Below are 144,179 nucleotides of genomic sequence, written 5' to 3'. Positions count from 1 at the left end.
TTAAAGTTTTCCTGCATAATTCTGATTCAAGGGAAAGCCTTGGTAACTTTGCAAGCTTTGAATCTTTGTTGCTTACTGTGGCTTTATTTTACTTAAGCAAGCAACAATACCTTGCCAGTTCTTGAACTAAGTAAGAGTTACTATTTCTTGCACAATGATTTTTTCAGACTGGTTAAAGCAAATCTCAGTACAGTCCATTTTCTCCAGAAAGGGCTACAAGGAGTTCATCTGATTCCATGGAAAGAAAGAGGGAGAAAGTTTCCTGCTAACGTTGCCAGCAATTCCTCTGTGTTAAGGGCCAGCTAAGAGTCAGCACTAATGTTGGGAGGTTAAAAACTCCTCCAGCATCCTGATCCCCATGGGATAACTCAACAGCTCTTTGTTTGTACCAACGGCAGTCACAGTTGAATCTAAAAGTAGATTTTTCCACACCCTATTAACAGCAGCATTAGAATGCAGCAGGGACCATCCACAGAAAAAAGCCTTTTCTGTTATCTCACAGTTATCTTTGAGGAGGTGGCAGACATCCCTGTGAAAACTATCCTTATAGCTTGCCTCTTATTTAAGGATATGCTGGTACTATCAAGTGGTGCCTTTTTAATGCTGAAATTGCTAGCAATATTTAAGAGTCTCTGCACGACTCTTTCAGCTGGGAGAGCAGCTTCAATAGTTACCTATTTTCCATATATGTAGACAAGCTCTGACACTTTCACCCTTATTGACATGATCTGCAATAAGCCATGTGGTTTCCATTAAGAAGGGTCCACGCAATATAGTCAGCTCTCCATTATCTTGGCTAATAGGAGAATAGAATAACCCAGATAAAGGAAAGACATGCATAATTATTACTTCCAGATAAGAGCCGGCTCAAATATTTCTGCACTGTGCTCCCCAGACAGAGCTTGTACTTCTGTCAGAGCTTGCCAGCTTAGAGTTTATTAAGTCAGGCATTACCTGCATCCATCTGATACAAGCAAGGCAGCTTGGGTGTTCCTATGATTTAATCACTCCACAAATACTCTAGTAACTGAAAATCATCTCAGCCATAATTAAGTAACAACTTCCTTATTCACCCTTTTATATGTTCTGATACTGGCACAGTGTAGACCCAGTCAAGCATGGCCAAATCAAGGTTGAGTGTAGAATAATGAGGAAAGGCAAACTATGCCTGAAACACAAGAGGAGTTAAGTTCAAGACACAAGGGAATGCAGAAGACATACAAGGATGTAGAAGGACTTTGGATTCACATGTAACAGTGACATTAAAACAAGTGCTTAATCTCTTATTTCCAGATAGCAATCTCAGAGGAAGCACTCTCAGGACTGTCACAGGTAACACATGTGAACTACAACTACCTTTCTACATGAACTGTCAGAGGTTTCTTTTTTTAGTGTGTTGCAATTGCTCAGTCACATTGAACATTTGTCACTTGTGGGTTCTCATTATGTATAATCTTCACAGACCACTTAGTACCAATACATAACCTTCCTGATCTCTGATAGCTACTGGTATATAAATTGTATTGTTCTGTCACGAGAGACACTAAGTTCTGTAACAGATATATGGACAAAAGAGTGTCTTTACTGTTACAGAAAGAAATACTGGTTCTCTTACAAAGAAAATTAAAATGTGGCAAACAATTTTTTTTCTGGATTCTTATGGAAGGGAAGGGATAATGAAGAAATAAAGTCAGGCCTAATGAAATCAGCAACACCATTTCTTAAACATTGAAGTGAATCATTTTATGGAAACCAAACTGTTGCCAGGAAAGTTTTTTAATGGTATACTTGTACATGACATTGTGCTGAAGAATTGATGATTACATTCTGCCACATTCCATGTTTCATTTACAAATTAGCATTGCCTTGGTTTGTCTGCACATTACAGTTAGACAGAGCTACACAATAATGCAAGCCACAGGCCAAGCTGTAAAGGGAAAACTGATGGCTCTGATAAATTAGCCATCTCATGTAACTGGCTACAGAAAGAGCAACTGACAGCAAATCACAGTGCCAAACATATCAAATCCCTAAATATCTGTTCATTTTGCTTAAAGCATCACATACAGTGTTTAGATCACTGCGAAGGTCCTGGACAACATTTTCTATACTCCTGGTATCCTTCAGAATCTCAATGCTTTGCGTGTATGGATTGAAATACACAGAGAAGGGACGATTGATTGATTTGGCGAAGTCCCTGAAAGGAAAAAAAGAAAATTAACTTCCTTTTTTTTTCCCAGCCACTAAAGAAGAGAAAATTAGATTTTTGAGTCAGGGAAAATAATTTACCTCATCTTTTCTTTGGCCTCTTCAAAACTCTCTGAAACAAAGTAAACTTCCTGGAAAGTAGTGATAAGGCATTCTTGCAAACAGGTTGTCTTTGGATCGAATGTTTTCACATTGGCCTTGTCAGAGAGAGCATGCTGCAAAATACACCACAGGATCTGTTAAACTGGATTTTGATTATGCTGTGTATCTATATCAGCTGCTCATATATACAGCTTTTATATCGCTGTTCTGTATGTTTCCCACTAATTGGTAGCTCATCTTGTTTTACATATAGTGTTTTTTCTGTTTGAACAGTCAACAGAATTTGTTATTTAACAGGCTCCTACTATGGGAGATGGTTTTTCACCTTAATAATAAAATAATAAAGAGGGTGTTGAAATGCAACTGCCATAAACATATACAGATGTAAATGTTCAGATGGAAAAAGAAAAATCATCAAATAACCATTCTTGAAAAATTATCTATACAATGACAAACATATATTGTCCCCAAAATCTCATTCAACTAGCAGAATTCATCTTCATCTTGGTGGGTAAATTGGGTCTGACTAAACCATTTATGTAATCTGTACTTTACATTTTCAAGTTAAAACCATATTGTATTTTCCTGACAGCAAAAGTGAAACTACATATCTAAAAACCCATTCAATAATGGCAATGTATTGCAAGACAATGAAATACATTACTCTTCTGCCACACAACCTGAGCAATAATGCTTCACATAGTACTGCAAAGAAAAAATTACTAAACAGATATAGATAAGTACAAGAGACATTGGGCAGATAAGGCAAATGCTACACAGAGCAGAGATTTCTGATCAGCCTTTCTCTTTATATGACTTTCACAAGTCATTAGAAAAGAGAGGTTCAGAACTGAAAATCAGGTACTGAGACATTTTCCAGGAAAATGTTTTGTCACTCCCCTTTCAACTTGAATACTTGGGTTGGCTTTTGCATCTATCTTATCTTCTAGAGCACACATATTTTCATTCTCAGTCCTCTGTTACAGAAGTATAAAGTAAGAAAGCAGAGCATATTTAGGTCACCTTTCAACCTTCTTTAGTCCCCTGATACCCATATAGAGTGAAAATATGAATGAAAAGCATAAAGAAATGACAGGGAGGAAGCAGATCCCTGAGGTCCGAAGGTGCCTCCGATTTCTTTACTTTCCATCTGCATGGAAACTTTCCATCTTTATAGTGAAGTAAAGTATTAACCTTAAGGTATTCACAACTTTTATCCTTGCTCTTGCTTATACTCATTCCTAAATCCCTGTGAAAGGCTCTGAAAATATCACACTAACTCTCAACCTGAAGTCTCCACATAGCAGGACAGAAAACTGGAACAAGAGCCTCTTCCTCCCACCTCCTCTCTCTCCAAAAATAAATACATGAAAAATTAATGCATGGAATCTTAAAATGTCAGGGAATTAACTTTCTTTAGTACATGTATATTTTCCTTCTCACAAGGTTTGCTGTTTCTAGCCAGCCATCAGTTAAACAGGTTTGAAACAAATATAAACAATGGTCTCTCAACCATCATCCTCTTCTAAAAGGGCTGCAAGAACAAGCTCATCTTATTAGGCCCCTGTCTATATCCCTGTTGTCGCTTTTTCTTTGCAGAACCATGGCATGGTTGAATGCTTATAAATTAAGGCATTCACTTCCTTCTCTCAAAATGAATTTGCCTTTTCTCACTTGGAATGATAATAGATTCCCTGGGAGGGTATCTATAGATAAAAATCTCCTCTTAAGGTGCTTTGTGCTTCCAGGTGAGACTTGGTGGCTCAGATGTCTAAAGCACAAAGTTTCAAAACTCTGACTGGACTGAGTGAGGTTGATTCCTTGCAGAGAATGAAAATGATGATACAGGCCATGATTCCATAGGAACTGACTACTTCTGGCTCATGGATTCTTTCCTGTACTGTGAAAGGGTCAACAGAAAGGGGGATGCTGTTAACTTCTCTACTTACTAATGGCCTCTGATGGGCCAGGCCTAGTCCTTGGGACTGAAGTTATCAGCATCAAGAAGAGATCCAGCCTGTGGCTCCAACATTGTGAACAACTCTTCTAGTTCACTGAACCCTAATTTTATAAAAGGAGAAACTTTAAAGAGAAGGAAAGGCTGATGCCAGCACAGGAGATATCCCTTTAGCAAGCCTTTCTAGTTATTCTCCTCAGATTATCCATATGAAATGACTGATTCTTTCTGGATCCCAGTTTAGTTATACATGAACAAAGCTGCTGTTTCACAAAGCAACTCTTCAGAGAGTGGAACATGAGGACAGCAGCACATGTGCACCCTGGAAACCAAGGGTTAAAATATTCAGACATGCCTTCAAAATTAGGTGACAACAGATCAATTATTCTTAGGATTACAGTTTGGAAATAAAAGGTGTAAATTCTGGTGAATTTACCCCCACCTGAGATCCCTGTCTCCCCTCCAAATTCTTTTGGCTCTTAGATCAAGTAGGAATTGTCATGGCTACCAAAGCAATATTTCCATCTTTGCAAGTCTAGATGGCGTTTTCAAATTGCACAGCCTGGCATCTGTAACATCTGCTATTGAGGTGATATGCTGACACCAGCAACACCAGAGATCAGCAATTGAAATGAGCCTACAGACAAACCTTCAGAGAGACCATTATCTCATGTGAATAGAATGGTCAAGACACCGACTCAAAGCTGACCAGAGCATTTATCAGAAACTTTACAGCACTGTAAAATGCTGGACGTTGGCAATCTCAACATTTTGAAGTACATAATCTTAACAAAAAAAAAAAAATTCTGGTGAGTCCAAAAGCTTTCAGCTTCCAGCCTGTGTTTTTTAAATACATGTTATTCACTTATGGTTTTGTTGGACATTCAGTTCTTTAGTGAACTCAAATGAGTAAGTACCCAATATGTATTTCTCCATGAGAAACCTCTGTGTTATCCACCTCCAATGAGATGTTAGGGCTAGCACTCATGGAAAATAGCTTTTGGTAAAATAGGGCATCTCACCACATTATGGATCTGTGATAACTGTCTCTAACAGCCCATTCATACAGACTGTACTGGTAATGCTAGTAATACTATTGGTGAGTCTTCTTCAGTTCAAGAAATAAAAATTTGGAGTGAAACTTTGACATGAATCACTGATTCTCAGGAAAAGCAGCAGTATCAGACAGCTTAAGAAGTAGACAATCATGTGTACTGAAAATAAGCATAACAATAAAGAAATGCTTCCACTTCCTGCCAGATGAAAGGTTCAATGAGTGATTGAGGTGCCTAACAATAGGTGTCTAAGGCCTAGGCTGTCTGATGTATTGTACAGAGAATGGAAGATAGAGCACAGGATCTAAAGAAGCCTTTTACACATTTCTGCGGTGGCGGCTGGTCAGAAATACTAGGGCATGTCAGATGGCACCAGGCATTTACACTGCACAACTGTGAATCATTGCCTAAGTGACCACTATCACTGACACATGAAAAAAGAGTTTGGTCTTGTAATTCCTCCTTTGAGTATAAAAATGGATTGCAATAATACAACTGAGAGCTTTTCAGGTTTGAGAAAGAAAATAAATGAAACAAAACCCAAAAAAGTAAAATCTTCAGCTAGCAAGGGGAAAACTTGAGATGAGTTATAAATACTGCACTGTCTGAGAAGTACAGGAGGGCAGAATAGGAACACAGGTGAGAAGCTGTGTGAGTGCCAGTGCTGATTTTATCACCTTGTTTTCCCAGGGGGAGTACATAGAGTCTTGAAAAACCTGCTCTTAAATGTTTTCCTGCTTATCTACAAAATGTGTTGTGAATCTGACAGTGTCCTGTATTACCAGAAAATTTTGTTCAATTGTGTAATTTTATAGAAATTCTAGAAAAATATGGAAAATCTCTCTATTTAAAGATTCTTAAAATTAACACCTGGGATCCAGGAGTTGTTTTCTTCATCCTCTTCAGTAAACAGAGCCAAAATTTGCATTTTAATATTTTTTTATAAAGTCTAATGCTGGCACTTCTTACATTATCATTAAAAAATACAATTGGATACTGTACTTGACTTTAAATATTTATAGAGAGATTTTAAGTCTACCTCTCTGTTCAGTATAGAAGCATACAACAGGGATGTATGACTTGATCTACAGCCAACTGAAGTTGATAGGAGACTCCTTTAATGAAAGAGTTCAAGAGAGCATCACACAAATTAAATGGATTAAAGTTTCCAAAGACATTTGAACTGCTTTTTAGAAACAGTTTTAATAATTGAAATGTACATTATTTCCGCCTTATCTCCAAGCCCCAAATACATACTGTGTAATAGTGTTAGCTAGAGTTAACCTGACTATATTAGGCAGAACATTTTATAACTACTTACTGTATTATTCTATTCCCCCCAGGCTTCATTTTTAATCTTCTCTTTCTCGTTATTTTGTTGCTTTTAATTTTTTTTCTACTTGATGCTTTCATAGCATGGACATAAGGAGATGCATTTTTCATTATCTGAAATTTTAGGTCTAAATACTGAGTGGGGAAAAAGATTTCAAGGGAATCCTATAGTGATAGGCTGGTGCACACATTTCTCTAGCTTTTACAGTCATTTGTTACTAGAACTGTTGACCAGATTTGTGAAGTGGAGCAGTGGAATACAGAAACAGGGATGACTGAACAAGCCATTCAGTCCTCCAAACAGCCCAAATATTGCTTGCCATTTCTGCCCTGCAAATAGACTCATGTACTTCTAGAAATTTATACAAATTATACATAAAATTGACCACCATTTTATTTCTTGTGCATACTGCTGCATTGAAAAGAGAGCTGATAGGGACAGAAGTTGGAGAAAGGCTTTTCTTCTTGCTCACAAAGCACATTAATAAAAAATGCCTGTGCAGTCTCAAGGGTACCCTCAGTAAATTTGCTGAGAACACCAATTTGGGCAGGAGCATTGTTCTGATGGGGAGCAGGAAGGCTCTGCAGAGGATCTGGACAGGATGGATCAATGGACTGAGGCCAGTTGTTGAGGTTCAACAAGCCCAAGTGCCAGGTTCTGCACTTGGGTGCCATCAAGCCCAAGCAGCAAGGAGTGGCTGGAAAGCGGCACATCAGAAAAGGACATGAAGGTGCTAGTCAACAGCTGAACATGCGCCAGCAGTGTGCCCGAGTGGCCAAGAAGGCCAATGGCATCCCGGTCTGTATCTGCAATGGTGTGGCCAGCAGGACCAGGGCAGTGACTCTCAGCACTGGTGAGGCCATACCTCAAGTCCTTGTCCAGTTTTGGGCCTCTCACTCAAAGAAAGACATTGAGGCTCTGGAGAGTGTCCAGAGAAGGGTAGTGGAGCTAGGGAAGGGTCTGGAGCACAATGAAGAGGAGCAGCTGAGAGAACTGGGTTTGTTTATCCTAGAGAAAAGGGATCTCAGGGGAGACCTTTTCACTCTCTATAGTTACCTAGAAGGAGATTGTAGCCAGGTGGGGGTTGGTCTCTTGTCCCAAGTGAAAAGTGACAGGAGAAGTGGAAATGTCTTCAAGTTGTGCCAGGGGAGGTTTAGATGGGACATTAAGAAACATTTCTTCACCAAAATGGTTGCCAAACATTGGAGTAGGCTGCCCAGGAAAGTGGTTCAGTTACCATCCCTGGAAGTATTTAAATGATGTGTGGATAAGGCACTTGAGGGCATAACCTAGTGGCATATTTGGCAGTGCTGGGTTAACAATTGGACTTGATCGTCTTAGAGAACTTTTCCAACCTGAAGTAGTCTATGACTCTAAACTCAAGTTAGCAAAACTCAACATTTCAAGATCTGCCTTCCTAGTGGCAGGGATACATAAGTATTTGAGCTTCTATGGGCCACAACCATTCCCATCTGAAGTGTGGCAGACTTATTGCTGAAAGGATGTCTTCAGTCTGACACCTGTGAGAAGTACGAGTGTTGCACACATGACAGGGACATGTCATGGCCATGCAAACTGAGTCTCCTATTCATCCCCGCTCACCAACGCTGAAATAAACAGCATTGTTCTCATCATTTTCAGAGCAATTGCTGCCATCAATAAGGATTTCAGTTACAATCAGGATCTCAACAACAGTCTATTAGCATGACCTTCCTTCAGGTCAAGGAAGAAAATTGCCCTCTTAGTAGAAGCTAGGAGGGAGATTGTTTTCTCAAAAAACAGGAGAAAGTGACAATGGCTTGATGCAAGGCTGTGCACCAAAGTCATGTGTGCCCAGACATTCTCCTTCCTAAGCACCTCCCTGATAATATTTTGCTGACAAGAAGGACATTCATGCCAAGATTGTGGTCCAGAAATGGCTTCTCCCATGGTCATTTTATCAGAAAACTTAGTAGTTTTTTACATTTTTTTCCTTAACTTTTACCTTCTTTTCTACCCTGGAGCATACTTCCACAGACTTTTGAATATTTTTCACCTTATCAGTCCCTTCATGGAGACTATGTCTATTTTTGGTATGGTGCTGTTCTGTTCCCACAGCACAAAAGTGCTTAGTTTATCAGTAACTGAAATTTCTAACTTAAGATCAGTATATGCAAGATCTGGTGAAATTTAGTATCTTATGATACACAAGAGGTCAAATCAGATGATCTAGTAGTCCCTTCTGGCATCATATCTACAAAATATATATGTAGTGTAACAGAGAAGTATATAATATTATTGACTTAGAGCAAAATTATTATGATATATATCTGGCCATAACACTGCAGCAGATCAATATAGTCCATTAATGTGCAGATTATTTAGCTTTTAACATTGCTTTTCAAAATGATTATTTTTTGCGTTTATACTCTGAGTTTACTGCTGAGCAAAGAACCCAGATTTAGGGTCACAAATATGTGGTACCAAATATGCACACTTGACAAGAATAATGCATTTGTTTATGACATTGATGGTAGAAGATTTATTATGTTCTTGACTATTCATTTCTTCTTTTTTATGCCCTTAGATTTTGGAAATGATATGGTAGGTATTTTCAGGGTCATCACCTTGCAACTTTAACTGTTAGTTTAAATAAAAGGTCTGATTCTTTAGAGAATCCTGCAGAGTTTGGGGCTTAGCACTGAATGTTGCTGAGCCAAAGGAAAACAAGTGGGGCATCTTCATCTCTTTTAATTCAAACAACTTTGCACTGTGAGTATAAAATATTGCCAGGCAGATACACAATGTTTCTGTGGCTGGAGTATGCACAGAACTGAGAGCAACTCTAATGCAATCAAAGAAAAAGCACTAGAGAAGGTAAATTTCTTCAACATTTTTTACTACTGGAAGCACAGCAGTTTTACTAATGAGCTTCACCCCAAATATTCACAGTTACAGGTAAAACAAATAGCAGAAAGAGACTGAGATACTTCTATTAAACTGCCAAGTAGCTCACTGAAAGCCAGCCCTGGAGGGTGGGAAGATGTGGAAACTCAAATAAACAATGCTGCAAAATAGTTTTCAATACTCTTCCATATGTGCTTTCTAAGTCCAAATGTTTACCTGCAAAGCCATCAAGAGTTCATTTGGGTCTCTGAAGGTGGTACTCGCCCCTCTCTTTACCCTTCCCTTCCCCCTTGCTGAGAGATGTATTATGTCCCAGAATACTACAACTGTGACAAAATACCTTTTGCCCATTCCCCATGTTTTCTAGGCATTAAAAGAAGCAATAAATTATCCACTTCAACTACTCACACCATGCAAGGTTAAACACTTTCATCCTTAAAAGAATAGGGCTCTATGTATTGTGACACAGGCAAGTTCAATGTGAGTTCATATGCATTCCTTAATTTTAAATATGATTAATCATATCAGGACTTTAATGAATGTTGTTCTTTTCATATCAATAATGAATCCACTCAGGTACACTGGATTACTTAGAACAGAATCATGTCTGATTTCTAGCACTTTTTTGTGAGTATTAAAAATACGTGCTCCTCATCCAAACAAAGCTTTTAGAGCCCAAGGCACTCTTACCTGCTAGAACCCTTGAGCCCCCTTTGACAAGAAATGAAAATTCAAACAGAAATCACTTTTTTAGTTTATAGTTGCTTTGGTACTTTGGGCCTTACAAGTCCATTTCATGCTTCAAGTGCCAGCTGATATTTCAAACAAAGCTTTTAGGTCAATACTGTATTTTAAATACAAGCTTTTTATCTTGAGAATTTTAACTGTTATTTGAAAGTCAATATATTTATATCCACCTATTTTTTTTGTTAAGATAAAAATTTTACTATGCTTTAAGGGTACATACCTTTAACTCTCCAATAGAAGACAGAAGTCCTGCCCCATAAGCACGCAGTTGTCCTTCTTGCTTGCAAAGGCCAAATTCAATCGTAAAGAAATAGCACTGTAAAATATACAGATATTCAGTACAAATAGTATAGTTGCAAACAGGCACTTCAGCAATAACAATCATACCATATTCACTTGCCCATCCCACTTCTTTAGAACCACCTACTTTGAATATTATCTCAGATAACGTGTATTGTTGCTGCTAAGTAATTTAAATGTCATGTTCAGCAGTAAGGAATCTTTGCAAAAAAATTTGGGATTTTGTTCTTTGTCTGGGTACACAAGCTGTTCACAGGAATGGCCAGTTAGGAACAGACAAGCAAGATCATTTTTAGTCATCAAAGGTGCTGATAGTAACCTACAGAGGTTTTTGAAACCTTCAGAAATAAATGAGATGCCTTAAAACAGAATCCTGCAAGGCAGTTGGTCTGACTGTCTAGGAGCATCTGAAGATCTCTAAGATGTAGTTCAGAGCACTAAGTTTTAAGCTCAAGCTGATATCACTTTAAAGTCTGAAACATACTTGAGTTGTCTTGAGTTAAAATTAATTTACTTATATGTATGTGCTTAAGAGCCTTCCTGAGTTGAGGCCTTAGTCTTCACTAGATTTTATTCTGTCATAAATAAAGAATAAATATGGCATTTGGCTTCTTAAATTCCAGAAAGAAAATTATATTCAGTCAAATGAATTCACTTGATCAATGAATTCACTTGAACTATAACAATTGTTTTTTAGGTTTACATTCCATCTGGTAATGTATCTGACCTGTAAAACTGATGACAAGCTGCAAAAAGAGATCTGTTAAATCAACATTACAGTCTTGTATCTAATTTTGCTGTACCCACCTAACCATAAGGAAGACCATAAGAAGTACTGACAGCCTACTGTCCACTAAATGCTAAAGATCACAGTCACTTCTGCTCTTATGGTACTGGATTTTACTTTGTTTTTTTACAACACATCACATGCTTTTTGATATTAGATCAAACATTTGAGATTAAGATGGTAACTATTTCATATTGTAAACATATGAAGGTTTTAGGAAGTTGAGATCAAAGTTATACAAAAATATTGCACATATATATACACATATCCCTATATATGTTTGTGTTTATTACATAATCTGACAATTTCAGGTTTTGCACAAAGAGGCATAACTCCACTGAACCTAGAAGATTTATATGTCTTTGCAGGGGATATAAATTTAGGATAAGAAATTACCCAATATTTTGTACTAAATTTTAATTTTTTTAAGTAACTTCAGAATACATCCTAATACAATGTTGTTTTTTTTCCATTCACTTCCTCCTTAATCCAAACTGGGTTTCATGTTAAATATAGAAGACCCCAAATTAACAGCTCTTTTAAGTTCAACCAATCTTTAGAAATTCAAAAATCATTAATTGCTTAGCCTCATAGAAGTTTCTGTACAGCTAGTGATTCATACAGCATAGCACTATGAGGAAGGGTATAATAAAAAAAAGAATAAAAACTGATGAGCCCCATGTCTGATCCAAACCTGCTCAGTCAGCTGAGAAGAAGGAACCAGTGGCAGAGACTTCAAACATCTGAAGTCTGATTCCATCACAGTAGTCAAATGCAGAGATATCCATAAAGGAAGGTGAAAGCACAACATCATCAAATAAAACAAAACAAAGAAACAAACCCAAAAAAATCAAAGTTCCACCTCTGGCTTTGGTATTGACTCAGGTAAATCAAGCTGGCATAAAATTTTTCAGTACATCAGCTGATATCACCCCTTAGGAGGTAGGCAAGACAACTGGTTTACAAAAATATTGTCTCAGGGACAAACAGCCAATAACACAAAATGACAAAGGCATTACAGAAGTAGTGAGTGAAGCTGAGAGACCTATCACAAAGAGTACAAATTTCGTTTCCTTGCCTAAATATTTTGCCAGAACAGCTATCAGTAGGCCACAGTCCTGCTTGTATACATGCTGACACAGCTAGAAACTAACTACTCAGCTTTACACTTAAATCCTACTAACATCTTTGAATTTGTCCCCCTCTTCCTCAGGGTTCCATAAAGGAATCTATCAGGTAGTAGTTCTTATGCTGCTAACATTAACATTCTGACAGACATACAGCAGGATTAGACTCCTGATAAAACACAGTGATCATGCTCATTTTCACTTTTAAAACCAACAGCAGCTAAAAAGGAGTCTGGTGTTTGTATGTTTTAGATCTGTAAGAGCTGCGCTTAGTCCCCACATGTGAGGCACCCCTACTGTTGACCTTTCTTAGGCTGAAGAAGACCAAAAAAATGTCATGCTGCTCCCAAAGTCAAATGCCCATTTAGCAATCTATAGGGCCAGCAGAGGGAAGGAGGAGAAAAGTTCTCCACTCCTCTGAGGATGTGCACTCTGGGGGCTGGAAAGCACAGAAGGCAGAGGAGCCAACACAGGCACTGGAGAGAGCAATCCCTGCTGTCCAGGGCGAGCAGTATCCACGAGATAGGTAGGACATGATTCCACTTCCTCCTTGATGGATAGACAGTACTTAAAGAGGGAGCTTCTTTTGCATTGGTTCAAAAAATATTATAATTGTTACTGTAATACAAGGGAGTCATATTTATGAGCTAGGGCTTGCTGGTGAGAGCCAATCTTTACTATTTATAAGACTTGTACTCTCAGTATAACTAACTAAAATAAAACACATAAATGGCAATGTGTCTGCCTACTACAAACTTGTGATATCAAACTGCAGCATTAAGAAAAGCCTTTCAAATTAAAAGCTGATTTATAAATTTGCCACATGCAACAACTACAATTTTGTATTTAAGAGTGCCCTGCTTAGCCAAGAAAGTGCAAAGCTCACCCAATGCTGCCATCTTCAGATCGGTACTCAGCAATACACAATTCCCCCACAGGTCTACTCACACCTGCAAAGGTGGCTCAGTGCGCTAGAGTTTGCAGGCTTGGGTAAGTTGTGTTCTCAAGCCTACAAACATCGAGGCAAACTGATAAGGAGTTTAAATATTAACTGTAAAGCAACACTTTTTATTGACCAGACACATAGATACCCCAGTAAATGTGTCCTTTGTATGGCAAACTACAGTTGTGATATTCTATATTACACGCAGGATAAACCCACTGGAGTGGGAATGACTGAACAAAGCAGTGGCTGTTGAGATGAATACATCTTTGGAAGCCTCACCTGAAGACAAATTTGATTATTACACTGCTGTTACATGTAGGCTGGTGCAGGCACAAACAGGGTGATCCAGGCTCTCCTGGTCTGATTTGAAATCTTGGACTTCTCTCAGGCATACTCCCTAGACTGTGGCCCCAGATATTTGGTTCCTCTACAAACCATAGCATATCTGAACTTTACTTTCAGGTCCACCTCACCCTTGGGGTGAAGTGTGTGTTTGCTACAATTATAGATAGGCTCTTGAAGTAGGAAAGGTGGCTTTCCATGTTGTATAAATTCTGAAGTTCTCAAAGAGCCTTATAGCAAAACACTGCTCTGTTAGTCAAATCAGCAAAATGAGATGAAGAATCAAAATGCCAAATGAGGGATTAGAAATAATTTTTATGCCAAGTGACATCAATCAAGACTGTGCCAGGAGCACAAGACTGTCTTCAGTATCATTTAATTCTATTTCTCTTATTTATTCAAAAATATATGAAAGATACTTTACAGTCATGCTCATGAAACATTATCTAATGGGGTCAAAATTATTCAACAGATGCATGGAAGAAAACCCAATTAAAGGCTATAAAATGCTAATATAGCAGATTTCTTCTTTCAGAGCCCTTGAATCAAAAGTCATTGGCAAGTAAAGCAGTACATCAGAAAAATACCACCGTATGGATTTCGACATATGCTGTCCTGCAGACATCTGCAATTGCCTGGGTCACAGACAAGATACTGGGGTAGCTCATCTGGCCAAGTGTATATATGATTTAAGGAGTCAGATCAGTTGTCCTGCTATTGATATGAAAGATATAGAGAACATCAAGCCCTGGCAAACTCCAGACCTGGTCTTCAGGGTAAACATAGTGTCTCTTCTTTCTATTCAGATACTGCCCTGCATTATAAACTGGACTACCATAAGAAAAAGAAAAAATCAGTGACAGCTATGACAGCTAACAGAAAAAAATCGTTATTCGAGGGTGCTTAGATATTTTCAAAGGCAGGAAAAAAGGTCTGATAGGCTCAATTCTCCTCACCTGTCTGGTTTCTAAGCCTTTGAAAATCCCTTCTCACACCACATCATTTTGCATTTGAGAATCTCCCTCCTGGGATCTGTGCAAAAAACTTGTGCATAGTGTTGAGTCCTAGTGTCACAGAGTCAGTAGAAAATCTGACTTTTTCGTAAAAAGGCCTTTCAAGCCATTGCACTTTGCTTCATTTTCTTATGGTATAGCTGGAGACTGATACTTACGTCACTTGGCAATTTTCAGCACAAAGTATATAATGAGATTTTATCTGTTTTCTGAAAGTACCTTATGAAAATGTTGTCAGGATGAGTCCTGAGAACACCAAGCATGTCAAGAGCTAATTCACTTGTGCTCCCTTGTGCCACAAGTGGGGAAGAATGACAGATTCATGTAATTGCACGACTGCAATCCTGATACACGGGCAGAAGACTCACCACTACATGAACTGCCAATGTCATGGGCCTACAGCTCCAGACTGATGTGTAATAGCACAAATAATCACTTTATAGGTATATAAAATTAGTTGCCCTGAAGACAATACAACTATTAATATATGTAAGTACTTGAAAGACCAGCACCAAATAAATACCCTTAAGAAAATATATTTACCTTGTTTCTACAGGATTTCAGATTTCAAAGGATATTTGACTGTATCACTCAATTCAAATGCATGTGATATGTTCACAATATGCAGAGATTAATTCCTTTTTCTTTAGGAGTCCTTTGGTAATTTTGCTCTAAAAATATTCACCTAGAGATTAAATCTCTCATATAGTTGTAATTATCTCATAAATAAATAATTATATACCACTGAAAGACTTTTAAAAATCCCATTGTTAGAAATTAATCCTAAGAATTAATGAAATAAAAGTGTTTTCATTCCCCCTGTGAAAGGTGTTCAAATTGCAAGCAACTCTCAACTCAGAAATATATGTGACTCTCATTTGTGCTTTCTTTCTTCATTCAGAGCTGGTGCAAATAAATTTTTGAATAGTTGTTTATTTTTCAATCTCAAAAATATCAATAGTCACCAAAAAAAAAAACCAAAACACAGCTGACATTTCCCATTTGACTGAATTATTCAAAATTCAGTGTGTTGACTAGTATCAGGAATGCTCTACTACAAGAAACAGATAGATGTAACAAAGGTAACCCAGGCAACTAGCCAATACAGCCCAGTGTTGGAGCCCAGACCTCAAGCAATAGCAGCTATTTGACAGCTATTCATGCGGGAACATTATTGAGCAGAAATGCAGGGAGATTTTTGAACAACAAATAAATCTCATGATGAGCTTGTGAATAGATCAAAAGCAGAGGAGTAAAATTCGATAGCCAAGTCTCATTATAGGTGATTCACTTACCTCCAACAAAGGCAGTGACCCTATTCACAACCAACAGCATTTCTAAATAAAAAAACAAAGTTTAATTCTTCAGATTTACCTTCTTGAAGAATTTTTTTTTAGTCTGCCACTTTGAAAAGCATTTAGGCTCAGTGAAATGAGGTTTCCTTCAGGGATTGCAAAATGAATATATTTAACAATAGCCTCCTTTTCCCCCTCACCTTGCTTCTTCACATTCAGACCTTTCACTAAAGGTGAATGCTTGGAACAATCTCTTTCTAAACAATAGTTTGAGTAGATGTGGTGCTGCTCATTAGAGCACTCTGGGACAGACACACACCAGCCTTCGCATTTCTGACAGTCACAGCACACAGTACCACTATATGCAAATTCCTCTAATGCAAGGCTTGACATACTCAGAAAAAGCATGGCCTATAGTGAGCTCTGGGAGGCTTAACCCCTCGTGAATATTTTGAAATTATGCTTGTTTTTTCAGGAGTTTCTGCAGAAAAATTTGTAATGGTAAGCAAAATAAAATTACCATCATGCATTGTTTAGGGAGCAGAAAATGTACCGACCTGAAGCAGCACAAGTAAAGAGGTAACACTTTACCTCCAACACTGGGGAGCCCAGCCAAGACAAGACCGTGTGTATGGTTGGCAGCTGCCAACCTTGCAGGTGCAATATGACTTCCAGAATAAGACCTGGAGAACATTCCTACTAACAATTTTGTGTCTCTTGAGAGAATGTTTCTGTTGTTCATTCTCACATGAAGGAGGCCCTCTTGCTGCTCTAAAGAGCAAGCAGAGAGAGAGAGGAGGATGAAGCACTTCTGGGATTTTTCTGCTGTTGCAAAAGTTACTTCCCACATAGCTGAAGTCACATAATATCCCACTCCATGTTTGAATTACTTCAGAATAATCTGAACTTAGGTTTGCTCTGTGCAAAGATGATGTCTGTCCAGCCCACTCATTTTAACTCAGTCAAAAACCCTGGAGTTCTTTGAGGGTGAAGAATCAGGAACTTATGCAGAAATCTGGTGTTTCCTGGCAAGGTAGCAATTCCCTTCCACCAAAGCTAGTGGTCACAGAGATGGTGCAAAAAAATCAATGCCACAAAAAGCACACTTGCTCAACACTGCCAGAAAAAGAACTCCTAGTTTTTTCAACATAATTAACTAACAGTGCTGAAGCTTAATATGCAGCTAAGAAGATGAGATCACTGAAACTAGAAACTGCTGCTTAGATAATTGTTAAACATAAGTCATTGAAGCCCTAATGCTTTGCCCTTCCTATTTCTCCTTCCCTGTCATTTGACTCTTATCTAGAATAACTTCTAAAACATGGAGGTTTAAGGTTTATTAATTTCATGTGGAGTTATTAAGAAAAAATGATGTGCAATAATGAGCCATTTCCTTTCCACTTTATTTTACAACATATAACATGAATTCACATTCAGTGCTCCCTATTTTAGCTGAAGAGAGTATTCGCTCATTTCTTTTTCAAGCTGTTGGTTCAAATTTCAGTCATCCAGAGATTTCACACAGGTAACATAACAGGGACAGTGAGGGGTTTTGACATGTTAGCTGGGACTACATGAGATGGGGTCCTCTGAAAGTGAATTTAAAAAATAAAAAATAAAAAGCTGAGCATATCACAGCTGTTCACGCTCTTCTGTGTGCTGTGCTGCCTCATATGACACATTGGTTCATTAAGATCCTTCAAAGTTCACAGGCTGCAAGAAGGGACTGTCTTTACCGCTTTTCCATTCCTATTTTACCCCTCTTTTTCCTGCTGCTCTTACAGATGAGGACTTGGCACTAACACAAACAAAGCAAGAATGGTCCTGATTTGTTAGGATGCAGAGGCCAGGGCTAGCACTCCACAGTGTTCTCCTCAGCCTTGTGGCTTATGCTACAGCTTGGAGAGTATGATTCCTCCAGCAAAGAGCCAGGGACTTGAACAATGACAAGAGGCATCACAAAAGTGAGAGAAAATTTGAAACAAATAAACATACAAAGAGATCATTTGTCTGTCCTTTGCCTGACAGCATACTCATTTTATGGGTCAATGACCCTAGGACTGTTACCCCAAATTGTGAACTGCCTTGCTTAGAAGAATATCCAGAGAATACAAAAAAACCAGCATCCAGAGCCCGAATCTCTACAGAAGCCTAGCTCAGTTCTCAGGACATATTTACCACAGTTACTTGTAGACCTCAGCCCCAGTCCAACATTTTTTGTCCTTCTCTAAAAAGGCCATTTTCCACTCTACAGCAAGCATGCTAAGCAGGTGACTCAGAAGAGAAAGCATAAACTTGCAGCACTCCATTAAATACTCTTCAGGATGGGGAGGGAGAGTTCATCCTTTTGAAAATGCTGCAATGCTCCAAGGAAACCGCAAAAGGGGAAAACTGGCAGAGGATTCTCTTGTGCTTATCCTGGGAGAAGCTTTAGACAGACTGGCTAAGTAAATCCAGAGATTATCAAGTCGCAAAGGTGAAGCAACTAATCACAACACAGGCTACCCTCACTTTTTTTATAAGCAGAGAGTTTACTGAACCATTGCCCTGTGCCAGTCCACTGTCAGAATTCATTACTCTGAGCTGTGAGGCCTCTTTAGAAACCACCCTGGGCCAGCCCAGAGACAGACGCCCGGCATCCTCCCTAACAGGTGTTCCCCTGGGGAGGGCACCAGGCTCGTGTGGTGCTTCTCCTGATGCCATTCCCTGAAGCAGGCTGTGTCCTCGCTAATTGCCAGGCCAATTACTGCCTGTGACAGCTGTACTGCAGGGAGTGATGCAGGAGAGCCGCTGAGACTCCCATGTCATTTTAGCCAAGGAGGGGTATGAGCTTCTTGTGTACAGGATCAGCTGCAAAACTCCTAATGTACCTACTAATGAGGGGAGGCTATATCTTCAGAAAGGGGAGCAGCCTCCTGGGGCTGCAAGGATGTCAGACCTTTTTCAAGTTCTGTAACTGAGGGGGCAAAAACGTATTGAGAGAAGAGACAGGGACAACAGGCCAGTGAAGTTTTAAAATTCTAATTTCAAGGGGAAAATGCACTATTTCTTCACAATCATTAATTTCAAATTTATTTCTGAAGAGCAAAAAAGAGGTAGGATTTCATTCCAAAATTACCACCAGCCACATTAATTTTCTAAACATTTTAAAAAGAAAATTAAGTTATTGTATATATTTACTGAAAAGTGATTTAATAGCTGACTTGTTTTCAAACATCACAGTTTCTAACAGCAACACTGCATTTAAACTCAATGTTCTTTTAATCACATAAATGCCAAGGGACTCCCAAAAGCTTTTGTGATTCTTAATGCATTAACTCAACCTGCTTTGCAAAAAAGAAGCAAAAAAGATAGTAGGCATAAGCACAAAAGTGTAAGTTCTATTCATGTCAAGCTGACAGACAGATCAAAGAAGAAAAGTAGCTCAGGAAATTTTAAATATCTATTAATTTTGCTACTAAAAATATATCCAAATTGAAGATGTTTTTCACAGCCCCAAACAAAATCTTTTTCAAGTATAGTTGAGCACCTTCTTGCAGAACTCTGATTTTCAGCAGTGAGGGCATATAAAATGAATCTATCATAACCACAGAGTAGTCAACTGAGTCACCACTGACTTACTTGCCATCAGTGTGTAAACACAAAGCAAATCACATGAACATATATATTCAGCAAGTTGGAAAAAATATATTGAGCAAATATCTGTGAGCAGAGAGAGAGGTTGTGGCTATTCACTGTACCAAAGTCAAAGTAATTTACAGTAATTTTTGGTCTGGAAGTGACTTACCAAATGTGAAGATCACTCCAAAATTGTCACTCGTGATCAGATTCCCATGGATATGCAAGAATTCTGTGCTTTTATTGGTCCTAAATTAATTGCAGATATATAGTATATATCTGTATATAAGCTAATACGCTTATTCAAAGATGAAAAATTAATCCTATAAAGGTGTTTACATTTGAGAGATGTAAAATGTCTTGTTAAACCATAATTTTAGCTACTTTTATGTAGTCAAACTATATAATTATTACAATTACAGCCCACTGATTCAAGGTAGGGAGCAAAAATCTCTAGGGAAAAAAGAAGAGTAGTACACTTTACAGGGAAAAAAATCATAATCTGTGAGTACCTACTCTTTTGAGCATGTCTTGAAAAAGCACTGAGCTCAAACTGCTTTATCTAGTCCTATTAGTAGATGCCATCTTTGTGAATGTCTATAAGGTAAAAAAATATATAAAACTTACAGCTGACAATAAGGTTCTTCAGTCTAAACTAATGCTATGTCTGATGCAAAAGCAAATTAAGAGAATAAGACAGTGCAGGGGTTGTTGAAAGGTGCCTGAAAGGGCACCACCATGTTGAATTCTGTTTACCTTGCACTGCAACGATTTCAGCCACAGCTGGAATCAAACCAAAACAACCAAAATTGACAGTCACAAGGCCCTTCTCTGTAACCTTGTCTTTGGCTTCAACAATGCATTCAGGTTTAGAATACTTGCTTTAACTTTCAAAAATCATCCACAAATAAAGCAAAAACCTTTATGCAATAAGCTCAGAAGGCCTGCTAGCTCTAAAAAATAGCTAACAGAATTTGTTGCGTGCTGTACCACACAAGTTTGGACAAAGGAAGAGACACAACTGCAAAATCATGTGTCCTGCAGAATCAATTCAATCCTCACAGAAACCCTGATTTCTAAATAAGATGTTTAGGAAAGTAAATGATAAAAATTAATTTTACAGCAGCAAATTCTACTTTCATTTGCATGTGTACAACTCTACATCTTCTAAGAGATAGTGCATGTGGAAATGAGGTTAGCATTTAGCTCACAGACCTAGCTTATTGAAAGCAATGGCAAACTTGCCCCTCGGCCCTCTGTAGCAGCAACATTGGACTTATAAATATAAAATTAAGATATACTTGCAAAATTATTTTGGTAGATCACCCAAAAGTATCTCAATTAAAAATTTATGGGACCATATTCCATCCAGCACTTTGATGCCATTTGATAGAAAGGTGACGACAGGCATAAGAGCCGCTTCGGAAGTTGCAGCATTAAGGAATAAAGCCCTTGGCATAGTTACGGATGCCAGAAGTATTTTGTCTTACTTCCATGCTTTAATCTGTGCACACAAAGAAAGCACTCAAACACGCTGGGTGATATAATTAGATTGAACACATGAGGTATGTCCAGTCCTGTGGTTGTGAACATTAAGTTGGCATCTGTTCAGCTCTGTACAGGTATGTAGTTTAAGACTCCTTCCATATGGTACTATTTGGGTTATGTATAATAGCTACATGTATGAATGTCCTTTTGGAAGCAAAATTACTTACTGAAATATCCCAGAAAATAAAAAAAATTGTTTGAGGACATCAGTGAGGCAGCATCTGGAGTGCTGGGTCCAGTTTTGGGTTCCCAGCATAAGAGAGAGATGGAGTTCCTGGAGCAAGTTCAGCAAAGGCTATGAAGATAACTCAGGGGCTCAAGAGCATCTCTGTTATGAGGAGAGACTGAGGGAGCTGGGCCTGTTCAGCCTTGAAAGGAAATGGCTGAGATGGGACCTCATCAATGTCTGTCAGTATCTGAAGGCAGGGTGTCAAGAGGAGGTTTCCAGGCTCTTCTCAGTGGTGCCCAGCAAAGGAGAAGAGGCAATGGGCAGAAACTGATGCACAGGAATTTCCACCTGAATATGAGGAAGAACTTTACTGTGGGAGTAACCGTGCACAGAACCACATGGCCTAGAGAGGTCATGGAGTCTCCTCCATGGGACACATTCAAAAACCATCTGGAACACAACTTTGTGCAATGTGATCCAGGATGACCCCTCTTGAGCAGGAAGGTTGGACCAGACGATCCATTGTGGTCCCTCCCAACCCACCACATTCTGTGATACTTTTGCTCTATGATTACACGTAACTGTTTTGGTTTCTACCTGAGTGCAGAATCTCCCGGCTCCCTTCTCCTGATGGGGCCACTGACCCTTGAAATGAGGGTTGGGTATGCAGGGCAGCAGCCATGGTTGCACAGCACAATGCACGGGATGCACAGATCCCTGAGCTAAGGGAACCTGGAGCTGGCCCATCCCAACACCACTGTGGGTCCCAGCCAGGTAACCAGACAGCTGCATTCAGGGAGACTGCTCCCAAGAGAACCCTCCCTGCAATCACCAAAGCTATTTTTGCCCAGCACTCCTCAGCAGCTCTGGCTCAATGGAAAGCATGGGTAAAGCCACATGCCAATGCTGCACCCACAGCACAGACATTCCCTCAGTCCTAAGCAAGACCTAGACATGGCTGAAAGGAGCTGCCACACGCTGAGCTCCTTTACTTCCCCATATACCGGTGTGCTGCTGCTAGAGGATGTCCATGTCTTGTACAAATGACTGAAATAACGTGTTACAGTGTGAACAATGCCTACACAGAGCCCAGAATTCTCGCTTTCCTTCTGCATAATGGTGAAAGCACAGGGACAGTCAGGAACAGCAGCAGCAATATATTCCAAACATTTCCTTTATTGCTCCTTTCCCCCCTGATATTTAAACCGTTATTCCTGTAGCTTATGATTGATTTGTTAGTAGTTGTTACCCCAAATGTTTGTCTTATTGTTGCTCACTGGAAGCTTATGCTGGATACTTCCTTTTTTCCGGTTACATATGTTCTATAAAAGACATTTTATATCTTTTTGCTAATACATTATCAACTCTAGGTCAAAAGAGAAAACAAATATGCAAAAAATCTTATCAAAATTCATAGACTCCTTTCAACCATTCCTCAGCCTTTCTCAACTGGATCCAACACTGAATTGGAAGATGCTTGCCACATGCATGCACTCCTAAATTCCAGCATTTTTTCTAAGCTATTTTTCAGGCTCACTTTCATTACTACTGTAGCAGAGCAAATGTTCAGAGTGTGAGCTATTGAACTACTGGCAAAGATTACTATTGCAGAATCTGCAATTTCTTAATGAAAATGAAGTTGCTTCTGAAAATAAACAAACGTAATTAGCAAGCCAGTACTGTGTGAAATTTGCACCATTCTCTTGTTAACCTCTATGTCAAAATGTATTACTTGTGTGCATGAAAATTTGCATTTGCAGATCAGTAACCTCACAGATTATGATCTAACCACTTTTGGAAACAAAATGCTACAAGAAATAAAAGCAAACCCAGTCTCTGGCTGCAATTTGTTATTTTAATAGAGCCTTTATCTTTAGCGTTTCTAACTGCTTAGGGCTTGATCTTCATAAATCACATCCTGTCTAAAATGAACTATATTATTTCTACAGTAAAGTTTCTAATTTCTTCCCTGCTCCAAATTAAGTCAAATCAGCTCTCTCTTGCATCTAGCTTCCTCATTACAGGGCTGGGCCCAAGGATACATATTTATTAGTACTTTACAGAACAACACTGTTTCTAGTTATTTGTGAGCACAAAACTTTGTCTGTCAGGGCAACATGAGATCCTTTCAAGAAAAACGTTCCTGACTTGACCAACTGAGCATCCTTGTAACAACAAGTGAGCCCTCTTTCATCTTCTCAGCTTTGAGGGACTCAGTATAAAGCACGAGATGTTTCTTTCCAAGAGTAACACATCCTATGTTGACCTACCCCTTTCTGATCACGTACTGGAGGGACTCCTATCCTTGTACAGTGATGCAAGATGGACCCACTGAATCCTACTTTCCTTCTGCATCCAGCCTATTTCTTTCATCCCTAAGCAACAACTTGTGTCAGCTCTGCAACACCAGGTCCAGCCTTCCTATCATACAAAAGGTCCCCACTTCTACAGCAAGCACATCCAAAAGTGACTTGACTCCACAGTGCTACTCCTAATCAAAAAACTCTAGTGACTGATGTATCCTTTTCCTTTTCCAGTTCCAGCTGGAAAGGATTCAGGGGAGGAATAACATCCTGAATAGCATGAGGAGTGACTAAACAAACAGTTGATTTCTTACCCAGGAAAAGAGAGACCTAAGCAAGAAAATGTGTTCTGTAGTCATGATGGCATATAGAAAAGCTCCAGGGATGATTTGATCATTCTCTCTTCATATACAAAAAACCTAGTAGGAATCAGGTTAAAAGCAACAAAATGAGACAGCTCACCAGACAGTTCACCAGTAGAGCCATAGAGCTCATTGACAAAGTTACTGCAAATGGTACTGAAAATGTGTGTGTCCTCAAACATAAACAGCTGTCTCTGGACAGAAATCCTTTGAAGATAATTAGATACATAGAAGCCACATTTGTGAGAACAAGAGCTCTTCAAGTTCCTGATTGGTGAGAATCTTGGAAAACATAGGAAAATAGTCAGATGTGCTCATCCTGTTCTTTTATCTCCCCTAAGCAGCTATTTATGATGGGCACAAGTCACCAGCCATGGCCCTTACCAGCACAGCAATTCCTACAGACACAAACCTGGAAACAGACTCTCCATACCCAGAAAAAAGGCCTTAGCAGACTGCCACAGATCCTGAAGAAAATTTTGAGCATTAGCTCCCAATTCCAGTAATGGAAGTCTTCAATCTGGAGTGCTAGTTTAAAGCTAGTTAAGTATCTCTGCTGATATTTTTCTTCTTGGGCCACAAATGTCTGACAGAGTGACTGTAAAAATGCACTCCAGAAGACCACTGCAGTACTCTAAAATATTAAATATTGATCCCTGGGATCTACAGTTGTTTTTTTTTCCCTTAGTCCTCTTTTGTGACATATGTACTATCTTCTCTGCTCACCTTTTTGATTATGCATAATGTAGGAAGGACTTCAATTCAGTGCTTCAGCTACTTTATTGAAAAGCATTGCTGAAACAAACCCTTAAAAGTGGAGACCATTACTTTGTATTAATCCCTTTAGAACATTTTTCAGAGCGAGCCCACAAATTATGGGACGGTTTTAGAGCAGCAGTCAGTGAGACCAGCAGCACCTCACCAAACAAAGTAATTCATTAATAAGTTATCCTTTACTCCTGATTCAAACACACCTGTGTGACTTTATAATGGTCGAGAAAGCCACAAAATTTCATCTGCTTCTGCTCCTTGTTAAAGTTTCAGGTTTCACACTTGGGTGATTTCCAAATGCATCTTCATACAGGTGGTTTTGCCTGGTTGAAGTCAGACAGAACATTGTCCAGGCCACCTACTGATGAACAGTACAGATCATAGCATAATAGGACAATGTCTGTCTACATGTAATCTATCATACCTGACTTCAGCTTTATTGTCCTAGCTTTTACCCTGGGAATTGATTCATCTCCCTTAAGTGACATGCAGCCCAAATCAGAGTAACTTTATATGTCTCCTGTAAGCACATCAAAATTTACTCAAGCAGTTTTAAGTTGTATTCAATCACAGCCACTCTTCTGCTCCTTTATTCACTAAGTACAGGTATGGCTGGAAGTAACACTTTTGCAAGAAACTCCATTGTGCCATCACTGGATTTAAGGTACTCACTGTGCCCACTCTTGGCATCTGTCACACATACAGGGCATGCAACTGGGATACAGAAAAAAGATTAAGCAAAGATTTGAATGTTAAATTTCAATATGCTCAGTGACTGCCATAGCTTCTGAGTTACTACACCAGGTTTCAGTTGGCCAATGCATCACTATTTTTATATGTCAGAATAGGGATACTGGTCACAGAATTACAATGAAGGTTAGTTCCCTATGCATCATTTCACAACTACAAATGAGAAACACACAGGTGGTCTTGATTTTTTAGATGTACAGTGGAAATGTTCGAAATCTCAAATTTTCCTCTCAGCTCCATTTGCTCATCCATGGTGGAAGACAGCGAGCCAGTTCACAAAATGTACTTTCAGCCTAGCAGTACTAAATAGCCCCTATGGGAAATCTAATCTCTTATTTGTGAAGACAAGAGGCTATTCTATCTAGTGAGACCACGAATGCTGAGTCTTCCCTAAGTTACCAAATGCTATTCAGCCTTTATCTGAAATGCTCCCGTTTCTTCCATTCTGGTTATCTCATCAGCAAACATAATGGAGAATTGTTCTGAATTATGTGTCAGATCTTCAGTGTGGGAAAAGGACTTGAATGATGTCAACAAGATCAGAAAATTCTGAGGGAAGACAGGCAGGTAAAGTCACAAGAATTACCACAACCCAGAGAGGTGGTTCTGTATGCTGTTTTTAAGCCAGTATATAATTTTAAAACAATTTTTTTTGTGATACATACACTGATAAATTAAATTTAGCTTTAAAAATGAACTGTTGTCTCAGTCACCATCCACGCAAGGTAAAATTTTTAGATTCTTAACAAGCCTGAAATACATTTACAAGATCTCATCACATAAAATTCCTTCAAATTTAAAAGCAATTTTTGTGGTTCTCCATGTAAAGGACAGGCAGAACTAAAGAAATGTCTTGATTTCTACTGTCCCATGCTGTTAAAATACAAGATCAAATATTATCAAGAAAGATGAAAAAGTGGAAGTTTTACAGTTCTAAAGAACTGAATGTTTAAATGTAACTTCCAGTGAGAAATGACTGGGAAAAAACTTAGTGCACCTAATTAGGCCCTAATGACCAAATTCTTAGGCGGAAAGACTTGGTGATGAACCGCATGAAAAAGACACTCTGCTAACCCCTTTTCTGAACTGCCACCCACGGAATTTCACCTGCACAAGGGACATCCTATACATACTGCATCTTGAAGGAGCAACCTGAGCTGTGTCGAAACAAATTAGCAGGAGTCAGGAGTGATTTCTGCCATTAACAAGATAGGCAGGCTCCTGCTTAGCAACTTGCAGATTTACAAAGACAGCTCCCAAGTCCACAAATTACAAGTTAACACTGAAATGTAAATCTAGATGCATTTTTGGTATAATTTTCCTGAAAAAAATCTTATGTTATGTGCTGTTAAATGTTGTAAATGATATACTATATAAATTAGTTGAAACACCTCATGTCAAGTCCTTTCTACAGTTTATGGTTTGATAGGTAAGCAGAAAAGACAGCCTTTTTTATTTCTGTACTATGTGAAAATAGAAAGACCAGACATGCTGAAAAATCAGCTCAAAAGTAGTTTCAGAAAATCAGTCAGAACAGGACAAGATACGAATAACAATGATGATAATAATTAGAACCAAGACATGTATGGCCAATATTGTATTTCCTCAACCAGGGACTGCATCATACCACACCCCATGAAAAGAAGTGGATGGTGCAAATATTTTGCTTTGTTTCAGTAACATAATCTCCATCGCCTTTTTTTGCCTGTGTCTTTCCTCTTTCTTACTCTCCTAAAAGATTGTAAATGAAAATGGAATCTCTCAACAAACTGCTACAAAGACAGTCTTTCAGCTCTTTCAGTATTCCACTCTCATGACAAAGCAGAAACAATTCCTTTATTCTTTCCCACATCTGACTCCAAGACCCCAAGAGGATGAAGGGGACTTGCACACTGCCTTTTTAGCTCTCTTCCCCTGCAGCCACTCTTCTCCCTCCAGCTGGCCAGCACCAGGGCCCCTGCAATGCTCTCCCATTTAATTCCTACCCTCGATGGGGCTGCACAGACATGACTAATTGCAATTTACAAAACACTTTTAGTCTGCCCAGGCACCAGGCTCCAGCTTGCTCTACATCCAGTGTGTCAGCCCTGCAGGGACAAAAACATCAGACATTTCCTTTGCAGCTCATGGCAGGGCACAAAGAGCAGATCTATCAAAGCTGATACACAGTGTCTTTTTGAGAGCAGAATGGAGCAAAAGATTATGAAATCACCTGTAATAATTCTTCTCTTTCTGGTCTGAATTCCTAAGAGGTGTTTTCCTCTCTTCCTAATGCAATTGTTCTCCCTGTAATGGCTGAGCACTTAATGTCACTATCTTTTGAAACAGGTCAGGCTAATGGCAAGCTTGCTTTGGGCATATTGATTCAAGCTCATTAATATGCATACTCTCTCTCCATTCGTTTCTCTATTTACTTTGAAGTTGCCTCTCTGGAACCTGCAATGCTTTTCTGTGTTAAGACTCTTGGCTGGCATTTCTCAGCTTGCTGCGTCTGATTTTTACCTCGGATGGAAATGGGACTGAATGCTGCAAAAGTTAGTCAATGGCACCTCAGGTGACATTTGGTGCCCAGCTGAATGAATTTCTTGGCCTCCTCACCCTCACCACTGAGAGGTATTCTTTCTACCAGCTCTCAAGTTGGCTGTTTACATCGCACATTTTAGGCCAAGTAACTTCTCCGTATTTGTCAAGCATCTGCCCCAGGGGAGCACATTGTGCTCCTACAAAAAAAACCACTACCAAACTCTTTCTAAATGTTTCTTCCACCTGAAAGAGCTATTTCCAGCATGGGGGGAGAAATCAGCTTTGACTCAGATATCAGATTCTCAGTGTGATAAGGGAAAGTGATTCAGCTGTCTTCTTTTATTTTTTGCTTTATGATTCAGGAGCAGCTCATTGTTCAGATGACACAGTCAGTCATAACTGGGAACTTCTGTGAGGGGGAGGAGTACAAGCATTTATATAATATTCAGAGGCCACTTTATATTAATATCTCTACCCAAACAGGCCAGTACCAACATTTTCCACTGCAACAGGCCCATGTCATCGGAGGTGATTTTGGGCTGAAATATTTGGGCATACCACCTTCCTCAAAATACTTACAGGGACAGCCAGTTAGGTAGTTTCTCCTGAGACTGCATGTTATGGCAAGGTGGGTCAGTTTCGTACTAAGTCCTACCCAAGTACATGTGGAAATATGCACTCAGCTTCCATGATTCCTCCATACAAACAACAGTGTCTTCTCCACAGACATCCATTAGAAAAAAAAGGAACACACACGGAATCATATGAGAGGAGTTGGCCACGATCAAGACACAGAGCCTGTCTAACTAAGGACTGAACACAGTTTGATTAAATTTAGTGGCTTCTTCTGGAAGGACCGAGAAGATTCATATCAAACAGGATTCAAATCAAACAAAGGGGTACAAACGCCTTTTTTAGCAGATAGGACTGCAAGCCACTGCTAAGACTGCACACCAAAACTTCTGCAGTTTAATTGGACCTAATTTGACTCCATATCCAACAATTCTTTCCAAGCCTTTAAATCCCCACTGTACTTGTGTAGAAGAGGAGCAGTATGCCGCAAGATTTTAAAGTAACCAATTCCCCTGCTCGATCTCACAGAATTTTTCAGAAGATAAAATGTTTAAATGTGGAGCATTATAAATATGGAGGTTTTAATCCAATGTCATTCTTTAAACTACTTGCCACATTCATTTTAACAGGAACCACCAAAGGAAATATACGGTAAGTCAAAACAACTGAACAAAGCAAGTGATAAAGACCAGTGGTCACTAATCCATGTCACAATGCAAAGAGTTGCATCCCAGTTACTGGAATATGGCAACAGAGAAGGGCTGACAGGTGCTCGGGGGCAGAGAGTCAACCCAGCTTGACAGGGTTCCTCTCACAAAGGTCATGAAGGCTCCAGTCTCAGCAGCACCTAACAGCTTTAACACACAGACAGCTCACACTGTCTGCTGGCTTGTGGCTCATTTGATGCAAAAGAGAATCCATCTCCCAGCTGCTGGCTGAGGCAATTGGTCTTGATCTAGATCTACTGCTGCACAACCTTGGCTCAGTAACTACATATTCTCCAAGGGGAGCAGCAGGCAAGGATGCAATGTCATCTTAAAATCCATCACACACTGGAATACAATTAAGAGCTGCAAAACTGAACAGTGAGTAAAGAAATATCAGTGCCAAGAGCCAAAGTGGCCACCTGTGGAGGAGCTAACAGTCTAGAGATCAGAGCACACATCAAAATGTTTTACATTTTGGTTTTTTTCCAAGTTTACCTTTCTTACTCATTTCCAGAACCTTAAAGCAGAAAAAAACTATTGAAACGGATTACTTAGTGTGATCAGCTTTGGTCTTCTTAAAAACAGTGGAAAAACACCTAAAGATCTGTGATTGTCAAACCACAGTCATCTGGAACCTGAAAATGTAGTCAGCTCTAATATGACAATGCAAATCAGTTCATCAGCTAAAAAGGAGGAGAGATGAGAGAGCATGGCACAAAAAGATTTTGACTCACAGTGGCTAATTTCTGAACATCTTCATCAGATGCTCCCAGTGAAGCAAGTCCTATCTCTTGTGAAAACTGTGCAAATTTGGGATCAGCAAGTAGAGGTACATGTCCCAAGAGTTCATGGCATGTATCCCTAAGGGAATGGAAATAAAAAGAGAGTCATTACAGAAATTAATACCATAATAATTCCATAATTAATTTAACATAAGGCATTTTACAGGGGTCTGACTCCTACCTTACAATGAAACATGGTTTCTACAGTGTAGTTCTTCCCTGTGTATGCAGTTTCTATGTGTAGGTAGAAACACACACATTTGCTTCTGTTACTAGATTATACATCATTTAACCCCAGCTGTTCTGTGATTTCCTCATCATTTCCAGATTGAGTGGAAGAGCCTGATCACTACAATCTTTCAGACTTGGTGACATGAAGACTGAACCACGCACAGGAAAGCCAGCTGTCCCACAAGTACAGTTTTCAGCTTTTCTGTCCACATAAATCAAAATCCAACACATTCCCTCTTCCTTTTGTCCATTCTTCTTTCTGTAATTGGGTAGCACTCCACATCAAACATTTTGCCACTTGCCCCCAGAAATATGGGGCAGTATTTACAAAGGTTTCTGTGTGCCTAATTTCTCATTTAATCATGAAATCCTACTGCAATTACTGGGTACTTCTGTTATGCAGTCTACTTTTCAGCAAGCAGATTTCAGAAAAAGCAGAGAATCCAAGTCATTTCAAAAAGAACAGCTGTTCACATCTGTAAGTGCATTGTTAGTCATGACAAAGTGCAGACATAAGTGTACAAAAAACTGCTAACGGAAGTGCACATGCATCATCTACAAAAGCTTTCAAACAATTTTGAAAGTTTTGCTGCATTTGTTCACAGGAAATAATGGACTTGGTAGTAAAGTTCACTTTAAAAATCCAATCTGACATTTCCTTTGCTTTTGTCTCTTTCAAGACATACCTCTTTTTTTCTTTTTTTTTTATCCTAAGCTGTAAACAAATGCTTTAAAGGCAGGGAGAAAACATCAAGTTTTCTGCCTTCTACCGAAAATCATCCAATTTGTCTTTTATAAACTATTTTTGTTTGAAAAGTCACAGAATATGACATTTCAGATAAATCATGAACAGAAAAACAACCCTCTATATAATTTAAAATCTTCTTACTCAGTATTGTCACCAAGAAGTCTGAACCGATAATGTGTAGGTGGATAGTTGTAAATAGAAGTTGGTTGTTTGCATCACTTGACTGGATAACCATCAGAGCTAATTAATTAATTCTTTAATTAATTCCATTCCAATCACAACAATTTTTTTTCTCCTACAAGATTTAGCTCACTAACAATGCAAAGGACAGCTGGGAAATGTAGTTTGCAGTCTGACAGACACACCACTTCCCAGCACCAAGCAATTCACCGGAGGAACCTTATTTCTCCAACCATCAACTTCCAACAAAAAAATGGGTCACAAAGCCCATTCTGTGGAAGCCCAACACACCAGTTCTTACTTCCACCAAGCAGGCTGACACTAATTGCTGAGCATCTGTGCTACACTCCACCAGTTCAGCTATATTTAGCTTTGTATCAGTAGTTCAAGCAGAAGCAAACAATGAAGCTGGCTCCAAGTTCCTGGCTCCAGGTAAGCACACTCATCTGCAGGCAGGTTTCTACAGCAACACCACTACTAATGACACCTGAGCTAGTGCCTACCTCTCTATTTTCCTGTGCTGAAGCCACAAGCCCCAGAAAGAAATAAGCAAAGATGACTTATTCCCAGTTCTGCACTGGGACACACGACCTTTGTTATGTCCACTCTTGCAGACAAAATGAGAACAGACAAAGCCTAATCCCATTAACTTGTCTCTCTTGGCAAGGGGAAAAGAATGAGGAGGCAGAAGATATTTCTCTCATGCCTTTAGTTTGTAGATTCTTCCATTAAAGCTATGCAAAGTAGTATTTTGAATGTGTAGTTACAAAGAGGGGAGCTTAAAGCAAAAAGAATATGAACAAAAAAAACCCAAAACCACAAAATCTCTCAGGCAGAAACATGAACCAGTATTTGGGACTGTCATTGGAGTCTTTTAGACTTCCCTGCCAGTCTGGCCCTTTATAGATAGTCTAAACAATATAATTCTTTGCTTAACTACCAAGGCTGATTCTTTTATTTTGTCTTATTCTGAAAATAATTAAGTTCCTTTAATTTATTCACACACATTGCTCAGAGAAAATAAGATTTTTGTAATGCACTTTTCACAGCAAAAGATTTTTCTTGAAGTAAATTAGTTAGTAAAGCAGAAGAAATCTACATAGCTCTGTGAATGTAGTAGAAACATAATTAAAATCAGGAAGAAATATGTTTTAAAATGCATATGGTAGTGATACAGATCAAACCAAATGAACTCTCTAATTTGTATCTAGCTCTGTAGCCCGGGTGTTAAATCTGACAGAAAGCCCACTGAAGTCAAAGGGAGCCTTTTTACCTGGTTTATATCATTGAAATGCAACATTCACCAGCCAGGACCTGCAGCAAACCTCATTATGGCCCCATATATCAACCAAGAGATCTCAGGGAATTGCAGCTACTGCAGAAGATGAAGAGCTGTCCCCACTCAAGTCAATTTAGTTTTGCCATTGACTTAAAAAAGCACTAGGCTTTCACTCTACACTTCTGGTAACACTATGTGTTCTATGTTATGTAAAGAAACGTAAACACATTTTAAAAGGGATTGTCAAAATTTTCCAATGGAGTTCCTGGTAGTCAGTATACATTACTCAACTAATGTGAACCAGTAGGTTAAGACTATAACCTGTATTTTTAAGTTCAGCCCAAATAAGGAATAAAAATCTTCATTCTAATTCAACTGTTATTATTACTCAGCAGCTTTCCAGACAGTATGACCAGAAAGGCTACCCAAGAAGCAGCTGCCATTACTACTAAGGATCAGCTATGATCCACTGCATAATTCTGAGTGTAAGCAGCATCCTGAAAATTGCAGGGCTCTCAAATACACAAATCAATGAACCAGAGAACATCAGGAAAAGCACAGACACATGTAATTGCTTCCTAGAAGATGTTATTGCCTTTATCCTGTTGGAGTTATGTACCTAAATCTCTTATCAGTAGATGAGAATGTTCTTCTAGTTTGTACTAAGTTAATAAATGTCATCATTCTTTTGCTGAACACTGGTACATGCTGCAGCCTGAAACACTGGCTTCCCACAGGAGAGGAAATCAGTGATGCAAAGCCTGGTACTTCCCTTGCATCATATTTTTTTTTAAATATCTACAGATATTTTTTAATAGACCTGAAGAAGTTCAGCCCTTCCTTCCATCCAAGCCCTCCTCTCAAAATTTTCCATTCTATCAATTTTCCTACAAATTTAAGAGATTTAAGTTCTAATTACAGAGGTTATAGAGGTGACTGAATTCCTTCAGGGATCACCAGCTCCTTTCCAAAAGAAACACGCACACAAAGCTAGCCTCAGAGCATTTCAGCAAGGCAAGTACTTCGCTGCGTTCAGATGCTGAGGAGAAAGATAGAGAAGTGTCTAACAGCACCATCTGGTGACTCCTGCCAGAATAAAGCTACCACATTTTTAGATACAGCTTAGTATGCAGTGCCATTAAACCTTTTATATTCCAAAATATTACTCCATGTTTTGGCAGTCAATTCATGAAATCAAACTTAGGCATGAGTCCAAATGTTTACAGGACTGGAGCTGAATATATATGTATTAATCCCTTGTGTAAATTTGGAAAAAATCAAACAAGTGGTTCAAGCAGATTAAATCACAGCTACAATCTCATGCTAACTGCCTGATGACTGATTCACTGCAAAAAATGTCACTCCTGTGGTTACAGGATCAGAAGATACCTTTGGTAAAACTACCTCCATATTATCTAAATGACAGGTACTGTTCTGCTAGTACTGCACAGAATACAACATATATAACACAAGACAAAAACCACAATCTCTTTGATCTTCTTTTTCCCCACTTTTAATCAAAAGACCATATACCAAAATATTTCATACTAACTTGCAATGTTCTGTTTTGGAAAAGCTGCAATGCTGTCCCATAAAAGTCATAATTATAGTGTTTCTTATTTCTGTCATAATTTCCCTGTAACGTATCTAATATTCTCTCTTGATAAGAGAATAGTGCTCCACTATTCTCTAAATGAGAATAGTGCTCATTTCTCTCCCATAACACAACACAAGTGCTTGCTTGTGTTGTGTTATGGGAGAGAAATGAAGTTCAGCTGTGCAACCTCCTCCAAAGAAATAAAAATGGGAACACAGAAGATCAAATTAAAATTCTGAAAGCGGGGGTTTTTTCAAAATATTCAGGGTTTGGGGTTTTTTTTCACTATTTCTTTCTAGCTGTCCAGCAGAAAATAAAATTGTAGACACTTTTTAAAAATTTTTAGGTGAAAATTCAATTTTCCACTGAAATTTAATTTCAATATATAAATAACCCAGTTATTTAAGACCCTTGTAAAAAGTCAACAAAAAAGTCTTTGAATTAAATTCTGGCTCGCCAGTGTGAAGGATTTTGTCATCAACAGTGTAAGAAGAATTTCACATTTTGTAGAAAGGTACCTCTTTTCAATCTTGCCAGATTCAGTTGGTTCCTTTAAGAAGCTGGTGAGTATATTTTGTCAGTGCTAGAGCAAAGGCAGCACTTACGGTTCGGGTGTGTAGAGGGGATCTGAGCCGTGCCGGATGTACTGCGTGCAGTGAAACACTCTGTAGGCTAAGCCAGCTAAAAAGTCACGGGGAGACAGGTATCCAGCAACCGGTCTCACTGTGAAGCCAGACCTCTCTGAAGGGAGAGAGAGAATAAAAGGCCACATTACATAGATCTCTGTATCACTTTCTGGTGACAGATCTGTTGTTAATTATTCTACCAGAAGCATGAAACAAAGAATCTTGATGATCACCACACATAATTTTCAATTATTTCATGCAAGAAGTATTTTGCATTGCTAGCATATGTATAATGAAAACAGCTTGAGGTATTTCAAAGCTGGTGTGAATAGCTTTGTCTAGAAAAAAATGCTAAGGTACCCTAAGTGATGTCCTTAAAATTTTAAGAACAAAAATTTTTGTCTGGTACCAAATGGGAGAGAAATTTGCATATTGGAAATTATGCAAAATATGTTTAAAAACTAACAGAACAGAATAGGATTAAAACAAATCTGTCCTTATTTTTTACACATAAAATATTGTTTGTGTCAATAAAATACTGATTTTTATAGTTAAGATCCTCATTGAAATATTTAACAGTGTTCTTTTTTCAGATTAGTCCCAGAGTGAAACAGTTTCAGATTCAGTGACTTCAAAAAGTATGTTTCTCTCAAAAATTAATTCTTTATTCTTTCAAAGTTTTTACAGGACAATGTTTCAAATTTTTCTGCAACAGGTACTACAACCTGCTCTATGTAGTCTGAAAACATATTTCTGAAACAAGTGTGAGAGTTTGAATTTCTAGCTAGGGAGAAAAAATCTGTACAATTTGGTATCATTCCTTAGCGACTGTAACACAATACATGAGAGATCCAGAAGGACACAATCAAATTCAAAGAATGATGAGTCAGCTATTAGCAAATGTAGGTTTTCACAGACAAGAATTATGGATGAAGTGCAGGCTGAGGAAAGCAAGCTTGTCGTTATAAATTCTTTATTTCCTTTAGCTTGTCCATATATATATATATATATATATTTGGATAAAATGCTTTGCTAATTATTCTCTTACCAGCACGTAAGTTGGTTTATTGTTTTTTTTTCAAACACCTGCCTTTATAATATTTTAGTTCCTGAGTAAAAAGTTTAAGAAACAAATATGTGTAGCTGAAGGGACCTTTGAGGAGAAATTAAACTCTTAAATTAACTCTTTGGTGGTTTTTCCTCCAGAGCTAAAAACATCTCCATGCCTACCACATTGTCCATACGGGATGCATTTCCATTACAAATTGACATTTACATTCCAATTTACAAATTAAAACTAAGAATTTATTTTTGAACTTAAATATATAATACACCGGTCCTTAAAAAATGAAAGAGAAGCACCACATCACCTACTGTGCCCAACACATCTTTTTCAACATACAAATAAAAGGATTAGCTTCATGAGGTCTCTGCTCAGGAAAGCTTCATATTCATCAGGCTACACAACAGTGTGCCAAACCTGCCCTCTTCTTTAAATTCAGTTATCTTGGCATTTGACTCTCCCTTTTTTCTGCCTGGATATTTGGGGATGCCCAGTACAGTTATCAGAAGCCCCCATCTGTCACTAACTCAGGTTTTCCTTTCCACCAAACCAAAGGGTTTTTGCCCTGTACAAGATAACATCACGCTTTTACATGTGCAGCTGATTAATTTCTCCCCATTTCATACTTGCAAATATCTACATAAAACTGTCTTGACTCCAAAAACTCTGCCACAGAGAGCACCAAAACCAGAATGATACTTCAGGCTAAACTGAAGGCCACTGACAGTGCTCTGAGTCTTTTCATTCAATGTGCTTTGTACTCCATACTAACAAAAAAGTGTTTTCATGAAACCATATCTATTAATAAACCAAATATGAATCTTACCTTTAAGAAAAATAGAAACATCTTCCAACTGAGGCACATTATCTTCTCTGTATCCACAGTACTTGCTCAGCAGAGGAAAGTTTTTTAAATATTCACGACAAGCATGGGTGGGATAGAGTTTACTGAGTTCCCTAAATACCACCCCCCAAGTTTTAACTTCTTCAGCTGTGTACTCCACTCTTGGAATGGGTTGACCACTATTGGAAAGAAAAAATACAAAATACATCCAAATACAAGCAGACTGTAGGCAGATTGTAAATAGCAATATTTCCACAAAAAGTATTATTTAAATAAAGGCAAATGACACTATTAAAACTATTTGAACTATTTTTAATTGACATCTTGGTGCTTCTTCCTTAGAATTATTTCTTGATGTTATGATGTACGTATTCTATCATTTCCTTAAGAATTGTTTCTCTCTAAGCAATCTTATTGCTTCTTAATCTTTGTACGTATCCTAGTAGAAAGATGGATTTCTTATATACCATGCTCCTGTACCATACTAATATTTCTGCACTTACTGCCACTGATACATTTGCAAGTGGATGGCTGTAGATCCTGATTCAGTCTAACATGTAGATTGAGTAAGACCTTCAACAGACTGCATTCTCTATGCATTCTTTAAAATACATAATATTCACACAGCATCAAACGCTGGGTCAAGATTAGGCAATTACATAGATGCCAATTTTTAAAATGTGTATTTATTGCTTAGACAGTTGCTTACATATGCAGATATGTTTGGAACCCTGAATTCTTGCAGGATTATGTTAGGAGGAAGCTCATCTCAGAGCCAGCAGCCCAGCCTAGGGGAAACTCTTAAATACATCTCTCCTTTTGTTTTGATTCTGCCTTGTTCTTCTGCCCCCTCTTGCTTGCACAGATGCACAGACATTGGAAAGCAGGAGCCTTCCAGGATACCTGCAAATCTGACATCCAAGATTTGCCTTGAGTAGCCACAGTTAATTCAAAACTGACTGACAGTGTGAACATTGCTAAGAGATCCTTCCAACTTGCACTGCCTTGTATTTAGCCGTAAGGAATTTCCCATTACATGGCCATGGGCCATCACCTCATGTCATTAATTGCCCCTTGAAATGTTTTGGTGTTCCTCTGGAATTAACATTCACAATCTAGAATGTGTAATCTCTGCAATCTGCCTTCTCCTCAGACATCTTCTCTGGCACTGTAACGACATACAGATTGGCAGAGGGATTCACAGCATCCAGCTCCGCTCCATCAGTCCTTATCTCTCACTCTCCTGCCACAGGGCTGGCAATGTGGGCACTCCCAGACCAGTGCTGCAGCTTCCCCAGTACCACAGACAGCTTCCCCAGCACCAGAGACAGCAGCTGAACAGGCACATCAGGCACGGGCAGCTCCATTGCAGCAGGAGAACCGCAGTGCTGGCCTCTTGCTGGCAGCTGCTGCGCAATTCATAATCCTGTCTCCACTGTATGAGGTAACAAGGAATAAGCCCTCATGTCACATTTGATTGCTGCTATGCAGTCCCTACATGCACAAGAGAGGATCATCTGCCCTACATTCATTGTGGTTGTCCCCTCATCTTTATTGAAAACTTACCATTTAATCCCCTTGCCTTTCATGATATCAAAGGATTTTGATCCCTGGCAGTTATCTGTCAGTCAAAGGCAACTTTGTATGAGGTGCTCGTACTTGGTAGGGACTGCTGAATATCCAATACATGCACTAGTTCCCTGTCAGCCACTTTTGCAGACATGACAAGAATTGCAACAGGTTTAGTGAAGTATTTCTCATCCACAGGAGCTGCACTGGGTCTGTGCCCATCCTGCAGTGGGAGAGAGTCCTTCAGGTCTAGTGTCTGTCTTCCCCCTTAACAGTTAATCAGCCTTAAGCTGCCTGCCAGCTCATGGCAAACATAGCATAGCTATTCTGAATTGTACTGTACATGACAGATACAAGCAGGTTGCTACTCCATGCATTTGCTTCTGCCAGAATACCCAGCCTCATCCCTTCTCCTTAGGCCTGACCTCTACTATGGTTACTACCGTATGGGTCAGCACTGGCACATCAAGCAGGAAGATATGTTTTACCAGTGGAAAAGCTCATGTTTCTATCTAGCCCGTCACTAGAAAGGCATAAACACAATCAAGGATCTGAAGCTTACTCACTGCTCACTAAAAGGTTTATAACTTAGTTATTGTTCCAATTAATTCATTAGTACTGAAGTAAGGTTCACTGAACATTAATTCCTTAATAGGTTTCATGCCTAGGAGAGCTGATCTTATTTCCAGCTGGTCATGATACTGCTTTCTTTATAGAGAGAATCAAGGCAGCCAGACTTGTGGGAGGATCTATGCATTTTTCCCTCACTCTGCAAACTTGATGTTTCTTACTTTCTTATTTCAACATGCAAGACCCACCTCGCACTCAAACATTTCAATAAATCATGGAAATGGCCAATCTGTATAGCCAGTTTCCTTGTGGTTAAGATGACTCTACAAACTAACCTAATCTGAATTTTTATTTCTCCTTATTAAAATAGGGTCTTTCCATTTTGCAACGGTCATGAGCTATCAACTCATATTATTAATTCCCTCTTAAGTATCGTATGTTTCCTACAGATTTAATTTTCACAACACTTTTTCAAACCCTAATCAGTCTCAAAGGACTAATTAGCAAGATTAATGCATTTTCACTCTCTTTAGGATAGAAGCTAAGTGAAGGAGGGAGGAATACGTTTTTTTATGGCTTTTTTGGTCCATTTGTTTCACACAGCTATCTTCACTGCTGTGCTCTATTAACATGTCTTTTCCCTTAACAGCCAGCTCCAACAAACACCTGCTCCTTCAAGTTCACTTGGTAATGCTTTTCTCTCTCTCTCTTAGTTACGGACACCCCTTTATGTTCAAGCAAAGCAAAGTACCTACTGCTATAGGACAGTAGCAATTCATAAAGGAAATGCTGATCTGGGATTTTCAACTCAACTTTTTATGGAGCTAATTCCTTGCAGCCAGATCTCTGGGCTTTTTTAAGGAAACAACAGTGGGTTGTTGGTTTTTTTACAATGCAAAATGAGAAGCAGAAACACATCAAGCCTCAGTAAGTGATTAGGAAAGTCACTTTCCTGGAAGACACTGAGAGATGTTTATCCCCAAGGAGGGCAGCCCTTGTAAAAGAGCTGTTCTTTTTGTGGAAATAAGTAAATAGTCATTAGACACCAGAAGAGAGTGTCACAAGACTTTGACGTAGTGTTACCTATAGTAACTCTCAGCTCCCCAGTGTGGGTAGCAGAAACAGCCCAGCTGTAGCAGCACAGCTTTCCCTGAGCTGATTTGCCTTTCCTCAGCATGGTTTGGGCGGTGCTGCAACAGGATACTGAGGTTGTGTCCCTGGGTTGTCTCATGGATACCCAGAGACAGGCTGACTGTACAGACCAGCAGACACAGCACATCCCTAGGGGTAAGGATAACCAGCACAGGAGACCTGAAGTATGAATGAGATTTCGATACATGTTAGATTAGTGCCCTAAGCACTGGTCTCCCAGTTTTTCTGGCACCTGTCTAAGAGTATTTGAAGCCTCTTCTTTTCTTTGTTCTTATAATAATAGGACAAGTTTGCAATCTTTTAAAGTCTTGAAAAGATGAGTGGAATGAAGGAGTATATTTGACAAGTTTTGCTGAAGTACAAGATCTGGTCCTCAAATAACCTCTGGTTCGGATTGTGTCATTTTTGTAATGTGCCTGCAAAAATTGTCTTAAGCCTTCAAAATCTAAAGAAGGAAAATGTTTTCCTTTCCTTGATTTGTTTTATTTTCTGGAAATATGCAGGATTACTTTCTGTTATTTTGCAAAAAGGTGTTTCTCTTCTGGTTTCAGGGTGGAAAAAAAGGCCACACTTTGGAGCAAAAGACCAATTACTGCTTAGTAAACCAGCTGCATCTCCTTTCCAGCACTTAGGCAGCTGAGAGGGAGAAGGAAGGAAGATCTTACCAGCAAGTTAGCAGCTGTGAAATGCACAGCAGTACTACCACCATCATGGATAAATGGAGAGCTATCCCACTTACTGAAAGAGCCTAAGAGCACACACAGCCTGCCCTCATCCACAGGTATCCACTTGACATTTCACACTGCAGTAAATGACAAGAAGCACTGACTTCACTGCAAGCATTAGACTAAAAGAAAGATAATAAATCAATCAGCTTTAAACAAACATTCTAACAAAAAAGCTCTCTCAATTTACATTTGAAAGCTGGCTAGACTCAGGGCTTACCTGGGCAGCCTAGAGAGCTTCTCTACTAATCAACACCTGCCCCAGCAGGCAGCAGCTCAGTGTGCTGGATGGATGTCGTGAGCACCCAGCTAAACAAATACCACTGTGGGCAGAAAGAAAGGGGAAAGAACACTAGCACCTACACGTGTGTAAGACTGGTAATAGCTTAATGACTGCCTTGGGACAACAGTAGAGAAAAAATAAAATTAGAATTATATGGTCAAAAACTGACTTAATCCTTCTGTCTCCCCAGCCTCCTGCAGGCTGTATAATAGCCTTATACTGAAAAACCTTCAGAAATTCAGTTTTGACTTGATTCCTGACAGGATGTGCCTCCTATAAGTGGGGAAAAAATTGCACGTTTCATATTCTTAAACCATGTAGGTAGAAATCTCAAAGGAGAAAAAATGAAAAACCTAAAGAAGTGTAGAAAAGAAAATGGAAAAGAGCATGAAATTAATATGTTCTTTCCCTTGAGAATGAGGGTTTAAACCTGTTGCAAATAAAACCTAAAGTAGGATTAGAACTAGTTGAGTGCTCCTGTGACAAGAAAATTGCAACACAGTAGGTGTTTGTAGGTAGAACAGCAAGTTTCCTAACTTCCAGAGACTGTAGCAAATTGGAAATACTGACTTGAAATGGGGGGAAAAAAAACAGAATGAGAAAACACTTGCAGTGTACTTGTGCAGACAAGCCATCAGCTTCTCTAACTACACAGAAATGCACTGACTAAATTCAAAGAAATTTAGAGCTATATTGGCAAAACCGATGAATGGCATTTTGCAGCATCCAGTAGAATCATAGAATGACAAAATTCTAAGGTTGGAAAAGACCTCTTAAGATTGCCAAGTCCAACTGTTAACCCAATACTACTATGTTCACCACTAAACCTTGTCCCAAAATGCCACATCCAAACACGTTTTGAACACTTCCAGGGTTGGTAATCCCACCACTTCCCTGGGCAGCCTACTCCAATGCCCAACCACCCTTTCAATAAAAAAGTTTCCTAATAACCAGTCTAAACCCCTGTACAGCTTGATGCCATTTCCTCTCATCCTGTCACTTGTTATCTGCGAGAAGAGGCCAACCCCCACCTCACACAACCTTCTTACAGGCAGTTATAGAGAGTAATAAGGTGTTCCTTGAGCCTCCTTTTCTCCAGGCTAAACAACCGCAGCTCCCTCAACCACTCCTCATCAGACCTGAGTTCCAGCCCCTTCACCATCTCTATTGCCATTCTCTGGACACACTCCAGCCCCTCAATGTCCTTTTTACAGTGAGGGGCCCAAAACTGGACACAGGACTCAAGGTGTGGCTGCACCAGTGCTGAGTACACGGGGAGAATCACTGCCCTGGCCCTGCTGAACACACCATTTCTGATAAAGGCCAGGATGCCATTGGCCTTCTTGGCCCCCTGGGTACACTGCTGGCTCATGGTCAGATGCTGCTGACCAGCACCTCCAGATCCTTTTCCAATGAGCAGCTTTCAGCCAATTTTCTTCCAGCCTGCAGCACTGCAGGTTGTTGAAAGTGCAGGACCTGGCACCTGGTTTGTTGAACCTCATGCAATTGGCCTCAGCCCAGTATAGTACGTGCGTCAAAAGAAAATAATAATTTTGGGGTTTAGTGAGCTCTTCCAACTATGTAGGGATGCTAGATATGTGTGATTTAGCAGTGCATCAGCTTGTCAGTAAGGCATGCAAATATCTGTAAAATATTTTCCAAAGTTTAAGCAGCTGTGAATAAAATGCTACAAGAGAGAGTGCTTGCTTTTCAAATGCTTCACTTGCCTGTAGCTGTATCAAAAATGTAAGGGGATTCCAAGTATCAGGTTCATAATTTATAGCCTACACTAAACTAGTCAAAGTTTAAAGGATGACTTTGTCTACTGTTAAACTTCATCCTACAGAATTAAGTAGAGCATGAATTCTAACTAGTCAGCAGCACAGGGAAGAATTATGCCAGTACTTACTATTTATAGCTCATGGCAACATCCACAAAGTACTTTCTTCTCTGTCGATAGACATTGTCTTTAAATCCCTTAAGCAAGGAAGAAGAGAGTAATTTACAATAAGAACATAAAATTAGCTGTAAGAATTATAAAATAAATCATTGAAATGTTTCTTTAGTACTTAATTGCATTTTATTTTGATTTGCACTGTCTACTGGACTGCAAGAGAAAATAAGGATTTTTCTTTTCTTTCTTTTCTTTACCAGAGTTCCACAGGAGTTCTTTCAAGAGAGCTTTGTTCATAAGTACAGTCATTCATTCAAGATGTTGAAAAGCAAAACTCTTTTCCTGTCATTTTATCTCACTCATGCTTTCTATGATCTGAACTGAGATCTATGCACAGGTGCATAGCACAATAATTACATACTCTTTATAATCTTTCTTCACTAGAATCAAGCATCTAAAGATCATATGCAACTCATTTTGAAGATTCTTTTTTCAGCAGTTGCCATCTTAACCAACACATTGGGAACAGAACCATCAGCCCCCAGCACCAGTTTGAGTTACAAAGGGAGGGCTCTACCTCATGGACTACAGTAGGTTCACACCTTTTCCACATTAAGAGCAAAAAGAGCTGTATAACACATACATGCTGACCAGTTACAGCTCTATCTATAAAATATAAAGATACTTCAGGTTTGGACTACAAGAAGAGTAAACTATTTTCAAAGTAGAACTGCCAACTCCTTGAAGATAAAAAAGGATTAGAGTTATCTATGTTACCCAGTTAGTAGCCCAGAAAGTGCATTTAAGATTCCCCCTGAAAATTAAAATGCTGAAAATTAAAATGTCTTTCTTCCTTAGTGCTTACATAGACATGCAAAACACCGAAACAAATTAAAAGATAACATTGCTTGATTTGAAATACTTGTATGAGCTTCCATAAAACTCAGGAGACATTTTACTGTCCCATAACCAAAGCTGTGCTGCTGGGACAGAGTATGGGAGGATTTCACAGGACTACAGAAAGCCTTCAAACCTCCACTCCTGCACAGAAAACTTCTTTGACTCGCAAAAAGTTGCTGTAATCTGGGGGAGCCTCCTTGTCTCCTTAATACCTATTGAGGCAAATGTTGAGTTACTCAGCTGAAGACCATTCAAGAGATCTGGAAAGTGATGGAAGACAGCACAGGGGACTTAAAAACCTGTCAAGTGTAATGAAACTGAGACTGAAATCATTAACCATTATGGAGTGGGTTAAGGCTAAGCTGTTGAAGTGGTGCTATCCTTACAGGTTCTGCAATGGGATAATTCCCTTTGGTCCCCTGGCACATACATGCCGCTGCTGTATGTGGAACAGGGCAGGAAACTGGAGCGGCCTTTCAAAGGCCAGTCACAGATTTAAGGGTCTTACCCCATTTCTAACATCTTGCATGCTGCATAGGCTAACAAATGGTGTGTAAATTGTGTTTGTAAGAGTCCTCCCAAGTGTAAAATATATATTCATATAATGCAAATGTCTTTTTTTGTTTTCTGTAAAACTGAAGGCAAATTTTCAGCGGAGCGCTCAAGTATTTAATAAAGGTACCAGCTCAGAACATAAAACAGCATCTAATGGCCTGTCAGAGCCATAAACTCAAAGCTGGAATGAGCTGTCTCTACAACCTCTGTTTGAACCAAATTATGGTAAATGGTTGAAGATAATCAACAGTCTTTTCCTTTTGGAGAAAATGTGAATTAAATCCTAGTTTGTCATCAAAAAGTACATGGCAGAAACCAGGATTCAGGAATGTGCTCCCTGACTATGGGCCCTCAGTATGGGAAGGGCTACCATGTCATAGAGGAGGCTGAGAACCAGCAAGGTGAAGGTGATGATGATATGATGATGATGATGATTGTGGCTGGTATGTGGACAGGTGACACCATGGCAGTGGGGCTGCCATGGATCTTGTGATGGTTTCCATTTGGCTTGTGTGCACAGGGGTGAGGATCTGTGCCTGAGCTCCCACCACAGCACAAAATGTGTGCAACAAAAAACTAAGGAACCTAACATCTACAGCTAGGGTTTAATCTGATTCTATTACAAGACAGTCTTATGGTCAGATTTCTTATTTCACTGCCTACTTCCTTTTAGCTGGAAATTTCTGACAGTACCAGTTTAATCCAGCCTATTTTAGGAATTAATATAACTATCTATCACCAGTATCTTTCAGTCAAGTCATTCAGAGGTAGAAACTTGGATTTTTAGAAAGTATTTTAACACAAATGCTTGCAATCATCTGCCATCTAAAGACTCAGAGGTTAAACATTTATAGCCATTAGCAAAAAAAAATAAAACAATAACAAACCCCTTTTTTCTGTCTTTTTCATTGAGCATTTGACACTACTACAGATACCATTTGTGCATGCAGGCTTGTCTCCTGCCACCAAAGTCAGGAGATTTTGAGAAACAATGAGACACCTTCCCTTTGCTGCATTCACCAAAAACAGCAACATGTTTCTCTGGTTTATCTTGTAATTACTGCCTGAGTGCCAAATAATTCCTTCATAATTCTTTCTTCTCTATTGACAATAGCAATTCTTACCCAAGAAATACCTCTGGCAGAACTGAAGTTCATATTGATCTAAATTCTTAAGTTTGAAATCTTTCTATCAACCAATTACATCTTTTTTTTTTTTTTTGAAATATAAGCAGTACAAAAGGGGATATATTTGCTAAACAATGAATAAGTTTAGTGGAGCACCTGAATTTTGTGTATCTTTCTACAGAAAAGGAAAATGAATTCACTGAAACTACCAAAGAGAAACCAGTCCTCATCTTCTGAAAACAATCAGCAGTCAATAGGCTTTTTACTGGACTGGCAAATAACCCGACAAATCATCTACAGGCAATTTTGTGTTACACTTACGGGGTGATCCGCATCCAGCTCGGATCCATACATCAAAACTCTCTGAGAGCATTTGTCTAACTCAGAGATCTTCCTGGGGAACCAAGGGACACAATCGAGATCTGTAGGAGACAGAATGCACATTGAATGCACTGGAGAGTAAGATCATGGAGATACCTGTGCAAAACATCTGTCAGTGTCTAAACCAAGTGATACACAAACAGCCTTGCCTTCTTCATCAGTCCAGATGTTTTCCGGTGGATTGAGAGATACAATATTAGTTTGAAACTTGAGCAACTGGATCAGTTCATTAAATTCTTTCTTACTGCAGTCACAGTCCACAAAAATTTCCACCTCTGAATTCCTTCTCTTTGATTTTCGTGATTCAATATGAACCATACTCACGTGTTTTTCCTGTGGAAAGATGAAACAGCAGATGAACTACAGATATACAAAGAGCAATACTGGTGGCACATTCCTCAGGAAAGTTTTTCCAGTTATTAAAAGGCCTTTTTATTGAAAGTACTCCCTTTTTCTATTTACAGGATTAGTTAGTGACACATAATAAATATAAATGACAAAAAAAAAAACTTACTTGGAAAGTAAAAATAAAATTATTATTTTTAATGAAGAAAACCAAATAACAACTTCATTTTGTCCACAAAAACAATCTCTTACAGAGGACATATTACACTTTTTTAAATTTAATGCAAATTTTTATTTATCTTTGCTATAAATATTAAATTCTAATGCAATTTTAATTGGAAATTTGCATCATAATAATGTTAATTTAAATACAATTGAGTGTGCATCTTTAAATAGATGTTATTAAACATACTACTTGATGTACCTTACTCCATGAGGAAGAAAATATTTTTATGAGAATAGACACATATCAATCCTCACCTATCTACTATGCAATTATCAATAACATGAAGTGTTAATAGCAATACAATTAAAATCTAACTCAATTTATTCACTATTTCAATGTCCCCATCAAACACAAATCATGCAACAAACATCACAGTGTAAATACTTCTAGCATGAAAATTTTCCTATGGGGTCTCTCTCCCACCACAACTACTGGTCTGCCAAGGGTATCATGCAGAGACAGATAACCATAATGTGCCATGGCTGACCTGATCTAGAGTGACAGCCTTGCTTCAAAACAGGAGGTTGGATTAGATGGCTGTTCTTAACGCGACTGACCTCCTACAGACTCTGATTTTTCCTTTTCCTTGCTAGACAGAAACTATCTGTTACTTTTCACAACTATTCTTGCACTTACTCAGTGAAGCCAATAAAACATTTGTTGACTATCCAAATGGGAAGAAATTCATGTCTGTATTTCCAAATGCCTGCTGTATTTTACATAAATGTCCATTGCAGGTGGAGGTGTCCTCTGGCAGAGCTAACCAGCAGTGTCTGTTTTTACACTTCTGGATATACAGACATAGTTCTTTCACTAGCATGTTCCATAAATGTGTATGCAGTGGAGCAATCCAATCACATAACAAATCCAATTTTGTTTTCCCTAAGTTAAGTTGAGAACAAAACCCTGCACTCCCTCCTGCAATACTGAAATCGTTAAGTGACTACATGGATGGGGGTGGAGATCCCTGCCACATCTTCCAGAGTGCATTCTATGCTTATTCCCAGGAAGGGGTTTAAGCAGATGTTTAAATCCAGAATTTCAGCTATGAACCCATACCAGCATTTTAGCCAGAGCTGCACCGGGACACTTGACCCTTAGAGAACAGCTGCATTGAAAAGACAACTCCTACTGCAACTTCTGTTCACTCACTTAGGTTTCCCCTCTTTTTGTCAAACAACCTGCTTCCTGGCAGGCTCCCTCCTGTGGGTCAGACTCACCTCTTTTTCTTGGCTGGAGAATCTATGTGTCTAGCCTACACCAGCCTTGGGAATCTGTCCCCAGAGCCAGCCTCCATGAGTGAGGGCTGGTAACACCCAGTGGTCCCACACTTACATGCCTATGATGGTTTGGTCTGAGAGGCAGGCTCCAAGACACCTCCTAACTTTCTCTTCACTGCACAGACTGAACAACTTAAGACTTTTATCATGCTCAGACACACCTCCAAGCATTCTGACCAGGAGTCTGACTGACAAGCACTGATTGCATGGAGATGTATGTGGGAACCAATACCTCACAATTTGCATCCCAGTTAGACACATAAAAACCTGACCCTGCAAACACTTAAAGGTCTCTCTAATTCCAAGACCAAGCAAGGCTGCCACCAGCATCACCTGATTGTATTAGATTCCAAACTGCTCTCTGAAAGTGTCTCCTTTCTTCGTGGCCTGCACAGACAATTTCAAATCTAATTTACAGTGTTGAGAATCACGTCAGAAACCTAAAGTGAACCACGCGAAAATCAGCATCACTGTCAAATTTTATTTCAGAAAATCCTTCACAAGCCCAAAATGCTTTGTTCAATGATCCATAAAATTTTAAGTTACTTTATTCAGTTCTGCAGAGCGAGTGTAGCTGCGCTCTATTCCTCCTGCCACGGTCCATTAGATTGATATCAACAAAGAGCCTGACCTCAGTAGCTGTCCTCAGTCTAGCCAGCATAAATGATTTGTGAGCGTTACCTGGAAGAGTCTGAGAGCTTTCACCAATCCACCAACTTCATTTTTCAAGGAAAACACCACAGCTGTCTTTCCACCTTCAGATGCAGATTCACCTTTCCCATTTCCCTTATTCCCTTTCTTCTCCTCATTTTTCCCAGAACTCGATCTGTTTAGCTACAAACAGATAAAAAACACTGTCATCTCAGATGAAAATAGGCAAGAGAAATTTCCCACAAGAGAAATTTTTGTTTGAAAATAGCCGAACAGAACTCATCCTGGCTTCATTTGAAAGAAAAGGTCGTGTGTTTACTTGAAATCAGAATCACAGGTTAAAGGCAGCTGCTAGAGAAGATTGTATAAGAGGCCACACAAAAAATTTTTAAAAAGCCTAAGAAAAAGCATAAATGGGATACATATATGATGGCATTATTTGGGCAATGCTATCATTAGAAGTAAATGTGAAGCAAATGGGGACAGTCTGAATTACTGGCAAAGCCTGCAGATCAGTTATTGAAACCTGAATATTGCTGCAAAATCACAGGGATGCTATCCTAACATGTACCAGTCAATTTATGAAGACGTGCACTGGTCTGGATTTTTGTATTGACCGTTGTTACATTTAAAGCCAAAATTTTATGTTCTCTGTCATAGTACAATTAATGTTATCATGTAATGCAATTCAACCTGAGAAAACAAAACCTCTGCTGATTATACAAATGATAACAGAAATGCTTAGACTGCAACACAGACTACTAAGTTGGAAGGGACCTCAAGGATTATCTGGTCCAATTTTTCTTGGCAAAAGCATGGTCTAGTCAAGATGACCCTTGTCATGCCACATCTTGTAACTGTCCAGTGCTGGGGAATCCATTGCTTCTCTCAAGAGATTATTCCGATGGTTGATTGTTCTCATTGTGAAAAACTTCACACCCCACAGAAGATGAGTTAGCTGAGGAACTCAAAAAATACAGAAAATTGCAACATCCTTGGCCACTCTTACATTCTTAGAATTTGTGAGTCCAAGACTATTTTAAACAAAATTTCAGTCATCATTTTCCAAAAAATGTTATTTTATCAGCTTAAATCTTGTTGAAATTCCAACAGTACAGCCTTTATAGACAATTTTTATAACATTGACCATGATTTTCAAAAAGCACCCTGCATTTTCCAATACTTAGGCTATTACTCCTGAAGAAATTAAGTCTCCAGTGAGATGCTAACTGCTTTGTCATAATCCATAAAAAATGTGCAGATATACATTAAAAACATACTATTTCAATGTTTCAAATGGATTAAACTGTATTTCGGTAAATTCTAAAGCAGCTTACAGAAAATAACCAGAAAATTCAGCTTTTTAAATAGATCTTTAACACTCTTTACATGGCACAGGTGAAATCAGCCACATTTAATGGCACATTAAATCAGCCACAGGACATGCTAAGTCCCTGTGGTCTTTTCTCACCGTTTAATAGAACACAAGAAAACAATCTGGAAAGCCAATTTGTCTGCAGAATGATATATGAATGGTTTCACACATGTTTACTTTTTGGCAATTGAACTTACATGAGTCTGCTCCTACCTGATATGATAGGAAGGTTGCCCAGGGATAGTCATGGGGAAGACCATTTTTTGTTTTAACTTCAGTAATATCTAGGATTTGGATAAGTTCTTTTCACATACATCAAGCACACAACCTCCAGATGAAGGAGCAAAGGTGCTGCTTTTACAGCATCTGTGGTTTTTCCAGAACCCCAATACTGTCATTTCCTCTGGAAAACAAAGGCACTCAGCACTTTCCAAGCCCATCACAGGTTCCCTAATACTCTCAAGAGAGCATTACCCAAAGTGATGACTGAAAGACCCTCTCAAGAATTTGAAAACTAAAATGAACACCTATTTGTTATGAGCCCAGTAGAAGAGGATGAACTTGAATTTTATTAGCCATGTTCATTAGTACACTTTTAGTACACTTCACAATTAAACAATGCCTAACAGACCAACTTTCCTAATGAAAATTAATTATCTGGAGCAAGTGGAAGTCCTCAGGAAAAGAAGTCATTTACAGTACAACTCAGTGAAGAAAGTAACTCAAACATAAATATAGCAAAACAAATTTATTCCTTTTAATTCAATGTTTTTAATAGAAGCTGAGCATGTAGAAATAGGGATATTACACATTTTACTACGGAGCGTAGGCCAATTTTAAACTGGTACAAACCCCTGTACTCTGCTGGTTTTACCCAAGTGATAAAAATCTTCATCTGTTGCAAAATTTTATTGGAGTCACAGTCTTTATAATCCTAAATATTTCATGTATTCAGAGCAGGTTGCTTCATTTAATCACACATACGTTTACCTGTTAGCATACAGAAGTTTGTCCCATGCTTGAAACCACCCAAGCACCTGCTGCACCCATGTCATCACCTTGCAGAGAACCATTTCCATCTCCTGACACGGTGGTTCCATCTCACACAGTGCCCTGGCACGGCGTCCCCACGTGTCCTTGCGCCCCTGCCCGTCGGCAGAAGCCGGAACACAGCAGCAAATCCACCGGCACCAACGCAGCGGGGGTGCACGGCATTTGTGTCTTGCCAAAAATGCTTTACAGATCGTGCTGTGAGCCTTACGAGCGCCCTGAAAAGGCAGTCCCTGCTGATGTGTACAGCCCGCTGGACTAACCAAGGGCTTTCAAAAATCCAAGCATTTAAAACCATCTGAGCTGGATCCGATGCTTTTTTTCTATTATTCCACTAGCAATACAGTACATTTCTGCAGTAAGGTTTCTATTGCTTATAAAACTTTTTCTGTTACTTACGACACTTTTAAGGCAACGTTTTGAACGGGGCCCGATTCGACAGCAAAGTTAGTTTCACGGGCCCCTGCAGCTGCCGAGAGACCGCTGACCTGTCCGCGAAGCGAGGGGCACGCACGGCTGCCCAGCAGCGGCCCCGGCGGAACCCGACCCCGCGGCGGAACGCGACCCCGCGGCGGAACGCGACCCCGCGGCGGCCCGCCCTGCCCGTCCCGGCACTTACGGTGAGGCTGCCGGCGGCGGGCCGCTCCTCCGGCAGGGCCGAGTCCAGGGAGAAGCCCCGGCGCGCCCAGTACTTGCTGGAGAACATCATCATGGCGGGCTGCATGGGGCCGGCGGCGGCGGGGGCAGCGCCGCGCTCTGCCCGCCTCGCCGCGCCCGCTGCCTTTATACGCCCCCGCCGGGCTGATGGAAGCACGATATGGGGACACCCGTCTCCGGGTGACGAGAGCCGCCGGCAGGCGGACGCCCACGGTCCCCGCTCACCTCAGCAGCCGGGGCGGGACGGGACAGCGCAGCGCGGGGAGCGACCCCGCCGCCTCACGCCGGCAGCAGCCCCGGGCAGGTCCCGCTGGGAGCGGCCGTCCCCACCCGCCCTGGGGCTGCTCCGGGCGGCTCCTTCGCCCTCCCCTCACACCTGCGCCTACCGCGGGCCGAGCCGGGCACGTCCGGGCCGGCCTGTGCCTCCGCCGCGGCACCAAGGCACGGCACGGCAGGGCAGGGCTCACGGCCCCGGGAGCAACAGGCTCGAGAGCGTGGGGACAGCACGGCAGAGAACTGCAGGAGCTGAGCTTCAGCACAGGGGAGTTGTGCAGAGATAGCGAGAAATGCTTTGATGTAGAAATCCATCTCTCTCCGTTTAAGTGAGCACAAGGCAACTGCTGAAACTATAACTTGACTGCAGGGTTAAAGGAACCCCATCTCCCAAATTTACCTGCGAAATTTAGGATTTCTAAGTTCTCTTTCGTTGTAGCATTCATTTTGTGACTTGCCACCGTCACCTGCCATCCCAGCTCCTCCTCATTTCTTTCATCTTCCAAAACCTCTCCACGACATCTTTAGAATACATAGGTTACCTGACAGCATGTAGCACTGAACAGCACATCTGAATTGGGAGCACTATATCAGTTTCCCTCAAATACCTACTCAGTTTTCTCCGTTCCAACATGCCAGGCAGGAGAAACTTACCACTTCCCCTTGAAAAGCACCATCGGTGACTTGCCCTGAGCCTCCCAAAAGAGAGGCAAACTAGCTGAGTGCAACAGCTGGCTGCACATGGCCACACGTATTATTAGCTCAGTCTCATATCCTAAGCTATCAAGAGATGTTCCTTGTCCTGTTTTCTCATTACTTTTGATTATAGGAAAGCAAGCTGGTGTCTTTGGACTTTGATATTCCTATCTGCTCTGCATGAGATACACAGACACGGTTCCTGCAGTTGAACAATTTATGAGTGAGGTTGCTTAGCACTTTCTGAATGCTCCAGTGACAAAACCAAACATGACTGGGCTGCCTTTCCACCTACAGGCAGGACAGAGCATGATTTTATCTGGTGTTAGATCCTGGCTCTGCAGCTGGGACATCACACGAATCAACGACCCCTGCTCTGGAGCCTTGTTATTGTTGCCCCTCCATGCAGTAACCAGAGCACAGCAAAGGTTTTGTCCCTCATAACCTCTTCAGCAAGACTCCTGAATGCAAAACAAACAATTGTGTATTCTCTCAGCAGGTGTTAATAACAGGTAGGAGGACTCCAGTACTTCAGCTGTTTTACCTATGCTGTCTGCCCATGTGTTCCACAGGGAGATTCTTCTCCCTAGAACGGAGTTCTCCTTTGGCACTTTGTAGGTGGACTTTGCCATATCAGAACCAGATCAAAAGACATTTATGGACTGAAAATGTTTATTTCTTCTTCGTTCTAGCTGCTGTACAGAGCTGCTATATGGCTCTGGGAACGTTGCTAAACTACAAATCTTGTTGAGAGCTCAACTTACTTTCTACAGTTTACAGTGCTGTATATTTAGACTAAGTAAATTCTTAAAATTACTGATCAAAAAATTACAAGTTCATCAAAGCAACTATTCAAAAGTACCTGATCTAGAGCATGTCAGAGTGTCACTCAGCAATGCTACTTCATCTTGGGAAACAGAGTTAATGTTGACAGTAAGAAATGGATAAGCTTACTCTTATTACTGAAAGGTACCTCATCACCTATAATCAGAATTCAGAAACTGCAAGGTCCTCTTGACTTTACACACATTTTTTTTCCTCTCATGAGATAGCAGAGTCACTGTTGCCTGAAGTCCTCAGCTATGCACTTTTTAAGCTTAAAAATTTGCAGAATTCTCAAGTGAAAATTGAAATCTAAAGAAAATCTGTGAGATGTTTTCAATGTTTGAGTCATTTTATCCCCAGTTCAAGGGGATATCAACTGCCATATTTCAGCATATTCTCCTTAAAAATATCTGTAACATTTACCATAGCTTGATTTAACTGGAGGGTGAAATTAACAGGGCAGAGCAGCTAGCATTGGCCAAAAAACTATTCAAATTTAGCCCTGGCTCTCCCAGATCACCAAGTCTTTGTCTCAAGGCACACTACAGCAGGAAAAAGAACTCTCAAGTCATTATGGGGCAGGACAGAGAAAGAAATGAAGTTATGAAAAGGTATCAAAAAAGCATAGAGAAAGATGGCCTCCACAAGGATCTAAAATGTAACCACCATTATTCACTGTCAGGTCAAAAAGGCAGGCCAGAGAACAGATGTGCTAATTATTAATGTAAGAGATGTTGACACAAGCAGAAAATAGAAGTCCCAATACCTTTTCAAATCACAATTTTGTTGTTAAAACAAGGAATTTGTGAAATATGACAAGTGGACTAACCAAAGGAGCTTTTTCAACAAAGAAAGATGTACAATCTCTTTCTGTTTACCAGAGATACACACATACACACTCTCCTAAGTCCAATTCTCTGAGCAATCTAGCTGAAAAATCTATGATGACAATGTACACTTAATTTTTAAGTCACGAAGATATGGATTTTCAAGCAACCATCAAAACCATCCTCTTTTAACGCTGAGGGGATTTTAACCAACTAACAACCATTGGGCAAGGATATCTACTAAAAGATAAACTGGCTAGGAAGACCTGGGAACATAGATGATATAATGAACATGAAGCAAATTCACAATTTTCGGCAAAAGAAAGGTTTTGAGAAAAAGGCAGAAACTATTTCAGGAGAAAAAAGAAAAAGGATTTCAATAAATTCAGTTATTGCAAGAGCCAAGAGGGAACCTAGAGCAGAAAGACAGTTCTTTCCCTGTTCCAGTGAAAACATAGTTTAATCAGGAAACTATTTCATTACAGAGGAAGTGCTGTCTTCTACTACACTTTTACTAGTAGTAGCATAAGTCCTTAGTTCATCATTAGCTTCAATTCAGAAGAGGAGCTTATAGGAGATGCAAACAAGGACCAAGCCACCAAATACAGGTAGAATAGCACATAGATGAAAGCTGTGGTACAAAATTCATTAATATAGGACATCAAAAGCAACTTTAAAAAAAAATTACTGCAGCAACAGCCATAAGCGAACTATCAGACCAGTGAACACAAGGAAAGGACAAAACAAAGAAAGCCCTTAAAATTAGCTAGGTATTAGGTATTCAAGGTACTTTTTTTACATCAGTCTTTGTTGAAGAATCAACTGTGACCAGATGTCTATCATAACTAATAGCAAGGGCAGAGAGATAAGCTCTTTGCTTTTAACAACATGAAACAATGTTGAAGAATACTCATGATGAGTCTGATCATAGCAACTGAGAGCACAGAAACCACTTACAGAGGAGACTCATTAAACCTCTGCCATCAATAACTGTTTTAAGAACTATGGGGAAGAAAAAGTGACAAAAGACTGGGAAAAGGCCAAAACTATGTCAATCTCCAAGAAGATAATGGGGAGGAAGAAGGGCTGAAGAATTACAGACCAGTCTAATTTCATTTGTTTGAGAAAACAGAAGTACCAAAATTATTTGTAACGATCCAGGAGATAACAGATGATTAAACAGTCAGGACAGATTTGCTGAGAACAAATTGAGTCAAGTAAATTTCATTTCCTCTTATGACAGTCCTGTAGACCAAGGCAAAACAATGCACATCATTCATCTTGATGGTAGTACAGCATTTGGCATAATTTCTCATAACATTCTCACAGGAGAGATAAGGAAAACAGGTGCAGATGAAAGTAACAAATCACACAAAGGGGTGGGTTCAGTTAAATGGAAGGGTGCAGAGAACAGGAGAGCCTCAAGTACCTACCTTCACACCTAAACTATTTAGTAGAAGCCTTACATGAGCACTTAGAGCCCAGCTGTAAATTCCCAGACTGTACCTACCTCAGAAATGCTGTAATGGTTACAAAATTTAAACTGATGCAGGGGCAGAGAGGACTGCTTGCAGATAAGCAGCTGCACAATCACCAGGGAAGGCTGACGTCATGTGAGGGAAGTCAGAAGTTACAGAAAGTCTCCAGCTGCATGCAATCACTCTATCTGCACTGGAAATCCACAAACACCTGAAACTTGTTTGCATGATAGAGTGCAGAATCTCCAAAGGTATCCTGCAAATGGATTAGACAGGCATCTAGCACAAGACATACCTTCCAACAGGAGATACTGTAGCTAGTCAATTATTGACGAGTTTTAAAAAATGCCTCCTAATATGACAAATCTGGAATTTTAATAAACTTGTTGTATGCATATATACAGGCATTCACCACATGATGAAAAAACATGGTATGATTGATCTGGCTAAGATAATTTTGACCTGAAACTTATCAGCTCCTTTATGTTGTTCATCATATGTTGCACAAGTTAATCACAATGGCATAAAAGGTGCAGCAGCCCAGGGCAAAGCACAAAGAGCTGGGATTGCCAGTTTTGGTCACAATAGTAGTACTGTTTGTTGCTTGACGAATTATTACGTCTCTGAACCCAATATTTTGAACTTTAAAGACTTCCTTGGTCTCCTGCATCACTTACTGGAGCAGTAAAACCAGAGGAGTGTGTAGAAGCTCTCCAAGACCAATGCCCGAAGGTAGCATGTACTGTTGGAACCTAAAGGTCATCTGGACAAATTCATACACCAAGAGTGCTTTGGAAAAAATCTAGTGTTGCATCTCACTGAGTTTTGGCAAGCAAAACAGAACATCTCCACACCAGTTGTATGTAACACGACTATTTTTTGCACCATGGGTGCTTAAAAAGTGTCCTCTTCAATATAGCAAGGAATTTTTCCTAACATGATCTCACTCATCATCAAGAATCATCACACCAAAGGGGTCAGGCCGGGACGGAGTTCACTCTCCTCATAGCAGCCTGTATGGCGATGTGTTTGGTTTGTGCCTGGGTCAGTGTTGGTAACACAGCAGGGTTTCAGCTGCTGCTGAACACTGCACAGTGCTGAGGCTCTCTGGCTGCTTCCCAGGGGTGGGCACAAACCCCAGAGTAGTCACAGCCAGGACAGCTGACCCAAAGGCACATTCCATACCACATGCCGTTGTGCTCTGTAATAAAAGCTCAGGGAAAGCAGGAGGAAGCAGGTCATGGCAATTTCATTGATGATCATGGCCTTTATCTTTCCAAGGAACCTGTGGTGAGATCTTGCTCTCCAGGAGGTGCACCAACACCTGCCTGCTGATGGCATGAAATCCTCTTTGTGCTTTCCTTGTGGGAGAAGCATTTGCTTTTCCTGTTACACTCTCATTGCCTGAGTCCATGAGCCTTCCTGCCTTCCTTTTCTTTTCTCCCCATCCCATGGAAGAGGGGACAAGGCAAGGGGCTGGATGAGTGCATGGCTGCTGCTGGCCAGGGTCAGCTGCAACACTGAGAGGACACAAGTGACCACCTTTTGCTGAACTGCTCTAGCCTGGGCAGCAGTTTCAGCCCTGCACACTGGGCCCTGCAGGGGTTGGTTAATAACAAGAAACACCTGCAGAAACAGTCTAAGAGCTAATGTTAAGGTAGGGTATGAGGCATGAGCATGTATAATCAAAATATATACTATAATTGAATTCTTTCAAAAAAGAACCCCATCAAGAAGAATGGAAGAATGGAATGAATAGAATTCATCTATTTGAATTACACAGAAAGTTTGAAAAATATATTTGATTCAACTGTGAAATTGATTTTGGATGAGGTAAAAATTGACATCCTACAATATATCTTTTGTTTTCAATTCATCAGAAAAATTCAATTTGGGCCAAAGTTATTGTGATTTAAGATGAAAAAATAGCACATTGTCTAAAAATGTGTAAGCATAAAATCCTCAGTTGAATGAAATTTTAAATTCAAGCTTAGTTTACACAAGGCCTGCATTGCAATAATATCAATTAATTGAATAGCACATTTTGAAGTCCCACTAAACATGAAGCACAACTTACCTTTTAACACCATAAAAAAAACCCAAAACCATTTGAAAGCTTCTTTAAATGAAATATAGTATCACACATATATGAAATCTGTCTGTTAAGTGCTCAGTTATGTATCTGTGTCTCATCACCTTATCAGTGCTCACATACAAAGCTCATGGTCATGCCAACTACCAAGCTAGACAGAACCAAGGGTTAGGATTTCAGCTTTAAACTCAGCCACCATAGAGCAGCTCATGGAATTTTTCTTGTAAGAACAAGCACTGACCTCTGTCACCATGCTTCTTTCACACAGAGATGGCACCGGCCACTGAACAAATACTCAGAAAAAAAAAAATATTTGAAAAATATATTTTAAGATATTTAGCCAGCCACAGGTAAAACTTTTATCAGTCACTCTTCTGCAGCCCAAACTTCAGTTTTAAGTTGCATCAATGCAATTACTAAAATTGAGTCAGAGGAACATTTAACACATAAGCAAATTATTAATCCTTACTCAACCCACTTAATTGCTTTTTTCCAGTTATATTTGTAACATGAATCAATTCACAGATGCACTTTTAAAACATTGCTAACCTCTTCAGCATTGTCATCTCTGCTGTCCAACAGGGAATGTTTTGAGGAAAACATAGCTTCCACCTACAGAAATTCAGCTCCATACTTGGTATGGCTTCATTAGCATCACAGTAGTATGCATAAATCATGCTAGTGATACCAAAACTAGTTCATAATCCAAATTCTCAATGCTAAATTATTTAAAATAAAATCTTTTTTTCAAGTTAGGCAACTGTCTTGTAATAAAAAATGATTTAGACAAGTGAGGAACAAGTGCCTCACATATTTTGAACAAAAATATTATCTCAACAAGTTGAAGAACACTTACAGGTTTCTGAAAAGTTTCAACAGTGGAGCTTTAATTTGGCGTTCAAGAATGTATTTGAAAGTAATGAGGAAACCAGTTCCTCACTGTTTGGCTGAGTGGGGCCAAGGAATTTTGTCAAGTAATGTGTAAGGAAGAACTAAAGAGAATAATTAATGAGGCACCATAAGCATTTTAAAACTGTCCACTAGAAAAATTTAAAGGTTTTAAGAAAAATCTTGTTAGCAACAAAACTAGGCTCTGTTGAACACTAACACCTTAATTTGAATTAATACATTGTATTAGCAATGGTTTTGTTTTGATCTGTAGCTAAATTATCACAGTATTTCTACATCTGATTCTCAAAGCAATCAGGACCTGTTGTAACATATATATAGCCTTGAATTCCTTATGAAGATTACCTGCAACAACCAAAACAAAACCTCCAAACCCAACACAGGATTGAAGGCCACTGGTTACAACATTCCCTGGGTGCCAACAGTCACTAGCTGAACAGGACAGGCACTATTCAATGTAACTGAAGCTTTAAGTGATAACTGTGGGTAACTTAGGGTCATCTTTTTATAGTTTTTAACTTCCCAGTATCAAAACCATTTCATAAACATTCACATTAGTCCAAATTTCCAAGAAATTTCCACCTCCATTTTGTAAGCTATTTCCATTTCTCTGTTTTATAAGCTACCATCTTTCCCACAAATAGTAGAAAATAACTTCAAGAATGTAATTTCAAAATGAATAAAATTTCCCAAAAAGGTAAAATGAGAAAAAAATGTATTTGAAAGAACTTCTTCAATATAATTTTACCTTGGAACAGATAACACTGGAGAACTGCTGTGACTGAAAAATGTGAAGTTTTAAACCTCATCCACTGAAGATAATTATCTTCAAGTGTCAAGCATTAAAAAACAAAACAGGTTTGCAAGAATTAAACCAGTATTGCCTCTTTTATGGTCTGACAACTGTGACCAAACTGTGTTCTGGTTTAGTTCACATTTATTAATTCTAAGCAATCTAAGTTATTCAAATACAAAATAAATTTAAACATCCTGAACTGTCAACCCAAAGCATTTTAGCCCTCATGATCCTGTTTAAGTTTCTCACAGTGTTTTTGAAGTCTCCACTGAGACTAAAACAATCAGGAATAGCTTGGTGGAGATGAGGTTCCTCCTGCAACTCTTTGCAAGGCTGCCTGTCAGCAGGAAGGAAACTATAGATAATGAATGCTGCAAGGGGCCTTTTATCTTAGTGCTGGGAAGCTGAGCAAGCCTACCTACCCTGAGCCCTCCACAGCAGCTGCTCACTGTTAGCTCACGAGCAACCTTCTCATCTTTGACATCCAAGTGCTGAATACAAAGGGAAAAGATGAACAATTATACCCAAAAAGGAAAGGCAAACTCTACTTTATGGGCTGGTAGATTTTCTTAGCAGCCATAGCTGTAATTCTAAGAAATTACAAAATTCCACTTAAATATGTCTTTCCCAAACACTTGAATATTTGTGTTCAGACAGTTATGGCATTCTTCAAGATCTTAGTATCTTGAAGAGAGTTTTTCTGTGGCTGCACATCCTAAATAACTAATAACCATGCACAGTTAACTGACAGCTTGCCTGCTGCATTCCTGTCGTAGACATTTCTCTCCTCCTACTGTAGCTGCATTGAACATAATTTTTGATGGAAAACATTGTGCAAGTATACTTCAAAGTGAACTAGGTGCTCCAAAAAATACTGAAACTAACTTGCTTAATATCTTTGAACCAAAGTGCTGAATATCTAAGTTCTAATGCCCTTCTGTATTCTATGTCACATTAAATTAACTGCCAAGAAGTACAATGCTCACCAAGGAACAAAGGCATGATGCTTCACAGTAATTTCCTGGGCAGGAAATGAAAGGCTACAGATAACACTGAGCTGTGAATCCTTGACTTTCACGGCATAGGACTCAAGTTCTTATTAACTGATGAGAGATACCACATTGACAATATTAAAACCAAAATCTGAACTGATTCAGCTGTCCAGTGTTTGCTGACAACTGGTGAGAGAAGTTGAATCAACTTCCAAATTATTTTAACAACTGGATTTATCTATGAAAGCCTATTGTATTACTTGTATTTGCTTAAGATGGCACAAATAACATTTGTAAAAGTAAACTGCTCCACAAGAAAGAAGCCTTGCTATACTTCAACTACCTAGAGAGGAAAGACGTGTTCCGCTCTGTACTAACAAGCAGAAACCCCCACAGCCCTCCACTACCAACAAAATATGTCATATCCATGGACTAACCACTGGCTCTCCCCTCTGTCTCATGTTCTTACATTAACAACCAGACAACTAGATTTTTTCTCTAAATATGATTTAATTAAAAACACTAAATCAGCTTTGACTTTTATTTTATATATGTACAATAGTTACCAAATAATGAATACACTTAATCAGTTATGTTAAATTTCACATAACGTCAAAGGACATCAGCATGGGATGGAATAAACTCACTGCCTTTTGCAGATACAAAAAAATGCATTAATGTTAATTGTGATTACTATTTTGGTGTGCGGTTTGTTGGTTGGCTTTTTTATAACCTGCTTATCAATTCTCCAAATAATGTTGCGATAAAAACAGTGTAAGTGGTTAATTGATCAGTTAATATATTAACAAGTATGAACATTAGTAAAGTTTGCAAGGTATCAACTGCAAAATTACATCAAGTGTAGGACAGAATGTATTCACATGAAAGTTAGCTTCAGTTAGAAAAGTTTTGAAAAAGAGCCCAGGTTGGAGCTGTGCATTAATTTGGTCAAACTGATTCATATGAATGAACAGTCAAGTTTATTTAGATATTGAAAATACAACTATCCTTTTTAGTATTCACAAACAATTGTGTATATAGTGTGTGTATGTGTGTAAATATATATATGTATATATAAAGTGAAGATATGTTAATGTAAAAATATACTGTTCATCCACTCCCAATTACACAAAATTCTGTATTTGGACATTAAACTGTGCAAGTATGAATGTCCATTTCAAATCTACATTCAACCAGCAACAAATACTTAGAAGTATTTTGTAAACATTTGAGATAGGGAAAATCCATTTACAAAAGAATCCTCCCTTTAGCACATCAGCATCACTTCAGCTTGAAAATTGTGTACAGCAGCTTCAGCTGGCATTTTGTGAATCTGCTTAAATCAAAGAGCTCACACTGTCTTAAAACAGTATGTGTGAAAGCTCAGTAAATGCAGAAATTTCTTTCATTCTTAATCACCATCCATTTCCAGTTTACCAGCAAAAAGAAAATGCACTTGGCTACAAAAATATTAAGGAATGTTATTGAAAGCAAAAGGCTATTTTGGTAGAAGAAACTACAAAAATAGTTAAGTTGAGTCATGTTGTAAAGCTTTAATGCAAAAGCATTACAGTACAGATTTTCTTTACAACCTTAAAGCTTAATCAACACCAAATTTAAATATCCATCTCTCAAGTGCTTGAACAAAATGTGCTCAGTGAAAGTCTTTCTCCAAGGGAACCAAGGGTAATTAGGCAGGTGTCAGGCTCTGGGTCTCAGCCGCCTGTTGAGCGCCGTCCCTCGTCCCGTTGGCAGCAATCACAGGGGTTGAGATACTCTGATAGAGTGACGTTGGACAACCCAACTCAGCTCCACTTTCATCCTCTCCAGTATCTGAATCCGGTGTTACCGAACTGTTCTCTATCCCCAGGATCTCACTGACTGTTTGAGGCAATTCCTAGAAAGGAGGCAGCAGGGGAAATATTAAAAATCACTGTAATTAAATGCAAAAAGTTAACAACAAAGTCCCCTCTGTCCATCCTGCATTCCCAGGACTCATTCATGTGAGAAATCATTCATCTGAATTTAGCTGCACTGAAAGCATCTCTCTCAGAAATACTTCCATTATAGTCAACATTTTCTGTAGCTACTTTTCAAGAAGACAGCAAAGGGAACACACTCAGGAATTGATTCCTGATTAATCCTGATTAATATAATCTTCATTACAAAAGTTACAGTCTAATCAACTATTACAATTACACTTCATGTTATTGAAATTAGTTTTATTGAATGATCCACTAGTTTTTGCCTAATAAGTCTGGCATGTTTTCAATGCAATGCACCTTTCAACTAGTTTTTCTCAAGCACACCAAACATCAAATTTCTTGGAGTGAGGTTACCTAGTGAGAGTTGAGAAATCACAACCAAAAAGCACACTTCAACTTTCCCGCAGTGAACAGTATTACTCTATAAAATCTATTATTCTTCCTTACAGACTTCTCAAACATAGGCACTGCAAAGCTACACAACATGCTTTACTGTACCCAGACATTCAGTTCTTTCACAGGTCATACATGAACACTTACAGCTAACTAAATACTTTCCCTGTCTATAAACATTCACAGTAGATACATATCTTTACCTTGCAATTCATCATCTGCATAGAAATTGCTTCTGCTTTGCAGAGTATATATTCCACATCGATTTTCATAGACAGTTCATTGATATGCTAAAAATAGAATCACAAGTTATAGTGAGATAAATTATAACTTTGTTTCACCCAAAATACATTAATACTGCACTGCACTGCTAGTATCACCTTATTAACCTGCCTCTTAAGCTATGAAATGCTAGACATAGTCTATAAGCTTTGAGAAATGGCTACTCAAAGATACAGTACGGGACGGCTGCTTTTCACCAGCATCCAAGGTCTGCAAGAGGAATCCATAGTGCCTCTAAATGTGACAAACTATCTGGCCCTCCTACATACTTCCCCCTGCAGCTCACATTTTCAGAGATGATAAAGTAGATCATAGAAGATAAAGCAAAGGTTAGTATTAAATATAATAACTCATCTGAGGAGAGAACCATTTTTGATCTATTGATGATCACTTATCACTAAACACAGACATCCAATAAACCATTTTGAAAGCCTGCAGGATAGACACCTAACCCTTCAGAAAATGGTATGCACCTTTCCCTCCCCCAATACAAACCACAATCATACTGCACAGTTAACTAAAAAGTTAACTAATATTTTAACTTAGTACCCAAAAGACAGCCCCATACTAGCCACTGGGAAGACAATTCTACTGCAGCCAAAACCAGCACATTAATGCATAAGAATCTGGTACCTTTAATATTTCATTAAAGCCATAGTGCTTGTCCATTATTTGCTGTTTTTCAGATTCTAGGATAGCACAACAAAGGAGAAGATGAAAATTCTGACAAGGCAATTCTGTCCACATGACCTGTTAAAATATAAAAACCCCACATTTGAAATGCTCATACTTTTCTGCTGAAAAGAAAAGTAGTTCTTAGAATATAAGTCCTCCAGCCAAATCATTTAACTAACAATAAGCTGTTTTTGAAAGCAACTAAGTATTTGTAAAATTATTTGGAATTTTACTTTTAGCCCTTTAGAGATAATTGCAAGTCTGAGTCACCAAATGCTTATCTGCTTCTTAAGCCATTGTCCACTATATCCTACTAAACTGCTTGAGCTTGTGGTCTTGTGAATGTGGGCTCTGCCTCCACTCATGTGAAACAGAAGTAAGTGAAGCTAACAAATTATTTGCTAACAAAGTATCTGCAATAATTTGTTTTTTTAATGCAGAGTATCTGCATTAGAGTAATGCAGATACACTAAATTAAATTATTGGTTTAGAGTATCTGCATTAAGTGTGAATTGGCAGAAGATGTGTCATGCCCAGCAACAGCTAAAAAGACTCTAATGTTTATAAATAAGGTGCTAAAGTTGTTCCCAATCCTGAAGACATGTACATACAGGTACGGGGCGGGGGGGCATTCCCTTCCAACTGAAGCTTTTGGTCCCATGAAGGACACAATCATTCTTGAGTTCACTGGGACTGAAATGCGTAACCTCAGTACTAATACCCTATTTTAGTACATTCACAAAAACCTTTAAAAATGTATTTGAAAAGAACATGTATGGTGGGCAGAAAGCTGGAGGACAATTTTGCCAACAAAACCAGAAAAAAGTAAAAGTCTGCTTGCACAAATGCCCTGACAGATAAATGGATTTAAAACAATGGATTTACTCTCAAAAAGGCAGGTAAGAAATCAGACTGCTGAATATTTTTTACTTCATTAGCAAAAAATTTTTTCAGCATTACTGATCTAATAAAGCCTTATAGCTGAGCAAGAGCTTGAACTTTCATTACTAGTACATGTAACCTGTAAACAGAGTTGCATAAATCTCAAGATACCCAAAGAAAGTTCACCCAAAATAGAATGCAATTAAACTTGAATCTTTAAACTAAGATCCAGTTCAGAAATTAAATTTCGCCTCTTTATCAGACAACCAATATTCTGTTAAAGCATTCTCTCACTCCAGTAGAAAGACTGGAATGCAAGTAAGCTGATAAAAAATAACAATTGAATGAAAATGCCTGTAATCTACCAAACACAGTCTGCCTACACAGTTGTGCATTGATTTGTTTTAGCATCAAGCTGCTGCCAAAAAAAATCCATACAGTTTGCTACCATTTCTGATAAACCTTTCTAAGTCTGAAGCAGAGCATGCACTTGAGGTTATGTATGTAAATGCGTAACAGCAGCATCACAACATGCTGGAAGGATGGAAGAAAAAGCGGCATTTAAACTCTAAGTATGAAACTAAAAATATAAAAATAAGAAGGAGTAACTTTTTTCCTTTTTCTTTCTGATACAGCTACACAAGTAAAGACTCGTTTGTCCCAGCACTACCTCAGCAGCCATGAATATTTGTAACCAACGTATGTAAAGTAACTTATTACCAACTCATTCTGGCTTTATGTTAATGACTGATACTAGAATAACACTGAAGCTAGATATGAATTAGTTGTAATTTTGTTACAAAATCTTTCTCCTGGGTTTCTTCTAAATCACCCACTGCACAAACAAAATATTAAGAACTGGCTGGAATTACCAGGTGATATTGCCTGTCTCTCCAGTGTCAAGGAGGGACTGAGCTACTTTCAATTTTGGGGCAGCTAGGAAGTGGCTCAGTAGGCTATCTGGGCTGTGTTTGAGAGGCTCTACTAAAATGTGCTCTAAATTAACCCATAGCAGTTTAACCCATACACAAAAGACATTGCATGTAACATAGGAAATAACTGCACTCACATAACATGTCTCAGCTTATCCACACATGGTGGAATGTCACCTCTCTATCACATGCAACTCTGTCACACAGCAATGAAACAATCACTTATGTTTTCCACCACAATGGTTATGGCTCTTGCTCAGGAAGTGCAAAGGTTGGGAGTTAGCCTCTACTCCAGATTATAAGAACCAGTATCTCTCATTTCCAATGTGAATGGAGATGAGAGAAACCAGACAAGTGAAGAATCTTTTGATTCCTTTTTTTGTGATAAAACACTACAAGCCATGAAGCCAGTGGGAACAGGGAAAAAGTGTCTGATGCTTACTAAGTGGTTCATACGAGTCAGAGGACAGAAATAGAGATTCAGAAGAATCCTGAAATTAGCAGATTAGACAGAAAAAGCCCCAGAAGTCCTGGAATCTTGGACTGGAATCTCAGATGGTACCTCTCCTTCATCCCATCCTATGCTCTGCAAGAGTATGTCATAGGGTAATATTGCCTTCAAATGGATTCCCTCAATTCATGTGCTATTACAAAACTGGACATGAGGTTTGCTCAGCCAAATACCCAAAAAAGTAGTTAATTTCTCTATAAAGGGAAAAGGCCTCCTGTGCCTATAGCCTGCCTTTGTAAATCCCACATAGTTCACTGATACCAGTGGAGCTGGATGGCTATGCACAGGAGAAAAAAACAACACACTGTAAGATGGACTGATCAAAGGTGACTCTAGCCTTCACATAAAAACATTAACATAATGCCTTAATTACTTTGTTTTAAAAAGAAAAACAAGATATTCCCTTTCCCATTCCATATCTCCTAGCAAGGAAATTGAATACATGTAGTAAACTTACATTATGATGTGCTATAAGAAACCTACAAGACTATAATATATCAAAAGGTTTCCATCGTCTTCCTAAGAGAGGAAAAAAGATACTTGAGAGAGAAATATAGTGTGTTTCTTTCCTGTATGTACACATATATACGCCTTAAAGCAGAGGTGATAAAAACATGCTAGCCTGGGACTATAAACTATAAATAAAAATACTGTTGTCATCTACTTAAAAAGAAAAATTAGTCTTTACAAAATACTGAGAAAACAACATAATACTGGGGGGAAGAGATGAGTGCATCTCCCCTCCCAAATCATTATCATTTATACCTTTGAATAAGAGAATTCTTCTAGTTTTTTACATATTGGTTTCCTTATTTATGAATGTTATCCATAAACTTTTTTGTCCTCTGGTTGAAATACCACCTCAATACTCTATGCTAGTAAATTCCACCAACTGATGATAAAAAAGCTAAAAAGATTTACTTTAGACAGTTTAAATACTGGTCCTCCTCTTTATGTGACTCCTTTTTCATTAGTGGAAAAAGTGAATAAAAGTATCAACATTATTTTTCATCACACCAGAAACAACATTATTTTTCATTATAGTACAAACTTTATGCATCTCAGCCCTGTTCTTTTCATTACCCCTCTGTTCCTCAGTACATATGCTGTTATGTCCTATAAAATACTCCCTCCATTCATCTGAACATTTATTCTGTTCTTCTGAGTTCTCAGTGAATATTGTGCCCACATTTTCAACAATAAACCTGAACTGTTGACACACTTCTCAATTTCCCCAGAACGAAAAATTAAAGACAAAATATTGGTTAATCTTAATTATTTCATCTGATCCCAAGATCACCTAAATCAAAAAAAAGATCTCATTAACCCAGAATGATCAGAACTTCAGCATTTTGATGTTTTACATAATGTTATGTGGCATCACAAAGCCTTATCATCGAGATTAACACTCTTCTGGCATCGTCCTCTTCATGGCTTTGGCTAACACAAACTACCCTGACAGTGCTTCATTCAACGTTATCTATAAAGAATCACCAATACCACGAATTAATCAAACAAATGCTTTCTTTTATCATGAGTTGTTTTCCATTAACAGTTAACTGCTACACTCCACTTACTACTTTCACTTAAGAGTATCAGTTGAAGGCTCCTGTCCTAATAATTTTGGACAGCCAATTTATCCAAACCAGCTCTAATAAGTATTTTTTCATGAATTTCACAAGTTGTTCTTTAGGCTAAAAAGATAAGAAATGCTCACATGTCCTCAGGTCATTGTACTAAATCCTTTTTTTTTTTTTTAATTTATCAGAGTATTAAACATTTTGCAAAATGATCCATGCTTTTTGTTCTAAAGTCCAAAAACTGCCGGAGTTTGTATGATGAAATATTTCCTTACCTCCCAGAGTCGAAGAATATCTTGAAAACTAAATTCCCTTTTAAATCTGATAAGAAGCCACCGGAAGCAAAAATAAAGGTAGCCTGAGTCTTGAGATTCTAGGAATAAGAGTGTGACATTTCAGAAGCATCAAATTTGGTTCAGACAACAGGTGAAAAAAAAAACCCTACACTTTACAGGTACATGCTTACACTACTAATTTTTAAGATGGTGGGACCTTTTTAGAATCAAGATATTTGCAAGAGTACAGCATATTTTTTAAATTAGTAACAGGATGACCTTGTCTTTTCCATAAGCATGGAGCAATTATTTAAACATTTTAGGCATTCTAAAGTTACAAGTCCTATACTCATATAGTATTGGAATTATATTTACACTTGTGAGGAACAGAATGCAGGAAGCTGTTTCAGTTACCTGTGCAAAAATAATACACCTACCTAAATAACTGCAAAATCCACTGTCTAGTAAACGAAGCAAATGACTCAGCTGAATAAGTTGTGTCTTCATACCCTGCATCTGTTCTTCAAAATTCTGATGCTGTATGGAATAAAACATTAGCACTGTCACTTTTATTAACTCAATTTTGTGATTTGCAGCTATTTTAAAAGAAGTTTTGTTATTGCAACAGTGGTTCTCCCCCTTTAGATACTTAATATATAGATATTTAACTGTACTTCTATCTAATGAAATGTCTGCCTTTTACTGAGAAGTTTAACTAAAGCACTGAATTGTATTTCTTTGCTAACATTTTCATATGTAGTAAATGATAGTTTAAATCTGATTAAGCTCTGTACTTCCCAGCAGCATGACTGCACTCAACAAAAAAAATTCTCTTTTACTTTTCTATCAGTCACACAAGTCTTTTGCCACATGCACAACTCATAAAAGCTTCAGTTTGTGGGAAGTCTGAACTGCATTTAACAAAACCCAAAAGGCAGGTATATAATGAAACCATTATCGTGAACAAAATCGCGCTTGAGGACTCCTGATAAATACAAATTTGTCTGTGATGGTTACTCTGGAATTCTTAAGGAGCCAAATATGCCTGTACTGTACAACAATACTATTGCAAACCCACCACAACCTCAATCAACAAAAGCATATTGATTCCAAACATAAAATGACTACTTTAAAAGAATTCAAAAAACACAGTGAACTTTATAAAGTAAAATTAACCCCAAATAGTATCTGTAGGTTATCTGTTTATGTGAGCTAAAAAAGCCTTATTTTACCATTTGATCCATGTATGATACAAAGCACCAAAAGGCATCTACTTCATTCTCCATAACATACAAGACAGGTGACAGCAAGTCGCTCATCCCCTGCACATAACCTTGATGGAGAAAAAGCAGAGGGGGGAAAAAGCAAAAAGAAATTTCAACTCAGCAGTTAAACAGTAATTTTTCAAGTGTGATGAATGACTGAGTGAAACAAATATTAGCACATGCAGATACTATAATTCTCCAATTCAACTACCAGTAAAGACAAATTTGTATTAATAGGCACCAACAACCTGTAGATCTGATAAGATTTACAAGCCATTTCTGCCAATCTAAAGAGAACATAAAGCAAACACATTGTTCCAATAGCTGTTAAAAGATGTACAAACTGAGTTTGTACACAACATATTTTTAGTAAAAATGTTCCTATTTAGAATTCAGAAGCATATAATGATATTTTTAAGATTAAGTCTCTACCTTGCACCATCACAAATACAAACTTGTATATAATTTCCTTTCTATTTCTACTAGATTACTTTCTTCTACACATTTAAAATTTTTGAGTATCTTTGCACTCCCCCACCCACTCCCTTAATGAAGATTTTCTACTCAAATTCATTGAAAGAGATATTGAGTTGCAATTCCAGAAAAACATAGTGCAACAGTCCTTATGAAGACAATTTGCATTTTACACTTCTTTTTTTTTCTGTCACTGAATATGCTTTAAAGATTCCAAGATTCCTTTATTTAAGGAAGTTGGGACTGTTCTGCTTGGACAGTACTTTAAATACACCCAAGCCTAAGACCATCTGTGTAACCAAGCAGACAACAATGAAGAATTTAACCGATCAAAGTGAGAATTAATAGTAATTAATTAGTAACGTATTGCTTGCAAGAAGCACAAAAGCAACACGTCTCTAGATCTGATTCAAGGACGTGCTTTTATGTTTTGTGCCTAGAACTGGTGAATAAAGTTCATACCACCTAAAAAGTACTCACACGATTTCAAGAAAAGCTTTCATTTAACTGGAGAATGAAATGCCCACTAAAGCATATCATTTTTACAAACAGCTATACAATTTTAGCTGTATAAAAAAGTTTTTCAAATTTTTAGTTTTTAAATGGTTCTTCCAGCTTTCTTGTTTGTAATTGACAGTCCATTTAAGTAGAGCATAATGATTTCTACAGGTAATTTTTTCCCTTCTTCCCAACTCTTTCAATTACCACTGATGCTAGTGTCAGCTTATCTATTGCCCAATTGTTGCTGACCTCCCTCAATAAGAGAACACAATTAATGTGTGTATCTATCATCAATGATTGGTTCAACATAACATTTCTCAGTTGGCTGACTTTATTTCTTAATGATATAATTGTAACTCTGTAACTGAAAAGAGGATTAGAGTCAGTAACTGAAAATATGGAGCAGCTGTGAGAAGAAAAATAGAATAATAGCAAACAGGTAAATAATTAAATAATTAAAAGGTCAAAAGAAAAAAGTTTTGTTCCCCACATATTAAATACTACAGCTAACTAAAAATAAATGCAGAGAAAATTCTGTCTAAGACAGTTTAAAAGTCCATTTAATAATAAAGCCAATTTCATTAATGCAGACTTAAGGAATTAATTCAGAAAAATATTCTATTAACAGCTGTTCTGTCCCCTCCCCTATATGGCAGCTTGTGGCAATATTCAGACCCCTCTAAAGCTGCTGTCAAAAGATTAAGAGCAGCACTGCACCAATGTGCTGAAGCCTTGGACAGTTACTATGTCAAATTTACTGTATTTCCATTATTCCTGCTTGTTTATAAAACAAAAGACTTATGCAGTGTGCACATTTAAGCCATCTCAACCATGTTTTTAACAGAGTGGGTGATGAATATGGTTTACTTTCACCTATAATGTCACTGTGCATTAATGGCTGTTGAAATGTGGAAAGAGATGAAACAGAGCTACATGTTTAAACCATTAATTTCAGTTTTCTCTTTTTTCAAGCCAAAGATCAAGACTCTCTTTCAAAGAGAATGAAAACCAACAAGAACTACAGCCCTGCAGCATGTTTACTACAGGTTAAAGATTTAATCTTACTTTTTGTTTTCAAAATCTGGCACAAAGTGGGCTTTTAGAATCCCAAAACTTTTCTGATACAGAATACGCAAAAAAACTCCAAAGTATACAACAGCCAAATGTCATGCCAGGGGTGAAGGGGGAACCAATTGCAAGTATCTTTTCCCTCCCTCCCAAGACAATTAACAAGAAACCAAGACATCACATTAACAGTGCAATTAAAGAAAGATGTTATATGGTCTTCTCTCTGCAGCAGATGCATGCACTAAAATGTAATTTTTGACAGACTGCTAAGTGCAGTCTGTTCTCAAGAACCAGCTTTTAAAATATTCACAAGAACACCATGTTTACAAACAGCTGGTTCAGCATGCTGAGCTTTAATTACAGCAGTGGCAGCTGGCTTATCATTTTTATTGATATTATCAGTCTTAAAAACATATATAACACTCAAGCTCCGAAGACCCAAACCCATTTAAAACTCTGAAAAGCAAGACTGCTTCAATTCTTTTTAAAAAGTTAAGTCAAAAAAACCTAAACCACAAAAACCACACAAAAACCCCAAAAACAACAAAAGAGCCCCACAATAGTAGGTCTGTAGTGAAGACAAACTACCACTTAATTTCCAATCCCACCACAATTGATGAGTTCAGATGCCTAAGACAGACACCAAATTAAAAAGAGAATGAAAAACCGAACAAAGTTATCTACATTATTGAACACTACAAACTATTAAATCTTTTTTAAAACATTTACAAAAGCACTGCAATCAATACGAGTTCAATTCTATTAATGGGACTTCGCATAAGCAAAGCTGCATATCAGAAGCCAAGAAGGCTCTTACATTCAGAGGGACACAACTTACCTAAGTCAAAGTCATACATGCAATAGGTCATCAAAATATCATGAAGTAAAATCAGTCCTGGATTATCTTCGCCTTCATAGAACTTATTTGTTCGATCTGTCCTGTTAACATCTTTTTCTAAGAAAACAGTCCAGATTTAAAAACACTTTCAAAACCAGTTGTGAAAAGCCAGTATCAAATTAATTCAGAATATCTAAGCTGATGATTTCTTCCTCAAACACTGTCACAAAGCTTTGAAGTGTTTCAGACAACTGCATAAGTGAATGTCATTTCAAAATAAAGAATGTTTTAAAATAAATAAAATCCTTCCTATCTCCAATGAAAGTATTTGCTTACAAACAAATTTTAAAGCTTTCTGCCTCTTCTTTGATAGTACATTTTATGGAAAAATCCTGATTATAATTCAGCAAAAATGTTTTACATTTAAGAGGATTAAAAACAATTTTATGTGAGCTAACTCTACAATGCCATTTATGAATACTGATGCGACACAGCATAATCCATAGCTGGAAAGTTCCCACATGATCATCTCAAAAACACTGTGACAGTTCATAACAGCATTTTATAAATACTGTGGAACAAGCTCTTGTAACTCAGAGCAGATGAAACTGCCTCTTTCATCAGGTAGTTTTGATGTCTGAAACACACCAAGCACACAGCATACTCCTTAATAAGGTGAAATTCAAGACCAATATATTTAGAAATTTTGCAAAATTTTTGAATGCAATTTGATAAAAGGAGTATTTTGTAGATTTGCATCTCTTTTACTACATAACTCTAATACTGCCACATACATTTCAAATGCTTAAAAATTAAAATAATTGTCTCAACAGAACAAACACCTGGCCTTTTTTAAACTCAGAATATATTGTTTTCTGTTATCATTCTCTAAAAATATAGTTTATTAGTCTACCAAGAAAAAGACTACTTTGACCCTTTCAGCTTGCCTGTTGAATAACTGCCTGAAATAAGTTTAGCCTTTCTCTCAGAATAACAAAGAAATCTTGGCCTGACTCCTGAAAAAATATTTAGTAATCCACAACGCTGGTGCCCAAATCTCACTATCAAAGAGAAATGAGAAAACAAACTGCTAATACTCAGCATAATTTTATGAAATTTTTAGAAGTAGGTGTAAAACCTCAGAAGTCAGAATGCACATACACAAATCCCAATAAGAAATTATAAAATATGAACAGACACATTTTTACATTCTTATTGTACATCATTATTTTAACAACATTTCCAGCAGAAACACATTATGACATCACACAAATGAAGAGTCTTTTGTTGTTGAATAAAGGAAATTTAAAAATCCAGCCAAAAATCAGTTTGTAACACTAATACGTAAAGCTCTGAGTCACTCTACTTGAGAAAGTTTTAATATTAAGTATATAACCAAGTTTAGACACCTCTGAAAAGAGTAACATTTCATTTTTAGAGCCTCTTCATGCAGGCTCTTCAATTTCACTTCTTCAATAAGCTTTTAAAAGTGTGTGTGCATTTAGGTATGTGTCTAAACATTAATTTACCTATAAGACTCCGGTAATCTCTTAATCTTGAGTTTCGCTTTTCCTGTTCCTCACTGACAGATTTCCACTGCAGTTTCATCCTGAAATATTCATCCCTGAAGAAGAACGACAATTTTGAAACCAAACATCCACATTTTCTTTTTTTTACTTCAAGCATTCATTCATTCCATGTATTCTTTGAGATAAATGGAATAACAACACCTTGTTTATGTAATGTTTTTAGTAAAACAATTTTTAAGAAAATGTCACAGGTTCTTGCATTCAACAGTTTTAGCAGCTGTCTTTCAAACAGCTTTCTACATCACTTTGTCTTAAAAAAGATGCACCTTTAAAATTTTTTTTGTAAGAAAAAAGTCACTGTACTCACGTTTTCCTTTTTTGCAGATTTGCTCTCTCTTCTTTAGTGCTGTTCCAAGGAAAATATCCCAAAAGAAATTTCCATGCCTCTTTTCTTAAAGTATGGCAGAGACCCTGGGGAAAAATGGGCCAGATGTATCAACAAAACTATTACCACATTGTGAGGAAACACTCCTAAGATTGATACAACACTTCCCAAAGTAGCAACGTCAAGTTGGTTTCTTTTTACATTGTAGCCAAATCTCATGTGCTAACTAGGTCTCACACTGGGAGGAAACAGGAGGAAAAGAGAATGACTAAACAGAATACTGTGGAAGCACTGGATCCACACTTAGATAAGGAAAGAAACTTTAGAAAATCATTTTCTTCCTATATTTTTACTTCACTGCTAAAAATAAAGAACTTACAAGGCATCACAAACTTTAAGAATTAAAAAAAGTACCTTTAAAAGTGTATAAAAATATAATGCTGGTTCTGGTTAGAGTTGCCAAATTTCTGGTCTTGCCATAAAGTGACTTTGAGGACTAGTCTTCCATTTATTTCTTTTTTTAAACAAATATTTTCATCTCACAAGACATAGCCAACCTTCAATGAATCTTTCAGTCAAAAATACTAGTATCCATTCAAGAAGCCTGCTTGTCAGAAATCTTCCCAAGTAATTCTCAACATTTTTAGATGACAAAAATATATGGAGCTGAATCATATCCTGCTCTCATCAAGAGTTTCTTGTAACTCCTGCAGTACAGTCAAAAGAATAAGGAACTTTTGCTGTGAGAGTCCCCACTTTGGGGATCTTGAGTCATAAATAAAATAGAGCACTCAGTCCCCCTGGTAATGGGGAGAGATTGACAGGAAAGTGGGCTACAGAAGAAAAGGTTTGTAGTAATTTTCATGCTTGTGGAAGGGTCCTTAATTGAGCACATCAGGCACAAAAACAGGACAGTGCTATCATTCTCTACTTCTGCTTGCATCAAGAAACATACATCAGCAGGCACAAAATGAATGCATTAAGGCAGCTGCATTCCCAGCAAAATATAGAAATACTGAAGTAACATTAGGTAGAAAAGCAACAGGACACAATTAGTTTTCAAAATTTCCATCACTGAGACTAAATTCACATTCATATTACAAAACCCCTCAGTTAAAAATATCAACAAAAGTGTTTAGCACTGCTCTGCTAAACAGGGTCAAATCCCAGCAAACAGCTGGGCAAAACCAGAAGCTTCAGCTGGAGAAGGATAGGAAAAAACATTGTAAGAGAAAAGAATAAACCAAATATCCTAAAATTGAAATACTTTTTCCTGAAAGTCACTTTCATTTGTTTTATCACTTAAGCTTCTGTATTTCCAACTCATTTCCCTCAGTCAGCCACAAGAAGATCTTTCTCCTTGCAGAGCACTTCATATAGCTGCAAGACTGCTGAGGTATTTGACTGGCATGAAACCATGCTTTATGAAGTCTCCCACTAATGACAGTCTGGGTCATGCTCAAAGTTCCGCATGAAACGTTACAAGTTAATGAAAACAGCATATCCATAGTTTAGGAAGGAAAGTAAAAGCCAGAATCAAGCCATAGGTCTTGCTGAATTTAGAAAAACTAGTTACCCCTTTGAATATCAATCGTTTTATGTAGTCAACATCTAAAATTCTTCCTTCAGAGTCCATATTCTTAGCCCATTCTTCAGTTGACACAGGCTCTCTTCTACTAACTTCAGGCTGTTTCCCTAGGTCGATCTGAAACACACAAAAAGGCCTTATATGAATCCCAATGAAGTGCTTCAGTAGTTGCAAACAACTGCACAAATGGTACTAAGCCTGCCAGTTTCTAATACTCAGTGCAATTACATTTCCACATGCACATACCTCAGCAACTCTAAGGATCTAAGGTTGCTCCCACGTGAGCAAGTAGAGTGGGCCAACACAAGCAGATCTTTAGAGTAAGACACTCGGTGCTGAGGACCTGACTATACATGTTAATATTTCAGATTTTGGAGGATGTACGTGTGTTTTAAACAACCTTCTAATTCCACAAACACCTCTGAGCTAGCATCCCATGAACTAATGCAACACAGTAAACAAGGACAATTGGGAGCTTCACTTTGAAAACACATTCCTGATACACATGAGTGCGTCTTACAAGAGAACTGACAACCAGCTTGGGTTTAGAGATGCTATCCTTACATAGACTGCACAATGTGACTGGAAAGATCAGTTTTGGTACACAGCCTCTTAAAAAAACCAAGGATGTATGAACTTTCAGAATTTATAACACCCATGAAAAGTTTCAGTTTGTGCTTAGTCTCTCAGTTCCGAAATTCCATGTACAGGAGAACTCAGCAGAAAGTAAATTGTTACTTTCTAAAAACATTTTTATGATAGCGACCCCCAAATCAATTTGTATTTCAACTCTTTATAAGTCCAAGGCATTTGTCAGATTAAGACATATAGGTCAATGTTAATTTCCATATATAGCATTTGCTACACTTTTTCTCATTGACAAATTAATTAAGTGCTAGGCAGCAACTTCTTAGAATTATATTGTTCATATCTACTGCTGAGATATTAACACTAGCTTGAACTCAAAAAATCCTCCATATAAAACAGTTTAATGTTTTAAAAATATGTAAGCTGCTCAAATAATAATCACAAGCATTTAAAAATAAACCTTTTCCACATATCTGTAAAAGATCTGACAGGTGCCCACAGTGATTCACGATCCAATTATAAGTTCATTCTAGCTTTCGTTCAAATCATGCATATATCTGTAATTTATACACCCTAGACATTCATCATCCAATTAAATATTTTTTTTAATCTCAAAAGAAATGGGATGTTAGGAGCGATTAGCCAAGAAAGTTGGTTATTAGCCGGCATGCTCCAATTTTACTTAACGGAGTTCTAATTGAACTCAGAGGAAACACTGAACATAAAATCGGTCACCTTTTCAGGTAGTGCCTCTAACATAACTATAGTCACCATTTCATTAATTACAAACTTCCCTTCAAAGAAAACTCGCATTTGCATGCATAAAAATGAAATATTCAAAAGTAACTGATGATGATCTTAACTCCTGAGAATAAATGGTAATATGCCACAATTGCATAAACAATATAACTCATCATGCTTCAAGTCCTACCACTCTTTTAAAGGAGTGCATGAAAACAATCAGCGCATCCGTATCATTAATTTATAGACTCACTCGTGTAATGACTTCAAATCCTGGCTCTTCCTGCTGATTTATCTTCAGCCCTGGAATGGTATCATTGAAAAAGTCTGCCATTTCTGATGGTGGTCGCCTCTGATTTGATTGATCGCTTGAACGTAAAGTACCAACAATATAGTTTGTGACTTTGGAAAATTTTCCCATTGTTACTATGTATGGATCTTTCTTCCATTTCTGTTAGAACATGGAAAACAAGAAAAACACAAACATCTGTGTTTATAATATATTTGTTTTATATATATACATATACTTGTAATTCTTATACTCAAAGGAAAACATCAGGAAAGGTACTGTAGATCTCAAAATTATTTAAGTTTCATGTATTGGTAGTAATACAGAACAGTCATCACATGATTAAAAAGCACATCTTAAGTATGAAGATAATACTGCTAATTGATTTGTAAGATTGGATAGCAGTGCTCTCAGTAAGCCTGACCTACACATAGAAGTGGATCAGATCCACTGTTTGCTGTCAGTGATTCATGGCACAAAACAGAAACCTTACACCCAGTTTCCCTACCCTCACAGAAAAAACAGTCTGAACAATCATGTACTCTGCTAGGAATTTCACACAAATTTTTATTTGACAACTCAATCCAGAAACTAACGCAATTAATTAATGAAGAATTTCTTTAATTCAACACGGCAGTGGATCAACCCTCTGGCCTCATTCTAGTCACCCAAGTTTTGCTCCTGACTTTCACAAGTCCATAAGCTCCACCAAATGATAAGCCATTGTAGTATTAAAAACCCCCATATTTTTAGCCAACACTGTCCTCTTTGCTACTGTATTTCCATTATCCTTTCAAAAGCCTCAGAAAATATCAATGAAAAGAATACTTAGTCAAGGAAAACTTAGAAAATTATCATTAATATGTTGTGATAACTTCTAAAGTATTTCCCCACTAATACTAAGGCAAATGTATGAATCACAGAGAACAAGAAATTGAATAGGTTTAAAATAATACCACAGGAGAGTTAAGAAGTTATTACATCATTGAAAACAACATACAATTAAGTGTACTTTCTACAGTAAGCATTTGGTTTAGGATATAGTTAATGCTTCTACAATGGCACTAAATCATTACTCAGCAAATGTTCCTGTGACATGGAAGGGTGCATTTTTTCAATACATGTCTTCAGAATAAAAAATTTGAAGATAATACATACTTGTAATAAGCCATATGATGGTTCATCAAAGAGATTTTCAAAAGACTGAGACAGTGACTTCTGAGTCTTCACAAGAAGAACCCGCTCATCATGTGGAGATCTGCAATAAAATTTAAAAAGGGTGTCTGGGTGCAAATATTTTTTCTGTTAAGTTCTCACAACATTTACTGGATTTATGAAGTCACACTTCAGGCTTAGTGCAAAAAATAAAAGATTTGATGCAAGATCGTTCACATGATGCAAGATCAGTCCTTGGCACAAGGTAGACAACTAACGCTTCATAAAACAGAACCTTCATGTTTCAAAAGATTGTGTTATTATCATATTAATTCTGAATTGTACTATTTCATTCCCTGAAAAACGAAGCTTTAGAAATTTTTTTGAGAAATTACTCTGTAAGATAACTCCATTTACATGTATGTAGGTGACAAAATTTTCTTCAGTACATTTTTCTAGTTTTGACAATGGACAAAAAAATGTGACACAGGAAATGTAGCGAGACACAGTCAGCCTCAACACAATATATGCTCAAACTCCCTTAACATAATAGAGGAAGTGAAAAGAGCCTATGTCACCCATACAGTTAAGGAATTCTTTCTACCAGTTAGTAAATCTTACATTATTGCACCCTGTAAAACATTACATTAAGGAATACAAACTGCTTTTCAATGTATGAAAGCACATCAACAAATTTCTATAGTACTACAACAAGCTCCTATCAGTATGAATCTTGGAATTATTCAGAATAATCTCCTTTATCATAGGAGTTTAAAAGACACCAGAGCCATTGTACTGCAAAACAGAACCATCCCAGTACAGCCCTGCAAACATATTCCTGTGTAGACTCCAGAAGCTTAATGAATACAAACCTGACTTGGTCTAACTCACTGTATTTGTACACTCCTGCTCAACACATTTGCTACTCAACAGGGTTCCACAGGCAGATGAAAATAGTGACAACAAAGGCATTGAAACCATGCTGTTCCCAGTAATGAATCTGTTCTTTTGCTCTAACACCTACTCCCCCTGCAACATCCCATTTTGCCCCCTTCTTCAGCACAGGCACCCCATTACTTCCTTAAGCAGCTGCTGAATCACCAATTTACTGCTCAGTAGGTGACAGAAGAGAGAACAGCTCAGAAAGCAGGCTGACATTCAAGCCTCAGAGTTTGTATCCAGGCAGGAGAAAGCCAAGCACTTTGCCATCTGACCCTAATCCATTGCACAGACTTACATTTATAAAATACCTCTCTATTGCTCTCTCACAAAGTTTAAATCCACTATTTCTAGTTTTTGAAAGAAAAATTACTTTTCTTTTTATTAGCACCTGCATCATCTACCATGTTATTAAAGTCAAAGATAAGAACTTTAATAAGGCTTATCTCTTTCCCATTCCAACAGGACAGGACACTGTAAACACTGACGGATATGAAATGCAACAAGAGATCTTCTTTTGAGACAGCCAGACATCACAGTCATAGTTCTGAGGCACCAACAGTTAATGAAGCTCAATTGGCTTTTTCTAAAGAGCAGCACAGGGGCAAAGGCTGAGTCATGTATTATGTTTCTCTTAACTAAAAGAATTAAAACTTTGTACCACACCTCCCTTTTAATTAAACACACTTTCTGGACAGTCAGGGGGGTATCAACACATTAGGTAATGTTCAAAAATTTGTGAGCTATACATTTTCTGAAACTTCCTCATAGTCCTGTGACTTAGAAAGTGTCATCTGTGCACATGATATTTTCTCAATATTATACTAGTGCAATTAAACTAGAAGGCACCTAATCCTAAGGACAACAAATTACAACTATTTTGTATAACTTTAGCTGCTTCATGCTGATTTCAGCAATGACGTGGTATTTATAAAGAATGGTGTTAGAGAAGAACAAAATCTTTTGAGGTAATAGGAACATAAAAAAGGCCAATAACATAAAGATAATATATACATAAGCTAAAATTTCTGCCTTAATATCAATATCCCATGTTTATAAAAAACAAGTTGTGATAACAAGTAATTACACTGACAAATATTTGTTTGTGGCATCCAGACAGCTGAGTAAACATCTTTTACTAAATGAGGTTGTGAGCTGAGATACATTATGTACTAAAGAATGAATAACCTATTAGGAAACAACAGAGACATACAGACTGACTCTGTCATTTCCATAACTTGAATGGCCTATTTGTTCTTTTCTCTTTCCTTAGAAAAAAATAATGGTCATAATTCATGACTAAGCAACAGAACAGAATTTGGTGACAGAAGACACCTTAACTGAATAAGAAAACTAAAACTTGAAATTCCTGCTCAGGTCAATGCTTAAGGCCATCCAAACTGAATTTCTGTAGCTATCCTTGCTTTTTACTTTAAAGTTCCTGAAATATCTGCTCTTGCATTCGTTAATGCTTACAACTGTTCAAGGTGGCAATACAATACAGCAGTACAGCACGTCCTCCAAGCCTGAACATCACCTCAAGTTTTGCTGTCTTATCCTAGAAATCAGTTAGAAAACTTCAAATATGTTGCTGCAGTCCACAAGTAACAGCTTACACAGATCTGATATAAAGCTTTCTGTAACTCACCATATAACACAGTCTTTTTCCAGAGTTTGCTACATCAGTTGCTCCCAAAACCTGCCCCAGTTTACCAGCAGCTAGTCAGAAGGTATCCACAAATAACTAAACACAGTATGCTCAAAAAGGAACAGTTTCCTTGGGGAAAAAGGAAGAGAGGGGGATGGCAGGACAACAATGTTTCCCTATGCCTGCAGAGGCTGGGAAATTATGAAACTAAATGAGGATGTTTAAGGAAGGGAACCTAGAGAAAAAAAACCCTCAGGATTTAAGATGAAGTTGTGATTCAGGATTTTCTAATCTACAGTTGTACAGAGAATATTCATATTTACAATTTCATCCTGTCTCCTACTAGCCCCTCCTTTGCTCCTCCTGACTTTTCCCCTTACAAAGCTCACTTACTACAGCCAGTGGCATTCCACCAACTGGACACACTGACCATGCTACCTTCTCCAAGCAGCTGAAAACTTCTGATTATCACAAACCCCAACACCATGCCTTGAAACTGTCAAAGCCTTTCACAAATCAATTCCATAAATATACAACCACTCACATCCTACTGACTTGCTCTCCAGCAAAATTTTCCTTAGTATTACTCAGCATCCGCCTGCTCTAGTTGTTGAAGGCATCTCTGGCCTCAGTGATGCTACTAATGTAAGAAGAGCCCTCTGTAAGAATTCTACAGCCCTTTCACTATCCACCTTCAAATCTGTCATCACACTATTATGCTGCAAATGACAACAGCAAAACACTTTTGAAAACAGATTACATGCTACACTAATATTACAGCTATTAAAGGTATACATGTTATATCACATTTATTTCTTCATATTCTATCTAGCCTTATTTACCTGTTGGCTTCTTCGATTATATTTATGCTGACATGGTGAGTGCAGAAAATTTTATTTTATTCTACACTTATGCATGCTGATCAAAAAGGCTATCTAGTAAAAAACTTGGAGGTAGCACAATATAACTACACAACAACACCAAATTATTTAACAGAATGATAGGGTCTTAACTATATTTACACTCAGATAGTGGATTTGTGTGGTAAAGATCAAGAGTGAAAAGTGAAACACTGACCAGGCAAGAAATTACAAGGGAACAGAACTGTGGGGGAAAACATTTATATACTAATTGATTTAGCTGACAGTACTGTAAGTTACCTTGCACACTCACATAAATATTCATGCATATTTTGCACAAAGGAGAGCATCTCAAATTGTAACACAAATTATCCCATTTTATAGGAGTAGCTCATGAAGGATTTAACTTTTACACTGCATGTTCATAACAAGCTTCTGCACCCACTAGAGGGAGCAACTGAGGCATTTGGAGCTAGTAACACTTCAGATTCTAAAATACTTCATAAATCAATGCAATAATTTTTAAACTTCAGCTTACATTCCAAATGCATATATGAAACCATAGTTTCAGTCACCTTGAAAACTATTTCTACTAATAAAAAAAGGAATGGAATAACAATCAGGAAGTATTACTCTGAAATTCATTACATGATTTAAGTAAACCAATAATCTGTATTTTACAGAACTATGAGTTGTCTGATACTTACTCATTCAGTGCAACGTGCTTTTCAAGACATTTAATCAATGATTTGCTATCTCCATGATGAAAGTGAAGAGCTGGAAGTTTCACATCATCCTTCAGACAGAACACCAAATAAGACCATCCCATGCCTTCTTTGTTTTGTTTGATTGATTTCAGATCTGTCAAACTGAACAGGAACGACCACTTGCTTTCTCTGTTTGCATGAGTTGTAGCATCTTAAAAACAAAATCAGCACATGATTTCAGTTTGACTTTCAGTGTTAGCAATTATAAATACATCATATCTATCACTGTTCCTAAAAAACAAACTCAAAACATAAACACCAGCATTGGTATCTAATAATAAAATACGCACTGTAACTACTATTTCTGCATTTTCCTTTGAGCCTCCTTGTCTTCTATGGACTTGTAAAACAATCAACAAGTCCATCAGGCTACTCCCCTAAAACTGTACCTACAGTTTATAGAAAAAGGTTTTTCACCCAGAGGATGGTTGGGCACTGGAACAGACTCCCAGGGAAGTTTGATGCTTAAGTTTAGGCATTAAACTTAACAAGAGTTCAAGAAGCATTTTGGACAACACTCTCAGGTACATGGTGTGATTCTTGGAGTTGGCCTGTGCAGGGCCAAGAGCTGGACTTTATTGATCCCTGTGGGTTACCTGCAACTCAAGATACTCTGTGATCCTACAACAGAAGTGATCAAGCAGTTAAATGCACATCTGCTGTATCAAATTCCAGCAGCAAGCTAAATCCAACCTGCACTTCCACCAGGTAGTGCTACTTACCCAAACTAAACATCATATGTGCTACAATCCTGTAACCTATATATTACCCACAGTTACTAGCCACATGTCGTGTAAGGCTGCTGCCGAAGTAAGGGCAAAGGATTTGGAAATCTCCCCCTCACCCTTTCCTCCGGTAGTGTGAAAGCTTGCATACATGCTGTGCAAAACTCCATATATTCAAGGAGAAGGGATTAAAGTGTACTTTACCAGAGGACACAAAATTGCCAGCATGTCCAGAAGGAACTTGGGACACCCCCTGGCCTGCTCCCATCAAATTACAGCAATTGGAAATAAGCAAGAAGTGGCAAAGAGCATAATCAAAGTAGTCCTCAGTGACAGTCACTATGGATGAAGGAATGCCCTGCTGACTGGAGATGAAAATTCAATATAAACTAGTGATGTGGTAAACCATATTTACCCAACAGAGATGCTGTGTGTGTGTGTATATATATAAAAGCCAAGGACTGTGTTTTACTCAAAAACATTCATAATCTGACATCCAAACCCTGTAGATGACAGACATGACATTTAAAACCATTATAAAGATGGTAAAACAAGCACAATAATCCCCAGTTACAGGATGAATACTACATGGAAAACAAGTATTATTAAAGAAAAAACACTATATGCGAATCAGAGAAAAAAAGATTACTCGAGAATCACTGTTCTTTCATCACAACTTGTTTTTCAACATCTCTACTGAGACACTATAACAAAAATGTTGTAGCTATAGAATCATTTTGACCACGTAAAAAAGACCATATTAAAGACCCATGTATGTCATAACTGTACATTCCATCTCCCCCTGCTGCTGCAGTATGGAAAGGCATTTGAGTAGCAAAGCACTTATTTTTTCATTTTCATTTCTATCATGACACCTAGTTTGAATTCCACTTGTTTTAAAGAATGCAAGCCCAGTGCAGATAAAATTGCTACTACATCTAATGATGAAGCAAGAAGTTAGATTTAATGTTCTTTTTAAATACAATTCTCTACCAAATTAAGGAAAAAAACATAGGCAGATGACAGCTATTCCACTTGAGAATTTTTTTCCACACCCAGATATTCATCTCTTACCACAAATGAATCCCAGCCTTTCAAAAAGGCTATTCTTAAAGGCAATTCTTTAGTTACAAGTTACCATCATGGAAGAAAACCAAAACACTATACACACAAAAAAACCCTCCACATTTTTTTAAGTACCTCCATTTGAATGAGGTTTCTTCTTAAAAGAGACTGTGGTGACCATGTCCCATTCTGCTTCATAACTACTTGGACGATCTGCTCCTCGGGAACATTTTTCTTTCGGAGTTTGAGTCCACTCCACAACAGAACTGGAATCCTGAGATAAAACAACAAAAGCAACTATCAAAAAACACAAGACATGAAAATTGACCTGGTTTCTCAGATTCAACCTGAAGAATCAGCATCTTTATTTTGTAGATTAAAAGAAAATGTATTGAAATCCTCAGAAACATAATACAGTTCAACACAGGAAATTTGGACTTATGACTAAGACTATGTGTTTTACTCAGTAAATTCCAACATCCTAAAATATCTTTGCCTCTCTTGCAGACTTTATAAGCATAACAAATTATTCATTTAAGTGTAAAACATGAATCTTTTTTAGTCACATCCTCTTAATACTGATTAAATACCACATATCACTGCATCTTGGAACCCCCACAGACTTCTATTTTTATTTTGCATTAGAACAGCACCTCTCACTTTCGTGTCTAACTATGAAGAGTGAATCACCAAACTACAACACAGTAGATGCAGAGGGACTGGTGACTGTGATATATTTACACTCATTTGGTCTTTACTATTCATAGTTAGTCCTCTACTATTTTATTTGTGAACCAAGTAAAAACTAAATACAGTCAACCTACACATGTATTCTAATAACCTGAACTGGCCTGCAGTCTGCAAATAAGATTCCTACATATAGCTATTACTACCAATAATAAATAAGCTTTGCTTCCAGTTATGAAATCACCTACACATTAGTTAACACAAAATAAAATCTCTAGAGAAACATAATGAAGAACACTGATAACTAACAAACCAACCTTTCCAGCACAGAGGATATTAGAAGTATCCAAAGTCTCATCCAGTGGTCTCCAGTCTACTACCACTTCATTTTCCTACAATACAAATCACAAAAAATTCAACACTACACAGCAATGTATTTATTGCCATATATAGTCACCGTGTGACTACGTTAAAACTTACATATACATATAGATGATGACAATGTCAAACACAATGTGATGTTTGTTCGTGTACAAAATCCTACACTTTAAAAAGGCATTTAAGATTTGCCAAACTTGTTATGTGTTTTGCCAACAAATACAAAAGTTCAGTAAGTGTATCATGTACATACCTTTTCTATGACACGCAGTATTCCTGCTATTAAGTTGTCCTGGTCATCATTTTTTCCACAGGAGGAGTGAATGAAAACTCCTTCTTGCTCATATACAACCTATAACAAAATGAGTAATAAACTTTAAAAAACAATGTTTTAAAATCCTTAAAATTGTTTATCCCCCTATGGTACTCATTATCATTTTGACTCGCTGAGAGAAGTCGAAATAAACACTTCTATCTTGTTAGGGATTTTGTTACAAAGAGTCCAAGATCCCAGACTTTCACTTACCTAAATCAAGAAACAATAAGAAATGGAACTGATCAAACTTACTCTCTAAGCAACATACTGACTAGTACTACTTTGTTAAAACACCACGAGAAAATTATTTTTAAATCAGCAGGTACAGGTTCAGTGAAAGTCCTATACAGCTTTTAAAACATTAAAAGGCTTTCTTATATAGCCTGCCTTTCTGCCACCTACCAGTAAGCATGTTGAAATTATAAAACTAATTTAAATTTAAAATGGACCAATATACTGTAAAAAGATGAACTCCAGAGAAATAAAAAACTATACCCTGAAATTAAATGCAGGGCCAGTGGCAAAGATTCCATCTGAAAGGTAGAATATGTAACAGCTGGATAAGAAGGTCTTGTAGGAGTGCACACGGCCCACATAACTTTTGCATTCAAGCATTTGCAAAACCCTTCACAGTATTCTGATCATGCTCTCAAAAAAAAAAAAAATTAAAAGAAAATCAAAGAACCCTTGGCTGTCAAAATTTAGCAGGCTTTTGAAAGCTACATACACATACTCTTAAAAGCTCTATAATGACTGTAAATGGGTCCTATTTTACACAAGTCTAAGAGTGAAAAGTCCCTTCAATTTTGTGAAAGTGAAATAAATCAAACAGTAACAGTAATTGTTTGAGAACCATTTTCATTTTCACACCAAGCTGCAAACACTGCCTTAAGAAACCTATTTTTAAAGGCAAAGCTTAGAAATTTTTAACTATCAGAGACAGATAATGCATTTCTTTGGTTCTAAAATATCAGGAGCTATTTTTCTCATTTATCCGCTTTCTAAAATCATTACACTTGTAGTCAGGCCAGTAAACTAAAAGGTTAGTTTTGCCTGACTGTTTCAAAAGGTTAGGTGTGTAAGCTTAACTAGCCAGATGAGAAAACATGGCTGAAAAAGAGCCATAAAATTTACTTAATTCATCCTTTCTGTTTTAGTTTTGCTGCAATTTCTCTACCTTTAACACAAGCAAGAAATTTCAGAAGTGCTCTAGTTAAGCTGAAATATCACTTGGAAGAAATGTCTAAAGGTCACTTAGCACATCTCCTGCTTGAAGGACTATTAACATCATTGCCTTTCAAATATTGGAAGTCTTCTTTCCTGTTCTCTATTACAGTTTTTTCTCTTTTCTATCAAAAAACCCACCCTAATTACTGTCCAACATGATACAAAAGAAATAACCAGAATTCTGCAAAGAATAAAACAAAATGCAGATCATCACTGGTGCAATTATGTGTTTTCAAATTCAGTTCCGTTCAAACAAGGCAACCTTGATGTTTATTTAAATTTTACCTTCTAGCTATTTGGACCTGATGTATCATGAAAACTAGTCAGAAATATGAATCAGTCATCAACCCCTTGGACAGCTGCTCCAGGAAAAAAAAAAATCTATTTGTATCAGAGTTATACTGGTAGAAGTGCACTTCTGCAAAAAATGTATCAGAAAGTATACCTTCTCAGTCTAGAAGGTACGCCATCTAATAACTGGTTTTATTATTCTTCTGTCCATTAATCTCTCAGAAGGACAAACACTTCCTTTCATGGAAAAAGAAAATGTGTTTCTAATGCCACAGTTGTCATGCAACTGAAAAATCTTACACTGCTCTTTGTAACAGCTTCAGCTCCCTGTGCCATTCTCCACCAAAAAACCCAAAGCACACGCTCAGAACTTCAGAGGGTGTCTGTAAAACAGAGGACTGGACACAAAGCACCTTATTCCCCTCATACTGTTATTTAAGAGAAAATCTTCTACAAGTTTGAAAGGCCAGAAGGCCAAGCTGCTGAGATTCTTCTTTTCCAATCGCAAGCATGATCTACTTATTTACTTTTTTCAACTGTTAACTAGAACTGTAACTAATTAGAAGAAAGAGATAGCATTATTGTACAAAAGAGTATCTAGATGGTTTTTCACAGTTAATCCCTCTGCAAAACATTTTGGGAGTTACCATATTGAATTCTTCAAAATACTGAGCCACTCTATTCAGCAGTACTTTGTAAGGTAACTCCATAAATGCATTTGAACAAACTGAGTTCGGGAATGTAATTCTATTGTGGTAGCACTTGAAAATTAGCTACATTGAGTGGCTATATTTCACACAGTGCTCTTAGCAAGCTGAAAAATCAAAAATGCTATTAGGTATTCTTACAGTACTTTACAGTAAAACATAGTTTGTTACAGATTTTTGTCTTCTGGTATTGCAACACGGACAAGCTATTCAAAATCAATTTAAAGAAGAAAAGTAATGTTAAATTACATGTACAAGTAATTAGTACTAAGGAAAGTATCAAACCAAAAGACAGTATACCAATAGTTAGATTTGAATAAAACCCATCCATCACTACAACCACCAGTTCTGGTTGTAGTAGTAGACAACCACTGCTACACTTAGTAGCTCAATCTCACACACCATGTGGCCTACAAAGGTTTTTGCTCAGGGCCTCTGCAGCCCAACACTCAGGGAAACACCTGGTGAGTCAGCACACTTGGACCTCTTAAGCATTCAAGAAAACAGATTTCAAAACTAAATAATAGCTTCACACACTGACTCTTGCCTAAGCAGTAAGTTACTGCAGAACATGCAAAAAGGCAGCAGATGTTAGAGGATTACCTGAAGCATCAGTAAAATACCAAGGACTTGTGTAAGGTCTGCGTGCAACAACTACATAGTGAGATCTTGCTACATATGGAGAGAGCAGAAGGAACTATATACAGGCAGGGCAAGATAACGAGACCGATGCCCCTCATTAGCTGTTGAAATAACTATACCCCTCCAAAACCAACCCAAATCTGCTTCTGTATTACCTGTCAACCCCCTTGGCACAGGAAAGCAACCTAAGCTCCTTGAAATTTTGATAATCTTTAGCCTTTAGTGAACTAGGAAGGCCTCATTACCCACTGTGTGAAAGAATTCAAGAGTTTTAAAGAATATTATCTGCTCAGTCAGTCCATCATGCTTTTTGTATTACAAGACAGGAAAACACTCTGCTGGCTCACCTTGGTTTTGCACTAGTCATTATTTTACATATGGGCTCCTCCATATTTCACATGGGTTCCTTTACAAAGGTAAGAAGAAGGTGGAGACAAGCTCAATCTTTTGCTGTGTTTTCATATGATTAGAGCCATCACTCTTCCCCTAAATCTACACAAAATCACTATGCCCATCATAAAAAAAAGGACAAGTTGATGTTAATAAGTGCATACCACAGGTCACTAGATAAGTTGATGTGTCCCAAGGATTTTAATAAAATCCCAAAAGTATCCCCCACCCCAGTATTACAGCCCTTCCACCCATCCAGCTAATAAGAATTCTGTGTTCTGCAGTCTATCCACTGGTCCCTGAAACAGAACCTCAGGGAAGAAAAGCCGTTTGTGTTGCTCAGACGCTCGAGGCCAAAATAGCTGTCCAGCAATGACAGACCTCACTACAGATTTAAACAGTGATTGTTCTGTTTTCTTCTGTACCTGTTTGCAAACATCTACTGAACTGCCCACAGAGAAGCATATGTCACAGGTTTAGATGTTATTACCTACATGAAAGCCATGTTGGTTCCACAACAAAAACACAAATAAAAAAAAAGAAGAGCATTTATCAAAAACACACACCAACACAACCAAAGCAAATGAAGATGTAATGTGACAGGAGCTGAACAACTTTGAAAATAACTTGATTTCAAACACATTTTAATTATATCTTGCGGCTGTACATTGGAATTACTGAAAGATTTTCAGACATTTTACTAGCTTAAAGCTAGTTCTGTGCAGACCAGATCTATCCATCCTTGGTATCCTTAAGTTCCTAGAATACTTCAAATCATAAGCATTACTTAAGGCAACTTAAGACTGTAAAAGCATTCAGCTGGCAACTTTTTTCTCTAAGAAAATCATGGAGACAGTAGGAAAAAAGTTAGTATGATTTAAGTATCACTTTTTAATAATCCTAAAGTTTCAAGTTTGAAATAAGAAGTACCTGAGAAGCTTATGAGCATAAGTCTTTCCTGCTTATCAAGTAGTCCGTGCTGGCAGCATACAAGCACAATTCACAGCATATTTATTTGTCCAGTTCTACTGAATGAAAACTAGACCCATTGCCTGTCTGTCTCAGAATCCCACCAAAAGCTGAAAGTTGATGCAAGTTTCCAAATGCTAGTGAGCCACTTTGACCTGTTTCTTTTTTTCCATGGGTGCTACAGGGGTTAAAGGCAAATTCACAATTCATCTGATCAGTCATTGAAAGCACTGTACCACACAGAGACAACAGCTATTCCAACTCGTATCCTGAGTGAGGGTCTATAGAAACAGGGAACCACAGCAGAAAATTCAGGAAAGCTGCACAAAGCAATAGCTGCCTACCCACCCACTATTAAAAAAAAAAAACAGATGGAAGCAGCAGGATGTAGGCTCAGTTTACATGTCATGGCATATGCTAGTTAAGGTTCTGGAAAACTCTTCAAGTATTTATAGTCTGTGTCCAGCAAAAAATAGGTTTCTGAAGTCCCACCATTGCCCCAGTAACATTTTCTGAGAAATAAATTGTCTCATTCTTAATAACATAAGGACACAGCATGGACAATGCATATCTCCATACTTCTATTGTTCTGCTTACACTGAGCAGCAAACAGGCAATGTCTGTAGCATTTTTATTCTAAAGACATGTATGAGCAGAAGGCCTTTGGGATGCTACAGCACCAACAACAATATATGAGAGAATACAAGCAAAGTCTTGTGATTTAATGTTTGCCATTTGATAGCAATTTACAGCCCTGTGCTACCCACTAGTGAAAGATGACAACATTGCACTCTAAGACAATGAAGTATAGACAACAAATAAAAGGAGAGCTAAGATCTGGGGCTACCACAGAACAGGATGGTCCTGCCATCCTCACCCATGTATTTTCCACCCTGCCTGTGCTGAGCACCTAAGTATTAGCTGTCATCATGTGTACTGATTGTTTTATCTCCTGTTCCTAGGTCTGTAACATACCAACAACCTGTCAAACACAGAAGAGTTGACAGAAAGGAGAAGCACTGCAACTCTCCCAGCTAGTTTGTCCCATGTTTCAGACACTTCATATTCTCACCCTGTGTTCTTGGAGAGTGTGTTCTACTCACTCCCCTTTTCTGCCACCGAGTACAGCTCAAGGCCAGCACTGCTCTGCCAAAATGCAATCCAGCATCTCATAACAGACACAGTTTGAAGCTCTTACATAGTCAATGAGCCACTGCTCTGGAGTAAGTAACTAATTATGGCACTGTGTAAATACTGGTATAAACAACTTTTCAATAGCAGTTACTTCATTTTTTGCCTCATGTTAGGGAATCAGGTAGAGGACCTCACCAAGGGTTCAACCGCTGAAAAAGCAAGTGGGAATGCTCATAGAAAGTGACTGAGTAGAAAAGTTTGAATGTTCTGCAAACTTCAAATTAAGGAAAAATGGCTCTGTCCACAAACATCAACAACAGATATAGCAGCTGTGCAGCACCTTATTTTCAGATTCTGATGGAAAGGAAACAGAACAAAAAATGTTACACTGTAAGGAAACAATTACAGGCCAATAAAATTAATTCAATTCAGAGAATGATTGGCCTAAGTAACCTCACACCCACAAAAGAAAGCATCTTAGTTTATGCATTAAGTAAAAAGAAATATAATTCAATATAAAAGTCTGTATTATACTGCTTGAATTTCCATCTTCCTCTTTGGAATAGCTGATGTTTGCCCAAAGCTTACTCACATATCCACTGCTAAAGTGTCACTGGGCACAGTGATGTACCTACTGCATCTAGAGTCTGTTTCCAAGGACTAGGTGCCAATACATTAGAGTGTTCCACAAAGCATCAAGCCAACATTAACTTGATCAACATACTCTTCTGCTCCACAGAAGATATGCTACAATATCTGGCATTCAGCTTGTAATAAAATGCAAATCACAGAATGGTTTGGGTTGGAAGGGACCCTAAAGATCACCTAGCTGCAAGCCCCCCGCAATGGGCAGGCAACATTCCACTAGACCAGGTTACTCACAGCCCTACCCAGCCTGGTCTTGAACACCTCCAGAGATAGGGAGCAGGCAACCTCTCTGGGCAATCTGTTCCAGTGTCTCACCACAGTCTTAGCAAAGAACTTCTTCCTGATACCCAATCTAAACTTATGCTCCCCCTTCAGCTGAAGGCTATGACCCCTCATCCTATCACTACATTCCTGGAAAAAATTCCTCTCCAGCTCTCTTGTAAGCCCCCTTTATGTACTGGAGGGTGCTCCAGGATGTCCCTGGAGCCTTCTCTTCTCCAGACTGAAAAACCCCCATCTCTCTCAGCCTTCCTTCACAGGAGAGGTGCTCCAGCTCTCTGACCATCTTCATAGCCCTCTTTATTACATTGGATCTATGCCTATGGTGAGGACTCCAGAGATGGACACAGTGTCCACGTGGTGTCCTATGAGGGCACAGGAGAGGGGGAAAATCATCTCACATGATCTGCTAACCACACTGCCTTTGATATAGCCCAAAACACAGTTGGCTGAGCTACAGGTGGACATTTGAGTGATATTGAGCTCTTCACCCGCAAACACCCTCACGTTTTTCTCCCCTGAGCTCATCTCAATCCATTCTCCACCCAGACTGTACTTGTGCTTGGGACTGCCCCACATTTGGCCTTGTTGAATCTTGTATGCCTTTTGTTTGCTGAGCCTGTGGCTCAACTTTTTTTCCAAGAAAGTAAAATTTCATGCCTGCTAGTCTTAAAGACGCCCAATTTCTAAGCAGGGAAGGGGTGGAGAGGGACAGAATCCCACAAATGTTGCTCATGTTGTGACAAATATGAGAAAGCTCTCAACACCAGGAACTACATAAGAAAAGTTTCCTACTTGACCACAGAACATATTTCAAGCTCTGCCTCATGCTCTGAAGATTTCTTGAACCACAAGGTATTTCTGCTTCTCCTGCAACAATAGCAGGGTATCAGTGAAAATATAAGTCTGTTTAGGGTACTGAGAGCAAGAGCTTCAGGTAGTAACCCTCTGGTCCTATTGTAAGCACTTCTGCAAAGAGAAATCCTTAATGAATAGAAAAAAGAAAGAAAATACAGAAATTTCAGAAATATCACTGAACTGCTATACATTCAAGCATAATAAAGCCTTAAATAAATTCAAGAGAGATAGTCTTCTGTTCACAAAGAAAACCCACAAAGTACAGAATAATAAAAAATAATTATGATTGTATTCATAGTAAATTATAAAGGCTGAAAAAGATATAACAAATGTTTTAAATCAAATGCTTAATAAAGTGGCACAACAATGCACAGTACAGGAGTTTTGTGCACTCACATTTAACTAGTAGAAGGTAGAGCAAGACACTGCCTATCCCACAGAACAGATATATACCTAAAATAATTCACTGTATCTATGCCAACAAAATACCTGAAGGATGCAAAGTTAATCTTAACATACCAAATTAAAAAAAAAAAAAAAAAAAAAAAAAAAAAAACAAAACTTCCACTGCAAACACAAATCCCCTCCCCAAACACACAACACTAACACCACTATTTAGTAATAGCTGCAGTGCTCCTTGGACACTTCTAGTAGCTGAACTGGCCAGACATCTGAGCTTAGAGATAAAGCTCAGATGTTTGGCCAGTTAACACTCTGAAACTTTAACTCCAAGAGCAAGAGCACAAGCGAGTGAAAAATAACTTATCTGACAGCCCATGTGTCAATTGGTAACTTGAGAAAGATTTAATAGCCCATGTGCTGAAGATACTCTGAACTCCAAGAACATTAAAAAAGTATCATTACTGTCTTTAGATCAGCTGCAATAGTCACCTGTATACTGACAGACTGAAATTGAAGCTTGTTCTTTTCCCCATACCCAACTTTTTAGCTCATTTTCTAATATGGTTTTCTGTTATAAGGGTGAATCCAGAGTAGGTTCTCTGAATACAATAAACAAACTGCCATTTGCTAAGCAACAAAAAGAGAGAAAATGTACCAGTTTTCAAAAAGTATAATATATAAATATACCTGTTTGCATAAAGTCAAAAGCTCTGAAAACAAATGACCTTATTACCAAGTTACTTCCAGAAAAAAAACTGGCAACTCTAAGAAAGGGCAAAAAACTGAAGCTCACACTGTTCTAGGGCAGACAGTCATTTATAAAGAATGAGTCATGACTCCAGAATTCAATAGCAGTAACTTTTCCTGAACAGAGTTAACTATCCATATAGAGAAAAACACTGATAAGAAGCGCATGAGAGGTTCCAGCAAGAAAAAAAAAATCACAGGACAAAAGTCCAAGTAAAGTAGTACATGAAATAACCACATTTATAATTCATATCCCATTATTGTATGGAGCAGAAACCAGAGACTACATGAAATAGCGGATTCTGAATCTACTGATATTAATAAGGTCTGGGAAATAAAAATAAAAACAAGCAAAACAAAAAACAAACAAAAGCTGCTTAATACACTGCCACGTGCTTTCCATGGGAACCACTTTGTGTAATACTTTGCAGAAAAGAGCACATACATTAAAATACATTACTTTCATGTGATAAGATCTGCCACATGAGAATAAAGCACTCCACAAACTAATGCCTACTGATCCTTCAGAAAGCTACCACCTGAAACACCCCATTACAACAAATTGCACAGCCAGAAGGAACACTGCAGTTAACTTATGACATCCACAGCTTGTAAAGACACTGAAGTGCAAAAGGCCTGAAGTGAGAATACTGGGTCTGTACCAACCTACACTGCATTTATTCTACCTGGAGTGAAATTTCATTAGTTTGTAAGCCCTCCCAAAATCCTGCTGGCACTTAAAGGAACAATTTGTGGTCCAATGTGCTCCCAACAGAAAACTAACCCAGACAAAAGTAAGCACAGTTGTATGTGTTATTTCAGCTTGCTAGATCTAATTACTGACAGATCAAATGAGTACAGTATCCAAGAAAGCAATAGTGCAACACACAGGTGGGGAAATACAGAGAAGGATGGAACTGCTCCTGAGAGCAGTGAACCGTCAAACCAGTCCAGCCACTTCGTGAAATTTGAGAAAACACAACTGTCATTTTTCCTCTGTGTTAAAAGAGACATGGCAAAGAATGCAACTGAATTAGAAGTTGCATTAACAAGTTGCATTAGTACTGTGGACGTGGCATAACTAAAACAGTTTTGCAACATCTTAGAGATTTAATCTCGGGCAAACATGGCTCTTGGAAAGGAACAACGAATACACAGCAAATTTACAAACAACTAATCCACAATCATTCTCGCATCTCATATAATCCATCATAATACAGCTGCTTTCACAAGAGACATCCTGAAGAAGATCCTGATAAAAACCTAAGTGGAAAACCAAAAACAACCTGAAAAATTAAAATATTAAAATATTTCCCTAAAAAATTAAAATATTTCCCTTCATCCAATAAACTTCTGTATTGATATTAAAATGGGTAAAACTAAAAAAGTAACTTCTCTGTATACATAAAAACTGGATGTGCATAGCTAGAAATAGCTGGGAGAGCACTATGGCTATCTTTATATTTACATACCTAACAGCAGTAAAGAACATAAAAATAAAATTGCAAAAACTCGAGCTGCACAAATTGCTTGCTCCAACAATTCTGGTTGAAACGGATCTGCTTTCAACACCTCGACGGAATTTTCGTGCTATAGCTAAGGGCACTCCTCAGCCCCCTCGGAGAAGCGCAGACGTGGCTAATTACGTGTGTTCTCTTGCGCCGAGATCAGCGGGAACTGAAACTATCATCTTCTGTCCTGGGCTGGAAAAGTGAAACCGCAGACTATCACACGCTCACTATGGCTACTACATACAATCGGACACCACACCGAGATTTTAAATACTAAATAAAGGATCCACGTGCTCGAGAACACTGCACTGCAAAGCAACGCTTTCATAAGAAAGAGTAATGAAATAAAACTATTTTTACAAAAAAATAATACGGACACAATTTGTATGTGTTGGCGGGGGCGGAGGGAAACAGTGGGTGTTGCTTGTACCTCCCCCTCCTGCGAGCTCAGTCTCTGTCAAGCAATAATGTTTCGCTCCGGAACGTTCGGCAAGAATCCGCGGCGTACAAAAATTTTTAAACTACTAAACTATGGGCCTGACAAGGCTTTGTACGCACGCCGGGGGCAGGTTCCCACACACTACCAGCGCGCAGGCCGGGGGAAAGGCCGCTACCGTCCATGAGCTCCTCCGGGACACTCGGACACGTAGACGGGACAAGCCGCGTTCCTCAGCCTCAGGCGGGGAGCCAGCGCGGCCGCCCGCTGCGGAGAGCGGCCTCCAGCCACCCCGGGGCCAGGGCCGGGGCCGAGCTGCCGCGGAGGCGCGGAGCGCTGCCCGGCCGGCAGGTGCGGGAAGGGCCCGAGTCCCGCCCGAAGCCGCGACCCCCTCCGGCGCAGAGAGCCCGCGGCCACTGCCAGCGCCCGGCGCGGCCCGCCCGAGGCCAGGACGGCACCCGGAGACGCGGCCCCGGGAGGCGACACCCGCAGGCAGGGGAAAAGGCGCCCGCCCGGCCATTCAGCGGTCCAACCCCCTCCCCGCGACTCCCGCCAGCTGGGGCGACCCAGCGCCCGACACGGCGCGTCCCGCGGAGGGACAGGCGGAAGAGGCCGGCCCCGCCGCCGCCGCCCGCCCCCGTTACCTTGCCGCTCGGCGGCGCCGCCATGTTGCCCACGAGTGTTTATGGTGACGTCGCACTCCTCACGTGCTTCCCCGCCGCGCCACAACAATAGCGTCACTGCTGCGAGCCGCGCATGCGCAATGCGCGGGGCCCAGGCCTGGGAAAGGCTGCAGCCCGGACGGGGAGGGAGATCTGGGGCTGCGCTATGCCACAGGCTGCGGCCGGGATAGGGATCGAGGGCTGGGGCTGCGCTGTGCTGTGCTGTGCCAAAGGCTGCGGCCGGGACAGGGAGCGAGGGCTGGGCTGCGCTGTGCTGTGCCACAGGCTGCGGCCGGGGCAGGGATCGAGCGCTGGCTGCGCTGCTGTGCCACAGGCTGCGGCCGGGGACAGGGATCGAGCGCTGGCTGCGCTGTGCTGTGCCACAGGCTGCGGCCGGGACAGGGAGCGAGGGCTGGGGCTGCGCTGTGCTGTGCCACAGGCTGCGGCCAGGGACAGGGAGCGAGGGCTGGCTGCGCTGTGCTGTGCCACAGGCTGCGGCCGGGACAGGGAGCGAGGGCTGGGGCTGCGCTGTGCTGTGCCACAGGCTGCGGCCGGGACAGGGAGCGAGGGCTGGGCTCCGTTGTACTGTGCCACAGGCTGCGGCCAGGGACAGGGAGCGAGCGCTGGCTGCGCTGTGCTGTGCCACAGGCTGCGGCCGGGACAGGGAGCGAGGGCTGGCTCCGCTGTGCTGTTCCCGACGGTGGCCGCGGTCCCGTCGCTCCTGTTGAATCCCTGGCACGCCCGCAGCCCTCCGGGAGGCTGCCGAGTGTCCAGCCGCAGGCCCCGCGGCGGCCGGGGCAGCAGTGACCGCTCCACAGCGCGGCGAGGAAGAAAGGGGATTGTTGTTCTTTTTATTTATTTTTTTTCTGTTTTCTCCTCTCACCCTTTTTCAGAGCTCCCTGAGATTGCAATTGTAATTTGAGCGATGTTATATAGTTGATATAAAGCACACATACTCTGTCAAACTATTTTCTTTCTCTTTACGCTCCAGTCACAGAATCATAGAATAGTTTGGGTTGGGAGGGACCTTAAAGATCATCTAGTTCCAACCACCCTGCCATGGCCAGGCACACCTTTCACCGGACCACGTTGCTCAAAGCCCCATCCAACCTGGCCTTGAGCACTGCCAGGGATGGACATCCAGAACTCGTCTTTGCAACTCGTCCCAGCGCCTCACCACCCACGCAGCAAAGAATTTCTCTCTAATATCTGTTCTAAACCCACCCTCTGCCTGCTTGAAGCCGTTCCCCCTTGTCTTACTGTTCCATCCCCTTGCAAATAGTCTCTCTCCAGCTATCTTGCAGACCCCCTTTAGGTACTGGAAGGTGCTATAAGATCTCAATGTCACAGCACCCACAGGCACTACTAAGCTGCCCCAATATTCATATACCAGATCTTTAATGTCAGTGAAAAATACACTGCTTTCAATATGGTAGTTTTTAACACATAATGCATTCAACACATCAAGGGACAAAAGTAGATATTAATTACAATCTCATCCATCTTAGCAAATATTCAGCTTTCATACGTGTACAGATTTATAAAACCTGAAAGAATTCTGCAAAAGTCAATGGATTTTGATTAGTCTTCTTTATCTGGAAAAGTATATTATGTGTGGTATTACTTTTAAAAATTGGCTTTCACGTAATATCTGAAACATAATAAAAATGGTTTTTAAGACATTGGTTATATTCCAACAATATCATAAAATATTTTGAGCAAACAGTATATCTCCAAATACTGTTTATTTGAAACAGATAAAAGAGATGCGTGCAGGGAAGTGATTTGCTTCTCTGAAGGAGCAAAGGTAATTTGAGTTTTGGAGTGGGTTGGTTGGGGGGTTTTATTTCTGTCCTAAAGTGGCATTATAATTCCCTTCTACTTTTTGAATTTAAACCCCATTTAGTTAGATTAATACCCATACCATACTTACCATACTTACCATACTTAGATAATTACCATACTTGGAAAACCAGATTTCCAAATTTCAAGACAAGTACTGATCTGCTTCAAAGTTGGAAAAGCCTGTTGTGACTCTGTATATACACATGCATAAAGATGATAAAATTAAATAAAAACACAGATCACAAGTTCTTGTAGTAATCTCTAGGTCTGGAAAGTGTAGCAAAAACGGACACCTTAACTTTGGTGGTCCTTTTGTTTAAATTTAAGAACACGACTTAGTGTCACGATGAATACAAGGGAGAAGGCTACACACTAAAAATGCATCACGGATCACCATAAATTAATTGCTTTGAGGGGTGCAAGTGTTTTAGCTATCTTCCACATTGGTTTAATCTCAGTTGGTATCCCGTGTGTTCCTTTTCATCCTTTCCTTTTCCTACCCTTTTCCTTTATTTCTTACTCCTTGCAATATAACCATACATTACTTTCACACCCATCTGTAATCCTGTTCCCTCTGTACTTCCTTTTCATCTCTAACCTCCCTGAAATTTGCAATGAACACTGAGGACTTCCTTTGATTGGTTCCTTTGCATCCCCTCGTTCTGGCTCTTCAATGAAACTGCTTTGTCAAGGTTTCTTTCCTAAGAGGAGCTCAAAATTGAGATTCAGATTTCAACTCTGTTGGTCAAGCTACAATCTACAATGACTCCTTGAGGTCTGCTCTCTTTACTAGCATGATTGCCAGTTTCTAGTCTCCTGTCTCTTGAACTTGATCATTAGCATATTGAATCAAAGCCTCTGTTTCTTTGTAGGAAATTGTGTCAATAAATACATATTTATCTCATGACTCATTGCCATATTTCTACCATAGCCATTAATTCTGATCCAAATTAAAATCTCTTTTTATCATTGCAGACAAAACAGACAAATTGGTTTTATTTTCCTCCAGATTCTCTTGGCACTCATCTCTATCTCTTCAATATCAATAACCATATGTCTCAGGGCCCACAGCTTGGTTGATGCCTTAGGCTTAGAGAACTCTCTGGACTCCGTCCTTACATGCTTTACCCAACTCCCTTGCTGGCATCTTTTCTAGTACAACAGCACTAAATCACAGCTTTCCCCATCTATCCACACAGCTAAATATTTTCTCTTGTAACATTCTGTTTGCTGACAGTGACCCACACCATTTTGATACATCCAGACTTCTGCAGAATGTTTTAGTCATTCATCCAGCCCATATTATTTTAACCCTCTCATCTTAATTCCTCCTGTTCATCTACCCACTCCCACCCTTCTACAAGATAAAATGCCATTATTCATTTTGAGGGCAATTACCACCCACTCTCATTCACTGCCAAAGGTCCTGCTTCTGTCAAGTCAGCTCAGTGCTAGACTTTGCCTATTATTTGTAAAATTTGCACACAAGTTGAGTGAAAGGCTTTTTCCTCAAGCTGACATTCGTGGAGCTATCAACTAAGTAAAAAATGAAAATATAAATCCCATTTGTGCTGCTCTCAGTGTGCCAGTCACCACTTACCTCAGTGTCAAGAAGGCCGGTATGTTTCAGAGAACTCAGTCCCACAGACCAATCTAGTCCATGAGATATATATGACCATCTTCTAGCTACTTACCCAATCTTCTAGACATCCATCTTGGGCCTTCTCCCTTGTTCTTTAGCAAATTTTCATTGTATAACAATGTGTATATTGTTACTCGAGGAGCAAAATTACTCTTTGTTATGAGGCTACTCTATGAAAGGATTGCTGAAAGGTTGAAGTTGGCAGGAATCTTTAGAGATCGTCTAATCCAACCCTTCTGCCCAGAGCAAATCACAAATGGTCACTCAGAGCCTTATAAAGTTTGAGGTTTGAGAATCTTCAAGAATATACATACCACAACCTCCTCAGTCCAGCTCTTTCATCAGTGTTTGGTTGCTTTTAGAATGCCAAAGGTTTTTCTTACACTTAAATGGAATTTCTTGTACTTCGGTTTGGGTCCATTTTGTCATTGAATACCACTAAAGAGACCAGTGCCTTCTTTACTTCCTCTCATAATCTATTTTTAGACATTGAAAAGATCCTCTGAGCCTTCTAGAGACAACAGTCTCACATCTGTCAGCGTCTCTTTGTATGACAGATGGTCCAGTCTCCTAATTGCCTTTGATTGCCCTTCGAAGGTCTCACTCCAGGCTGTCAGTGTCTCCATTCTACCAGGGAATCCAGCACTAGACCCAGCATTCCAGAACTCTCTCATGAGGGCTGAGGAAGTATCATCACCCCTCAGCTTGCTGGCAGTGTTCTTCCTGATGGAGCCCAGGATGGCTTTATTTTCTGGCTCAAGATTGATTTGTTGTGCACTGGTTTTGACACTCAGATACCTTTGTGCAAGGCTGCTTCCCAGCCTACATTATTGATGTGTTACATTATTGTACTTTACAAACCTGAATGATACACAACAGCAAGTTCCATAGGCTGACATGGTGCTAGCAGGTCCCTCTCCCTCCTCCATAAGCCCCTTAAGGAAACAATAGGACAGTCTGTAGCTCTATGCTGAAGTCCAACCTTTCACACACTACACAGATGGGAGTCTAAGGAGGAGGGTATCTGTAGCCTGGGGGCCCACTCTTTGTTGGATTTTAATTAACCATCTGCTCTAACACTTCTGTCACATAAAAGGTGGTCACAGCACAGCAGCCAGCACTGAGTGTGCAGCCAGAGTGTTCCTGGCTTTCCCGTGGCTTCTGTTGCTGTCACAGCTGCAAGCATAGCTATTACTGCTGTGCCAAAAGCTGCAGCAGCTGCTATTGTTGTTGTTCACACAGCTATTTCAGCAGAGTTCCAAGATACCTTCCTGTATTCAGAAGTGTCAGCTGCCCACATGCTCAACCACATGAAAACCTGGCCCACATAAGACAAGTGTGGGTTCTGTCAAGTCCTTCCATCACAGGCTTAATTTGTACAAACAACCCCACAGCAGAGGAACAAAGAAAAAATACAGTACCAAAAATATCTTTCCCTTTGATCTTTATTTCTCCTCATAGGAAATGGATGTATTCCAAGCCTTGCATGGACAGATGCAACCCACAATTTTTCTAGGCTATTCCAGTTTATCACAGACCACAATGAGATAGTAAATGGGGTGCTGTCCTGGACTCTGGATGCAGCAAGTCACCCAGGAGATAGCTGCAGACTAGGCTTTTCAAGTTCCTCAGATTTTAAGAGGTACCCTTCCTCAGCATTAGTTGTATTGTAGACAATAAATGAAATATCCAAGGATTTAGCTGTGAAATGCTCTTATTTTCCCCATGCAAGAGGAAAAGATTTTTAAAAACTCCTCCCATTCTATTCCACAATTAGGAGAGCAGGAGGGAAATCAGTTCCTGCCCACATCCATACAGGTCAACCAAGAACGCCCCTGGGGTACAGTCAGCCTTTGCATTTTATTCTTAGTTTGCTCTTTTATGTAATTATGGACCATACCACATATGGTTTCTCAGACTAATACACAGAGACGGGGTTGGGGACAGCACAGCCACTGCGAGCTGGCAGCATGTAAATATGATTTAAAGGGCAGAAGAGGACTAAAGCACCTGGATTAAAGCTGCATTGTGCCATCTGCTCTCAAGGCCAGAGCTCCTTATGCACTCTGGCCTAATTTATTTGCCAGCAAATGTAGCCTCTGGGACCACTTAGGACCTTCTCTACTTACCAATTGTTTCTACCTCAAAGCAGAAACTGAGAGATAAAGATAGGATAGCTTTTCTAACCTGTTCCTCAAAGAAAAAATGAAAAACCCACTAACCTGAACAAGTAGAGCATGCAGATAGAATACTGTTCCATGCTTAGCTACCTTCTGCAACAAGGTTAGACAAGAATGGAGACAAACTAAGTATACATAGACCAAAATTAAAAGGAAGGAAATGCCATACCCCAGTGGCATTTATTTGTATTTACGGTGTGAAGGCATGGAGATGTAACAAGACATGAAGGCACATATGCTGGGTGATGAGATTTCTTGAAGCATTTGCAGCATCACATTTTGAATATCCTTAAGCCCAGCACTGAGTTCATGTTTGTGAACTTGATTTTTTATCTGTGTATCAATACAATTCCAGAATATGAATCAACCCAAAACATACAGAAGTTGTCACATAAGAAAACATTGTGGTTGGTGTAACCGACCATCATTTTACAATAGCTTTTTTTCCTCAGTGGGGTATAAAACTGTGGGGTTTGTAAATACAAAAGAAGCAGAGCAGATACTAACATGAATGCTCTGCATTTATCATGCAAGGAGAAATTCATGATTGCATCAGCCTCCAGAGAGGGTAGCTGGAAGCTATCCGACAGCGATGACTAAACAGAAACTGATCTGTTGTTTGCCATTGGCACACCAGTATTGCCAGAGCTAGGAATGCAGCACGGGAGACAAATTGTTGTAACCCTATCACTTCTACATATACATCATAATAGCAACAAACAACATTTCCTGGAAAGAGCAGAGAAGTAAGAGAACAATTGTTTTAGCATAAGGGCAGTCAATGTTTACTTCTTGATCTTAATTTGCTACCATAATTCATCTTCAGAGATCACTTCATTTCCTCTACAGGCTGAAATCCCTAAGTTTCTGAAAAAGAAAAGGTGCACATAGTGCTAAACACTGCAGTATTCACATGCTGAAAGGATTCCTTGCAGGCCATTGTTTGGAGCCATTTTAAGCCTCAATCCAACTTCAGGATGGACACAGCTTACAGCTGAGAATTGTTTTGCAATTACTCTACATCACAAAACAGTGGGAGAGTAGATGGACTTCAGAGGTATATCAGATACTGTGCTGCCTCTCGCTATTTGAAATATTCACCCTAGGACTCTGATTGCAGGGTGTAACTACAAGTAGTACACTTGCTCTTCACCACTTAATATAGACCCTTTAGAGAAATGCTGACATATTTTGAAAAACTAATTGTGAAGGAACTACATTTACTCTAAAAAACTCTGGATTTTAGTTTCTTGAACAACAACAAAAAAACTCTCACTTACTAGAAAATACACCTTTTTTGAGAGAGGTTGTGGAGACTCCCTTACTGGAGATAATAAAGAATTGCCTGAACAAGTCCATGTAATGTACTCTAGAATGATCCTGCTTGAGCAGGGAGGCTGGACCAGATGACCCACTGTGGTCCCTTCCAACCTGACCCATTCAGAGATTCTGTAACAAGATAGTAGGATAGAGTTGCTGACTTCTTAGAACTGCAAGTGAAAGGGCTAAGAACAGCAAAAGCAGAAGCATGCAACTTGCTGTCATCTTGCTGTGCTTTTCCTGTTGCTTGCTGTTCTCACTCACAATGTCCACCCAGTTCAAATCCACAGCATCAGCCAGCCAGCAGCTTTCACTAGGGAAGCATGAACAAGCACTCATGGTGGAGAAAGGACAGCAGCATGTTACAGCTGGTGGAAAATCCCCACCCTAGCCTTGGATTCCATGTTTGACTTTGTTTTGCTGCATAGAGGCGGCATCCCTGAGGCTACTATTAAACATAAATGTGGTTCAACTGCAACTGCTCCTTCCTCTGTTCTGAGATGCCAAAGACCAGTGTTGAGAGTCAAAGCTTTATTTTACTGGGATATGCTCACACTACAGTCTCTGGGGTATATGCTAGGATAATTCACAATAACCTCAGTGAGCCTGGTTTGACATCTTAAAGCCATCTTTTGACACATCATGGTCAAGTGAGTTCAGAAATATTATAGATGTAACATAAAAAAACCTCTGTTCTCAGTCACTGCCCCCAGTTTCAGTAACTTTCAGTTCCACTTTATTATACACTGTCATCAAGTTTCAAATTCTGTAACATTCTGTAAATGTAAGAAGTGACAATATTTTCTTTCTACATTGATTTTCAGTACACTTTTTTCCCCCTATTGATCCATTTCCATGCATTTTCACTTTTAATATGAGGATTCATCAAGCAGCAGTCATGACAAAAGAATCCTTGTTTTTATAGTTAATTGACCATTTGGCATTAATTTATCACAGGACTATCTTCCTGTAAATGCACTGGTATATAAAATATATGAAGATGTATTTAAGAACTCCAGCTGCAGAAATGCACTGGGAAAGTTAACATTCGTAAAGCCTCTGCAAGATATTTTTAGTATGTTTTTACAAAATTTCTTTTGTCCACAAATGCCAAATAGATTATTCTTATAACATTTGACAATGTTAACTTACTCAACTTTAAAAATGCTGCATCTTTTTCAGCATTGAATTTGCCCTGCTAATGTTTTCTTTCTATTTGAGTATCACTGATAAGCTTAATGAGCTTATCTGATGAGAAAAATCTAGGAAGACAATGATTATAATGCCTGTATGATCAAATAGCACTGACAGCACTTAAAGATTTAGGTATCAAATGGGTTTTCTCTTTTTACTAAAACAAGCCTGATTAGTCAGTTTAAAGTTTCCTGTTCTGAAAAAGAAAATACTTGTTCTCTTCCACTGCAAGTCCCAAATTTGTTGACTTTTCAGAATGGAGTGATGGTTAACTTGAAGAAGGGCCTGCAATTTAACAGTTTCAACAGTTCAAAAAAAACCATGAGTTTGGATCTGTCACAGGGTATCAACTATTTGCATCTGATGAGGAAGTAGTGCCTGCTCTCTCAAATCCTCTCAACTGAGATTTCTTATAAGTCACTTCTAATATCCAAGAATCAGGAGTCAGATACAGAGCTAGCAAGGACTCACCATTAAACTTTGAATATTCTCTCTTGTTTTAGAGATGGGATATGGCCAATTGTTAGGGAATTGCTGCAAAATTGCTTCTCACTATCCTTCCTTGTCATGCTTTCAAATTAACATCTTTTGGGTAACCTACAATAAAGTATTAAAATCCTTTGAAGGGATCAGTGAGACTAGATACACAAAAAGAACTATTTGTCAAGAGGTAAGAAAAGCTGCACTTGAGAAAAAAAGGGTTATCAAACTGAGAGGAACTGGGTATTACTGCTGTAGTGCCTATCACTGTCTACAGGAGCTAGAGGAGCAAGGAGCAAACGTGCTCTTCCCTTCTTGCACAGCACTGTTTCCTGTAGGAGGAATTTAGCAACACAGATCAATGCAGCCAAGAAGCAGGAAAAGAAAGAGAAGTCCTCTTTTCACAGTGACCCTGCAGCTGCATCACATCCATGTTACTTGCCTGAATGCACAAAGCAGTGGAAATAGACTGAAAAATAGTTTTAATCTATCTTTTAACATCCTGGTATTGAATAAACACAATCTTAGATCTAAACTGGCCAGTGGAATATGAACAAGTATGCTGTTCCTCCCAACAATCAAAGTTTAGTTTATGGCTGTATAACATGGCACTCAATTTAAGGCTTTGGCCAAGTTAAGTAAACCTAAGTCTTTTAAAAAAATTAAGACTAGAGAGATCAGCTTGAAATAAGTTTTCACTTTAGAAGTAGAGCAATTTATCATTTTGATCATATTACAGCAAAAATTTATCTGAGCCAAACTATTTTCTGTTATCTTGGGCAGAATAATACTTTGTCATAATGTTGAATTTTTCATGGACTCTCACTTTTCAAGCCATCTCAAGACAAGAAACATTCCATATTCTCCACAACTCTCAAAATCATCTCCATCTCATTCTGCTCAATACAGGGGCCAATGACAGCTCCAAAAAATGTAGGAGCAGAGAGTATACATTGTTATTTGATAGAAAAAGCCTACATTTATTAGACAGCTACATCATTGAGATGTACAGGCCTGCCTGTATGGAAGGAAAAACCTGATGCTGAGCAGAACCCTCCAAAGAATAGCAGAAGCAAGTGCCCAGCACTGTTAAGAACTAGTGAGCTAGTTTGGGGACCTTGTTGAGCTTGCACAGCAGGTAGTGCAAAGGATCTTGGTCATCATCTGCAACTCCTTGACACAACTGCAGTAAAAGTTATCCTCATGGCATGACTTACTTCCCAACTTCTCAAGAAAAACTCCTAGGATATGATGCAGACTAAGATTAACAAAGTCAGTGAAATGTAAATAGTTAATAAATTAGCATATTCTAATTTAAAAAGTTTTAAGCAGGTTAGTATTGTGCCTGAAAGCCTGCTCAAAGTTAGTTGCATTCTCTTTAATGAAGGAAAAACAGTATTTCACAGAAGCAGGAACCCAAGAAATGCTATCAGAAGTCCTGAGTACGATATTGCCATTCCTGAGACTCTCTAGCAACTCAAAGAAAAGGTTAACTCGGCATCTTACTCAGCAGCCTGCCACCACCAACCTCAGTTTTTCCAACATTCCTTTTTTTTCCTACTTCTCCTTTTCATTCGACTAAAAGCAGAAAAATGGGATGTGGCTGGCTCCAACTCTTATTCCCATACTCTACTATTCATATCACTTAACTGCTTTCAGCTTATGATGATTCCTGACCTGCATTTTTACATTTTTCATTCTGACAGCATCCAACATTTTTTTGAGAACTCCATTTGAGATCTAACCACTTTCCATAATTCATACCTTTTTGCAAAGCCTTTTTCATCTTGTTTGGAAACCAAAGTAGAAATTTAATCACTAAGTTCTTTAAGAACTGTAGGCAGTTTTCTATGTGGTAGAATGCAAAAATACCTGTCCACAAAATGTGTGAACACTGAAAGCATGTAATATAATCAAGGTAACACTCAATTAATTGACTGCTTCAAAAGACCATCTCATACAGTTAATCTGGCCATTGGATACCCCCATTTTGGAATCAAGTGCAGGATCACTGCTAGCCAAATAAAGCCATCTCTCCCAGTCTTTGCAGCTAGTTACAGTCATGTCCAAATATGATACATCTGAATTTGTGTGTCCTTGTCTGAATCAGTCTATCCCATCTTTTATAGCTTCTGAAGTAAAGTCTAAGTGCAGTATACAGTGTCCATAAATAACACCCAGCAGAGATACATACTGCTGCATTAAAGCTGTTGGACTTTGGCTTGTTGGATTTTATTTCAGCAAGTGATAAAGTTTCATAGGCAGCTCATGTATTCATAGTAGCAGCATCAAGACTGTGAGCAAGCACTTAAAAGTTGTTTTAGAAAGGTATTGTACAAAGTTACATTTTATTTTAGTATGTATGTGAGTAATCTCTGTCAAGATACACCCTGAGGAAGTGTGCTCAGTGTTGATTTACACATGCTGTAGTGGGCGTCTGGCTATCTGCCCCACAACAGAGGTACTTCCTAAAGACAGGCAGCCTCTTCTCTTTCACTTCTCAGAAGAATGAAAAATAGCTTACTTGTTTACAGCCGCAGAAATCAGCAACAAGAAAACAGTTCTCGTTCAGATGTACAAACCAGGCAATCCAGATCAAATGCAAGATTCAAGACTCTTGAAAAACAACTCACATACTAGTTACCAGGTTACTTGAGTAAGATCCTGCTCAAATATAGCAAACCAAGCTATTTGTGCTTTTCCGTATATCAAGTGCAAAGAACACTCTTGGTATCTTTGACAAAGATCCTTTTTCCTGGAACTGTTGTATTTTGTCTGCTAACAATGAATAGTTGAAGTCTTATGTAAATTAGTCTAAACAATTCATGTTTTCAACTTCTGTCTAATCTTCAACCAGCTTCCCTGACTTCACAAAGCTATACTTTCATCCAGTTATACAATGATACCCTGCAAACACAGGTTTTAAGTCTCATAAATCAAGTCCAACCAAACCACAGCTTAGACAGGAAGGTTTCCAGTGAATATTTATGTTGTAGCTTAAGTAAGAAAAGTAACTTGAGAATTTATTTTAAAAATATTTCACTAATAGCAACCAGAACCTTTTTAGTATTACAAAATTGTAGACTTCTTTATCCCCACCTAAGTTTTCAGTAGTAATAGTTTTAATTCCATAAGAGACTTAAGAGCTAGTATCAACATGCCTTCATTAGTTTTGTAATTGACAGAAGTCACATGGGATGCCCCTACCACACAATACACTAAAAAACTCTTTAGCTGCAGGCAGAAAGATACATTCTACACACTGCTTCAACTATGTCTAGTTGAAGTTGGGCTCTTCAGGGTTTTATTTGCAGAGATGGAAAAAACTAAATTTGAATCAAAAAACCTGAAACTCCTATTCTGAGGCAATTCCATTCTTGAATGTCAAGACTTGACAATTTCACTCTTCATATACTGTATCACTTACAAGGCTGATTGTCAGATACCAGTGTTAGATCAAACTGATCTGATTTTCAACTTCGTCAGAGCTCGCTGTCGTTAGATATGTGAAAGGTAACAGTGTTGCTACATGTTGACACATATAATCACAGATTTTAGGTTCACACCAAAGCTCTGCACAGCCAAGAAACTTGATCTTCACTACCACGAACAGACCACCTTTCTCCATCATGCACACAAACACGTCAGAAGAACACAGCAATGGTGGTCTAAGAAAAAGTATCTACACTACAGTTAAGGCAGGAAAGGAGAAAATGCACCAGGATCAGTCTGTATCAAAGCCCTCTAGTATTTCAGAGAAAATAAAAATCAGATTGAAGACAGCACACTTCTTACACAGACTAATTCATTACTACTACTTTTTTGTCTATCAGAACATACCCACACCATTCAGTGCATTCATATGCAATACTAAATCTACCTTTCAGAAAAAGGAAGGCCAAGGATATTCTACTTTGTCATAGACATCACCTTTACTGTTTTTCCAAGCATGACAACTTAAGTAAAAAAAGTCAGAGCACAAAACATTTTGAAATTTCAGCTACCACCACTTGTGTTCTTTTGTGACAGTAGTTCACACATTTTTTTTTCTGAAAACCCTCCTCCTGAAACTTAAATGGGCTTTTTCAAAACACTTTACAAGAGAAAGAGCAAGTTAGGAATAAGTTCAATTCTGCCTAGAATCCCCTTAGTTACAGCTACATCTGGCAAGTTTCACATCTTCAATTTAATCACTCCAAATTAGAAGTTCTAGTTAATGTCAATTAATTGTTCACTCAAGCCCTACAGGGAAGAAAAATATGCTCATGAATAGTTTATAATGCTGTCTTTGGAAACAAATGTATTAGAGCAGCTAAAGAGTTTCCCATGCATCTGGTTTACTGGCTACCAGACAGATGAGGGCTAAGGTTGCTTTGACTTTCTGGGGATCTTCTGAGAGAACAAAGTAACTGCAGAGGCAAGGTATGTGCATGCACCAACTGTTTTAGCTGCAAGTCAAACATCTCAATGTTAAACAGCAGTTTACAGAAGCATTCTCTTCCAGTAAGGGGATACTCTAAATACTGCTGCTTGCCAGAAATGGATTAAAGAATTGCTGTAGCTATGGATGTACCCAAAACAAAGCTGTTTTCAGGTAGGGGAATAGAATGAGCAATTTAACAGTGCACATGAAAAGCTTGCATCTTTCACTGACTTATTCACTTCACGATCACAGACAAGACTGATGTACATATTTCTGCACCTGCAACTGTAAAAGCAGATAAAATATTTAATATGTAATTTACAATGTATTTTATCAGCTTGGCATACAGATGAACAGAATATATCAAAGTAGTTGAGTTATAGGCTTGTAGAGGCCCTGCAAAAATATTAATTCAGATATCTGCTAATTTAAAAAAAAATCAATTTGCATTTTAGAAGTGATACAATTCCATCTACCACAAAGTACAAAGAGCTGCAAAAACGTATACCATTCCAACAACAATGTATATAAGTTATTAAATAATGATCTGATTTAAAAGAATATAAATGAAGCCTTTAAGTAGGTCTTTTCTACATGCATATTATTCCTCATTAAAGAAAAATATGTAAAAAGGCCATTGGTAATTGCTTTGTTAACCACTGTAGAAAACGCCAATTCTCTGGTCACAGACGCCACTAGTTTAGCACTTAAGGTCTCTGCAGTGTTACATGTGATTATTTTTAAATACTGTTAATTCTATTACTCCATTGGTAAAGAATGTGTGACTTGGAATATGGCAGTCTTCATATTGAGAGGGCAGTGATGCACAGTTTTATAATTATCCAGAAGAACAGCACCCTCCGCTGCTCTGTACTTGTGGCTCATCATCAATGATCTGTACACCTCGCCTTGCTATTCCTGACTGACTGGAGCCATTGCCTCTTGCTCTTTCATCCACTTGAGCAGTTTCTATCATTCCTGTAAAGAAAGATGTGTATTAGATACATTCCACTGTATTTTTACATTAAGACTCTGCTATCTTAATCTCTCTGAACTATATGCACAGAGAGAAAAGTTCAGCAAGAGTGGTTCTCCTATGTGTTATGCAGAACTAAGTACTCAGGTATCACATGGTATAACAGCAAGAACATATGAAATCTTTTTTCTGAAGCACCCAACATACACAAGCTCCTGGTAACTAAGGGAGACCGTAGTGATCCTCAGGTGTCCTGGAGTTAGCAACTTGAAAAGCTAGATTTACACACCCATATCAGTAACACTGTTAAATAAAACCCAACCAAACAAACAAGAAACTCCACCCCCTCAAAAACCCCAAGCAACTACCTCTTCAGAAATGCACAAGACCTCTTCCTTAAATTCTTTTATCTCATAAATACAACTAATAGGATGATTTGCTTATGTTGGATTGTCATCCCACATACCATGATCTTTACCATTTGTTGAGATTTCTGTGTAAAATCTGCATCACTAGAGTTTTGAGTTTATGATTTGTAATCAACATAATTTAAGAAAATTTTTGAAAGAGTATGAAACAGAGGATTTAAAGCAAGCAGTGGTGAGACCAGGAACATGAAGTTTGATTTGGGTTACTACTTATGCGCGGTAAGTAGAACAGCGGTCAGTGCTCCAACAAAAGACCAAGACATTTTTGGAGTAGAGCGTGAATTTGCAGCATTGAAAGCATCCATACATGAAGCTTCCAGAGCTGTTACAGAACACAAGTGGTTTGGAGTAGACTGAAATGAAGTCAGTTGTAAGTAGCACTTAACGCTCAAACTTTCTATATGGCCTGAAAAACATTTCTGAAGCCTGAAGCATTTATGAATTAGCTCCTTACCAATATACTACATAATACTTACTTTTGCAAAGGTCAAGAAACAGTTCTTCAATTCCTTTGTTCTGTTTAGCTGACGTATGATAATGTTTTGCTCCAACAGATTCAGCATACCTGTAGAAATGAAGTTATGGAGCCTCATTGTAGTAAAGGACTCAATCTTTCTAAGCCATTTTACATGAAGGAAGAAGATGATCATAAGAAGTTTTATTCTGACCTCAGAGTTAATCTACACATGCTTATTTACACAAAAAAGGAGTATACAAAAAAAAGGGGTTATGTGTTTAAAACTGCCACAACTGATGCAGCACACTGGCTGAAATTAAGAAATTTTCATGTCTAGAAAGGGATTTAAACTGTAAATGTTGACTTTAATCACAAACAACTTTCAAACTACACTTTGGCCAGCCAGGACACCCTGTGACTCAGACACTAACAGAACACTCAACAACTGGCAGGCATAAGCCAGCAGTGCCTAGCTGGCTGCTATGTTAACAGCATCACGAGTTTATTACTCCAGCATAATTCTGCAATGACTGTTTCTGTTAGTAATAGGTGTGACTTACATTTCTGCTTCTTGCACTGAAACATGTCTCTCTTTTTCCAAGTCTATTTTGTTACCTGTTGGAAACAAGTTAATCTTTTAAGTCTTTGTACTCTAAAATTACCCAAAAAAGAAAACAAACATGTAATCATGGTACTCCATTTTCTCAAGCTGTCCCAGTAAAGAGCAGCTCTCACTTTCAAGAACACTATGATTTGAGAATCCTTTCACCAAGCATTTACATGCTATAAGGTGCTAGTTCTGTAGAGAGATCAGGACAGCTAGATGCCCCCACCCAATTCAGCCTTTTGCACTTTTTTGTGATTTATTAGTGCCTTCCATGTGCTGCAGAGGTAATTTTTGTAGAATGTCCACATATGCAACCTCATGGAAGTGTTTTAATAATTAGATCAGATTTAAATCTAAACCCATCACTTCTGTTGCATTCCAATTGCATTAAAATTTCCAATCTTTAAGACTCACTCCAACCTGCAAGCATTTAATTATCAAAACAGACAAGCACCTAGTCTATGCCACTGAGAAAAGCCATGAGTTTGAGTACTTGAAAGAAGGAAAATGTACATTTTTTTGTTAAACTATAGTCTGCAGGTGTCTGTACCATGCACTTCTAATAGTTACAATTAAACAGCTTATTTTTTCAATCAAACTCTTATTTTCCTCCATGTGATCTGCTTAAACTTCTAGCTCCAGTTTAATTTTAAATATCTAACATAAGCTTCACCCCTTCACATGTACAAGCTGTCAAAGCAGCATTTGGAAGATGCTATTGATCAAGAGATGTTTCCAATTCAGTCCTGTTGAAAAAGACTTACCTACTATACATAAACAGATTTCATTTCCCAACATTTTTCTTAATTCCTTAACCCAGTTTTTTACCTGCAAAAAGAACAGAGGTGAGTTTGTTTTCACTCGATATACTATTATCTTAGGCAGTGTGGAACCATCCCATTTCCTTGATTAACCATCTACTCTAAACTTAAAGCAAAAATGTTTAGAGCAACACAGATGAGAAAATATTATTTAGATTGCTACATATGGCCCTTGTTCAGCAGGTTTTATTTCACAGGTGAAATTAAGAGCAAATTACTTAGATGAAATGGTTCAATTACTCCAAAAATATAACTCACCACACTCAATATAGGCAAGTTCACTGCATGGGCCACTTTAGATCAGACATGAGATCTTTTATCAACAGGCACTTACTGACAGACCACAAATATAGAAGCAGAGGCACCTAACTAAGTTTTTCAGGTCAGAATATAACAGATGTTTATTTCATGAGAGAACAAATGGGACAAGCATGTTGAGTCAGCTGATGGTAAGGTATGTTGTCATGAAAAGTTTGAAAGTTGTATGATCACTGCATTGACTTAGGAACTGCTATTTTAAGGGAATAATTGTGAAGAGAGGCAATCACTTCAAGAATCTAAAAACAAGTTAGGCTACATGATCCAGTAGTACTTCTGCAGTAACTTCTGTAAATCAGCTTTCCCTCTTTTTTTCTGCACATTTAAATGTTTTGGTATCACAGGGTTTTACTATGTAGGACTCCAAATGAAGAGGCACAAGTTGAAGTAGCATCCACAAGTCATCATCATTCTGCAGGTGGCCACAAATGTTTAACTGCTAGCACAAGCACTTTACTTGCTCTTCACCAGACTATTTAAATTAGATAATAACTGTTGTGGATCTGTACCCTCACACTATTTCCATCACTGCTAACCCAAGCCTTGCCCATGCAACCACACTTTTTCACTTCTCTCTACACAGAAGTCTGACTGGTTTTGCTGAAAGTCAGAGACAAACTTGCTTAAAAGAGTGTCACCAGTTTTCAGCTGAAAAATCCTATAGAGTGGTAGCACAGAGTGACACAGGGTGGAAAAAACTCACATGATCAAACTGATCAACTAATAGAGCCATAAAATAACTAGCCATCAAATGACGCATTTTGATGAGGATTTGACAAAAAATAACTTATCACAGAGGAGGTAATGGCTCCACTATCACGTACTGCAATTTCAAAGTTCTCAGATCTATAAAAGGTCACATCACTTAGTATCTTTTAGTAATTTGGTTTATACAGTAAAGATCAGAATGACATACCATGACAACAGTCCATGTTTATGTTTACAGGTAACTTGCACAGCTACAGTCCAGGTTTACTTCACAGGTAACTTGCACAGCTACATCACAGATTATTTTGAGCTGGAGGGGATCCACAAGGATCATGAAGTGCAATTGTTGAATGAATGGCCCTATACAGGGATCAAACCCACAACTTTGGCATTATTTGGACTGTGCTCTAAGAAACTGAGGTAATGCTTTGGTGTTCTTTGAATAACCTGATAGCAGGGAAGGCAGTCTTCAAAAGAAAACTAATAAACTGTATACTTCCATTACACGATCTACATTTGCAAATATATATTGCTGAAAACAGAAGACTTCTGTTTACACATATCACAGATTATCTTTCAAGCAGTTTACAGTTCAGATGTAAAAGCTGCCCAGTACCTTTTGAAAAGAGTCTTCATCTGTTATATCATATACTAGAATAGCGCCATTAGAGTCCCTGTAGTAGATAGGCCCCAATGCATGAAATCTTTCTTGACCAGCTGTATCCTGCATGTAAAATACACTTGTTAGCATTTAAGACAAAGCAAACAATACTTCAAAGACTCCAAATATGCTTAACACTTGTGATATAATAAGCCCAAGTAACCTTTTTTTTCCAGAAAAACATTCTAATTAGCTAAGGAAGAAAAAAAATAGAAACATACCCATATTGCAAGGTTTACTCTTTTTCCACCAATATTTAGCTTCTTCGTAAGAAAAGATGCCTGGAAAGCAAAACAGATTAGAGTTAAGTTTTACACACCAAACACATAATTTGACTTGAAAATAATAAAGCATCAGAATCAATAAAAGACAAATTTCCAGATCAAAAGACTCTGTAAGCAAGAAGGCTAAGTCAACATTAAGCCAGTTAGTAATTTCACTGTAGTTTGCCAGCAGTCTATTCTAAATAAATTTGAGTTAAGCCAATCATTTACTACATCTTTTTGCAGTTGTTCTGAATGATTTGGAAGGATGAGCTGTGTGGAAAGACTCTGAACTCACAACACTGATAAGTCTAAGCTGAACTCAAAGCATTTCACAAGAATCTATGAAGTTCAGGTAGGAACAAGCCTAACAGGATTTTTAAGCTGTAGGAATTAGGCAAAGTAGTTCACTATTACTAAGACACTAGAACCATAAACAATTGTTTTATTTTATCAGTAAATATCTTGGAACACGAGTATTTCACAAGTTTGCTTGTCTGTAACTTTTCCCTTTTTTGCTGAAGTGAGCCTACAACTCACCCTCATCTGTTTTTTGGTTCTGTATTTTTGCTTGTTTGTGCTGAGAAGTCTCAGAATAAGTATAAAAGCTGCTTTAGAATTCTACTACTTTAACTTCTGAAAATATTTTACAGGACCAGAGCACATTGCAAGGTTAATCTAATTTCAGTAACTTGAGTAGGTCTAGTTTCCTCCAAACTTGCATGATTCACATTTTCAGACACCACCTCTGTTACCAGGTCTGTAATTTGACAGCTAAAAAGGGAATATAATTTAACACAAGTTTAATGGACCAGAACAGGGTCTCAAGGTATTGATGCATTAGGAACCTGCTCTCCCCATTCTGAAGACTAGCAGTAACATGCTATATCAAACAATTCAGTCACCAAGGGCAAACTTTTTTATTCTGCCTTAAATTATAGTGAGTTTTCATTTCAATTTTACCTCAGTTTGCATTTGGGTTCAAACAAGTACTCAGTGGTATTTTATGATACATTCATCACAGATTATTTTAGGCTGGATTGCAGCAGCACAAGAGGAGTTCTCTGTACGAGCACTGACCAGCCACAGAATCAAGACTCACATGTGTGGAAAGTGTCATGGGCCGGATGACCTGCTTGAACCAGCTTGCTACACAAGCAACCAGAAAGCACACAGGAGACCACAGCAGTTCAATGCACACCAGCCTAAACTGCTGTCAAAGTGTCTTTCTGGAGTGCGGCTCTTCAGCTACTTCCCTGGCATCTGTATGACCCAAGATGAGATGATTAAAAAAACCCTTTCCATTTTTAAGTTGTACCTTCCCCCAAACCTCTCCACAAAGCCTGATAAAAAGAACAAAGAGAAAGAGAACAAACCAGAAAAAAACAAACACTTTCCAAGAACAGATAGCAAAGAACTGATCGCTACAATCCTTGTGTTCTACATAACTAAAGCATTAATACTACACTACCCTCTCAGGCTACAGTGAGGAGACTCACTGTAATGTCAAAAGTCTGGAAAATTTCCAGACAGTACATTAAATGGATTTGGCCCTCTAAGCAACCTGTAACAAACAGCTTAACAGAAGAGTAACAAATCCTCAACATCAGAAAACTTTTCATTTTTTAATTAAAAACTCTAGAGAAGGCAGTTGATGGCTTTCAAACAGCTGTCCCTGAGGATTAACTCATCAGTAGTCTTCCTCATTTGTTGTATTACACCACAGTTTAAAAGCCAGAAGCTTGGAGGCAACTTCAGAAGTTTTAATTCACCAACACTTGGGCCACAGGGAGAGAAGCTATTGTAAGCACAATGAATCAAGCTTACCTGACAATATTTTATTGATCTGCTGTACTATAGTACTCAATATTCTACTGCAAATCTCAAAGGAAAAGCTCATCTGAGCAATGCTTGCTTTTTTCCTAACACCAACAATCCAAACCCGCTTAGTTGATGTGAATTCCACACAAGTGTTTGAGAATCAATTTCTGAGCAGAAAAATCTTTCACAGAAAGGGGATTTATATTTAAAAACACAGAGAACTCCGTATCCATAAAGATATATCATTGTACCTTTAGACAACGACCCAGTTAATAGCACAAGTATATCTCCTATCTGACAGAGCAAAAACTAAAGTAGGTTTATCTACATAGGTAAGTTTTGCTTCAGTATAACCTGTCCTTCAGGTACTACAGCTTTTGCTAGGAATACTGTCTTTTATCACTCAGACATAGATTTTCATTTTTTATATAGCCCAGCACTAAAATACTCCTACATGCATGCTTTTTTGTATTGCAAAAACATCCATAACCACAGGAGACTGCGACAAGGGTATTTAGCACCGGGCTATCATATTGCTCTTGTATTAAAATTTGATGAATTTGTAATGATTAAGTTTTAGTCTATCTAAAGTCTTAGGCCCATAATCAAAAAAGAGAGACAGTATCCTCTATCAGATACCCTGATAACAAGCAGGTTTTTCTGATAACAAGATTGGAACTTGGTACTTGAAGCAGTCACAGTTAGTAATGAGCAGAAAGCTTTGTGAACATGCTGGAGGAAACCATCAATACTATACTACAGATTTAATTCTTCATTCTTCTTTATTTTGTTCATATACTTGAAGAACACAGTTAGCAGGCTCTGCTCATGAATTAGTAGGTAAGGGCTAAGTTTGGTGCATTTACTATCAATAAAACATTTTTACATCCACAGTGGCAAACACGCCAAAGACAAATCGACTAATACCTTTTAACCTTTCAACTCACATATACCCCTTCCAAGCCATTCTGAGGTTAGTGAGAGAGGAAAAAAAAAAAAAAAAAAGGAGAATAGCAGGACTGTGCAGTTTTTAGAAATTTGGGAAAACCCAACACATAAGCAAGTCTCAGCTTCTATTTTGAGATACTTTAGAGAAAAAGTCAGTTGCCAAGATTTTAAAGTTTGTCAAGTCTCAAAATCAAAGCCTTTGACTACCTACAGGGTGTTAGGTAATTACACATAGAAAAAGCTTCAACAATTTCTCTAATCTCCAAAAAATTACTGAATTGAGTACTACAAGTACTCAAGTCTGAGTTGTGACTCGATTTACAGTCAGTAGCTTTTCTCCATATTATTTTAATTACTATGACAGTTCATTTTTGCTAGGACTTTCAAAAACTCACAGGAACATGGTTAATTCAAATATAAGTAATTTCAAACAACTCTTCAAAGCTTCTAATTTTCATATTTTGACTCTACTGTCTTATGACTGGTTTGAAAAATACTTAGGCGCTTAGAAAAGAATAATGCAATTATAAGAGCTAAAATTCCAATCTTTTGATGTGGCTGTAGGAAATATTTTCGTTCTTTTAATTTTCTTCTATGACCTCCGTTTTGTATGCCCACCAGGCCCTGCCAGGAGCTGATAAAGGAGCTTGAGTAGAACACAAGGAAGACACAGTTGGAAGAGAGTCTCCCAAAAGTCACTGAACCAAAGCAGGTGTGTGGCATCTGCCCTTGAGTGCTTCACGTTCAATGGAAGCAGGTCAGGCATACAAACACTGCACATAGCACTGAACTTCCTTACACTGTCTTTCACTCACCCCCCAGCTATCCTGATAACCAAGACAGCTTTTCCAGGTTATGCCAAGTCCATCAAAGCAATCAGCAGCTCTCTTGGGTTGGATATTCTGCAATCCTCCACACATTTAAGAGAGCAGTATTCAGAAATTGTATTTATCCTGAGTAATTAAATTATAAAAAGGATTTACCAAATTAAAAAGCCCAATAGTTTGACAGTAGGTTTATTATTAGAGTAATTCCAGCACAGTTCACTTGATATCAATTTATATCTTTATAATTACTGTATGAAGATGAGGGCACTTACTTCAGTATTTCAAACAATGGGAACCAATTTTAACTGCCCCACCAAGTCTACCTACAGGTTATGAATTATATTAACTGTGTGCAAAAACTCCTACTTTTCCTGCATTTTCCACAATGTTCTAAGTAGATGCTTTCTTCTGTGAATCAGTAGCTACCTTCACTTCAACATGCAGGTCATAAACAACTTAAGTACATGATTGATGCTAACACAACTACAGCAACACATCCCAGCAGCCCCCTAGATCAGAGGAGGTTCTAGTGCACTCAGTTGGCATTGAGAGAGGGGAGTGGGTAGGGAGGAGAAACTGCTCCCTTTTAGTCCAAGTCTTCTGTTACTAGCACCAAAGAAGCTTACCTATTTTGGTATAAAAAGAATTACTTCACAGTAGAATAACATCACTAGGTGAAGTTTCCAGTCTCACCACCCTTTTTTTGTTGCAAACATACTGGAAGAAAGCACTACGCAATACTTTCTTTTTTAAGTTAAGTTATTGTGGATGGAGAGCCTCTTGTCTCGATATCTAGTGATCTCTTCATATGATTCATCATTGTCACTCCTTTGCTGGACCAGGAGCAAAGTATTTATCTAATTTTGACTTTATTGGAACAAAAGGAATTTGGTGCATTACTTTGAACTGTTGCCATGAAACAAAGCAACCTTATCAGATTAAGACTTTTATCTCCCCAAAAAAAAAAAATCAACAAAGGATGCTTTGCAAACATGTTACTTCACTGCTTAATCAGATACCCTAGTTTCTCTTCATCTTATTTTTAAACTAATCTTTTAATTTGATAGTGGAAGAACTCACTTCATTTTTTTTTTCTAGAACAGTAAGATGTAGGGAAATAAAAATAATAAAGATAATACTTAACAAGTGCACATGATGCACGGTAAGATTCAACAGCAACTGACATTGTATTTTACATATGCATCAGTTAGACGCATATGTGGCCAAGGAGGCTCAGAACAGAAAAGCAAACAACTTGATAAACAATGAGCAGTCAGTTAAAAGACACAGGTAGCAACCACAAACCTGGTTACGGTGGAGAAACAAAAGCTCAGTAGGAACTGCAAGCTCTTGCTTCCACTCCTCAACACACCCCTCTGCAGACAGTCAAACCCAAAAGCTCTGGAGCCACACTTATCTACAGACATTTCCTATCAGCATCTTGGAGCAATTTAAAAGTGTGTTTTATAATATTTGTGACCCAAGTCTGTATTCCAACCCAGTTTTTGCTCATAATTTTAGGCTTTCCACTACAGATTTAAAAAACAAAAAAAACCCAAACAACAAACATAAGCATCACCACATAACAATCTACTTGGACCTACTCTTAAAACATGGGATATGAGAATTCATCTGCACATGACCATTTTGATGCACTTTAACTGATTGTTTGCTCAATGCTACACTTCTGCTGCACCTCTGACACCTACAAGCTACCAGGTAGCTCTGTGGCATACCAAGCACCAATTGTGGCACGATAGCTACAATTAGCTTCCTATAAATACCTTGCCTAGCAAACCCACCAATAGCTTAACCCAAAACCTGAGTATGAACACAGGATAATAAAGTCTAAATCATATTCTTTTTACCTCTTCACAGCAAAAATGGAGTTATGTTATTTGTTTATGAAACATTTCCAGTACTGCTTCTAGTGCATCTACAATGCTGCTTTCATTTTAAGGGAAAGTTTCACTATTAATTACTTCTGAGATACACAATTCAAGAAGCTTCCCCTAAATGCATGGGAATGGCACATAACTACCTTAAAACTCTTTTCTTTTTAGCACCACCTACTATTACTTCTGTACTTCAGGAAATTCAAAATTAGTTCAAAACCCACTACTGGTCCACCAAGGGACACGGTTTGTTTCTTTATTTTAAAAAAGAAATATTAAGAGTGGCATACATTGAATCCACACTTCCACCTATGCAAGGCGAGATCTTGAAAGACTTAACATACCACTCACAAAAAGAACTTCAAGACATGTTTTCTGAGACCACGTAGAGTACAAGCAGTTCATTTTGTACCAGGGCATACATGCCATCCATCGCTAACTAGTAGGCCATGAAAAAACTCATTACTTTCTAGCAGGCAGCCTGTCACATTTCATGTGTGGAACATCACTTTGTAGCTCTTTATAACAACAGACAGTACTACTGAGAATCCAGCCAAAATTCAGGGAGCTGTCGTGACAAGCAGTTTAGCTTTAAGAAAATTCCCCATTATTAAATCATAAGCCCTAATCTCATAAACCATTTTGTGTAAGCTGTTCTCTTTAAACAGAAACGTTCAGATAGTGCTAATGCTAGGATTTGAGAACACGAGGAAGACTATGATTAACAGAAACGCAGCACGTATGAAACACTTAGTCATCAGCCAACTAACAACGATTACAATAACAACATTACTTTTGCATCATACTTTCCAAGATTCAAATGAAGACATTCATATACGTAATTGGAAAAAACGGAGCAGTTAGTATGCAGAGTAGAGACGAGGCCTAAACGTATTGAAAGCTTGAATCTGAGGCGTGAAAATAAAGAGAAAACTGGCTTCCAGCAAACTCGGCAGGGGACAGGCGCCAATTAGCGAGCGGCGGCGGTGCCTCGGGCTGCCCCTAAAGCTGCAGACCAGACACAGCCAGCAGCGCGAGGAGAGGCGCAAGGTGAGGGGAGAAAAACAGCGGGACCCCCCACAGCAGCACCCCGCCCCAGCCCGCACCTGCAGGGTGGTGATGTGCTTATCGTTGAACTTGTTCTCGCAGTAGCGCAGCACCAGCGAGGTTTTGCCCACGCAGCCCTCCCCGAGCAGCACCACCTTGAAGGAGAAGCTGCGGCCCCCGGCCGCCGCGCCGGCCCCCGCCGCCATCCGCGCCCCGCCGCCGAGCCGCGCCTCACATCAACGGGCCGCACCGCGGCGCCGCCGCCGCCCACCGGGACGAGGGCCTGCGGGGGAGAGGGGCCGGCGGGGATGGGGAGGCACCAGCGAGGCCGCGGAGACAGAGGCTGGAGAGGGACACGGCAACCAAACGTGCCCGGCGGCCGCGGCCCCGCTGCCCCTAATGGCGGCTTCTTCCTCCTACGTCACGCACCGCCCGGTCACGCGCAGCCCCCGCCGCCAATGGGAGGGGGGGAAGCGGCGGCGGCGGGAGGCCCCGCCCTCTCCGCGACTGCTGGGCGGGTCCAGGGGAGGGGCTGGTGCAGGCACGGGGCGGGGCCCAGGGCAGGGATCCCGCGCCCGTAAGGATTTGTCCCTAAAACCCGTGCCGAGAGTTCCTCCTGCAGCGCATGAACCCGCCGAGCGGTTCCCGGGGATACCGAAAGCCCCTAATAAACACCGGCATGGATTTTGTGTGATTTTCGTTCCTGTGAACTAAGCTACACTAGTCTCTAAATGTTTGCAAAATAAAAGTCCGTAATAAAGTACTTTAAAACAGGGATGTGGGAGCAGGTGAAGAAAAAGGCAGGAGAAAAACGTTCTCACCGGCGAGTTCCTTGCTTGCAGGGGTCCAGCAGAGTTTCATACACAAGAATTGGATAACAGCCTTATAAAACTGGGTATCATTCCTCAATTAAAAGCAATCCTCACAAACCAATCCAAACAACTGCAAGGCAACCTCTCTCTAGTCATCATTTAGTGGTAAGAAAAACAATGGCTATGAAAAGGCTTCATCGTGCAATTTCCTCTTTCTCTGTCAGATAGTATTAATGCTGTGTTGTATGAGAAAGAAAAGAGGAAAGAACAGAGAATGCATCCAGGAGAACAAGGACTGGATTTCCTGGAGTAAGAAGCCACTGAACAGTGTTACATTCACACAGAATAGATTGGTTTCATTTCCTCCAGAGGTAAGGAAAGCAAACCTCTGCCATGGTGCAGAGCCAAACAATGCATTTCCCACTGACAGTAGACTGCTTCAAGTAACTACAGTATTCCATCCTTTCTGTTCTCTCTGTGATTACTGATTTTGTTGTATGAGAAGTCCTGTACTTTCAAAACTTCACTCACTAGTATTAAATAAAACTAAGAAGCTGATCTGGCTGAGAACAGAAACTCTGTCAGAGCTACCTGAAGTGTCAGGTTTCACTGTAATCTCATATACAACTTTGTAAAATCTGTAGGTTTAATTATCTGTGACTGTTACCAAGTTGTTTTAATGGTATTAATTTGGGAAGTGTTTATTTTGTTTCAGAGAATTTGAGAAGAGAATAGCTCTTTTAGCTTCAATTTATTTTGCTTCCCCTTTTTACACAGCTTCCTAAAAACACTTGTAACAGACCTTCTGTGTTGCTGAACACATCTGCATGAGAAATGCCTTTCAAGATGTATTTTATATTTCATGAAGATACTACAATACTTTGTATGTTATTAAACCAAAACAAATTGTACAACTGTATCCATTGTCATGACCTTTGAACATTTCTCTGAAGACTACTGAAGTGTTTTATTTCAAAGGTGGTGTCATCTCTAAGAGTGAAAATAATGTTCTTCTTTCAGCTTGTAAGTAGATCTCCTTACAAAAATTTTAAATGTGTTAATTCCACTGTGAATTTAAGTGAAAGCAGTAGCTGTCAGTGGAGATACTTAAGTTGGTTAAACCTACAACAGCATAAACAGCACCTCCCAAGCTTCCAACACACAACTCATTTCTGTATTGAATATTATAAGGGTGGGAGTTGATTTGCAGATAATGTCAGTCTTTTTTTCTATTTTTTCCTTTGGAGAATATTTCTGAGCATAATTTGATACACTTGCAGAAAAATGTTCTGAAATTTATTTGATTTCCTTGGAAAAGAATCATAATACAAAATCTCAGCCAAATTATGTACAGTAGTATAAGATCAATGTCCATAAGAGTACAAGATGTCCAAAAAGGCAAGAAATCAGACCAGGGGAAAAAACCCCAACCTAATAATAACAACAAAAAACCCACTTAAAATGAACTTAATAATATTGTCTAAAAGATTCAGAATACAAAGAAGAAGAAAGAATAAAGGTGAAAAGCAAAGCGGGAAGGGAAGGGAAGGGAAGGGAAGGGAAGGGAAGGGAAGGGAAGGGAAGGGAAGGGAAGGGAAGGGAAGGGAAGGGAAGGGAAGGGAAGGGAAGGGAAGGGAAGGGAAGGAAGGAAGGAAAGGAAGGAAGGAAAGGAAGGAAGGAAGGAAGGAAGGAAAGGAAAGGAAAGGAAAGGAAAGGAAAGGAAAGGAAAGGAAAGGAAAGGAAAGGAAAGGAAAGGAAAGGAAAGGAAAGGAAAGGAAAGGAAAGGAAAGGAAAGGAAAGGAAAGGAAAGGATGTTCTGATTTATAGAAATAAATAAAACATAGAATGTGTTTTGTACCTAAGAAACCTATGCCAGCAAGGAACAATGTTAGTTTTTCTTGTAAAGAGAAAGAGTATTATTTTCTAAAAGTTCAGTTCTCCATCTTGAAGCGGCATTGTCTACAAATGTCATTTCCCCCCAGGATAAGCAGTTCTGAATTCTTTGCCAATTTGTATTATGGTTTTCATACACCCACAGCAATGCTGAATACCATCCTCATGCAGTCCAGGCAGATCCCCTTCCTGAGAAGCAGCATCCTGGATGTCTGATGAGAACAGCAAACATGCTGCTCTACCATTAATTGACCCCTTGCTATTGGTGTTTCTACTTTCAAGAGCAAGGGCAATGTTCCAGCTCCAAAGGAGAGGCCCTAACCCTCTAAGAAAGGGTAAACCAATGGCTTATAAAGGTAATAGTTTTAAAGTGTCAGAGTTACAAAAGACAAAACTTCCCTTCTTCAGGAGTCTGTTTACTAGATGTATGCTATAACAGTATTAAGAATGAAAACATTAAAAAATGACCAAAAAAGAAAAAAAAAAGGACAGAAATGAACATTTTAACATTTTAACACAAATTGGCAGACCAGGGAAATTCCAGAGGAAGGCAGAACTGGTTAAAATTTAAAAAGTAACAATTGGACCCACACAATCATAAACTACCTAGAATAATACCAGTCATTGGCAAACCTTGTTTAAACAGTCATGCCAATGTTTTCAAACACAGAAGCAGGCAGGTTCAAGAATGGACCAACAGGGCTGTGCTCACTTCATGGGATATATAAAGAATGGAATTTGCACCAGAATAACTTGCTGCTGTGTGGTACAGCAGGAGATGGGGACATGAGTGGCACTGTAGGCTTCCTCAGACTCTGCTCAGGGTGAGAGAGAAGTGTAAGCAAGATCTTGCAGGGTGCTGACTGTGGGCCACAGCAGTAATAGGGAAGTTTTCATTTACTGGCTGATAAGGCAGCATATTTTCCAAGAGCTTCTATAAAGGAATGGAAACATAGAAAGGAAGTGTGGGTGCCAAAAGGGTTCCTCAGGGACATCCTAAAAGCTACCAGTTTCAGTGTAACTGAGCTTCAGCTAAGCAGTGAGGAGAGGATAGAAATGAGCTGCTGTGAGCAAAATGGGCCTGTTTGGAATCATGGAAACCTTACTTAATCACCTATTCATCAAAATCATCTTCTGTGTAACAGCAACCAGCCTGTCCATAGACCTACTCTTTGGCAATGGTAATTGCCTGTTGCACACAGGCTTGTACAGCCTTCTGTACACACAAAAGCCCTGATCCACCCATCTTCACCACGGCAGTCACAGCTTCAGCTGTGGGGAGGAGCAGATGATGACACAAAGAAAAGTAATGACACAAAAGAAAGACTAATAATTAAATGAAGCATTCAAATGTTATGTGTGCCAGTCAACAGAATCTAATGGAAAATTAGGTCTCATCAGAGAAACCTAAGATGACATTACAGTCTTTGGCTGTCCAAAGGTAAGGCCATAGCTGTACTAATTTTTTCAGGAGCTTGACTTAGTATCCATATGCTAACAATGGGAAAAAATTATTTTTTATGCAATGAAAGAAAAATTCATTGCATCAAGAACTAGATGAGCAGTTCAGAGTAGTTATTGGTCAGACAGTTGTCTTTGAAAATTGATGTTTCCTTCAGGTCCTTTTGGGTTTCCTAAATGGCCTGTAACGTAAATGTAAAATCAATGCTAATCAAACTTGAAGCGATATGGCACTCTCAGTGTGATACACAGTGACAAGAATGGGGTATCCAGCAAAAACTGTATAAAAAGCTGTCGTCTGAAAATGAAAAGTGGAAACATTGTAAGGAATACAAAAGTGTTACTTTCATAGTCCATGTAATAAATTAGATAGTCAAAACCTAGCAGGTATCTAAGTATATGACTGCAGCAAAAGGGCAGAGGTGATTCCTGGATATGAAATAAGGAATTAATGAAGAAGTTTTTAATCTCAGTGCATGGCACTGATAAAACTTGGACTGGAATTTGGCCCACAGTTTAAAAATAGGGCAGAGAAAAGGAAAGGGCTCACTTTGGTCAGCTCATCAGTGCTGTAGCAGGAACAGGCACAAGGAAAGAAGTAATAGCAGGAATCTAAAGCCAGACACATTCAGATTCAAAATGAAACACAAGTTTTTAAAGACCAATTACCAAGTGAAACAAATAATTCCTTATTTTCTGACAGTTTTGCTTGAGGGGTGTTGGGTAGCATGGTGACATGAATTTGGCCTGATACAGATTGCATTTCAGGCAGTCCTCAGACCCAGTTCACAGGAGATTGACTATCTCTACCAGCTCTCACATCTAACAGCAATTTCAAATAATTTTATTTTTTCAATATTGTATTCATCATATTCACTGCTGAAAAAAGAATTATTAATGGCCCAAATGAGAACCACATCTCACTAAAATGTAGGTCCTTCAACAAGCCTTCTAAAATTTAGAGGAAAACTTGTATTCTAAACATATACTTCATGGGAATTAATGGAGAAATCCCAAGATTACGCTGTATGGTTTAAATTGAAGCAAGTTATCCTAAAGTAGCCTTTAAAACAAGGAAAAGACTGAATAAACCATTTTTTAACATTATCATTCAACTCCTACCATTGATATAAAATATATTGCTGCGCTCTTAAAATACATATGCATTTGCAGACACTTTCCTTTGTGAAGGGTTCCTTGAAGTGTTTTGCTCAGCAGACACTGGTGATGAGCAGGTAAAAAACCAGCAACAACAATTACATTGTCAATTGTCACCCTTGCTCAGTCCTGCATTTTAAAATATTGTCTAAAGGACAAGTGACTGGACACTGGGATGATCATGTAAACTCTTAAAGCAAGTGCTTTCCTTTCTGTGACTGAACAAATGGAATTGAATCAGCTAGCCTATTCCTTTATTCATAATTTCTTCCCTTAGAAATTTCGAATTAAAGCCTTAAAAAGTGCTTCTTTTAATTACACCAAATAACCCAGTTTCAAGAAAGTCACATAGACAAAATGCAAAGAAGACTTTATCAAGGTCAAGTGCATATTACTTTCAGCAGAATACTTCCCCTAAAACCAACACATTCTTGCTGCTTTGACCAATTAAATATTTTCTTTTAAAATGTTTGTATTTTGTAGTTAGAAATGGTGAGGTGTAGAGATAGAAATATTGGTCACATTCTCTGTATAGAAAAATGCTTAAGTATAGAGGACTCCTGCCCCCATGCCTGAAGCAGGTGATGCCCCAGGGCATTGTGAGGGGCTGGGGGGTTACCCATGTCTTTTCAATTCTGCAGGAAAAAAGAAATCTTCTGTGCTGTCAAGAGATTCTGAACATGAATGGTCCCATGGGGTCGCACATTGCCTGATTAGATTCGGATAACATTTTTGAGAACGATGTTGTAACAAGCAGCAGCAGTGATGTTTCTCTGGCCAAAGCCTCCTGGGAGTGAGAGCACTACACCAGTTGCATTGTACCCCTGAACGGGCTGTTGGCCAACACGGGGTTATTTTTCTGCTTTTCAGCTTTCCCGTCTGAAAAATATTGGGAAGAAAGCTCTTCTAGGTACTCTTGGGTAGAGTAATAAAATAATACTGGTGTGCATCTGTCTCTCTTGTGCCTTGATATGGCCTCCCTCACACACAACTTCTGGGGAAGACACTGAGGTGATTTTTTTAGAACTGCCTTCTAACCTTAAGGTAAATTCTGCATTAAACTCTCATATATATCAGGATACCATAGCACTCCTCAGAATCCTTAATGCAAAAGTGGAGCTCAGATTTCTGCAACTTTCAGCCCTAGCTGTCAGTTTTTGTGGGTTTACATTTCACTTCTCCCTAAACCTGGATGGGAAGGGAAACATTATAGGTCCCAGAGGACATAAAATAGTAGTTTTATATGACTATTTGCACTAGCAAAGAAAAATAATTGCACAAAATAGATCAGTTCTGTGTCATGCCCAGAAGATTAGACACTGACTTTGTACCTGCTGCTATGAAAAGAGTTGTTGTTCTGTGGTTCCTCTTAATCACAGTCAGTATCAGAGCAGAGCTGTGGACTCCAGTCCAGGAGTCGGGGTGGTAAAACAGAGAAAGAGATAAACAAAACCGGAATTAAACCCAACCTGCTTATTCCAAATAATGGCAGAAAACAAACACAAGAGGATAATTAACAATTGTAAAAGACCTTTAATGATCACAATTGCAAAGAACTAGGGACAAAAATCCCAAAATCTCCTGCATACATGCAGGAGTGATTTTTGGACTTGCAGACTCCATGACATAGGCATAGACTGATATGTAGGCATCCATTTTTTTGCCACTGGGGAAAAACCCCAAAATATATTATAAAAAACTTTCTTCATTAGAGAGAGGAAAGAAAAAGCTAAGGCATATGAATTTAACATCTAGATTACATTCTTATTTCAGATAAGTTCTGAACCCAAGGGAAACATTTGTTAATCTGCTCCACACCAAACCTATTTGAACGTAAGTGGTTTATTACTCAAATCTGCAGGCAAACTATGTGAGAATATTTTTGTTCATTTAACTTCAAACTCTAAAGAACAGCAAATAATATTACACTTCCTTTTTCTTGGCTTTGGGTACTTTCTATGGTTTGGTTGATGGGGGATGCTTTTTTTTTTTTCTGGCATAGCTTGGCACAAGCTAAATAAATCCACTACAGAGCTCCTCAGTAGACACCACCAAGTGCAATGGTCAGATGCTGACACCCATGTCTTTGTTTTCTTATGGCACCTACCAAAAGACAGAGTTTCCAGAATTCAGAGGTGAGTAATACACGTTTCTCATCCCAATGCATCATGAATCAGCTCCTTTCACTTTTTCATTTAAAATTATATTACGATGGGACACCTAATGGAATGAGATGATGTGCACCTGTTGGGAGCACCATAAACCAGGACATTTGGCAGTTTAAGGCAGACTGAGACTGCTGCTGCTTTGGGGGATCATTCTATCATAGCAGCTTCTGACAGTGGAATGAATTCAGGACTTAGGAAGTCAACAAGTGAAACAATGAAATATCAGGAAAACAAGTAATAGTGACAAAAGAGTAGGATGACAGAAGTTCTTGCTTTTCTAGTACTGGGCTGAACTCTGCATAAGCCAACGCAGCAAGAGCCCTTTACCAAGGAACATCAGAACACAGTCACATGACTTTTTATGATGTCTTTCTATTTTCCCACCTTTGCAGCTAGGGCTGCAGCTGCAAAGACCTTACAAAAATAGTTACTGAAGATACTAAAGGGTATTAACAAATGAGCACCAGAAAACTTCTTACTGCTTTCTACTGATGTTTCTTCTAATTGCAGGATGCATTGTTTTTTTAAACTACTGTCATCCTTGCTAATGGTGTGGGTTTGAACCTCCAAGACCAATTTGGACAGTGATCACATTGCAGTATTAAACTCTGCTTTATGCTTGTTTGAACAAAGCCACAAAAAAGGAGCCACCAGACAAGAGAGGTGCAAACAAGTAATGCAAGGCTTCCCAGGTGACTCAGCAGGTCCAGCCAGGTAGCTCCCTGCAAACAGGCAGTTGTTTCCATACTGGTGCAGTTCTCCTTCCCTCAGCATAGCTCAGGCTGGTTCTTCCACATTTTGGTTAATCCAGTCTTCACTTCTTGAATCTCAGCTGGACTAGCAAACAATTGTCCTTGCTCTAAAATGGCAAATCCCAGAACAGCACAAGCAATGCTGCTGGTTGGTCTGCTGTAGGAAGATACATTTAATATGAAGATATTTTCAAAGGGATATGGTGTATGACACTTGATTCATACCATCAGTCAGTCACAAAATGTTTCCTGATCAGAAATCATAATGGTGATCATGTACTTTCCTATGCATCCACCTTACTGTGTTTCAAGGAAAACTCTGACGTATAAGGATGTGGTAGAGTGCCCATCATCAAAGCTATTTAAAATGTGATTGGACAGATTGATTACTGCTAGATAATCTCACCAAAGATCCCTTTCCCACAAAAGGTTGGACCAAATGATCTCTCAAAAGTCCCTTCTAACCTGGCCTGTTCTGTGATTCTATGATTTAATTAGTGGTTGTAGTAGGAAGAGATTAAAATTGACTTTGTGAGATGAATGCTGTAGAAAAGCTACTGAATATTCCTGGTGGAATTTCTTCGCTTGGAATCAAGTTTTATAGACTTGGGAGTACCCAAGTACAAGCCTGCCATTTTCTCAGTAGCTTTGTTTCCACATTTCTGTATTCATCCTCATTTGGTATTGGCATCAATATTTACTGAGGGTGGCTGCAGGCTTGGGAGCGCTGCAGGGATCCACATAGTCTGAGCGAATTCATGTACCTTCTCTGATTTATGCATTACAACAGGCACATAATTGTATCCCTGAGCTGCACCTTACCCCCCACCAGAAGCAGTGTTTAAATTAAAAATTATTATCCAGTTACAGCAATAGCCAGAAGCATACCTACAAAGCTTTAAGGGAATAAAATTCCTGTAAAACAGGTTAACTCCTGCATGAAGAAAAGTGACTTAATGCCAATTCAAAATTTTAGATAATGAGATGTAAAGAAAAAGCTGGATGGGGACCAAAGCACTGCTGGAAGAAATGCAGGGAAAACAAATCCTACTTACAAATCTGAGATGCCTGGTCCTAACAGATTGCAATGTGAATAGTGCCCAAGTCGGTTCTGTAAAATACCAACTGAATTTCATGACATTTCAGCCCTTTACTGTCAGAAAGTCAATCTGCAGAATCAGCTTGTTCTAATACCCCAGACAGGTGGTATCCCCCCTTTGTTTTTTACACCACTTTATTCTGCTGTCCCAGGAAACTGGGTAATGATGGACCACTCAAATGCAGCATGTGCAGACCCAAGACAATCTGCAGCTGTAACAATGAAATTGAAATAAAAAGAATAGATACTGGTGATTCTAATACCAGTATACTTCAACAATCACAGCACCAAGTCTGGGTGAGACCTGGCTAAAGATTTCTCTCATGCAATTCTGTCAAAATTTTACTTTAACATCTATCACATCCACCAATCAAGCCAAGCAGGAGGACCTGTAAGTCACAATTGTAAGTGCTTCAATTAAAAAGTTTTTGAGTGTATTGCCTTGGTGCTGTGGAAATATTGATGTCACTTAATTATTAATGCAAAATCAGTGACAGAGGTATATACTAGGGGTACCGATGGTTCTGAAGCTAAAGAATAATTCAAGTCTTTAAAGAATGGAATGAAATTTGTTAACTGCAGCAACCTATTTTCCAATATCCAATTGATCAGCTTCCTGCTTTTCTCTTAACTCCCCGTTTTTCTTTTTACTTCCTCCATTTTTTGTCTCTCCAAGTAGCACTTGGACAGGGGCTATCCATCTGCTGCCTTGTGAACCCAGAAACTGGTCTTAGTGACGCACACCAAGCTACAGGCGGTTTGTCACATTCTGCTATTTCTTCCCTGTATCCCCCTACTCTCACCTCCACCTTCTCCCAAAGCTTGTCAGTTTACAGCTACTGAGTAATTAAATGTAACAATATCTGCCTAAGCTACACTCAATACACATGAAGTTAACACCGTCCTTTTCAGAGTTTAAGTGTGCTCATAACTTTCTGTACACTGGAAACTTATGAGTGGAAATTTCAAAAGCAACTCAAGTATCATAACTAAGAAATGACAAAAAAATATCCAAAATTATGGCCTTTGAAGATGCTAACTACAGGAATTCAGTGAGATCACATTTGTTCATATGATCACAGATCAAAGCATTTCATGCTGCTATGAATATGAAATCAGATGTCTTCTCACCATGGTAAGCTGGTTTTCAAATGGACTCAAAAATAGTGAAAAAAGCTGACCATGTCCACTTCAGTGGCTGAAAGTACACTTCACTTCAGGAAACAAAAGAATATAAGAGTAAGGCATTTATCTAAAAAAAAAAAGTATCTTACAAAAATTTTACTTGCTCAATTCTAGAAACCACAACAGTATTAATAAAATCATAGAAGACAACTAATTCAGTGTTTATTTAGAAGCAGCATACGTCCAAACAGTGCATAAAATTCCCAAGTGTTTATTGTTACAGTTTAAGTGCATATATTACTTCCATAATTTTGTGCCCTTCCACAGGAACAGACATAGAGCAGCTACACAATTTGTTCTTTTCAAAAAGCTTTTACTACTTTGAGTTCTCATCTTCATAATAGGGTAATACAGTGAAGTAGTTCCAGTGATGAATTCCAGATCTATATAGACTACACTTCTAAAGAGTAAACTCAGTATGAAAGGTGTTAAAGTTTTTTAATATTCCCATAAAAGGTGACAAAATAAAAAAGTCAGTTGAATTAAGACAGGCAATATACACAAGACACTTGTAAAAAAACCCAGATGTTCAATACAAAATATTAATCTATGTTTAAGAAAAAAGGAAAAGCTTTTCTTAAGTTAAAAGTATGGGCCCACACTTCTGAATGTCAACGCAGAGAAGTTATGAGGGTATCTCTAAAGTTTAAATACAATCTGTACTGGCTACATTACTTCTGCAACTTTTATAAATGAATGATGGAAGACAGAATTACCTAACACAGGAACCTGAGCATCAAAAATTAAATTTCTATTTTTAAATGGTTTATATGTGTGATTTCCCCCATTTGCAACAAGGATAACATCTGTAGTTTCTTTGCTGAGGCCATCATCTCTAAATAGAAGCCCCAGACAAAATGGGAAACATTTCCACTGCTGAGAAATAACCAAGGAGTATAGTTTGGTTAGAATGCCAAACACTATGGAACAATTCTATACTTATAGAAAAAAACATTAACTTTCTAAAGAGATGATTGTGAATCCACAACTCTCATCTTTAATTTTAAAGTATTTGATAAGTACCACAGTACTGACAAATCTTCATAAATATCATTACTTTTGAAATAAATATGTCAAAAAAGCACAGAAAATTTTATTATTCTTACTGGAACAGCTTAAAGTTTCTACTTTAAATTTAGATTTTTGTTTCCAATGTTATGTATGGATCATTTTTATCAAACCTATTCTCAGGGAAGTGGAGATAGTATCAGGATAGAGAATAGGCAATAAGGCTGAATTCTTTCTTCCCTGCCCAAATACTTCCAAAAGACCTTACAAACTGTAGTCAATGAGAAATACCAGAATTCACCCACTCCATCCATGTTACCATTGCCTATATAAAGCTGCAGTGTATTTTGTGTCTAACTTGGATAATAGCCACAAGGCTCCATCACACTGATTGATATGGATTAGACTTCTATTTCCAGCTTCCTGCCTTTCCAGATGCTGGGAACTGGAGAGAATAGACACCAACACTTCAGCTCCATAAATGGAGAATAAATGAATCAAGTGCTTCACCTCACTTGGCAATGACCTACATCCACCTGAGGAGCAGCAAGAGCATTTTTGACAAAGCACCTTCCTGAGAGATGCTGATTGCCACATGAGGTTTACAGCCTTAACAAGTTGAGATGGAAAGTCCTTCGGCTCTTTGAATGTTTAAGATCCAACTCTTACAGAGAGTTCAACTGGATCTCTTTGGAGTCTCTGAGCAAGACTGAACATAAATTATTTGCATGCAGAAAACCTTAAACCATTTCAACCTCTTGGCCAGAAAAACCACGACATGCCTGGAAGCACCAGAGCAATGATTACAGAAGAAAAAAGATTTACGGCGTTGTTGTCTAATATAGGTTTTCCAGATATGTGCTTGGAGTCTTTTGTTTGGTGGTTAACAACCATGCCAATTGTCTGGTCAAAACCTGGGAAAAGATAAAAACTTCATTTTACAAAGCCAACTGAGATGAAGAGAAACTTAATAACCAAGTATATACACCTTCCTAAATTTATTTGACTATAACAGTGTTAAATCTCTGTAAGAAGATATCATCAGACTAAGCTAAATTACAGTTAGTTTAATTTGGTACCTTCAAAGAATGGGGTATAAATGCAGTATTTTACATTAGAAGTTACTTCTTTTGAGAAGTTACACTTCTGTCAAATCTTCTCTCTTTATGTAGTTTCACAGCAAAGAAAGGAATGAAACAAGTTAAATTAGAAGAGGAAAAAGCTGTTCCAAGTCACTCTGAGGCAAAGGATGCTGTTTTGAACAAAACCAACTTATTAGCAACATGTTTTCTGGCAAGAAGACATGTTTGTTTTAAAAAAAAATTATGGAAAGACCATTATTACTTAATCTGACAGAAAACAAGCTCCTAACAAAGGCTGAATTTATAAATTCTATTTACACAGCAATTTTATACTACCAGCAGCTAGAGTTTTTTCTGTAGTACTTAGGTAATTTCTTGCTCTGCCTTTGTATTATCAATACTTTAATATTACTTCATTAGGTATTACTGTACAGACACCATTATCCTATGTTTTGTCCAGCTGCACCATTCTGTATGCTGATAAAACCACACCAATCTAGAATGCTTGATCTTAACTCACACTGTAGTGAAGTGTAACTGGGTACGTGCACATGCAAGCTTTTAAGGTTGGAACATCCCAAATGAAATCAGTATATTTTATAATAATTTTTTTTCTTCTTAGATTTTACTTTCAACACTCACAACCTGTAAATTTCAAAGAAAGCTGCTACTTTAATAAAAAAAATTCTGCATCTCTGATAAAACTTAAAAAAAACCCCACTACAAACCTCCCTGGCAGGGATATAGTTGATAATACTGTTTTGAAACATACATTTAAACCTGGCCTTAAATAATGCAAAAGAGCTATGGAAAAATCCAACTTCAAAGTCTAATAGCTTAACTCTCAACACTTGCTATGTTTTAGAGAGTAGTACTTTCTTTGAGGAAAAACTGGAATTATCTTTTTCTAAATATATGCCTCAATTGTACATAAAGTGTATATTCCAATCATGAACAAGTAGGTAAAGTAACAGTCCTTTTGTTAGCTTTGTTATTTACAGAATAGGTATAGACTGATAACATGGGCAAATTTGAATCTTATTCTTCACAGCTACTCACAGTTTTAATTAATAACTGTGTAGTCAGGGGTGGATTTTCTTTCAGAAACAGTGGGTATCACAGGCTATTAGATACACCACATCTAGGAATATCACCAAAAGAAAAAACATTGACAGAAAGGATTAGCAGCATACTGTTAAAAAAAAGAGAGACAACTCTTTATTCCCACTGCCATATTTATTGTTTTTCAAGATGCTGCAGAAACTAGAGTATTCCTTCTGAGTCCACACTGAAAAGGGAACAAAAAAGTGGGCTGAAGGAGAGACACAAATGAGCAGCACACATGAGCAGCACTGTATCACATCACATATATATCACAGCATGTACATGCACAACATAGTATACATACTCCAGCAATGCTTTTGAATTCACAAAAGAAACTGTGTAACTTGCATGCTGTCCCTGCTGCAGCTAAAAAGGTAAATTGCTGAGCATGGAAAAAATACATGAAATGCAGAAGAAATAGATGCTGATAAATGCAGGCATGCATTAGCTAGGTTTACTCCATTCTCTTAATGCATCTGCCTCATTAGGAGCTTGAAACATTGTCTGAGTGCTTAAGTGTTTCTTGCTCAGGACAGAAATATCTAAAAATTCATCAAATAGTTAAACACTCCGTTGTATTTTGAACTTTAATGGAATTACAAAGAATGGAGCATAAAAAATGCTGTATAGCCAAATCCAGAGCATCAACAACAGTTGGTGGATCTCACTGTAAAGGCAGACCTAAAGGATTTGTGTCTCTGAGGCAGTTCATCTGCACATTCACACCTTGACTTCCAATTAATAAGTATACCAACAATGAAACCTGGAAACTTAAGTTCTCTCTGTAAACAAGCTGGTAAACACAACAGTGTCACATATGGTTTCTAAACAATTTTGAAACATAAGTTTACAGCTTAGCCTAAAGGTTGTCTGTAGTGTTTATTCACAGGCAATGAGTAAACACTGAAATAATTTAGAACCAGTCAGTCAATATATTTTTTAAAAATGCATATTGTCTTTTTATTTAAAGTCACAGCTAGTTTGTGATAAGCTTAACTTATAGGAAACAGTGCTCTGTATTATAGAGCTTCTACAGGAAGCAGTGAAAAAAAACAGAAGGTAAACTATTGTTCACTTTTTCTTACTTAATTCTTACATTTGAGCCTATTGCTAGGACTTCAAAATTAGGAATGGAGCTTCTGCAGTGACAACTTAATCCAAGTAAATGGATAATATTAAACTGACATTCTTTCTTATAAAATGTTACTATAATTAGACATATAGAAAAGGAGAGGGCACCAATTGCTTCTTCCAAGCTAAGTTGCTGGGTATCTGTGTCTCTTTCAGTCATCAACATGACAAGAAGCTACAATAAACAAATCAAAATGTGGAAAAGGGCCAACCACCTTCGCTCCTTTTCATTACTATGTCCATTTGCTCCCTTTGTCCTTCACGCTGCTATTTATGTAATCTTTCTATTTAAAAATCATATCCTCAGCCCTTCTTGAAGTTCAAGTCAAATTTTAAGTTACATTGGGAGAGAGGGAAAAAAAAAAAAGAAAAAAAGAGGACTCTTACCACTGTATTGCATCGTAGCTCCCAAATACGAATCAACAATTGATCCCAGTAGGCCAGCTGCTGCACCAAACACTATGATGGGCCATTGTGGAGCAGATATTTCCAGATCACTCACAAAAAGGAGTTGAGTTATAAAGTAGGCTATACCTACTGTCATGCCTCCAAGCAAACTTGAGATCAGGCCCACTAAAGTAACTGCTCCATTAGTACCTAAACCAAATAAAGTATAGCTGATTTACAAACTGATTTTAAAAGACTTGTGATAACTTAAATGTTTTACATGAAATCCAAACTGCTTATAGTGACCTTCTCCCCTTATATCTACTGCAGCTTTTTACAATTCCCATTATGCTGTTGAGCAGCTTAGCCTTCACCATTACTGCCTGTTACTACTCCTTTCCTGTCTCTAGGGCTAGTTCTCTAGAAATATTCACCATCATTAAATTAAATAAAACTACACAGCACACAACTCTCAATGTCACCTGGTATTTGTCTGCTCTAGGAAGTGGTGGGGTAATACAAGAAGAGATTTGCTCAAGAAAATCAGACCTTGAGATGTACACATTAAAGCAATGCCCTCTTTCAGAAGCAGTATACGACATGTTTTACCAGCACATTTAAAAATAAAAGAACTAAATCCATAAACAGAGATGTTTGAGAGCTAATTGAATAAAAATCTGAGGAATGCATATAAAGAAAAAAAAAATTCCCATGCATTTAACTCCTATCCAACAAGATCTGTACCTCTGATCAATTTGTCAGCAAGATTCAAAAAAGGCATATTGCTTTAAAGCAGCAATGACATCCACCATGGAGACAACGTTTGACAGACAGAAAGTTCACTTTATTCACCCTTGGTAGGATATTCAAGGAAATGAGTGATTTGGTTATGAAGTGAATTTTCTGTACTGTCTCTGTTGAATATATATGTATTCTACTGATTAAAATAATGCCTGAAAAATATCAGTTGATAACTTGTATTATTCATATTAGCAGTATAAACTCTTTTACTATTGTCAGAGATTAAAAGTGACAGCATTCAGAATAATTTTTGCTCCATGGTTGCTATGCACGTGCATCTCATCAACAAGATCAGAAGAAACACAGTTGACTATATTCCATTTCAGAGAATGCATTCCTGGTAACCTTTTCAAATCCCAGATTTCTAATATTTGTTTTTCTATGTCTTTCTTGGAACTTTTCAAGTTGGATGCATAATTCAAAACAGATTAACAAAATATTAAGAACATGTAGAAGAGGTAACACCTTACCTACTGGAACCTGTTCCCAGGTTGTTATCAATCTTGGTTTGCTTTTACTCATAACACTACCAATCTCTGAAGCCCATGTATCACCAGCAGAGCACGCCAAAGCTCCCAAAAGGGATAAGCACATCCATGATGCTGTGTATTCCTTTGAAAAGTCAATAGGAATTTCACCCGGTCCATTTTCTATCATATATAAGAGAGCCAGCTCAGTAGGAACACCACCATTACAGAATACCTGAACCCAATTCCTCTGGCCACCTGAAGTACAGAAACTGAATTTTAGCCATTTCAGGCAACAGCATGAGGCAAAACCAAAATAACGCATATATAAAGTTAAATTTAAAAAGACAAACATTCAAACCAGAAACTTTATGGTAATTTATTAACAGAACAGAAGCAAAAGCAAAGTGGCTTGCTAATATTCACAGGGAAAGGGCAAGGGGAGTCTCAACAGTGTTCCCTATTCTAGATGTTACATCTCATCTGACCCTTTGAAAGGAACAAGAAACACGCGGTATTTATTCTCTACAAGGGATCTAAAAGAATTAAAGTATTTTGGCTTACCTTCTTTGTATTCTGAATCTATTTGTTTCTTTATATCTTTTTTCCACTTGGTAAGTTTTGAAGAAGTAACAAAAAATACAAACAAAGAAGAGAAGAAACTGTAATTTGCGACTGTAAGGATAAATCCAACCACCAGTCCTATGAAGAAAAAAGAAGTATCTAAAGTTCCTTCATGTAACAATGGTTGTTTTGCAAAGCAATTAAGTACTTCAAATTTTCTGAATATGAAGAGTATCTTCCTGATAAACCTAAGAACAATCATACAATAAGGGATTCTATTGAAAATTACTAATTTTATTCTAACTGCTGAAGCATGTGATTTTTAAGACCTTTTGCCACAAATCAGTTATACTGTGCAAAAATAAAAGAGAAGCAATAAAATCCCCAGAATCCAAAGACAATATAATTGCAATTCAAGTACTCTGCCTGAAGAATGTTATTATTTTTATAAGGAGCAAATATATATCTGTGGCTGTGCCTCTATCAGCAAGTTTATCATCAGTTTAGGTATTGAATCCCACATCCAAGGTCTCCAAGATAACCTGTAAAACCCTTCTCCAAATCTTAGCAGATGCTATTTCTCTATTCTTTTCTTTGTTAGTTTCTGATTTTTATTATACCTCTTTATTTCTGTAATTTTTTAAAGTATTTGATCTCCTTGATGCAATTCACTTTTATGTCCCCTTTCACAGGGGAGGCCTAATTTCACTCCTCACCATGAGATTACAATTCTAAAGGACTGAAAGAAAAATGGTTGCATTTAAGAGCAAACACCAGTATAAATCGGCTAGCAGAGCTGTTAAGAGGTCAGAACATAAAAGTCAGAAAGATTTTTGTCAGTGTAGAAAATGCTTCCCTTAACTCTCACAGACAGAAGATTTGCAAAATGGGTGACAAGGGAAGGAAGGACTTGAGGCCCTGTTTTACTCCACTGAACATCAATTCAGGCAATGTCACAAGACAAGGGTGAATCACCTCACCCTGAAACGTTGCGTCAGATTTCAATAAACACTATTGTACACTACACTGGGCTTTTCATCATGTGGTCTAGAAAAACTTTCAGAAACAGTCATTTGTTCTTAGTGAAGTACAGATTTAATTTTCTCATTTTTGCCAGGCCAAAAAATGCCTAGAACTGCTTCTATTACCAAAAGGGGAACCATACAGAAAAGAGAACCGATTTCCCTCCACGCAGGAAGGCTGCTGACATGATCAGTTTAGGGTCTTTCTTTACCACTACCTCTGCCATTTCCTTGATTCTCTGTGAATCCTTCTATATGTTAAACTAAACCATGTGATTTAACTGCATACTGTACTGAAGTTTAAAAGAATCTTCCAGGTTTATATAACTATAATAGTATTAATCAAATCAATTACGAACAGTAGCACAGGGTTAACTTGACTGTTTAAACAGGCATGAGAAAAAAAGCCCAGTATGAATCTGGGGTATGTATGCTTACATTTATATTTTATTACAATAGAACTATGTGAAGTCTTAAACTGCAAACAATAAAAAGGACCTTTAGTTTACCAAATGTTCAGCTTAAGTCTCAGAAAAAACATACCTCCCAATGCACCACTGTGATCTAGACTCTTCTTCTTAAACCCCTGTGTAGCAATAATTAGTGGAACCAAGACTGAAAAAAGCCAGCGCCATGGAGAAATGGGTCGTAAAGTACCTGATAAATGAAATAACAGGGTTACACATGATCCTCATAAAGCCTTTATGTCTTCATGTCTGAAAAGTCATTATTTCCTGATACATACTTAAATTTTGATCTTAATAGAGATTAAAACTTTTCATCCTTCAGAGGAAAGATATTCATATGGACAGAAGGACAATATATCTGCAGTTATCTACTCAATCTTGCCATTCAGCTATCAAAGAAAATATATTTACTGAACTGAAATTAATTACCAAAAAATAGCAAAATGTGACAAGAAATAAATATGGTGATATTTTCCATTCTAAAAGGGATTTATGAACCTCAAAAACTAACATCTGAATTTACTGTGACAAAATTCCACTACCAAAAAAAGCCAAGCAAGACAGTCTGCTAGGTGAAAGTAGTGTGACCACTTTATGAAACACCAGCCCTGTCAGTTCTTCTGAAAGATGATGTAAGGCTCTTAATCTAAGGCTCTTTAAAATATACTTTGAGCTGATTACTTTCTCAGCAAGATTTGAAGTGACAGTTTCAGTTTGAAACACACAGAAACTTCTAAAAGCTAAAGCAAATAGTTAATGTAGGTTTTGAAAAAAAATCTTGAGAAGTTATTATATCTCCTATACAAATACAAGACATCAAAAATCTTGCACTCAAGTAAATCTCAATCTTGTAAAACAAAGATTTCACAGAGGCACAGAGGCTTGTCTTGCTGGAAAGATAAACATGATGGTTTTCAGCAAGAACTTTTGTGTCATCAGTACCCCCACCTCTGCACAAACACTGGCTCCCTGGTGCAAAGCAGGACACAGTAAAACACTCATTGCACTGTAAAGATTCATAAGAAAAAAATTCTCTTCTGTGTACTGAAAAGCCTCAAAGCCATAGTAGGTGAGCAAGGGGGGGTCTTGCAGCCCAGGGCTGAGTTATAAATTCATAAGACAAACACCAGCTGGGTACTAAGAGCCCTCCAGTGCTGTAGCCTGGTATTGCTGATCACAAACCAAGGCAGCTCTTGGTGCAAACTTGAGTGTAAGCAGTACTGGAACACAAAGGGGTTCCTTTTCTTTGGCTAACAAACAGAATTTTCATATCTTCAAGGTCATTTTTAAACTAAACCTTTTGGATTTGCTTGTAGGAGAGAAAAGTATTTGTATTAAATTACTACTAAGTAAGACTAAGATCTATAATAAAACAATTAATTAACACTGGCTTCACTAACATCTGGCCCACTGTTTGATGCTTAAGAATTACTATAAACTGTACATTAATAAAAGTACTTTTGTACTATTTTTGTATTTATATTACAGGCTGTGAATTCACCACTTTTATGGGCTGAACCATTTTAAGCCCATTAACTACTGTATGTTTAATTTACCTCCTTGAAAAGCCAAGGTCTTTCCAGTCTCAGGCAAATGAATAACAGAAGTTTTATGTCCTTCTTGTACCATAACCATTCCCTACAAAAAGGAGGATTTGTCCACAGTCTTCTCCTTTCTATCAGGCCCTGTCCTGATTTAGCTGGTACCAGGTCTCTCCACGCTATACTGTAAATTCCCACTCCCTTATAAGAACAAGGACTAGATATCCTAATTGTCAGAAAAGCTCTACCTTTGGAGAGCAGACACACATAAATGAAGTTGCATGTTTAAATTCCACTTGGGTATTGACAAATGACACAAATAAAACCTGGTTGTGAAGCCTGCTTCTGCATACCTTCTACACATCTGGCATCTCACTACAAGCCAAACCAGAAGTATGCAGACAACACAGATTGAATGCTGTACCAGAAGTAACCCATCCTAAATCACTGAAAAACACTGAGCAGAGATATGCAACTGCCTCTACAAGTCAGCTTATACTGGTGGGGTATTTATTGTAGTTTCTTCTGAACCCAGGGTGTTACTAGGCAGTTGAAGGTGCTCATACTCTATGCACTTTCAGCAATAGTGCAATGACACTGGAGCTCTTCCAGCATCAAACCAGCTGGGGTCTGAATGGTAAGTCTTTACCTGTCTCAGAAACACAGTTGAATTCTTCTAGGCATAAATTGATACTGCAGGCAGCATCAGCTGCTTTTGCACACTGCTGTAAGAGTAGCCCCAAAGCCGAAAAGAGAGACTACAGAGAGGACTTGTGTCCCTGCAACTGCACACAACTAAGTCACAGCCAGCCTGAGCAGAAAGCTGAGCTGACAGTACACACCTCAGCCAGCCACTTCATCCATACATCCCTATCTTCTTATACCATTTCCCGTTTCTCTGTTCCTCGACTAAGGAAGTCTTCCTGCATGACCTGTTCTGCACGTTGCAGATGTTGCTGATTCCTAAAACAGTTCTGAAAGCTGTCACACTCTTCCCATGTTGTCACGTATTTCCCCTGATACAGAAAGACCTCTGTCATCTCAGCTTTTCCTTTCACTTCTTAATTTTTATTTGCTTTCTTTTGGAGAAAGACATCACAAAGGACACCAACATTTTAAATTGTACATGATCACTGGGCAGAGCTGCAAGTAAGCGGCTGTCAGCGTCTTCTAAAGCACGATCGCCTACTGTAAGAGGTGAGTTATCAGCTCTACTGACTAAGGAAGGGGCTGTGCACATCCCTCCTCCCATTTTTGTCCCCTGCCTAGAGGGGCCGGAGGGGAGGGTTCGCCCGTGGCCGTGCCATGTCAGCCTCTCCCGGCCTTTGGACTCACCGTAGTACGTACTTGCAGTCATCGACACGATCCAGAACGCCAGCGAAATACAAATGAGCAAGTTCAGGATGACCATATTCGCCATCATCTTGAGGTATTCTCTGAAGAAATCCTCCTGGTAATAGGACATGGGAATCAAGAAGGACAACACCTGATGGGAAAACACAAGGCGCAGGGCATCAGCGACACCACCACCACGGCCACCACCACCTTCTTCTCCTCTTTCTCCTCCCGCCCGGCCGGAGCCGCGGCCGGGCCCGGCCCGCACCGCCCCCGGGGCGCTGCCGGGAGGCACCGAGGCGCTCATGGAGAGGCTGCTGCGGCCACCTCGGCCGGCCCACGCCGGGCTGCGCTGCGCGGCGCCGGGCGGCCGGAGGCGCTCGCACCGCCCGGCCCCGTCACCGACCTGTTCCCGGGGGCCGCGGGCGCCGCCACCATTCCGCCCCGCGGCCTCCCCGCGCATGCTCCGACGGCAGCCGCGCGGGCCCGCCCGCGCCTGCGCCGCAGCGAGGGGGCGCTGCGGCTGCGGCGGCGGCTGCGGCCGCGCCGTGAGGAGCTCTCGCTGGCCTCGGGCGGGGATGGGGTCGCGCCCCTCCGACAGACGCTGCCAGTGGAGATCCAGTTTGCGAAATAAAACCAGGAACGACACGCCTGTGAAAGGCATGAAGTCGGTGGATAATTAGTGAGACCAATGAGTACCTGGATGAGGTTTGAAGCTTGTTGGAGCACTTCGAAGTTCATTAACAGCAGAAGAAAGAGACTTGAAACGTTTCCTAAAGTTGACTTGGGATGAAAACATGCCAAACCTGCCTGGTGGCTTTTCTTGGGGCACGTCAGAATGACTCCCAAAACACTCGAGTTGAAAACAAGCTGACATTAGCTACGGGACAGACTGCACAGCTCCCACTTCCACACATCAGAGCTTTGTCAACAAAGCACAGTAAGAGGTGAAACTTCACAACTTCGCAAAAATCCATTGTTTTGAGGCAGCAGCCTCAAAATAAACGAGAAATAAATGAAATAAATAAGACTTCAGGCATCCCGGGAGATAATGCTGAAGAAGCATTTAAGCATTCAGTGCTTGATCAGTGGAACATAGACCAAAACCTTCAAGTGGTACAGATGAGTCACCTCATGAACATCAATAAATAACATCAGCTGCTTCTTTCCTATGGACTTGTAGCAGCAGCAGCAGAACAGAATATTTATTTAAATATTCAGCAAGAGGCAGAGTAATACAAAAAAGGACAGGAAAAG

General features: G+C 38.7%; 4 protein-coding genes across 5 annotated transcripts; all 4 read right to left on the bottom strand.

The window, feature by feature from the left end:
- Positions 1-1,700: 1,700 nt before the first annotated feature.
- On the bottom strand, positions 1,701-51,582 carry TPH2 (tryptophan hydroxylase 2). Its single transcript, XM_036400997.2, has 11 exons — positions 51,475-51,582; positions 48,461-48,613; positions 46,078-46,261; positions 45,869-45,969; positions 42,981-43,048; positions 36,755-36,951; positions 34,845-34,980; positions 30,157-30,283; positions 10,509-10,604; positions 2,290-2,423; positions 1,701-2,197 (listed from the first exon to the last, which is right to left on the bottom strand). Exons 1-11 carry the CDS (start codon positions 51,577-51,579, stop codon positions 2,023-2,025), a joined length of 1,476 nt encoding a protein of 491 aa, XP_036256890.1. The 5' UTR covers positions 51,580-51,582; the 3' UTR covers positions 1,701-2,022.
- Positions 51,583-60,927: 9,345 nt separating this feature from the next.
- Positions 60,928-96,661, bottom strand: TBC1D15 (TBC1 domain family member 15). Its single transcript, XM_036401079.2, has 17 exons — positions 96,607-96,661; positions 85,659-85,757; positions 85,345-85,419; positions 84,476-84,614; positions 82,491-82,701; positions 78,340-78,439; positions 77,146-77,343; positions 75,552-75,680; positions 73,958-74,061; positions 73,591-73,685; positions 72,062-72,178; positions 69,148-69,248; positions 68,353-68,452; positions 67,916-68,013; positions 63,694-63,810; positions 62,982-63,068; positions 60,928-62,297 (listed from the first exon to the last, which is right to left on the bottom strand). The coding sequence occupies exons 1-17, from the start codon at positions 96,628-96,630 to the stop codon at positions 62,091-62,093; spliced, it is 2,001 nt and encodes a 666-aa protein (XP_036256972.1). The 5' UTR covers positions 96,631-96,661; the 3' UTR covers positions 60,928-62,090.
- Positions 96,662-104,127: 7,466 nt separating this feature from the next.
- On the bottom strand, positions 104,128-121,898 carry RAB21 (RAB21, member RAS oncogene family). The gene is made up of 7 exons (XM_036400344.2): positions 121,545-121,898; positions 114,906-114,965; positions 114,640-114,747; positions 112,941-113,004; positions 112,130-112,184; positions 111,589-111,677; positions 104,128-110,686 (listed from the first exon to the last, which is right to left on the bottom strand). The coding sequence occupies exons 1-7, from the start codon at positions 121,689-121,691 to the stop codon at positions 110,547-110,549; spliced, it is 663 nt and encodes a 220-aa protein (XP_036256237.1). The 5' UTR covers positions 121,692-121,898; the 3' UTR covers positions 104,128-110,546.
- Positions 121,899-132,153: 10,255 nt separating this feature from the next.
- On the bottom strand, positions 132,154-143,390 carry TMEM19 (transmembrane protein 19). 2 transcript variants are annotated; one of them, XM_036401072.2, is made up of 7 exons: positions 143,329-143,390; positions 142,923-143,073; positions 140,123-140,236; positions 138,558-138,695; positions 137,997-138,251; positions 136,726-136,935; positions 132,154-133,935 (listed from the first exon to the last, which is right to left on the bottom strand). In XM_036401072.2, the coding sequence occupies exons 1-7, from the start codon at positions 143,383-143,385 to the stop codon at positions 133,772-133,774; spliced, it is 1,089 nt and encodes a 362-aa protein (XP_036256965.1). In that variant the 5' UTR covers positions 143,386-143,390; the 3' UTR covers positions 132,154-133,771. The 2 variants fall into 2 exon arrangements, with proteins under 2 accessions (XP_036256965.1, XP_036256963.1); XM_036401070.2 differs by lacking the exon at positions 143,329-143,390 and having other exon boundaries at positions 142,923-143,301.
- Positions 143,391-144,179: the final 789 nt, after the last annotated feature.

This window comes from Molothrus ater, chromosome 5 (assembly GCF_012460135.2).
Source record: "Molothrus ater isolate BHLD 08-10-18 breed brown headed cowbird chromosome 5, BPBGC_Mater_1.1, whole genome shotgun sequence".
NCBI lineage: Eukaryota > Metazoa > Chordata > Aves > Passeriformes > Icteridae > Molothrus > Molothrus ater.
The sequence above is the reverse complement of the archived record's forward strand: the minus strand, read 5'-3'. Positions and strand labels throughout refer to the sequence as shown.

Coding starts and splice junctions, on each gene's coding strand:
- TPH2 (XM_036400997.2), bottom strand. CDS start 51,579: ATGCAGCCCGCCATGATGATGTTCTCCAGCAAGTACTGGGCGCGCCGG. Junction 30,284..34,844: donor CCCCTCTACACACCCGAACC/GTAAGTGCTGCC, acceptor CCATTCCCTTAG/GGATACATGCCATGAACTCT. Junction 10,605..30,156: donor ATGTTCAGAAATTAGCCACT/GTGAGTCAAAAT, acceptor TATATTTTACAG/TGCTATTTCTTTACGATTGA.
- TBC1D15 (XM_036401079.2), bottom strand. CDS start 96,630: ATGGCGGCGCCGCCGAGCGGCAAG. Junction 85,758..96,606: donor CGGCGCCGCCGAGCGGCAAG/GTAACGGGGGCG, acceptor ATTTTGTTATAG/GTTGTATATGAGCAAGAAGG. Junction 77,344..78,339: donor CATCATATGGCTTATTACAA/GTATGTATTATC, acceptor ATGTTCTAACAG/AAATGGAAGAAAGATCCATA.
- RAB21 (XM_036400344.2), bottom strand. CDS start 121,691: ATGGCGGCGGGGGCCGGCGCGGCGGCCGGGGGCCGCAGCTTCTCCTTC. Junction 112,185..112,940: donor AATCTGTTTATGTATAGTAG/GTAAGTCTTTTT, acceptor TGTTTCCAACAG/GTAACAAAATAGACTTGGAA. Junction 111,678..112,129: donor TCAGTGCAAGAAGCAGAAAT/GTAAGTCACACC, acceptor TCATTTCTACAG/GTATGCTGAATCTGTTGGAG.
- TMEM19 (XM_036401070.2), bottom strand. CDS start 143,229: ATGAGCGCCTCGGTGCCTCCCGGCAGCGCCCCGGGGGCGGTGCGGGCC. Junction 140,237..142,922: donor GACTGCAAGTACGTACTACG/GTGAGTCCAAAG, acceptor TTCATTTATCAG/GTACTTTACGACCCATTTCT. Junction 133,936..136,725: donor AGCTACGATGCAATACAGTG/GTAAGAGTCCTC, acceptor ATCTTTTCCCAG/GTTTTGACCAGACAATTGGC.